Source organism: Glycine soja, chromosome 16 (assembly GCF_004193775.1).
Source record: "Glycine soja cultivar W05 chromosome 16, ASM419377v2, whole genome shotgun sequence".
In the NCBI taxonomy this organism is placed as follows: domain Eukaryota; kingdom Viridiplantae; phylum Streptophyta; class Magnoliopsida; order Fabales; family Fabaceae; genus Glycine; species Glycine soja.
The window spans coordinates 35,396,789-35,540,967 of NC_041017.1; the positions used below are offsets into that span (position 1 = coordinate 35,396,789).

General features: G+C 32.2%; 7 protein-coding genes, 1 long non-coding RNA gene and 4 pseudogenes across 13 annotated transcripts; 3 read left to right on the forward strand and 9 right to left on the reverse strand.

Annotated features, from left to right (window-relative positions):
* Nucleotides 1-4,106: 4,106 nt before the first annotated feature.
* LOC114390261 lies at nucleotides 4,107-7,342 on the reverse strand (annotated as a pseudogene).
* A 4,471-nt stretch (nucleotides 7,343-11,813) lies between these two features.
* Nucleotides 11,814-14,240, forward strand: LOC114389618 (receptor-like protein EIX1). Its single transcript, XM_028350326.1, has 2 exons — nucleotides 11,814-13,748; nucleotides 13,998-14,240. The coding sequence occupies exon 1, from the start codon at nucleotides 11,870-11,872 to the stop codon at nucleotides 13,544-13,546; it is 1,677 nt and encodes a 558-aa protein (XP_028206127.1). The 5' UTR covers nucleotides 11,814-11,869; the 3' UTR covers nucleotides 13,547-13,748; nucleotides 13,998-14,240.
* A 1,723-nt stretch (nucleotides 14,241-15,963) lies between these two features.
* Nucleotides 15,964-17,716, forward strand: LOC114389620. Its single transcript, XR_003661794.1, has 2 exons — nucleotides 15,964-16,733; nucleotides 17,480-17,716. It is a non-coding gene; the product is annotated as an uncharacterized LOC114389620 (long non-coding RNA).
* A 21,176-nt stretch (nucleotides 17,717-38,892) lies between these two features.
* On the reverse strand, nucleotides 38,893-70,660 carry LOC114389548 (receptor-like protein EIX2). Of its 3 annotated transcripts, none has more exons than XM_028350241.1 (2): nucleotides 69,233-70,660; nucleotides 38,893-41,370 (listed from the first exon to the last, which is right to left on the reverse strand). In XM_028350241.1, exons 1-2 carry the CDS (start codon nucleotides 70,656-70,658, stop codon nucleotides 39,116-39,118), a joined length of 3,681 nt encoding a protein of 1,226 aa, XP_028206042.1. In that variant the 5' UTR covers nucleotides 70,659-70,660; the 3' UTR covers nucleotides 38,893-39,115. The 3 variants fall into 3 exon arrangements, with proteins under 3 accessions (XP_028206042.1, XP_028206044.1, XP_028206043.1); XM_028350243.1 differs by lacking the exon at nucleotides 38,893-41,370 and having other exon boundaries at nucleotides 66,974-69,248; nucleotides 69,321-70,660; XM_028350242.1 differs by lacking the exon at nucleotides 38,893-41,370 and having other exon boundaries at nucleotides 66,974-70,659.
* Nucleotides 48,618-51,967, reverse strand: LOC114389550 (receptor-like protein EIX2). The gene has a single exon (XM_028350244.1). The coding sequence runs from the start codon at nucleotides 51,614-51,616 to the stop codon at nucleotides 48,818-48,820; it is 2,799 nt and encodes a 932-aa protein (XP_028206045.1). The 5' UTR covers nucleotides 51,617-51,967; the 3' UTR covers nucleotides 48,618-48,817.
* Nucleotides 54,163-61,005, reverse strand: LOC114389551 (L10-interacting MYB domain-containing protein-like). Of its 4 annotated transcripts, XM_028350246.1 has the most exons (4): nucleotides 60,625-61,004; nucleotides 60,203-60,384; nucleotides 54,814-56,317; nucleotides 54,163-54,735 (listed from the first exon to the last, which is right to left on the reverse strand). In XM_028350246.1, the coding sequence occupies exons 3-4, from the start codon at nucleotides 55,562-55,564 to the stop codon at nucleotides 54,269-54,271; spliced, it is 1,218 nt and encodes a 405-aa protein (XP_028206047.1). In that variant the 5' UTR covers nucleotides 55,565-56,317; nucleotides 60,203-60,384; nucleotides 60,625-61,004; the 3' UTR covers nucleotides 54,163-54,268. The 4 variants fall into 4 exon arrangements, with proteins under 4 accessions (XP_028206047.1, XP_028206048.1, XP_028206046.1 ...); XM_028350247.1 differs by having other exon boundaries at nucleotides 54,814-56,220; nucleotides 60,203-61,005; XM_028350245.1 differs by having other exon boundaries at nucleotides 60,203-61,004.
* A 9,531-nt stretch (nucleotides 70,661-80,191) lies between the features above and the next one.
* LOC114389552 lies at nucleotides 80,192-83,682 on the reverse strand (annotated as a pseudogene).
* Nucleotides 83,683-89,609: 5,927 nt separating this feature from the next.
* LOC114390019 lies at nucleotides 89,610-91,557 on the reverse strand (annotated as a pseudogene).
* Nucleotides 91,558-93,274: 1,717 nt separating this feature from the next.
* LOC114389553 lies at nucleotides 93,275-96,528 on the reverse strand (annotated as a pseudogene).
* A 9,017-nt stretch (nucleotides 96,529-105,545) lies between these two features.
* LOC114390346 (receptor-like protein EIX2) lies at nucleotides 105,546-108,396 on the reverse strand. Its single transcript, XM_028351051.1, has one exon. It carries the CDS (start codon nucleotides 108,344-108,346, stop codon nucleotides 105,641-105,643), a length of 2,706 nt encoding a protein of 901 aa, XP_028206852.1. The 5' UTR covers nucleotides 108,347-108,396; the 3' UTR covers nucleotides 105,546-105,640.
* A 2,072-nt stretch (nucleotides 108,397-110,468) lies between these two features.
* Nucleotides 110,469-111,942, forward strand: LOC114390020 (protein YLS3-like). The gene is made up of 2 exons (XM_028350710.1): nucleotides 110,469-110,738; nucleotides 111,754-111,942. The coding sequence occupies exons 1-2, from the start codon at nucleotides 110,469-110,471 to the stop codon at nucleotides 111,940-111,942; spliced, it is 459 nt and encodes a 152-aa protein (XP_028206511.1).
* Nucleotides 111,943-128,728: 16,786 nt separating this feature from the next.
* On the reverse strand, nucleotides 128,729-131,383 carry LOC114389714 (receptor-like protein EIX2). Its single transcript, XM_028350455.1, has one exon. The coding sequence runs from the start codon at nucleotides 130,655-130,657 to the stop codon at nucleotides 128,957-128,959; it is 1,701 nt and encodes a 566-aa protein (XP_028206256.1). The 5' UTR covers nucleotides 130,658-131,383; the 3' UTR covers nucleotides 128,729-128,956.
* Between the last annotated feature and the right edge of the window lie 12,796 nt (nucleotides 131,384-144,179).

Consider the following 144,179-nt stretch of genomic DNA (forward strand, 5'->3'; position numbering starts at 1 on the left):
ATGTTGATGTAACGATTAATTCATTGAGAATCACATGAATGCATTAAATTCAGGATATTAAATTTACAAATAATTTTATGTTTTTCAATTATATTTTAACAATAATTAAGAAATAAATCTAAATCGTTCTACATTTACATTTGTTTATAGGTATTTGGGATATTGGAGATGCTATATGCGAATCTAAATTTTGCTTAACACAAATGTGGTATGCAAGGAAAAATCACATTGAAATATTTTTATCTGCCACTTCAAATTTTAAAAGATTTGTTTCAAAATAAGGATATGAAGAACAAATTATTGATTTTAGAGAACATTTCCTCCATGATGTTTTCCTTTCCTTTAGGTGAAAAACAAATAGACATTTCCAAAAATAATGAAAGTGCATCTTATATAATGTTGTTTATATAGAGAAGTCTTTCAAAATATAAGTCAAGTACTATTACTACAAACTATTCTGTATCATATATCTCTTATATATTTTGATATAAAACATTTATTAATTTTTTATTTATTTCTTAGTAACATGTACATGAAAGTCAAACCAAACCGAATCGAGGATTTATGTGGGCATTTAACTTTTATCACTTTTTGCCCTAAAAGATCACACTTTAATCATGTACCAAAATTTTGTGGCTTAAAAGAAAACTCTTCTATTTGGGAACAGTCGATCTTTAATTGAACCTCTTTTGGCAAATGGAACTAGCTTTGGATTACCATGTGACAAAAAATTACTTTGCTAACCATTATTTTATTTTAATTTACCCAATAGAACTGATTAAATGAAAATTTGGTGTCATTAAACTTCAAATTTTAACCATTATTTAATCAATCATTTCGTTAAACTTTTGTTACGTACAAAAGTCCAACATTTAAAAAAAAAAATCAAGTCTTCTATTTCATCATATCCCAACCCATGATTAATATTAAATTATCAATTTTTCAATATTCCAACTAAAAATAATGCAAAAGAAAATTGTCTTCTAAACCATAGCTCACACCATCAAGTTCATCTCAAGGTTTTCCATTTTTTCATCTTGAACCTTGGGACACTCCACAAAGGCCAGCCATGTTGTGGTCTGACTTCTTCAACTTGAACCATAGGTACCATAGGTCATTGCATTACCTTCATATTAAGTTCCGTGTCATTGACAACAAATGTTGCGAGTTAAGTCAAGCAAGGAAAAAAAATATAACTGATGAATACATTAATAATTATAGGAAAAGGGTGTACTTTAAAGACTATTTTGGTTAAAAAATCTATATAAAAAAAGAGTATTTAGTTCCAATCCAACTATTTAATTTTGATCAATTTTTTAATTCACAAAATAATATTCTCTTATATATGAAAAAAAGACTAAATTTAATTTTCATCAATTGAAAAGGTTGTTTGTGTTATCTATTTCTAATTGTATTTAAACCTAAATATGATTTTCTTTATCATATAAAAATTAATTATTGATATAAAAAGAAGTGGTGAAAAAGAATTTCTTTTTTCTATAAAAAATAGTATCATATTTTGTATTTTTTATAAGTTATCAACTTAAATAATAGGAGAAACATAATTTTTATTTTCATTTTACTTTTTAAATAATTGTAAGTGTCAAATTTAAACAATCATAAAAATATTCACATTCAATATAATATTCTAAAAAATATATTTATACGATAACTTAAACAATCTTCTACAAAGAAATATATTTTATTCTTGTCTCAAATACTAAAATAAGAAACATTTTATTTTAATTTACAGTATAGGATTTCTTAAATCAATGAAATTTTTATTTAAAAAAAATATTAATAATTTTTTTTAAAACTTTGAGTAGTTTACAACAAAGGTAATTAAATTCGGCTTAATTAGTCTTAAAATTTTAACTATTATTTAAATCAATTAATCCTTTCGTTAAACCTGTACATGTTAAGTAAATAACAAAATGTCTTGCCTTATAAAATTTAAATATTCTATTACTTGCAGTTTGAACCCATAATTAATTTTAAAATATCAATTTTTTATTATTCCAAATAAAAGAAATGTAAACAAAATTGTCTAGTCTCCTAGACAAACCACTTTCCACTCCACCAAATTCATATCAAGGACCCCACTTTTCCCACTTGAACCATAGACTACTCCATCAAGTCCAAGTCAATGTCCTTCATTTTTTCATCTTGAACCTTAGGACACTCCACAAAGTCCAGCCAACCATATTTAGGTCTCTATCTTCTTCAACATGAACCATAGGTCACTACATTACCTTCATATCAAGTTCCTTATCATTGACAACAAATGTTTAGAATTAAGTAAGCAAGGAAAAAAATTATAAATGATGAATACATCAATTATAGGAAAATGATCTAATTTAAAGACTATTTTGGTTTAAAAATCTATATAAAAAAAGACTCTTTCGTTTCAATCTAACTATTTAATTTTGATCTATTTTTTAATTTACAAAATAATATTCTTCTTATATGTGAAAAAAATTAATTTTCATTGTCATTAATCGGAAAGATTGTTGTGTCGTCTATTTCTAATTGTATTTTAGCCTGAATATTATATTCTTTTTCATTAAAAATTAATTAGTAAGATACAAAGAAGTGTAAAATGCTTGTTTAACTTGGTCTATCATAATTATTGAGATCATAACTTTTTTCCTTTTATAAGTCTTGGTCCAAATTTCTCCATATATTGTAGATCATATTTAGCTTAAAAAGTAAATTAGAGGATATGATATACCAAGAAGTGTCGCATGTTTTTTTAAATTATTTATCTATGGCCTTAGCTATTCTATTGTTAGACCACAAGTCTTCATATATTAAAGTCTTTGTCTGAATTTCATTTACTTGTGTGGTGATATTTTAAGAATAGTGACAGAAGAGAAAAATAAATATATAATTTATTGAAATATCTAACTTATGAAGATTTGCATTCTTAATGCATAAGCTTTTCAGTTTATATATTATCATTATTTGGAAATATTAATTTGTTGTGTTAATTGTCTATTTCTAATTAATTTGAAAATGAATCTTAATATTTTATCATAAAAATTAGTATCATATTTTTTATTTTATTTACAAGTTATCAACTTAAATACTAATAGGAGCAACGTAATTTTAATTTCCATTTTACTTTTTAAATAATTTTAAGTGCCAAATTTAAGCAATCATAAAAATACTCACGTTCAATATAATATTTTTAAAAAATAATTCATGAGATCACTTAAATAATCTACAAAGAAATATAATTTATTCTTGTGCCAAATAAACAACAAAAAAAGTCTTGCATTATTAAATTCAAGTCTTCTATTACATGCAATTTGAACCTATAACTAATTTTAAATGATCAAATTTTTATTATTCAAAATAAAAGAAAAGAAAAAAAATTGTCTTCTAGACAAACCACAGACAACTCCACCAAATCCATATCAAGGTCCCCACTTTTTTAACTTGAACTATAGGCCACTCCGTCAAATCTATGCCAAAGTTTCTTATCATTGACAACAAATGTTGAGAGTTAAGTCAAGCATGAAAAAAAATAGGGTAAAATATATCATTTCTATCCCTATAAAATTTTAATGTGCTACTTTTTTTTTTTTATCCTGAGTTAGGTTTGGATGATAGATAATTATCATGTATTCTTAGATTTTGGTGTCATTTTAGGATATTTATGTGATATATGTCTTTTATGCTTTTTTATTGTCATGAACTAATCTTCTCTTTTGTTGGAGTTGAATATAATTGGTTCATCTTTCATGTAATGACTATTTTTTTATTGAATAAAGCATTCTAATTGTTTCTCTTCTATGTTTAATATGTGTTTTTGGCTTAATCACCTGTTTGTATGATTTTTTTTATTCAATTGTAATTAAAAAATTTCTTTGAACTACCAATTGCAAAAAACACCTAATAATTTTTATGTTTAGGAATAAGATAAAAAGAATTGAGCATCAATAAACACTTTATCTAAATGAAAGTTATTTAGTTATATTAATTTAAGGGATTAATAGTGTGTCATTTCAGTTATTTTAATGCTAATCATTGTTAGTGCACAGATAGTAGAAGACAATAATGCGTCATAAATACAAAACAGAATTTGATACTAAGTCTGAAGCTCGTCTAGTTCTCTTAACATTAAGAACATTTATTACCAATGAAAGCAAAACAAACAGACACCCCATATGAACATGTACATAGTATGGTAAACCTTTTCACATTTTTAATGTCTAGAATAACACGTTGTAATGTCTCTCACTCCTAACAGTTAACATGTAAACTCACAATTTCCCAAGTAACCTTCTTACCTTCAAAACTATTATCACATAAATCAGATCTCTCAAGTGGTCAAGATAATGAAAATAAGCACGCCTCCAAGTTCTGTTGAAGAAAACAACACTGCAAAAACCCCAAAATCCTGCTGCAAATCCAACTCCCATACCGATATAAAACTCTGATGTTCCAAAGAAATTACCATCACCGTGTCCAACAGAAGCACTCTCTGTCAACTCTTCCTTGTCTGTGCAATTTTTTGTCACAGGAGGACCACAAAGCTCAGGATTTCCAGTGTAGCTAAGTTCTTCAAAGCTCTGAAGTTGGGTGCTCGTGGGAATTCTGCCTGATAAGTTGTTGTATGATAGATTCAGGACACTGAGGAAGGACAAATCAGATAAGCTTTGAGGGATTTGACCTGAAATGTTGTTTAGTGAGAGATCAAGGGATTCTAACAATTTCATTTTTCCCATGTCATTTGGTATCCCTCCAGACAGATGATTTCTAGACAAGTTCAAAAACCGCAAAGCAGATAGCTTGGAAATTTCAGATGGAATTGCTCCAGACAGCTTATTACTTGAAAGATCAGTCATTCTCACCAATATCAGATTGTCTCTGTACTCTAACTCATCTCCTTTGGGAACTAAGACAAGAGTTTCCTTGTAGTGGTTATAACTGAAGTCAGAGCCATATGAATAACTTAAAGGGTTGGCAAAGAAGTCATCTTCACCAGCCATTGTCTTCATGTCATCCAAACAATTTGGAATGGATCCTGACAGGCTGTTATTGCCAAGATCCAGCACTATAAGGGAAGAAAGTTGACAAATCTTTTCAGTAATGCTGCCATTGAAATTGTTGGATCTTAGACGAAGAACCATTAGATATTTCATTTCCCACATCCAATCTGGTATTGCGTCAGAAAGTTGGTTATTGCCCATGTCAATGAATTTCATTGTAGAGCAATTTTGCAGTGTTGAAGGAATATATCCAGAGAAGCGGTTGTCGTCTAACAACAAAGACTCAAGTTGAGATAGATACCCCATGGAGTTTGGAATAACACCAGACAAATTGTTACTACCCAAGTTCAAATGCACCAATGCTTGCCAATGCACCCAACAGTGACCAAGATCACCATATAAGACATTATTTGAAAAATCAAGCACACTTAACTTATTAGTAGCATTTTCCTTTCCACATAAAAAGGGAGAAATTGTTCCGGAAATTGAGTTATTGGCAACATTCAGCACTTCAACATTTGCAGACACACTTGGCAATGTACCCTTGAACAAATTAGAACTCAAATTTATGACGCTGGAATTGACAAAGATGTTAGATAGGTCTCCACTTAACAGATTGTTTGACAGATCCAGGAATTCAATTTGCAAAGTCCAATTCCAAAACCAACTTGGAACCAAGTCTGCGATACCTGCCTTAGACATTGTCAAAACCTTCACAGAACTTTGCCTTTTTAGCCATTCTGGAAACTTAGGACCTATTCCAAAGGAGCTCAGTAAAACATATTCAAGCTGAAAAGGAGGAACCCATCCAGAGTTGACACTGAGGAACAAGTTTGTCCAAGACAAACGTAGTTCCTTTAATTTCAAAAGTTTTACAAAATTTGACTCTTTTATAGATCCTTCTAACAAATTAGATGAAAGGTCTAACATCACTAAATTTGAGAGAGTTCCAAGAGTTACAGGCATATCACCAGTCAAAGAATTAGTTCCAAGATTTAATACCTGCAGGTTTCTGAGGAACTCAAAACTCTTAGGAATGGTTTCATTCAGTCGGTTGTGAGCCAGGTTTAAAGTTCTCAAGGATCACAAGTTTGCAAATGGTGAGGGAATTGGACAAGTAAAGGTATTATTACTGAGATTTAGAACTTCAAGATGCTTAAGCTGGCCTAATGAATCTGGAAGTGGCCCACTGAGCTGGTTGTTCTGCAGGTCTAGATTTTTTATGTTCTGAAGGCTTGATATTATTTGTGGAATTTGTCCCTGTAAAAGGTTACTGTGTAAATCAAGTTGGACAAGAGTTGTGCTGAGATTAAATAGCCATGAAGGGATTTGGTGATTGAGATTGTTAATTGAAAGATCAAGGACTTGGAGATGTGTGAAGTTGGCTTTTCCTTTTGGTGGTCCTAAGTTATCAATTTGACAGCTCTCCAAGTGTAGTTCTGAAAGAGATGGAAGTGCACTCAGTACTTGAAGCCAGTTACCTTGTTTATGAAGGTCTGAACCACTCAAATCAAGGTACTCTAAGGAAGATAGCCTTGATATCCAATTAAGGTTATCTATCTGAAGAGCATAATTGTATCCAAGATTAAGGTGCTGCAGGTTTGAGAGGTTTCCTAGTTGATGAGGAATTAATCCCATGAACCCACTTAAGCTAAGGTCCAAGTATCTCAGACTCTCCAATGAGCCTAGGAAGCTTGGTATTGGAGTAAGAACAAAATAATTTGAACTCAAGTCCAAACGATTCAAATATTTTAGTTCAAGCAAAGAAGGACTAATCTCTCCACTCAACTCCCTATAGGGAGAGCCCGCAGGTGCGTCAAGATTGATTTCCATGACTTTACCTGTGTTGTTGCAGTGAACCCCTGGCCATGTACAGAAATCCGATTTGTCAGACCACGATGAAAGCCTGTTTGAAGGGTCTGCTAGTCCATGCTTGAAGCTGAGGAGTGCATTCCTTTCCTTCTCACTGCAAGTCATATTGAGCCTTGCTGCCTTGCTTGCACTGAAGTGGAGAGTTGTTGCAGTGGACAATATCAAGAGAAGAACATGAGTTGCATATAGCACTGCCATGAAGAAGAAGGAAGACGAAAAAGGTTGAATCCACAATTTTCTGGTTCACGGTTGGTATTTACTACTAACAATGCCTATATAGGATATATACCATAGAAGGGTTTGCATTTAAAATTTTATTCCACTAATGGTGGTGGTTGCGAAATGCACACATATGTAGAGGTATATATGTCTACAAGGAGACATTTAGGATTAAAAGTGTCTAACCACACCACCATTATTTTGCTCTAGTTTATTTTATTTTGATTTAATTACCCTTTTAATCCTTATAGTTGTGATAATTTTTTTTAGTCCCTATAATTTAAGACTTTCATTTTGGTTCTTATATTTACAATTTTTTTTATCTTTTGACCCTCGCGGGGAAGATTCAACTCACACATAAACATGAACAAAATTAATAAAAATAGGGAAGCAAGCTCAGGTACAAATGAAGTGTAATGGAGGTATGAGACAAAGCCACTACACATTCCATTATTCTTGAGTCTGCCACCGACCTCTGCAAGCTTAGCATTTGCCAATTGCCATGATGTAATCTCCTTCTTGACAGTCTCTCATCAAGTTGGAGTGGTATCACAGCATTGAACTAAGTTGATCGTTCCAATGGGATGATGCTTTTGATTGCTGCAGATAAAGTGTGTCATTGTGAGTTTCTGGTCCCATGAGTTAAACTATAAGGACTAAAAAAATATTGTCGTAACTTTAAGGTCCAAAAGGATAATTAAACCTTTTTTTTTTTTAACAACGGGTTATATATATGTAGCAGTTTATTCTAAACAATGGACTACGTGTGAAATCTTTGAATTCTATGTAAGAAATGTTATTTCAAACTTCTCATCAGTCTTCATGTCAATGATGACATGCTCCATTTGAATTCTAATTTTTTTGATGATATTGTCGTCTTGTATGTTTTCTAATTCTTTTGATGAGTTAGAAAATTAAGCACACAAACACATCAAGATAAAACGATTACATAAACTTTGAAATTGTTGGTCTTTGTAGAAATTTTACATCAAGACAAATTAAGTTTGCATTTTCTGTGCTTTAGCAAAATGACCCATGATATTTATTGGTCTTAATTCTAGGTAGACTTTTCTTAGTATGTTTTCTAATTCTTTTGATGGGTTAGAAAATTAAGCACACAAACACATCAAGATAAAACGATTACATAAACTTTGAAATTGTTAGTCTTTGTAGAAATTTTACATCAAGACAAATTAAGTTTACATTTTGTGTGCTTTAGCAAAATGACACATGATATTTATTGGTCTTAATTCTAGGTAGAGTTTTCTTAGTATGATATCAATCTTAGAAAGTTTTAGAAATATTCTAATGTGCAACTTACGAATGTTTTGGAAGAGAGGAAAGAAAATGAAAAAGGGTAAAAAAGATTTAAAATTTGAATTTAAAAAATTAGAAGAAAAGAAATTTTAATTGGCCAAAAGTAACACACATTTCCATCACTCTCCTTTTTTATTTTTCTTCTTTTATACACCTTACACCTATTTTATCTTTGAGGAAGACTAACAATACTCTTTTCTGTTATTTATTAAAATTTATAAAAAATCACAAATTTTAATTAATGGTTTCACATCAAAATTAAGAAATATATATAATCATTAAATAAAAAATAGAACTCACCAATTTAAATTTATAATTTTTAGTCAATAATATACAACATTAAAAAAAAGATTTTTTTTTCTTTATAACCAACAAAAGAGTACTAGACAGTGTCACTAACGATATTTCTCTTTTATATTCCCACCGGCGCAATCACTTTACCACTGAAACCACAACAACCATCACGCTGTCCCACAATTTTCTCTTATTACATTGGCTAAGTGCATTTTTTTTATTTTTCCTTCATATAACCTTTAATTTGGTTCACAATTTAAAGAATATGCCTTCTAGGCTTGAAGAGAGCATACTAAATACTTAGGAATTTTTGTCATTTCATTTGTTCTCTTGAATTAGAAAATATATTAGGACCTTATTTTACTTTAGAGCATGCTAGTAATTTTAAACATTAAGATTTCTCTAATTTTTCTAAAATACTTTTTTTTATCAATTTTTTTATTTAAATATATTTTTAGGTCCTTTAAATTTGGATTATCTTTGTTTTTTTCCTCCAAATTTAATTTTTCATTGTTTAGTTCCTCAATTTTGAAAAATGTTTTTTAAACCCTCTTGACTGATTTTTGACGATTTAAATGCATAACTTGTGGCATTTTTTTGTAGGAGGAGGACTAAAAAAATATTTTTTAAAATTAAGGGAATAAAAATAAATTTAAATTTGGGGATCAACTACAAAAGTAATCTAAATTTGATGGTCCAAAAGCATATTTAAACAATTATTTCAAGAGACTATGAAATTTGATTGAATTAAGACCTAATCTTTGTAAGTTCTTGAAGCAGCCTAATAGGTAGATTCTGATTATAAAATAAGGATTACTTTGAGGAATTTATTATTAACTTAAAGCTCCTTATCTTATTTTCCATGATCAATGTTCTAATTGTGAGATTTTGATTAGGGATGATAAAATAAGTTCAATCCATTGGATTGACCCATTTAATATGCTAAACAAAGCAATATAAGTTTAAATTTCCAACCTATTGTTAAAATAGGTTCAACCTATATATTTGGTAGGTAAAGGGGCAGTTATGTTGGATCAACGTGTCGGGAAAACTTTCCTTTTTATTTATTTTTCTTTTATTTGTTGTAACTCATCCAAACTTACTTGTTGAGGAGGATGGTTGTTTTGTTCTTTTTGGTTTTTCTTCACATTGTGTGGTTGCTTTGTTTCCTTTCATTTCTCTTTCATGAGTTTTAAGAGGGTGATCTGAATGGGGGGAAAGATAGATTAAGGTGTGATTTTGATGTGGATGTGGGTTGATTATTGTGGAAGAAAAATTAATGACAGAAAGAGTGATAATTTTACATTGGTTGTTTCATAATTGATGTAGAAAGATACTTTTTATGTTGGTTACAAAACAATTGATGTAAAAAAGGAAATACATTTTACATAGACAAGATTTACATATTGGTTCTAGAATTGATGTAAAAAGCTCATTTTACCTGATGCAAAATATCTCCCCACCATTGGTGAATTTAAAAACATGTGCAAAGACTTTTTTATTTCTTGGGGACCGGTGCAAAGACTTGAAATTGCTAGTCTATGCAAAACATTCATGTGAAGACAAATTAGTCATGCATTTTTTGTACTTTGACAAAATAACACATCATATTTCTTGGTGGACTTAAATATTTTTTTTTATATTTTAGTCCTTGTAATTTTAATACTTGGTTTTAGTCCTTACTATCAACTATCAACATTTACGGATAATGTTGTTGGTTGTCCATTGACTCGTCATGTTACTAATGAGTTAATTTGATAGACTGTCATATGTAAATTTTGTAGTAATTTGGATCTTCAAATTCTCATGTGTTAAAAATAATTGATAGTGCTAGATTACTTGATGAGAAATTTTAAAAAAATTACACATTATTTATTGTTAAGATCTTTGATAGCATGAGAAGTCAATGAATGGTTAATGTAACTACATGTTATGTAGTCAATTAATGTTCTTACTTTGATAATATGGACTGATTTATTTTTTTAATTTTTACTGGGACTAAACATTATTGAAAGGCTAAAACAAAAACACTCTAATAATTTATAGGAGCCAAAATGTTGTTTAAGCCTTGTTTGTTTTAATTTTACATAGACTTTTCTCAGCATCGTGTGCTCGTTAAAGTGACAAACTCAAATACTTTAATGTGCAGCTCACGTAGTGTAATTTCATGACATTACAAAAATTCCCTTGATAATCTAAAAATAAAATCTGTTATATTTTTTATTTATTAAAATTTGTAACATCAGTTTTTTGTCGAATTATCTGATGAAATTTTAGTTGTTACAACTTGCTGGTACAATATGAAGTAGAGTTTGATGAACCTGTAGTTAATATATGAGATAATTTTATTACACAATTATATAATTATTGAATTTTTTATTATAAATTGCTTATCACCTGAGTGTAATAAAGGAATTTAAAATATATAAGCCTCGTATATGGAGTCTTCGTATTTTAATTTTTAAAATAAAGTTTTTTTTAAGAGAAAACTTCCTTATTTTGCTGTCTTCAATAAGTGAACGAGAATTAACAAGTCAGTCATTTAGTCATACTATGTTTTTCGTCGTCATATTTTTTCTTTATTCTAAAAATTTACATTTGAAAAACTTATTTTGTTTTCTTGTCTTTGAACAAGAATTAACAACTTATTCATATGGTTGTACTATCATCACTGTTCCAGATTTTTTTATTTCTTGGGACAAGTGCAAAGACTTAAAATTGTTAGTCTACACAAAACATTCATGTAAACACAAATTAATCTTGTATTTCTTGTACTTGGGCAAAATAACACATCATATTTTTTGGTGTGCTTAAATAATTTGATTACACAATTATATAATTATTGATTTTTTTATTATAAATTCTATATTTTTTCCATGAAGAATGGTAAGTTTAAATTGCTTATCACCTGAGTGTAATAAAGGAATTTAAAATATATAAGCCTCGTATACGGAGTCTTCGTATTTTAATTTTTAAAATAAAGTTTTTTTTAAGAGAAAATATCCTTATTTTGTTGTCTTCGATAAGTGAACGAGAATTAACACAACTCTGTCATTTAGCCATACTATCAGCTATATAAATCCTGCCGCAGGCTCCATCTTTCATACTTAACAATTTAAGAGAAAGTGATCACAGTAACCGATCTTTGTTTTACTCTTAGTCATTTCATAATGAGTTGTTATTCTCTGAAACTATTTTATGCACTTTTGCTGCTTTTATTGCATGCTGCTGGATCCATTCTTGGATTCAACAGCCTTCCCAATAGCACAGAAATTAAGTGCATTCAGACTGAGAGACAAGCACTCCTCAACTTCACACATGGCCTCAAAGATGACTCTGGCATGCTGTCTACATGGAGGGACGATGGCAATAACAGAGACTGTTGCAAATGGAAAGGCATCCAATGCAACAATCAAACTGGTCATGTTGAGATGCTTCATCTCCGTGGTCAGGATACACAACATTTGATAGGTGCAATCAATATCTCTTCATTGATTGCCCTTGAAAATATTGAACACTTGGATCTCAGCTATAATGATTTTCAAAGGAGTCATATCCCAGAACTCATGGGCTCGTTCACCAACTTAAGATATCTCAATCTCTCTGCTTCTTCATTTCGTGGGACTATTCCTTCTGATATTGGAAAGCTTACACATTTACTGTCTCTTGATCTAGGTGGCAATAGCTATCTCCATGGACAAATCCCTTATCAACTTGGAAACCTTACACATTTACAATATCTTGATCTAAGTTATAATTATCTGGATGGGGAACTCCCTTATCAACTTGGAAATCTCTCACAGTTGAGGTATCTTGATCTTGGTGGAAATTCATTCTCGGGAGCAGTCCCTTTCCAAGCTGGGAATCTTCCTTTGTTGCACACTCTTGGACTTGGTGGCAATTTTGATGTGAAATCTAAGGATGCAGAGTGGTTGACTAATCTTTCTTCCTTGACAAAACTTGAGCTAAGTTCACTACACAACCTTTCCTCTTCTCATCACTGGCTACAAATGATCAGCAAGCTTATTCCAAACTTAAGAGAGTTGAGACTATTTGATTGTTCTCTTTCAGATACAAATATTCAATCTCTGTTTTATTCACCTTCCAACTTTTCCACTGCTCTTACCATCCTTGATCTTTCTTCAAATAAGCTCACATCCTCAACATTTCAACTGTTGTCAAACTTTAGCCTTAATCTTCAGGAGCTTTATCTTGGTGATAATAACATTGTTTTGTCATCTCCTCTCTGCCCAAACTTTCCGGCTCTTGTTATCCTTGACCTTTCCTATAATAATATGTCATCATCAGTCTTTCAAGGTGGTTTCAACTTCAGCTCAAAACTTCAAAATCTTGATTTGCAAAATTGTAGTCTTACGGATGAAAGTTTTCTTATGTCATCTTCTTTCATTATGAGTTCTTCATCTTCTCTTGTTTCCCTTGATCTCTCCTCAAATCTGTTGAAATCATCAACTATATTTTACTGGCTCTTTAACTCCACCACCAATCTTCATAAGCTTTCCCTTTATCATAACATGTTGGAAGGTCCCATTCCAGATGGATTTGGGAAAGTAATGAACTCTCTTGAAGTTCTTTACCTCTACCGGTTGACTGGCATGTTACCTAAAAGCATTGGATTTCTATCAGAGTTGGAGTATCTTATCTTGGCTGGGAATTCTTTGGAGGGTGACGTCACTGAATCCCATCTTTCTAATTTTTCCAAATTAAAATACTTGTACTTATCAGAGAGCTCGTTGTCTCTGAAATTTGTCCCGAGTTGGGTTCCTCCATTCCAATTAGAATCATTGGGAATCAGATCTTGCAAGTTGGGCCCCACTTTTCCTAGTTGACTCAAGACTCAAAGTTCGTTGTATGAGCTTGATATTTCTGTTAACGGGATTAATGACTCTGTACCAGACTGGTTTTGGAATAACTTGCAAAATATGGGATTGTTAAATATGTCTTCCAATTATCTCATTGGTGCAATTCCTAATATATCATTGAAGCTTCCTAACAGACCGTCTATACTTCTGAATTCCAATCAGTTTGAGGGTAAAATTCCGTCATTTTTACTACAAGCTTCCGAGCTGATGCTCTCTGAAAATAATTTTTCAGATTTGTTTTCATTCTTATGTGACCAAAGCACAGCTTCAAATTTGGCCACTTTAGATGTGTCACACAATCAAATAAAGGGGCAACTGCCAGATTGTTGGAAATCAGTAAAGCAATTACTGTTCCTTGATTTAAGCAGCAATAAATTGTCAGGGAAGATTCTTATGTTCCTTTCTTTTTTTTTCGCAGCCCACCAAATCTGTCTCAGAAAAATGACGATCCCGGACTCATTCACCGTTGGATCGTCGTGAAATTTGAGCACCACGTTCGCAACATAATTCCGAGCATTTTCACCGTTGGAAATTTTTATATCATGTCTTAAGTGAGAGAAACACCCTTCGCATTGTAGCCTTTTTCTTTCCCGCAGAAACCCAGAGCTGTCTTGGTAAAACTACGATCCCGGTTTCGTTAACCGTTGGATCATTGTGAAAGTTGGATATGTTGTTCGAAATTCAATTTCGCACGCTTTGACCGTTGGGATTTGCGAGATGATGTTTGTGGACAGAGAAAAAGGAATCGCATGAAGATAGTCCAAATGGAGGCTTCAATCCCTTTTACATTTCTCTGACGTGTGGGAACCCTATCGGAGCAGTCGGAGGAGAAACTGGAGGAATCTTAGGGAACCGCTCGAGATGTTGTTATCGCTGTCGGAAGACACGTGAATTCGCTTAGAGGTAAGGGATGAGTTATTCACAATTGGGGATTAGTGAGAACATGTGTATGGATCCTTAGAGGATTAAATTGGAGTTTTATTTTGGAATGTTTTTTTAAATTACAATTTTTCCTTTATGATTATAAATAAAATATTGATGTCCTAATGAAGATTGCTTGATAAATTGTGCTCTTGATATTTGTATGTTTCGACCTATGATTTTGATATAATTGTGTAATATTATTTGAGGGGTTTTAGTCCTCATGTTGTGATGGTCTTTCATATAAATTGTTATATTGAGGATAAGAAATGATGATTCAAATTGTGAGTATGTGATGAATTGTAGAATAACATGTTGCTTTGAGATTATAATATTGTTATTGAGATTGAATATAAGTGTAAAGTTGAACATGTGTTAATTTGTGAGATACGTGTAAACATGTGATGGTGGATTGTCACACTATGAGAAGTGAAATTGTGAATGAGTTCTAGTTGTGGATAAGTGTGTAGTTAACACTTGATGTGAAATTACTTGTGTTGTAAACTATGAATTGTACAATAACCCGACCAGTGTTATCTTGAGAAAAGCGTTGATGCGCAGTGTTAAAGAGAAAATGTAGGTTTCCTATTTAGGAACCAGTGTTAAATCGTAGCGCAATTGTGTTGAACGTGTTTAAGACACGAGTGTAAGGTCGTGGGTATTGTATAATTCATGAGCAGTGTCTGCATGCAAAAATTATTTTAGGGGTTGGATCTGAATCAGGAGGGAGAAGCCCTGACAGACTCTTCGGAGTGTAGGCCTTGGGGGTCACCGGGTTTGAGTGCTCCTTTAAGCCTATGCTGATCTCATATGGTTGGAGCATTCTCGCAAAACATCGTAACCCTGACTGGTCTCCCTATGATCTTACTTAGTGAGAGTGACCTGACAAACTCATTGTGTGGTGTGTCTTGTTATGTACTCCTAAGCGTCCCAGGGTGGTTTTTCACTGACATGGTACCACATTGCATGTAGGATTGAGTCTTAGCATAACTGTTGCATATGCTTGCTAATTGATGTGTTATTATATCTTGATCAGAGTGTGGGATTCTTGTGTAATGTGATTGATGATTGAAAAGCGAATTTTGAATGACGAAGTGATAAAGTTACGTGAGCTATGTTTAAACAAGTGGTATCTCATTTATATAACATGTATATTTAATTGTCTTGTTTCTCTATTAGCTAGGAATGTGATAACTCACTCTCTGTGTGTGGTTGTGTTTGAATCCTGTGATGATCTTGAACTTGTGTTCGGGGGAGCAGAAAATAGGTGGATGACTATGAAGAATCTCATGCTAGAGGACACGGGAACACAACGCTCTGATAGGATGTGACATTAGGATATAGGTTCTATATTAATTGTATGAAGCTTAGACGACCTTGTTGAGTCGAGAATACTTTATTATTTATTTGGACAAATTTGAATATGATGTAAAAGAAAAATGAATGTGAACCTTTTTCCCCTTTGAAAGACTTGTAAAAAAAATGTTTTAAAAATACTTTTAATTAATATTTGAATTTTTTATTCCTTATTAGTATATATGTGAGGGGTAGAGGGTGTCACATTATACGCTTGACATAACATGGATGTGGAAAGGTGTGGAACAGGGGTTCAAGAATCCAGAGTTAAAGCTCAAAAGCATTGATTTTTCCAGTAACCATTTAACCGGTGAAATACCAAAGGAGGTCGGATATTTGCTTGGGTTAGTTTCTTTGAATCTATCAAGAAACAATTTGAGTGGAGAAATTCCTTCTCGGATTGGGAATTTAAGGTCACTAGAATCACTTGACTTGTCAAGAAATCACATCTTTGGGAGAATTCCTTCTTCTCTTTCTGAAATTGATTATTTGCAAAAATTAGACTTGTCACACAACTCTCTTTCTAGAAGAATCCCATCAGGAAGACATTTTGAAACCTTTGAAGCCTCTAGTTTTGAAGGAAACATTGATCTTTGTGGTGAACAACTTAACAAAACTTGTCCTGGGGATGGAGATCAGACAACAGCAGAGCATCAAGAACCACCAGTCAAAGGTGATGATTCAGTTTTCTATGAGGGATTATACATGAGCTTGGGGATTGGATACTTCACTGGATTTTGGGGCTTATTAGGGCCATTACTACTGTGGCATCCTTGGAGAATTGCTTACATCAGGTTTCTGAACAGATTAACAGACTTTGTATATGTATGTTTATTGTGAATGTGGGAATTGTTGCTGATCGCTCCAAGGCAAAAAGGTATGTTCTAGATTAATTTGTCAATTTCATGGTTTATGTTCTGACTTAGTCTTATTTTACATATATCAAGAGATTGCTTCACTGGATCAAAAAGAGCAATATGGATTTCACTTAGAGGAGGCCAAGAATAATAATAATAATTTAATCTAATTATTATTTAACTTGTAATTTTTTTAAAATTTTTTACAAAGAAAAAATATACAACTATATTAAGCATAAAAACATTACTATCTAATTAATTTTATCATTTATATGAAAATAAATATATAATTTTTTTATTCCTAAATACTAGAAACATAAACTCTTTCAAATATATTAATTAGACATTTATAGAAGAAACAAATAGATGCATTTTTTAAAATGATTTTCCATAATTATAAATGTACACTTACACATTACAAATATTTTATTATTATCTTTAATTTCTTTTTATCTCACTTTTTACCATCACATTATATTACCTATTATACATACACTTCTCTTTCTTTTTTCTTTTTGTCTCCCTAAGTGTCAACTAAGAACTAAGATGACATGTATTATTTTTCAATATTTTTTTTCATAAATTTTAAGGGGACCGTAATTCTTTTAACATGGTATTTTAAATACACTTTGTGAAAAACTTGGGGGCCATGGTCCCTGCATGTATACTTCCATTTTCAATTTTATATGAAAAAATATAATTCTGTTTATATCTTGTAATTAATCCGGCACATTAATTGTTGTAAAAAAAATGCTGATTGTTGCAGATGTGCTGCAGGCTTCTGATCAGAGAAGAAACCATTGTTGGCAGCTACAAATGCGAGATAATTTCTTTAATATAGGAGTTTACAATGTTTTGTATTTAAGTAATGAACTGCAAAATCTTGTTTCCAGAAACTTAGTATGCTATTGTTGTATTTATTGTATAATATATTTGTAATGCTGTTTGTTTTTCATTATTGTGCTTAGATCTGTGATATCTAAAATTTCACCACTTCCTATTCATCTTCAACAGTGCTTTCTACTATATTCTCCTAGTGCAGCTATACTTAACTGTGAATCAAATTTGTGCATGAGAAGAAGAATGCAAGATACCCTATTTGTTCCTAGTTACTACCAGTGTATTTGCATCCTTGTGTTAGACCCCCTCTGTACATGCACTTTTGCTTTGCCAAAAGTAGCAAGTAGAGCATTAAAAATTGCATCAAGCTAGTGTTAGGTTGCTGGACTTATCAAATTTTATCTATTTATCTCAATTATCACGAAAATAGAAAAGAGTATATCTGTAAATGAAATTCACACAATGAATGCTACTTTGAAATTCTCTCTCTACCGTTGCACCAATATGAGAGTGCCAATTAGATCCCATCATCTAGTCCTTTGACAGAGTAAGTATTTCACCAAGACCAAGACTCTATGTGGGTCCCAACTAATAGTTAGCTTCCTTTGTCGATAAAAGTGAAGACGTTTGAACCAAAAGATTTTTCGGAAAAATCGATATTAATAAACTCAACTTATTTTTAATTATGCTACTATTTTTTTAACATTCATTTTTATAAAATTGATGTTAAAATAACAACATTAAATGTATATTTTCTAGTGTTATATAAAGGGTTCGACAAGCTAGATTGAGAGAAATTCTGCTACGCTCATTCTCCTCATGCTATTTCATTGATCAAGGGTCCTATCATCTTGGCTCATCGATATGCTTCTCTCATTCGAAATATTCAGAATATGTCAAAAATTATTAGAAATATTTATAAAGATAATATAATGAATTAATGGTTGTATGTTAGTCCCTGATAAAATTGAGTGGAGCTTGAAGACCAATAAGTATATTACATGAAATTAGTTAAAAGAATCTCTCAATAAATAATATAGTTGAGAATTTGATTTTTATTTGAGTCTAATAGTAATAGAATACGAATATTGTAAATGTTATTGTTATATAATAATGATATATATAATAATAATTAGACAAATTATAGTGTTTATTATATTCATACTGATTGTATGAGTATGAAATAGTGATATTTTTGTATTATAATATAAAGATTATGTTTTAAATAAATAGCGTATAAACTATAATTTTTTAAAATTTTTCACATGTATTGAAATATATTAGTACTTTAAAATAATGATAAAAAAAGATGATATTGTCGTCTTCTTTGTTTTCTAACTCTTTTAATGGGTTAGAAAATTAACCACACAATCACATCCAAATTTAAAAATAATACGACTATATAGACTTTGAAATTATTAGTCTTTGTGGAAATTTTATATCAAGACAAATTAATTAAGCTTGCATTTTCTGCGCTTTAACCAAATGACTAATGATATTTATTCATCTTAGTTCTTAGTAGACTTTTCACATTATGATGTCAATTCTAGAAAGACTTGGAAATATTCTAACGTGCAAGGACTTTTTTATTTATTGGGGACCAAAGATTGTGCAAAAACATTAGTGTAAAAATAAATTAGTATTGCATTTCTTGTATTTTGACAAAATAACACATCATATTTTTGGTGGGTTTAAATAATTGTTTTTTCCCTATAAAATTAAGAATTTCTTTGCACTTTAATATATAAATATTTTTTATATATATTTTAGTGCTTGTAATTTTAATATTTGAATTTATTGTTTGCTATCAACTATCAATAGGTTACTGATTATGTAAGAGTGATGTTGGTAGTTCATTGGCCTGTCGACAATATCAATAGTTTGACATGCTATTATATGTAAATTTTTTGGTAAATTGAATTATTACATTTTCATATATTTAAAATAATTGATGATGTTAGATCAACTTATGAGAAATTTAAAAAAAAACATAATTTACTAAAAATAATTACATATTATTTATTATTAAAATCTTTATAAGTTAATTAACGGTTAATGTAATTCCATGTTATGTCGTCAATTAATATTTTTACTTGACAATAAAGACTAAATATTTTTTTTTAAGTTTGACCAGGACTAAAATAAAAAACTTTAAAAAACTAAAGCAGAAAACACACTAACTAATTTATAGTAGCCAAAATAATGTTTAAGCCTTGTTTGTGTTAATTTTACATAGACTTTTTCTAAGCATGGTGCTGGTTAAAGTGACAAACTCAAATACCTTTTATGGGCACCTCACGTGTCATTTAATGACATTACAAAATTTCCCTTGATAATGTAAAAATAGAATCATATTTATATTTTTTATTTATTAAATTTTTAACATAATTTTTTTGTCGAATTATCTTCATGAACATGTAATTAATATACGAAATCATTTTATTACACAATTATATAATTATTGATTTTTTATTTTAAATTCTAATTTTTTTTCTTGAAGAATGGTAAGATTTTGTAAGAGTAATTTTTTAAGAGCCATGTCTTAATTAAAGAAAAAAAATCAAATCACAATATAATAAAATATTTATTAGACGTGATTGATTAACATGGCAGTATCAAATGAAACAAGAATGGTTTCCCTCTCATATTTTTCTTTTAAAAAAATTATATATACAGGTTAATTAATTTTTTATATAAAATATATAGTTATGAAATTTATTAATTAACATAATTTTGTATGTTTAAGCTTGTTATTATTTTACTCCTCCACTACTTATTTTCTGGATATGTTCATGTTAATTAATCCCTATTAAATATCTTAATCCCCAACATATGAACACGGAAGATTCCAGCCAAAAGATATAATTGAACACAGAGAATACCACCTTTTTTTTTTTGGTCTAGAAGAATACCACCTGTTTAAGAGAACATGCATCTACAAGTTATTGGTGGTTTTTTCTACTTCTTATGATAGCATAGATGAATATTATTGTGGTTTTTTTTGGTCTAGAAGAATACCACCTGTTTAAGAGAACATACATCTACAAGTTATTGGTGGTTTTTTTTTTTGTCTTATCAGATGAAAGTTTGAGGACACAATTTCTGCCCAAAACATAAGCTCCCACTATCTACTTCATCAACAGACTACATATATGTGATATGATTCTAAAAAGAAAACATGTATAAACAGCCAGTTCAATTAAATCCAAGCAATTGTTTTCCAAGTCTGCCAACCCTTAAAATATGGGTTAGAAAATTAAGCTCGCCAATCACATCAAAAAGGAAAATTAAAACACGTCCACAAAAATATTTAAATCAAAAGAAAATTAAAGGAAACTCACGCTGATACATTAGTTTGTGGAAAAATTCTGTCTTCACGGTATTCTTTTTCCATACTAGGGTCCGTTGGCTGATACATCAGCTAATCGCTATCAATGCAAGTTTCAATATATCAACCAAATATTGAGATAAATGCCACAAAATCAAAAATAAAAAAGAACCCCGTGCATTTACATTATCTGAAATTCTTTGAATGCTATCTGGTCCAAGAGAAAATTCCAAAAGCAAATTTATTTTAAAGGATATAAAAATACAATAAAAAATATTTTGGCACTAGGAAATATGTAAAATGAACAAATAATGAGAGAAGTATTTTTCTTTACAATATAGCATGCTAGACAGAATTATCAATTGTTAATGACAGAGAGCTCTAAACTAAGAAAAAGACTCTCAAGTCAATTGTCTTTCCTCTCAATATTTTATCCTGAATAACTATATAAGTGATTTTTACATCATATTTTAACCTAAAAAATCATAAGGCTCATGTTAATGATTTTTTCCTCACTTATTATATGATACTTAACTTTTTCATTTCTATCTGATGTGAGACTTCTCCTCACATTTGTACTTTAATAGTCTTTTTCTCATTTTGTGTTTTTCTCACATGTTAGCCTTTCCCTCGAGCGAAAGTCATTTTCAATCCAAGAATATTCATTGGTGACCCTTAGAGCTTAATCGTTTTTGCCCCCGGCTTGTTTAGCCATTGCCACAACATGTTCTAGTATCTTGTACTATTGTAACACCTGCAACTTTGCTACCTGACATTCATGCATGAATTCACCCGTTAGAAAGATTTTTGATGCAAGGAACTCTATATCCATGAATCCATCAAAGCCATCTTACTCGTCTAAACTAGTCACTAAGTCAAACCATTGACTCTGATATCAATTTTTTTGAAAAATCCAAGAGAGTAAATACTAGAGAAATTTTCCACAATAGGTCACCAAACAAATTACATAAGTAAACTTGATATCATATCTTAGAATTCCAACACTTATTTTTGAATAAAAAACCTGTAGGTGGATTCTAGAATAATTTTAATAGCATAAGAGATAGGCAAAACCAAAACATAGTTTTAGTTCACAAACTAAACAGGATCTAGACTTGTATGTGAGCCCCTTTTTTATGCTCATTCAACCCTGCTCTTAGATATTAACTTATTTATAAGTAAAAATCAGAATGCAGGGGAGAGTGAATATGATACGGCTTACCAGTAGGAAGAGAACTTCTAAGAACACCTGAGAAGTGTAATGTACAACAAGAATACAGTTTCTTGGGAATCAATTTTCAATTTCCCATGAATTTAGATAGCGAACTAGTAATTATTATAATTTCGAAAACAAAATTGGTCAGAATATCAACATGTCCTCACTTATACAAACTCAATCGATGGAACAAAAAAACAAAATTCCTGATCAATTTTCATTCCATGTCTGGAGCAAAAGTACTTCCACAACAGCAATGGGAACAAAATAGCGTGCATAATGCAAAATGGTATTAATGACTGCTAGAATTTTGTAATATGCAGCATATAACAAAGGTTTGGAGGATGCTATTGCTGTTATTATCAAAATAGCAATGCCTAGCTATTGATTCTCGGGATTGTAATTTATTTTTGCTTATTTAGTACCTTTTTGTGTTGAGAATTTCTTCCTCTCAATAATAGGGCAAAAGTTTACATTGTGTTGAGAATTTCTTCCTCACAATAATAACAAGATTGATTGTTGACAATTTGGAAACTCTTATTTTAATCTATGATAACATATTCTGATCCATGTGAGTTAAGGGAGAAAAATTAATTAAAATTTAGGTGTGCTCTATAGTAATAGGATTTGGTGCTCTGTTTTATTCAAATTCAGCTGAAAAGTTCATGATGTGACATTTTGTTGTTAGGTCCAATAAAATATTGTTCTAGAGGGTTCTAGTAGTTTCGGTGATGTCTTATATGTTTTACAACTTCTGTTTTTATTTTATATTTTGGCTTCTCTGAACTTGTCTTGGTTTTTAACTCAAACGAGATGACTTCTTTATATTTAAAAGAGAAAAAATTCTTATCTGCTCAGTTACAGACATCGGTTATGATATCTACATGTGAATAATAAATTCAGTTATCAAGATGATTTTGTATGCTCTTTTTCCAATCTACTCTGCATGTCTTATAAATATTCTGCACTTTAATTGTATAATTTTCATATCATGTTTTAGAGCTGACACTTTTTGTTATATTTTGTTTCCACAAAATAAGAACCATATATGACAGAAAGCTTTTTTTTCTTTATTTGGAGCTAAGGGTAGTATGACAAAAGTTTCTGTAAAAATATGTGTAAAATTCATAGGCTCTTTGATATTAGACCTTAAAAATGGTTGGACAAGAAATAAAATGAAGTGAAGATAGCTGGATGTTAGACCAACTTCATTTGCACACCTTTGTTGATAAGAAGTATAGCTGAATCAAGGTAGAGCCTTAGAGGACGAGGAGAACCTCAATAGACAGCTATGACACCAGCATGTTGATGTAATAATTGTCTAATTTGCACTGAACACTTTGATGATAAAAACAAAAGCATTTTTAATTATTAAATTACCAACAAATCAGTGTAATTAAAGAGAAATGCTAATGTAATTATAATCATTATTTTGTAGGTCGTAAAGCTGAGTATTTAAATTTTGCAGGCTTAAATAAGTAGTCGGAACATACTAGCCTGATCAACAAACATAATTTTGATATCTGGCATTCTTGAAAAGAGATTATACAATAAAAAGACAATCAAAATCAATAGGTTTTTCCAAACACTTATTTTGCATTGCATAGCAAACATCGATCAATACTACATAGTACATATCGTAAACCTTCAGCTATTCATGAAGCTTTCACCCCGGATTGAAATTTTGAAGCTAATACGCCATAAACTGCAAATTACGTGCTACATATCAGATTACATATATTAATGGAAATGGAGAAGAATTAGAAAACGATTTTTCGTAGTAGATTAAATGAACTGGAAATCTAGTTATATAGCCATTCAAGTACACAAATGTGCATAGCTGTAAGCATTTTTTCATGAGGTTTAAACTTCAAACATTAGACATATCATTTAAAAAAAAAATCTCTAAACAGAGAACATGCACCAGCATCTAAACAATTTCTTTAACAAGAAAAATAGTAATCATCTTTTTCGATAAAGTAACTACTATTAGTGAAGGCACAAATTAAAGAAACAGAAGGAAAGTAACTATTAGTAAACACTATGAAGTTCCAAAGGGTGAAGTTATTGGAATTACGTACCTACTAGCCTTTGAACCACATATGGCACTTGGCCATGTTCACTTCCACCATTAGAAGTATATAGTCTGTGAGTCTGATCAAGAATCTTTGGTAAGCAATTCTCCATGGTTTCCAAAGTAGTATTGGCCCTAATAAGCCCCAAAAGCCTGTGAAGAATCCTAGGCCCAAGCTCATATATAATGCTCCATAGAATATTGAATCTTCATCTTCACCATCAACTGCTTCTCCTTCAGGCGTCCCTATTGGCTTATCTCCAGGACAACTTTTGTTAAGTTGTTGACCACAAAGATTCGTATTTCCTTCAAAACTAGAGCCATCAAAGGTTTGCAACTGTCTTCCCCAAGGGATTTTTCCATTGAGATCGTTGTTTGATAAGTCTAAGACAGCAAGACGGTCAATTTTGGAAAGAGTAGATGGAATTTTTCCTGAGATATGATTTCTTGATAAGTCAAGAAATTCTAACGAATTTAAATTCCCAATCTCAGAAGGAATTTGTCCATGTAAGTTGTTTCTTGATAAATTCAAAGATACCAATCCAAGTAAATATCAGAGCTCTTTTGGTACTTCACCTGTTAAATCATTACTTGAGAGATCAATGCTCTTTAGAAGATTCTCTGGATTCCAATACATATGATCCTGACCTTTCCACATCAATAACACATTAGAGTCATAAATGAGAGGGGAGATTGATGTAGATGATATTCTTCGCCCCATTACAATTTGACTTGTGATTACTCTGCTTTCCATCATCGCAGTATAGTTCCTTAGACAAGTTGGAATTCCTTTTGACAAGTTATTTCTTGAAAGATCCAAGATATGAATTTGCCTCAAATAACAGAGATGAACAGGAACACTTCCATTAAAGTGGTTTACACTCAAACTCAAGATTTGTAATTGTTGTAAACTTTGTCCAATCCATGACGGTATTGGACCAGACAACAAATTTTCACTCAAGTCTAGTATATCTAAACGAGTGCAGTTCTTCAAGGTGAATGGTAGGTCTCCAATAAAATTGTTGTGTCTTAAGACCAAAGCTTCCAAATTAACAAGTGTACCCATGGACTGTGGAATCTTGCCTGACAATTTATTATTGCTCAGATCAAGAAATTCTAATGTATTTAGATGTTCCCAACAGTTGGGCAGTCTATGTCTAATTAAGCTCTCGGTCTTCCGTTTTTGCAACTTTATTTCGTAGAAAGAAGCCAAATTTGAAGATACAACATTTGATACTATAACTGTTTGGTGTTTTGAAAATCTCACTCACATATTTCCAAATGTTACAAAAGAATTTGATTCAGTGGTTTTTACGAATTCCTTCCTAGCCTTTTTTACCAAGTCAGGGAATTTGCATTGTTGTGCATGATGGCTGCCACAAGGACCATTGTACCAACCCATTAGTGCAAGTGGTTTTTTCTTATGAGAATTGAGAAACAAATTATATATGTGTTTTATAAAGGGAATTCTATTATTTTTAATTTTGAACTTGTAATGTTTTTTGTTTCCCTCACAGAACAAGTGATGTGACTCTTGATCGACGCCATACGTACGCATAATTTGATGCTCTTTTTTCACACCACTTTTATCTTAATGGTATCTCAAGTTGACAGTCATAAATTAAAATAGCTAACTATAGTTGATTAGTAGAGACAAACAGCTCAAAGATAAAGATCTTTAAGCCATCATTTTTTTTTCCTTTTCTTTTCTATGAACTGTCATTTCTTATCTCTACATGGAATGTCTAGAAGTTGAAAATTACTTGAGCTTTCTTTACCTACTGCTTTCCATTTTGGCGAACTGCTTTTCTTTCTCATAATGAACTTTCCACTTCCAATGATGGTTGAACATTAATAATTCTTCATCTATTTTGTCTAAAAATTTCCACTCACTTTTTGTGAGTGGTGTGAATGTCATGCAGACAAATGATGTCCAAGCTCCACTTTTTCCATTCATTGCAAGTTGTAAGCAGAATGTAGAATGTACGTATAATAAAATAATGAGAATGGCAACTGCTAGTACTACTTAATTAGAACAAAAGTATCAAAATTAAAACGAAAATAACTTTGATGCTGTTAATATATGAGTTTAATTTTGATCGATAGTGTAAAAATTTAAATTATTAATTAATTAGAAATCACCAAATGATTTGTAAAACAATTAGTAAAAAAGTTATAGGAAATATATATAATTAATTAATTGCAAATGAAAGTGTATTTAAATTAAATTCTTAACTAACATATCCTTATTGTGATATTTTGTATATTTTTTATTTAATTGAGACAGTGGAATGAGATCGCACTATAATTTTCATCACGGGTGTGGTTGTCTAATATAATAGGGATGGTTGGTGAGGAATTTTGGAATGTTAGTTGGTTTTAGACTATATATCCTCTTGTTCAGTTTTCACATTCTCATTAGAGTTAAGTTGCTTTTGGGGAAGAACCAATGTCTTGAAATTCCCTCTTCACCAGAAGCAGTTTTATTGTGTCTTTATCGAAGTCATCTTCTCCAGAGACTTGCCTTTTAACTTTGAAGATAGGAAATAGATCAGTCAAACATTGTTTCAGTTTATTTGGATTTTTTTTTTGCTTGGGAAAATATGAAAAATACACTCAGGATCAGGTCCTGTTCACATGAAATGTTTAAGTCTATCCCACACATGAAATGCTTAATTATTTAAGCCTAATAAATTAATAATATTTTTGTTTCATAATAAATATTTTTCATTTATTATTAATACAGACTAAAATAAAACTCACTAATTTATTAGGAAATAAATATGATTTTTTTAAATTTATTAGAAACTAAAATAAAATATCAAGGATAAAAAATAAAAAGTGCTAATTTATTAGCAACTCATTATAAAATAAAAATTTATTAGAAAACAATTAAAAGATTAAGTTTTTATTAGGAATAAAAACATATTTAATTTGATTTAGTATTTAACATTGTTTTCGTCTATCTGTATTATAATGTTTTTTATAGTTGTTTCATTTCAAATTTGTGACAACATTTTCATTGGGACCCTTCATCAGCAAATTGGACACTAAAGAGACTCATTCAGGAACAAATAACTACTAGGGGTACAATAAAATGAGAGGATTTAACACTTTTGCAGTAGGAAAATGTACTTTAACAAAATAAAATTATGTGTTTATTCTTGATATATATATTTAACTCACTAGGGGTACTTTTGTGTTTGATGTTTGATAATATTTTTCTATAAATAAAATCTTTAATATTTAAACAATATTATTTTAAATCTCTATAGTTAGTTTAATAATATGATTTGATTTGTAGCAAGTGAAAAATTAGTTTAACAATATTATTTTAAATCTCTATTAGTTTAACAATATTATTTTAAATCTCTATATTTATTTGAAACATGTCCTCCACCCCGTGTCTATGCCTGGTTAACCCACAATTTGAAGGACATGTGATTTACAAAGACTTGTTACAAATCACAACCTTTGGAATTTCTCTATGCCTGGTTAACACTTTTCTAATATATTATTTTTTATATTAAAATTTATTAAAATAAAAAAATTATATGTTTATCCATGAACACTAAGCTCTAGACAAAAAAAAAAAAAACCACGAGAAATAGTATATAACTCTTTAGTGGACAATTGGTGTTGTACAAAATTGAAATGATCCAGACTAAGTCAACAAACTGGTCTTCTTCATTGAACTCACAGTGAAACCACAGAATTTATTTTCATCTACTAGTTTCCTTCCCAATTCCCATGTTTTCTAAAACATAACACACTACAGAACCTTCTAATAAATTAAAACAAAAAAACCAATATTTTACATGTAGCACCACAACCTAACAATTTCTACCTACAACTTTTTCTATAGACTATAATATAATCTATCTCCACTCATTCATTCATCAAGATTGAGAAATGGATTCAAATGCTTGTCTACCACACTTGCTAGTGTTAGCAATAACATTGGTATTGGTAAGTCATGCAATGGGAGATTCAGCACAAGACAAACAGAGATGTGCAGAATCCCTGACAGGTGTTGCAACGTGTCTGCCATATTTGGGTGCTGACGCGAAAGCACCCACAGCAGATTGTTGCAGTGGTCTCACACAAGCTAAAAGTACCAAAAAATAACTCAAATACTACCTATATATTACCATTTTCATATCACGTTGAAATGTAAACCATTGATTAGTTGATAGTGTAAAAAATATTTACACTCTTGAGTGTACTAAATCTCTGACAGACTCTGATACGTTTCTAGGAAGGGGAAATAGAATGAAAGCTAATTCGAAAGCTAAGTAAACTATTCTTACTGGAATACTCTTCTCTGCTCCTTCATTTATTTATTAATGCTTATATAATAGCTTTTGCCTACAAGATATTTTGCTCGAGTTTGTTGTAACAGAATTGTGAATTTTAACAGCAGAATGAACACGTGAGGAAATAAAACTAAGGAGCAGCTTCTAGAATGGCGTCAATGCTTCACACGAAGTCCTCGAGGTATGTGGGTCTGTGGGTCACTCGTTTGGGCCAGTTAGTGCTGTTATTGTTGATACTGGGTTCCTTATTCTGCATAATGCTATCAACACCCACGCCTCCAAAAACAACCTCGTCCTCGAGGTTGTAGGCTGTTTGTAACTCAGGCCAAGCTTCCCAAGACGTGTCCTCAGGGGGTAAACCAGACCATTGGACCAGAACCAAGCGCAAGGGGGGGTCGACTGAAGTATCCCATTTCCAATCCAAAATGGTGAGAGGGCAGACCACAGGATGATGATCCACGGTTAGGGGGGGAAGAGGAGCTTCGGTTGAAGGTAACGGGCCCTGATGGAGCTTCAAAAGTGAGACATGGAAAACATTATGGATGCGGGAGGTATCAGGAAGTGCCAGTTTGTAAGCTACGGGGCCTATGCGATCAATGATTTGGTATGGGCCGTAAAAACGCTTAGCAAGTTTGGTGTATGATGGGGTCATCGACTTCTGTCGATAGGGACGGAGGCGGAGGTATACCCAATCACCAACGGAGAAATGGGTATTGCGGCGGTGCTTATCAGCGTTAGCCTTCATAGAAGCCTGGGCTTTAAGGAGGCGTCGTTGGAGTAGGGCATGGAGCTCTGTGCGGTCAGAAAGGAGTGTGTCGACGGCATCAATGGAAGAAGAACCGGGAATGTAGTCAAGCGTGGTAGGGGGAGGACGGCCGTAGATGACCTCGAATGGGGTGAAACCGGTGCTGGAATGGACTGTGGTATTGTATGACCACTCTGCGAGGTGCAAATAGCGATACCACTGACTGGGTTTGTGGTGGACATAAGCTCTGAGATACTGTTCCAGGGTTCGATTGACGACCTCAGTCTGGCCGTCGGACTGAGGGTGATATGCGGTGGTCATGCGCAATTGCGTACCACTGAGACGGAAAAGTTCCTTCCAAAAGTGGCTGAGGAATAAGGCGTCTCTGTCGGATACAAGGCTCCGAGGGAACCCGTGGAGTTTACAAACGAGGTTGAGGAAGTGGACTGCAACCTGGTGAGCTGTGTGATGGGTGGGTAATGCTCCAAAGTGAGCCCCCTTTGAATACCTGTCGACAACCACCATGATAACTGTATGCCCTTGTGACGGCGGGAGACCAGCGATAAAGTCAATAGACATATCCTCCCATATTCGGGCCGGGATCGGTAAAGGTTGGAGCAGGCCGGAGGGTTTCTTCGTTTCATATTTCGTCTGTTGGCAGACGAGGCAGTGGGATACAAATTGTTGGACATCAGACTTAATGGTTGGCCAATCGAAGCTCTGTCGGAGACGATGGAGTGTTTTGGCAACTCCGGTGTGGCCGCCGAGAGGAGAGGTATGAATTTCCTCGAGTAATGTCGCGGTGAGGGGAGTAGGGAAGGGAATCCATATGCGACCGTCCTTGAAGATGAACCCATTACGGACTGAGAGAGCAGGATGGTCCTCGGGGTTCGTTCCGATAGCCTGGAGTAAGTCACGATAATGATCATCAGCCGTCAATGCTTGTCGGAGGGTGTTCAGGAAGTCACAGTGAGGGACTGTGAGAGAGAGAAGTTCGCCGGTAGGGATACGAGAGAGAGCGTCGGCAACGGTATTAGTGTGGCCGGGTTTATAGCGGATAGTATAATCGTACCCCAAAAGCTTCACCAAGTAGGTCTGTTGCTCCGGCGTCTGTATGACTTGTGACATGAGCTCCTTAAGACTCTTATGGTCTGTAAGGATAGTGAAGGAAGCTCCCAGGAGATAATGTCTCCATTTGCGGACCGCGGAGGTAATCGCGTGCAATTCCCTGACATAAGCAGAGGCGCGTTGCAGTCGGGGACATAGCACTTTGCTATAGTAAGCAATCGGGTGATCCTGTTGAACCAGAATAGCTCCGATAGCAACCGCGGAAGCGTCGGTCTCGACGATGAAGGGAATCGTAAAATCAGGGGTGGCCAATACCGGGGCACAAGTCATGTGGGCCTTTAATTGGAGAAAAGCAGAGGTGGCAGCAGGGGACCAAATGAACTGGTCCTTGCGAAGGAGGGTGGTGAGGGGAGCAGCGATATGTGCGTAGCCTTTGATGAATTTTCTATAAAAGCCGGTGAGGCCGAGGAACCCACGGAGGCTGGTGGTGGACGTGGGGGTGGGCCAATCCACCATTGCTTGAATTTTGTCGGGGTCGGGAGCGATGCCGACGGAAGAAATAATGTGGCCCAGGTAGTTGAGCTTGGATTGGGCGAAGACACATTTGGATTCCTTCAGGTAGAAGTGGTGGGTGGTGAGGGTCGAGAGGACTATGTCCAAATGAGAGACATGGGAAGGGAGGTCGCTGCTATAGACGAGAATGTCGTCAAAAAATACGGCGACAAATTTCCTCAGATAGGGCCGGAGGGTATCATTCATGGCCGATTGAAAGGTTGAGGGCGCGTTGCAGAGCCCGAAGGGCATAACGCGAAATTTGTAATGGCCCTGGTGTGTGCGGAACGCCGTTTTCGGTATGTCGGAGGTGGCCATGCGGATTTGATGAAAGCCCTGTCGGAGATCAAGCTTCGTGAACCAAGAAGCTTTGCCGAGATCATCAAGAAGCTCATCCACCGTAGGCATGGGAAATTTGTCTTTCACTGTAATGGAATTCAACGCCCGGTAATCAATACAACAGCGCCAGGAACCATCCTTCTTTTTGACAAGTAAAATTGGGGAAGAAAAAGGACTTTGGCTGGGTTGGATGAGGCCGGAATTGAGCATGGCCGTGATCTGGGATTCAATTTCTGCCTTTTGGTAGTGGGGGTAGCGATAAGGGCGGACATTGACTGGGGATGCAGTAGGAAGGAGATGTATGTGGTGTTGGATGGTGCGTGGTGGTGGTAGTTGGGTGGGTTCGGAAAAAATGGAGGAATAACGGGTGAGGACAGCGGTTATGGGCTCAGGGAGGGGTTGAGGGTGCTGGTCTGAGGGAAGGGGAGGGGAGTGGGCTGGTAAGGGGGTTATGTGGAAAAGGGCCGAGATACTATGGGTGTTGGCAAGGCGTTTGAGTTGATGGGCCGACGCAGGAGAGGGTGAGGGGGGTACATCAGCAAATAATGTGAGTGGGTGGCCCAAATAGGTAAAGGACATGGTTAGGGTTGCAAAGTCTGTGGTGACTGGGCCAAGTAGTTTAAGCCACTGCACCCCTAGGACGATATCGGCGCCGCAGATGGGGAGGTGAAGGAGGTCCAAGGTGAACGGGTGGGTTTGTATGGTGAGGGTGATTTGAGGGGAGACGGTGTCGCAGTCAAGGGTGTGGCCGTTGCCGACCATGACGCGGAGAGGGGTAGTGGAGGCGGTGGGGAGGTGGAGGAAGCGGGCAAGCCGTGTTTGGATGAAGTTGTGTGAACTTCCGCCATCCACGAGGATGATGACACGATGATGGCCAATGGAGCCGTAGAGACGGAACGTTTGTGGGGTAGGGGAGCCTTCCATGGCGTTAAGGCTGATCTGGGAGATGAGGGTAGGATCAGGGTCGGGTTCGGGAAAAGGGTCAGGGGAAAGTATGTCTTCGTCCACGATGAACAGGTGAAGACGTGACTTGCACCGATGGCCGGGGGACCATTTGTCGTCACAATGGTAACAAAGCCCCTGGTCGCGGCGAACGGCGAGCTCTTCGGCGGAGAGGCGCTTAATCGGAAGCTTCGGGGATGGCAGGGAAGGAGGGGAAGGTGTTTTTGGGGTGAGGGCACCAGGAGGGGGTGACGGGGAAAAGGCAGAGATGGGGTTCGGGGAAGGTGGGTGGGGCGGAGGCCGGGGACCGCGGCGGCGGTCGAGCAACTTGTCTTCCTGAAGCCGAGCAAGTTCTATTGCTTGAGGGAGAGAGATGGGCCGCAATGCCTAGACTTCCCGGCGGAGCTCCGGGACCAAACCTGAAATAAAGCAACTCAGCAAAGAGGATGGAGCGATACCGATGGTGCGGTTAGCCAATCGTTCGAAGGCCGTGAGGTAATCTGTGACTGAGCCCGTCTGTTGAAGCTTGAACAGGTTCCCTTGGGGGTCATCGTAGAAGGAAGGTGCGAAACGGGATTCCAAGGCTTGCAGCATCGCCGGCCAAGAGGAAAAGAACCCATTCCGATGCATCCACTGATACCAAGAAAGGGCCGGGCCGTCCATATAGAAAGAAGCGATGGTGAGGCGTTCAAGCTCCGGGATACCTTGATAATCAAAGAACTGAGATATTTTAAATATCCAGCCGAGTGGGTCATGGCCGTCGAACCTGGGAACATCGAGCTTGAGGTGATGGTAGCGAGAGGCAGGGGAAGGAGGAATGTGGGCCGTGGGGTTGGGGGAAGGGGTATTGTTGGGTTGCAGGGTGATGGCAGCAAGACGATCAAAGAGGGATTCGATTTGGGAAGTGAGGGATGAGTGAATACTGTCTATCTTGGAATTGAGAGATTGATGGCCCTGGGAGAGGGAGGTGTGGTTTTCCGAGAGGCGATGGACAGCTTCTTCGAGCTTGTCCGTGGTAGTGAGTCGGGTATGGTGGTCGGGCATGGGGTCGAGGGGCAGGTCGGACCAGTTTGATACGTTTCTAGGAAGGGGAAATAGAATGAAAGCTAATTCGAAAGCTAAGTAAACTATTCTTACTGGAATACTCTTCTCTGCTCCTTCATTTATTTATTAATGCTTATATAATAGCTTTTGCCTACAAGATATTTTGCTCGAGTTTGTTGTAACAGAATTGTGAATTTTAACAGCAGAATGAACACGTGAGGAAATAAAACTAAGGAGCAGCTTCTAGAATGGCGTCAATGCTTCACACGAAGTCCTCGAGGTATGTGGGTCACTCGTTTGGGCCAGTTAGTGCTGTTATTGTTGATACTGGGTTCCTTATTCTGCATAATGCTTTTTCAGACTCACAATAGATATTATTGCAAAACCTTTCGGAGATTTATTTTTTGTTTTTAATACTAGCCTAGAGTCTACAGATCAAAGTTAATTAATTGCTGAAAATTATGTTCATTCTCATTCTTGGCGCTGTTAGTCCAGTGTGAAAACGGAAAAATTCAGTTTCATGTTATATATGGCTCTGTATATGAAAAGGAAATTAAAGAAAAAGTAGAATTTGATTATGGCTAATTTCACGCATTATATTTATTACAAGAAAACCTTTAGATAAAAATTATTTTTTTGTACTTTTAGCTTGGTCGTAAACATTAACATTACATCACGCACACAAACATAAAAGGCAAACCAAATTATTTTATATCCCTAAATTTTATGAGGAAGGATGCTATAAATATTAACAATACATCTCACACACACAAAGACAACTAAAATTATATCACTAAATTGAGGTGGGGATAGTTTTGAAAAAAAAAATAGTTGGTGTGGTTGTGTAGGTGTGTTTTTATGTTTTTCAATTCAGGATATTAAATTTACAAATAATTTTATGTTTTTCAATTAGATTTTAACAATAATTAAGAAATAAATCTAAATCATTATACATTTGTTTATAGGTACTTGGCATATTGGAGATGTTATATGGGAATCTAAATTTTGCTTAACACAAATGTGGTATATGCAAGGAAAAATCAAATTGAAAATTTTTTAACCACCACTTCAAATTTTAAAAGATTTGTTTCAAAATAAGGATATGAAGAACAAATTGTTTTTACAGAACATTCCCTCCATGATGTTTTCCTTTCCGTTAGGTGAAAAAATAGACATTTCCAAAAATAATGGAAGTGAACCTTATATAATGCTGTTTATATAGAGAAGTCTTTCAAAATACAAGTTAAAGTACTATTACTACAAACTATTTTGTATCATATATCGCTTATATATTTTGATATAAAACATTTAATATTTTTTTTTTATTTCTTAGTAACATGTACATGAAAGTCAATCCAAACCGAATCGAGGATTTATGTGGCATTTAACTTTTATCACTTTCTGCCCTCAAAGATCACACTCTAATCATGTACCAACATTTTGTGGTGTGCAAGAAAACTCTTCTATTTGAGAGCAGACGATTTTTATTTGAACCTCTTTTGGCAAATGGAACTAGCTTTGGATTACCATGTGACAAAAAACTACTTTGGATTACCATGTGACGATTTTTATTTGAGAGCAGACGATTTTTATTTGAACCTCTTCACTGTTTTTCATCAATATTACCAAAATTTCCTTAAAGTGTTCAATATTTCGTAATCTTCATAATTAATTCAAAATTCTCAAAAGATTAGTATATGACCTTTTTTCTTGTTTGTACTAGGAGAGGAATAAATGAAAAAAATTCAGAAATTTGTGGATTGCAATTTGCTCAAATGATGTGTCTATTAGTTCTTTGAAATTTGTATATATTGATCATATTTATTTTTACCTTTTAATAGATATATTGTGCTGTCATCCCAAGAGAAGGATCAAACATTGATGATGCAGATGTGCTAAGATATTGCAAGAAGAATCTTGCATCTTTCAAAGTCCCTAAAAAGGTTTTCATTACTGATTCTTTGCCCAAGACTGCCACCGGAAAGATTTTGCGTCGTCTTGTGGCAGAACACATTGCCTCTCAAATTTGAGCAACTGATCAAGTCATACTTTTGAAGCCTACATACCTGGCCATACATAGTTGGAGTCCACACACCATAAATTTCAACAATAATTTGGCAACTTGGCATTTAAGAGGAGGGTAATTCTGCAAATGGTCTTTCATTCAGGATACAATAGATTGTAGTTTTCAATGATTCACGTGAAATGTTCACAATGTAATGTTTTCAATGTTTTATAGGTCTTAAATACCAATAGCAGACAAGATCATGCTTATGCTTTTTTGCTATCGTGCTCCTGTTCCTTGCCACTGGTCTTGATGAAGCCAAGCATTGTCTCTTTGCCTTTTAAGTTGTACATAGTTGCAAAACGGGTACATGTGAAAGAATAATGCTTATTAAAGGTAAGGTTGATTTTAAAGTGGGCATGCAAGAATGCATTCATTATCTCAAGTAAATAAATTCAAGCGAATATGTGATTTGGATTAGAGAATAGTATTATCCAGTGCACACTAAATTGGAGAGATTCCCAACATGTGGTTTCAAAACTAAAAGTACTTACCAACTATTTGAATTTTAATCTACGTGTTCTAGCTAATGTTTTCTATCACAGAATTACAACTAGTTGATCTTAAGAACAAAACTATACTAAATATGCAAATCTTTACATCTAAAAACAGAATTTAAATAAGGCTCTCAAATTTGAAGAAAAAAAAGAAGATAGCAATGACTATAAATTGATCAATCTGCCAATACAATGATAAAACATTGGTTTATTCTAAGCAACACTAAAAAGTGATACTACATGAGCAAAAAGATTGAAATTATTGACCATGCAGTATGAGTGTACAGCATTATTTATTTAATTTTTCAAATACAATTTTATTTTATATTAATACAAAAACTCTCACAAAACAACTTCTTAACTACTAGTTAATTACTACTTTTATGCATAAAAAAACTAGTTAATTACTACTGCTACATAGCAGAAATTCCTTAATTCTTCGAGAATTATATTCCTTAGTTTCACGTGGTTTGCCTCAGTTGTTTGCCGCAGGTTTCAGTATATCCTTAATTAGGAATCGTCGATTGTCAAATCGTTGTTAAATAAAGGCGCTATATATAATTTTAGTATTTTGACGTTTTTAAATGAATTTCTTATTTATGATTATATATTTACAATTTTTAATTTCACTTAAAAAAATTGAGGTTTTTTTATTATTTACAGAGAAAAAAATAGAGTTTTTAGTTAACACACTGTTACTATATAGTGCGGAGACAATTACCCCACAAGCTTTTCATTAACTTGTCATAATATAATATATGTGAATACAAACTGTCCCTATAATTTAAAATGAAATAAATAAAAAGTCAATAACTTTATAAGTATTGTCTCCACACATATATATTATCCTATAATTTACAATTTTTATATTTATTATTGATATTCTTAATTAACTAAGTAAAAATATTATTTTATAATTTTTAAGATAATTATTATAAATATTAATAAATTTATTATAAATAACATTTTTATATGTGTAAGTGCATGTATATTATTTATTGAAATATTTTATTTTAATTTTTCATTAAAAATACTAAATTTATTAACATGATACGTGCCTCGTTAGAGCAGTGGTTTAATTTAATCTGATAGTGAGAACTGAATTGACAGCAAATTCCCTTTACTGTGTGATGAAAGAGTTGTACGAAATCTTTATGAAATCAACCCCAACATGAGTGGCCCAGTGGACAAGCCCATCAATCTAACATGTCGGTTGATAGCACTTGCATAAACTTTTGTTCCTTGCATCATCTCATGTGTCTCCATTCTCCATTCTCTGCTTCCACTAACGATATATTAAACCTTATTGATTAGGGTTCAATGATTTTTCAATGAATAAAATTAATTTTAAATTCTTGATTCTAACAGCTCACGTATAGTCTGTTGAATCAAATGGATTAGACTCTTGATATCATAAAGAAAATTAAAATTTGATTCTTTGTGTAAAATAAAGAAATCTAATTAATTATGCTTGTTATGTTACTATATATATCATTTTTCCGGTGTGGAGTAACATCAAAATCAAAGTAACAAAGTTACTTGCCTGTTACTCTAACCATAATTTCAGCTAAGTCGAATATGGTTCATGTTTTGTAAAACAATTTAGATCCCCTTTATCAAAGTGTATCTGCCTTTTACACAAGTTTTTTCACTTTATTTTATTTCCCCCAGAATCAATTGTTGTGTTATTCATACTATTAAATTAGTCTGATAACTATCATGTCGATCATTGTTAGTTTTATTTCCACCATTGTTGGGAGTACGTATATACTATTACTTTATGATTAAACGTGTTACTTAAATTGCAGATAAAAACTCTTTATAATGAAGTACAATTGTTTATAACTACAACAATTATATTGAGTCAATTTAACACTCATCAAAGGCAGAAAAACTTTACTTTAAGATTAGACAGAGGCTCATACCAATCATGGCGGTGGTTATAATTACACACATCAGCAACTGTAAAAGATCTTGCACAGCCACAGAAAAAAAAAATGCTTGATGCACATCTGATAAACTCACTCAAGGTCTATGCCCAAATGTAGATTCGAAGTTCAAACATTTTGGGCCTATAGCTAGACCATCCCTCCTAGTCATAGCCATCTGAATTGGATCGACCCCACCCGAAGGTTTGTGTTGCATCACTTGCATGCATTCACCCACCACAGTTGTTGTTGTAGTTTTCTCGTGATTTTTGTATTTGAAAATACTATGGACAAATATAATTGATACAATCATAATTAATTATTGTCATGTTGCAATTACAAAGACTCCTCAAAGAAAATGTTTAGTAAACCATGATCAAGTAGAAATTGCAATGGCAAACTGTTTTTTAAAATCTTATTAGTCAGTTGTATAAACCCAAATTTAGTTATATCCAGGTATGTAATATTTGCCATTTTAGTGCTCTGTTTGGAAATTTGCGTGTCGAATTGTTTTTTTTATACGTACCTACACAACACTCTTTAGCCAAATACCACTTTTCATGGAGGAATCTGTCCTGAAAGGAGTATAGAACCAGAAACAATATGCGTGGTGGTATCTATCATTCTGAAAAAGAGAAAAAATGGGATACGTACAATAGTAGGACTGTGACACTACTAGAAAAATGTATGCACCTTTCATGTCCCTAAATTTATGAACAAAAGATTCACGTGTCGTTTATTGAATTTGTTTTATGTGGAGTGTAAAGTCATATCCAATACTAATAAGTGTATGTTTATATAATTCTTTTTAAAATAATTACTCTTCTTTATTTACATCTAATAAAAATGTTATAACATTAATTTTTAAAATAAGTTAAATGAAGCATGTTTCATAAGAAATTAACTTTTACTGTAATTGTTACATTTTTTAGTAACAAAGGGAGATGGGTGAAGACGGTGAAGGAAAAAAAAATGAAGATAATGTCTATGTTGTTCAAATAAAAGTATTAATTGTATTAAAATAGTTAATATTAAAAAATATATTAGTAAATATAACATTGTTGTGTTGGTGCTATTTATTGTGCATCAAAATATGTAAAAATAATAATTAACTTGTAATTTGTATAGTTGGTATGGGTTGTTTTATCTATCCTGGATTTTGTTGTATCACACACATAATCATTTATATATATATGGGTTACTATTGTCACTACCAAAAATGCTATTGAGACTACCAAAGCATTTGAAATTACTTGGTTATCCTTAGTTCCATTTCCCCACACCTCCTATCCTTCCCCTCTTTACGTTCAGCTACTCTCCCTCTTTACATCCAAAAACAGAGTTTAAATAAGTCTCTCAAATTTGAAAAAAAAAAAGAAGATAGCAATGACTACAAATTGATCAAGCTGCCAATACAATGATAAAACTTCGGAGTATTCTAAGCAACACTAAACAGTGATACTACCTGAGCGAAAAGATTGAAGTTTGAACCACACATGATCAAGGAAATGAAAATAGGCATACCGCCATGATCTACAAATCAGCAAAGGAGCAATCACTATCCAGAATCCCACAATAAATCCAATTGTCATACTGACAAAAAACCAATTCACTCCATGCCCATCACTTCCTTCATAACTATGGGTTTTCCCATTGGAGCTGCAGTTTATGGGCAGTGGTGGACCACATAGATTGTTGCCGATGAAGCTGGAGGCATCAAAGGTTTGCAATTGAGTTCCTGTTGGAATATTTCCCTTCAAATGATTGTATGACAAGTCTAGCATGCTCAGAAAGCTCAAATTTGCAATGCTTGGAGGGATTTCACCAAAAAGTTGATTCCTCGAAAAATCAATGGACTGTAATGATCTCATATTACCTATACCTTGTGGAATATGACCAATCAATTGGTTGTGGGACATGTTTAAAAAATTCAATCCATTTAGATATGTGATTTCTCTTGGTATTTCCCCTAATAACTTGTTACTTGACAGATCAATGCTTGTTACCAAACCCAGAATGTTTCTGTACTCGTCTCCTCTTCCTTTCAGCCATAGTAGCACACTAACTATACTTTCCATCGAAGAGTAAGACGTACCATATTGTGCTTCAGAATAGATACGAGGATCTGTAATTTGGTTCTTTAGTGTCATGGCACTCAAGTTACTGAAACAGCTCGGTATATTGCCAGACAGATTGTTTTGTGCAAGGTCTAAAACCTGAAGAAGACTCATCTGACATATTTCATTTGGAATGTGGCCGGCAAAACTGTTTGATCGAAGGCGAAGGATTTTCACATTTAAGAGGTTTTCTCCAACCCATGTTGGAATAGTTCCTGAAAGATTATTTTCCCCAAGGTCCAAGGATATCAATTGGTTATTCTTCTTCAAACTGGATGGAAATATTCCTGAGAGTGTGTTGTTACGAATTTGTAAAGACTGCAGGTCTGCCAAGGAACCCATGGATTGGGGTAAGTTCCCAACAAAATGGTTGCTTTGTAAATTTACATCCACAAGAGATGTCCAATTCATCCAGCAATCAGGTATCTCTCCTGACAAATTATTTGATGCAAGATTCAGAAATTCTAAATGCGTTGGCTGTTCCTGATCGTTACATAAAAAGTCATTCATGGATTCAGAGAATGAATTGCTTGAAAGATCTAACTGAATCACATCACTTGAAAGATAGGGTAATTTACCACACAAGTGATTTGAGCTTAGATCAATAGTTGGGATAGATATTGGATTCTTTAATGTAGTCCCAATCTCACCATGGATATGATTACGAGAGAGGTTTAAATACCAAACCTGAGAAAGTGCTTCCCACATCTGTGTGGGAATAGAACCGAAAATCCCCGTGTTAGATAGTCCAACATATTGAAGTTGGTTTTTTGACTTAATCCACAATGGAAAGCTGGGACCTAACTGCCATGATGTCACTTCCAAATAGGTAAGTTGAAAATTAGGAATCCAATTGGGACCCACTTTTAAAGTTAAATTGTTCCCCGATGCGACAAACTCCGTCAAGCTTGTAAGATTTGCAAGATCATCTTCCTTGACAACTCCGTGAAAAAGATTGCCGTCAATATGAAGAGATAACAATTTAGAGAGTGATCGAAGACTTTCAAATGGATTTCCACTGAATTTATTCATAGAGAGATCGAGATATCTTAATGATGAAAGTTTTCCAAATGATCTAGGAAGAGCACCACCAATTAAGTTGTTGGAAAAATCTAGCTGCACAATATTTTTAAATGCCCCAATATGATCTGTCAGATTGCCTGAAAGTCGTGAACTCTGAACTGCAAGTCTTGTGAGTCCATGGGAAATACAAGGAGCAAGAATTTCTAAAAGTTCATTAACCTGTTGGTTGAGTTTGAGATATGATAAACCTATCACCCTTAAGTTGCAGAGATTACCCAAAGAAGTTGGAATGTTTCCTTCAAGTTGACTATATGACAAATTAAGTACAACAAGAGAAGTCAAATTACCCAAAGAAGTTGGAATGTTTCCTTCAAGTTGAGTACCTGATAAATCAAGTTCAACAAGAGAAGTCAAATTTCCCAAAGAAGTTGGAATGGTTCCTTCAAGTTGATTACCTGATAAATCAAGTTCAACAAGAGAAGTCAAATTTCCCAAAGAAGTTGGAATGGTTCCTTCAAGTTGATTACCTGATAAATCAAGTTCAACAAGAGAAGTCAAATTTCCCAGGGCATCAGAAATAGTTCCATGTAAGTTGTTGTCCATTAGGTTCAGGAACTTGAGACGATGAAGACCGTATAAGCAATCAGGTATAGAAGATGAGAATGAATTGAAAGACAAGTCAAGATTTTGAAGAAGTGTGAGGTTTCGAATACCACCAGGAATCGGATCGTTGATTTCATTATATGATAATTGAAGAGAAACAAGTTTCTTCAATTTGAATATCCACTTGGGGACAAAAGAAATGGCAGGGGAATAACTAGTATCGGAAAGATGGAGAGTTTGCAGAGATGAGAAGTTGAGCAAGGATGGTTCATTATAGTGAGGGAGTAAGCATCCTGACAAAGATAGGTGGGTCAAAGAAGGAAGAGATTGGAGAGTGTGTAGCCAATGAAATGCTTTGGATAGGTTTGCATAACTCAAATCAAGATATTCAAGCTTCCACATACTTGATAGCCATTCTACATTTTCAGCAAACAGAGGTTCGACATCAGAATCACCTACAAGGCCAAGATACACCAAATTGGAGAGATTCCCAATCAGAATCACCTACAAGGCCAAGAATATATAGAAAACAAGTGTAGTTGTTGCTTCTGCATATAAATCATCAAACTTCTATTATTTATACTGCTGCCCTGCCTGTTTTTTTCTTCACTTTCATTATTTTTTACCTTTTTTTATTATTGTGCCAAATACTAAATTATTCTTCCATTCTTTTTTTACGCTGGCCTCTTTAAATTATCAATTTAATTATCCAATTCTCCCGAATTATTCTCCCGAATTAATTTTGATCAATTTTTCAATTCACAAAATAATATTCTTCTTATATGTGAAAAAGACTAATTAATCTTCATTGTCATTAATGATTGTTGTGTTGTCTATTTCTAATTGTTTTTTTAATCATAATATTATTTTCTTTTTATTAAAAATTAATTAGTGAGATACAAAGAAGTTTAACGTGATCTATCATAATTATTGAGATCATAGTTTTTCCTTTTATAAGTCTTGGTCCAAATTTCTCCATGTATTGTAGATCATATTTAACTTAAAAAGTAAATTAGAAGATCTACAAAGAAGTGTGACATATTTTTTAAATTATAAAATTATGGTCCTAGCTATTTATTGTTAGACCACAAGTTTTCATATATTAAAGTTTTTGTCTAAATTTCATTTATGGTGATAGTTTAAGAATAGTGATAGAAGAGAAAAATAAATATTCAATTTATTGAAATATCTAACTCAATTAATTGATGAATACATCAATTATAGGAAAAGGGTGTACTTTAAAGACTATTTCTATTAAAAAATCTATAAAAAAATTATTTCCTTCCAATCTAATTATTTAATTTTAATCAATTTTTCAGTTCACAAAATAATATTCTCTTATATAGGAAAAAAAGACTAGATTTAATTATCATCAATTGGAAAAGTTATTGTGTCATGTATTTATAATTGTATTCTAACTTGAATATTATTTTATTTATCATATAAAAATTAATTAGTTATATAAAAGAAGTAAAAAGAATATTAACTTTTTTTCTCAAAAAAAAAATCAGTATCATATTTTATATTTTTTACAAGTTATCAACTTAAATAAGAGGAGAAACATAATTTTAATTTCCATTTTACTTTTTAAATAATTGCAAGTGACAAATTTAAATAATCATGAGAATACTCACGTTCAATATAATATTTTCAAAAAAAAAATCCATACGATAACTTAAACAATCTATAAAGAAATATAATTTATTCTTGTGCCAAATACTAAAACAAGAAACATTTTTTATTTTAGTTTACCGTATAGAATTGCTTAAATGAATGAAATTTTTATTTTAATAAAATATTAATGATTTTTTTAAAACTTTAAATAGTTTACATCAAAGATAATTAAATTTGGCTTAATTAGTCTTCAAATTTTAACTATTATTCAAATCAATCCTTTCGTTAAACCTGTACGTGTTAAGTAAACAACAAAAAATCTTGTCTTATAAAATTCAAACATTTTATTACATGCGGTTTGAACCCATAATTAATTTTAAACTATCAAATTTTAATTATTCAAAATAAAAGAAATGAAAACAAAATTGTCTCCTAGAGAAACCGCTGGCCACTCCACCAAATTCATATCAAGGTCCCCACTTTTCCAACTTGAACCATAGACTACTCCATCAAGTCTATGTCAAGGTCCTCCATTTTAAGGTCCCCACTTTTCCAACTTGAACCATAAACTACTTCAACCTTAGGACACTCCACAAAGTCCACCCATATTAAGGTCTCTGACTTCTTCAACTTCTGCAACGCATATATAGAAAACAACTTAATTGTATAAGTGCTTCTTGCTTCTGCATATAAATCATAAAACTTCTATTATTTATACTGCTGCAAGTGTCTTTCTTTTCTTTTTTCTTTTTTTTATGACGTTTCCTTTCTTTAATTATTGACTTTATTATCCAATTCTCCCGAGTTAATTCTTAGAATAGGAAATAATTTTGAATTTACTTTATCTATCTCCCTTTTAAAAATTCCTATATACACAAAATTTTATATTGAATTTAACTATTATTTAATCTATCCTTTCGTTAAACTTTTGTTAATTAAACAATAAAAGTCCAACATTTTATTAAAAAAATTCAAGTCTTCTATTTCATGGACTCCATCAAGTCTTTTATTAAAAGTCCAACTTTTGTTAATTCAAGTCTTTTACAGAATTTTGTTAATTCAACTTTTGTTAATTATTACAAAATTTGGTATTGAATTTAACTATTATTTAATTCAAGCCTTTTATTAAAAGTTCAACTTTTGTTAATTTAAATATTATTTTGTTAATTAAACCATAGCCGACTCCATCATGTCTATCTCAAGGTCCTGTATTTTTTCATCTTAAACCTTTGGACACTCCACAAAGTCCAGCCATGTTATGGTCTCTGGCTTCAACTTGAACCATAGCCCATAGGGCACAAACAATATATTAATGATAAATACATCAATTATAGGAAAAGGGTCTAATTTAAAGACTATTTCAGTTAAAAAATCTATATAAAAAAAGATTATTTCATTCATATCTTGCTATTTAATTTTGATCAATTTTTTAATTCACAAAATAATATTCTCTTATATATGAAAAAAAGACTAGATTTAATCGTCATTTGGAATGGTTGTTGTGTGATCTATTTCTAATTGTATTCAAACATGAATATTATTTTCTTTATCATATAAAAATTAATTGGTGATATAAAAAGAAGTGTGAAAAAGAATATTAATTTTTTTCTAAAAAAAATTAGTAGCATATTTTGTATTTTTTTGCACGTCATCAACTTAAATAATAGGAGAAACATAATTTTAATTTCCATTTTAATTTTTAAATAATTTTAATTGCCAAATTTAAGCAATCATAAAATTTCTCATGTTCAATATAATATTCTCAAAAAAAAATATTCATATGATAACTTAAATAATATACTAAGAAATATGATTTATTCTTATGCAGATCGAATACTAAAATAAGAAAAGAAAATATTTTTGATCACAATATAAAATTGCTTAAATCAATGAAATTTCATTTTAAGAAAATATTAATAATTTTTTTAATACTTTAAATCAAAGGTAATTAAATTTGGTTTAATTAGTCTTCAAATTTTAACTATTATTTAAATCAATCCTTTCATTACACCTTTGTTAAGTAAATGATAGCATAGCAAGCAAGGAGGTGCAAGCAGTAACACTCTCACAAAGATAAAGATCTTTAAGCCATCATTTTTTTTTCCTTTTCTTTTCTATGAACTGTCATTTCTTATCTCTACATGGAATGTCTAGAAGTTGAAAACTTGAGCTTTCTTTAACTATACTGCTTTCCATTTTGGCCAACTGCTTTTCTTTCTCATAATGAACTTTCCACTATTCCAATGATGGTTCAACATTAATAATTCTTTATCTATTTTGTCTAAAAATTTCCAATCACTTTTTGTGAGTGGTGTGAATGTCATGCAGACAAATGATGTTCAAGCTCCACTTTTTCCATTCATTGCAAGTTGTAAGCAGAATGTAGAATGTACGTATAATAAAATAATGAGAATGCCAACTACTAGTACGTAGTACTTAATTAAAACAAAAGTATCAAAATTAGAACGAAAATAAATTTGATGCTGTTAATACATGAGTTTAATTTTGATACACAGTGTAAAAATTTAAATTTTTAATTAATTAGAAATCACCTAATGATTTGTAAAACAATTACTAAAAAAAGTTTCATTTGAAACTTAGTCTTCCACCCGTCTCAAGCTCTCCACATGAACACTAAGCTCTTGACAAAAATAAATAAATAAATAAATAACCACGAGAAATAATATATAACTCTTAAGTGGACAATTGGTGTTCTTTTGTGCATTCAGTTGAAGGAAGTTCCCAGAATGGTAGAAAGCAAGGGACAGATGAAACGGCCACAGCTAAGAATAGTGCATCTTATATCGGGAAGAGATTGTTAGAAAGTTTGGTTGCAGTTGCAGGGCTTCTAATTTGGCTTTCATGAGCATTACTCAAATACTACCTATATATTACCACTTTCATATCACAAAATGTGTTGCCTTATAAAATTCAAATATTCTATTATTACTTGCAGTTTGAACCCATAATTAATTTTAAAATATCAATTTTTTATTATTCCAAATAAAAGAAATGAAAACAAAATTGTCTAGTCTCCTAGACAAACCACTTCCCACTCCACCAAATTCATATCAAGGACCCCACTTTTCCCACTTGAACCATAGACTACTCCATCAAGTCCAAGTCAATGTCCTTCATTTTTTCATCTTGAACCTTAGGACACTCCACAGCCAACCATATTTAGGTCTCTATCTTCTTCAACATGAACCATAGGTCACTACATTACCTTCATATCAAGTTCCTTATCATTGACAACAAATGTTTAGAATTAAGTAAGCAAGGAAAAAAAATTATAAATGATGAATACATCAATTATAGGAAAATGATCTAATTTAAAGACTATTTCGGTTAAAAAATCTATATAAAAAAAGACTCTTTCGTTTCAATCTAACTATTTAATTTTGATCTATTTTTTAATTTACAAAATAATATTATTCTTATATGTGAAAAAAAACTAATTTTCATTGTCATTAATCGGAAAGATTGTTGTGTCGTCTATTCTAATTGTATCTTAGCCTGAATATTATATTCTTTTTCATTAAAAATTAATTAGTAAGATACAAAGAAGTGTAAAATGCTTGTTTAACTTGGTCTACCATAATTATTGAGATCATAACTTTTTTCTTTTATAAGTCTTGGTCCAAATTTCTCCATATATTGTAGATCATATTTAGCTTAAAAAGTAAATTAGAGGATATGATATACCAAGAAGTGTGGCATGTTTTTTTAAATTATTTATCTATGGCCTTAGCTATTTTATTGTTAGACCACAAGTCTTCATATATTAAAGTCTTTGTCTGAATTTCATTTACTTGTGTGGTGATATTTTAAGAATAGTGATAGAAGAGAAAAATAAATATATAATTTATTGAAATATCTAACTTATGAAGATTTGCATTCTTAATGCATAAGCTTTTCAGTTTATATATTATCATTATTTGGAAATATTAATTTGTTGTGTTAATTGTCTATTTCTAATTAATTTGAAAATGAATCTTAATTTTTTATCATAAAAATTAGTATCATATTTTTTATTTTCTTTACAAGTTATCAACTTAAATACTAATAGGAGCAACATAATTTTAATTTCCATTTTATTTTTTAAATAATTTTAAGTGTCAAATTTAAGCAATCATAAAAATACTCACGTTCAATATAATCTTTTTAAAAAATAATTCATGAGATCACTTAAATAATCTACAAAAAAATATAATTTATTCTTGTGCCAAATAAACAACAAAAAAAGTCTTGCATTATTAAATTCAAGTCTTCTATTACATGAAATTTGAACCTATAACTAATTTTAAATGATCAAATTTTTAGTATTCAAAATAAAAGAAAAGAAAAAAAAATTGTCTTCTAGACAAACCACAGACAACTCCACCAAATCCATATCAAGGTCCCCACTTTTTCAACTTGAATCATAGGCCACTCCATCAAATCTATGCCAAAGTTTCTTATCATTGACAACAAATGTTGAGAGTTAAGTGAAGCATGAAAAAAAATAGGGTAAAATATATCATTTCTATCCCTATAAAATTTTAATGTGCTACTTTTTTTTTTATCCTGAGTTAAGTTTGGATGATAGATAATTATCATGTATTCTTAGATTTTGGTGTCATTTTAGGATATTTATGTGATATATGTCTTTTATGCTTTTTTATTGTCATGAACTAATCTTCTCTTTTGTTGGAGTTGAATATAATTGGTTCATTTTTCATGTAATGACTATTTTTTTATTGAATAAAGCATTCTAATTGTTTCTCTTCTATGTTTAATATGTGTTTTTGGCTTAATCACCTGTTTGTATGATTTTTTTTATTCAATTGTAATTAAAAAATTCTTTGAACTACGAATTGCAAAAAACACCTAATAATTTTTATGTCTAGGAATAAGATAAAAAGAATTGAGCATCAATAAACACTTTATCTTAATGAAAATCATTTAGTTATATTAATTTAAGGGATTGATAGTGTAATCAAGGGATTTAGGTCTCTTCACTAGGAATTAAAGTGAAGATAATATGATGGGTTTATGATAATATAACCTTTATTAAATATGAATGTGTAGTTATTAGGTGATAGAAACTTCAATGAAATTAAACCCCAACAATTTTTTCATTGATTTAACCCCAACAATTACATGGGGTGTTTGTTAAAATTCCCAAACAATTTTTTTCCTTAATTTTTTTCTTTTATTTTCTTCTTTAGTTTTCTTATTTTTATTTCTTCCTTTAATTTCTTTATCTTTATGCATATTGTTATTTAAATCAAATTAGCTAATGTTAATTAATTTCAAATATTCATAGTATAGAAATTATACTTTTTATTACCCAATTATTGCCTAAGTCCTGTTAATGAGTATTATAGAAAAAATGCATGAATAGCGAGAGAAGGAAGATGTGGAAGGGTTTAGAAACTGCAGAATCCTATGCAAGCTCCAACTTTCTACACTAATTAAATTCATTCAGGCAAATTCTAAGTTACACGTTGCGTAAAACAATCTTCTTAAATCCAATCACCGAGTGTGTCATTCCAGGTATTTTAATGCTAATCATTGTTAGTGCACAGATAGTAGAAGACAATAATGCGTCATAAATACAAAACAGAATTTGATGCTCAAGTCTGAAGCTCGTCTAGTTCTCTTAACATTAAGAACATTTATTACCAATGAAAGCAAAACAAACAGACACCCCATATGAACATGTACATAGTATGGTAAACCTTTTCACATTTTTAATGTCTAGAATAACACGTTGTAATGTCTCTCACTCCTAACAGTTAACATGTAAACTCACAATTTCCCAAGTAACCTTCTTACCTTCAAAACTATTATCACATAAATCAGATCTCTCAAGTGGTCAAGGTAATGAAAATAAGCACGCCTCCAAGTTCTGTTAAAGAAAACAACACTGCAAAAACCCCAAAATCCTGCTGCAAATCCAACTCCCATACCGATATAAAACTCTGATGTTCCAAAGAAATTACCATCACCGTGTCCAACAGAAGCACTCTCTGTCAACTCTTCCTTGTCTGTGCAATTTTTTGTTACAGGAGGACCACAAAGCTCAGGATTTCCAGTGTAGCTAAGTTCTTCAAAGCTCTGAAGTTGGGTGCTCGTGGGAATTCTGCCTGATAAGTTGTTGTATGATAGATTCAGGACACTGAGGAAGGACAAATCAGATAAGCTTTGAGGGATTTGACCTGAAATGTTGTTTAGTGAGAGATCAAGGGATTCTAACAATTTCGTTTTTCCCATGTCATTTGGTATCCCTCCAGACAGATGATTTCTAGACAAGTTCAAAAACCGCAAAGCAGATAGCTTGGAAATTTCAGATGGAATTGCTCCAGACAGCTTATTACTTGAAAGATCAATCATTCTCACCAATATCAGATTGTCTCTGTACTCTAACTCATCTCCTTTGGGAACTAAGACAAGAGTTTCCTTGTAGTGGTTATAACTGAAGTCAGAGCCATATGAATAACTTAAAGGGTTGGCAAAGAAGTCATCTTCACCAGCCATTGTCTTCATGTCATCCAAACAATTTGGAATGGATCCTGACAGGCTGTTATTGCCAAGATCCAGCACTATAAGGGAAGAAAGTTGACAAATCTTTTGAGTAATGCTGCCATTGAAATTGTTGGATCTTAGACGAAGAACCATTAGATATTGCATTTCCCACATCCAATCTGGTATTGCGTCAGAAAGTTGGTTATTGCCCATGTCAATGAATTTCATTGTAGAGCAATTTTGCAGTGTTGAAGGAATATATCCAGAGAAGCGGTTGTCGTCTAACAACAAAGACTCAAGTTGAGATAGATACCCCATGGAGTTTGGAATAACACCAGACAAATTGTTACTACCCAAGTTCAAATGCACCAATGCTTGCCAATGCACCCAACAGTGACCAAGATCACCATATAAGACATTATTTGAAAAATCAAGCACACTTAACTTATTAGTAGCATTTTCCTTTCCACATAAAAAGGGAGAAATTGTTCCGGAAATTGAGTTATTGGCAACATTCAGCACTTCAACATTTGCAGACACACTTGGCAATGTACCCTTGAACAAATTAGAACTCAAATTTATGACGCTGCAATTGATAAAGATGTTAGATAGGTCTCCACTTAACAGATTGTTTGACAGATCCAGGAATTCAATTTGCGAAGTCCAATTCCAAAACCAACTTGGAACCAAGTCTGCGATACCTGCCTTAGACATTGTCAAAACCTTCACAGAACTTTGCCTTTTTAGCCATTCTGGAAACTTAGGACCTATTCCAAAGGAGCTCAGTAAAACATATTCAAGCTGAAAAGGAGGAACCCATCCTGAGTTGACACTGAGGAACAAGTTTGTCCAAGACAAACGTAGTTCCTTTAATTTCAAAAGTTTTACAAAATTTGACTCTTTTATAGATCCTTCTAACAAATTAGATGAAAGGTCTAACATTACTAAATTTGAGAGATTTCCAAGAGTTACAGGCATATCACCAGTCAAAGAATTAGTTCCAAGATTTAATACCTGCAGGTTTCTGAGGAACTCAAAACTCTTAGGAATGGTTCCATTCAGTCGGTTGTGAGCCAGGTTTAAAGTTCTCAAGGATGACAAGTTTGCAAATGGTGAGGGAATTGGACAAGTAAAGGTATTATTACTGAGATTTAGAACTTCAAGATGCTTAAGCTGGCCTAATGAATCTGGAAGTGGCCCACTGAGCTGGTTGTTCTGCAGGTCTAGATTTTTTATGTTCTGAAGGCTTGATATTATTTGTGGAATTTGTCCCTGTAAAAGGTTACTGTGTAAATCAAGTTGGACAAGAGTTGTGCTGAGATTAAATAGCCATGAAGGGATTTGCTGATTGAGATTGTTAATTGAAAGATCAAGGACTTGGAGATGTGTGAAGTTGGCTTTTCGTTTTGGTGGTCCTAAGTTATCAATTTGACAGCTCTCCAAGTGTAGTTCTGAAAGAGATGGAAGTGCACTCAGTACTTGAAGCCAGTTACCTTGTTTATGAAGGTCTGAACCACTCAAATCAAGGTACTCCAAGGAAGATAGCCTTGATATCCAATTAAGGTTATCTATCTGAAGAGCATAATTGTATCCAAGATTAAGGTGCTGCAGGTTTGAGAGGTTTCCTAGTTGATGAGGGATTAATCCCATGAACCCACTTAAGCTAAGGTCCAAGTATCTCAGACTCTCCAATGAGCCTAGGAAGCTTGGTATTGGAGTAAGAACAAAATAATTTGAACTCAAGTCCAAACGATTCAAATATTTTAGTTCAAGCAAAGAAGGACTAATCTCTCCACTCAACTCCCTATAGGGAGAGCCCGCAGGTGTGTCAAGATTGATTTCCATGACTTTACCTGTGTTGTTGCAGTGAACCCCTGGCCATGTACAGCAATCCGATTTGTCAGACCACGATGAAAGCCTGTTTGAAGGGTCTGCTAGTCCATGCTTGAAGCTGAGGAGTGCATTCCTTTCCTTCTCGCTGCAAGTCATATTGAGCCTTGCTGCCTTGCTTGCACTGAAGTGGAGAGTTGTTGCAGTGGACAATATCAAGAGAAGAACATGAGTTGCAAATAGCACTGCCATGAAGAAGAAGGAAGACGAAAAAGGTTGAATCCACAATTTTCTGGTTCACGGTTGGTATTTACTACTAACAATGCCTATATAGGATATATACCATAGAAGGGTTTGCATTTAAAATTTTATTCCACTAATGGTGGTGGTTGCAAAATGCACACATATGTAGAGGTATATATGTCTACAAGGAGACATTCAGGATTAAAAGTGTCTAACCACATGTTAGGAACCAAGCTTGAGAACGTGAACCACCTAGTTTCGAGGGCTAGGAACCTCCATAGAAGAAGAGGAAGAGAGAGACTAAGGGAGAACTTGCTGTTATATTTTCTGATATCAAAAGCGCTTAATTCATCTACATATATAGCTGTTATGCAGGGAACAAGGCCCCACAAGCAAAACAGAAAAGATAAAATGGAATATCCTAACAACCATATTCCCTTATTCCACTACCTACATATCTTCTAGAAAGCACGATGATATCTTCCTTCACGATTATACCAGCTGCATGGGTCTCATGCTTTTTGCTTCCTGCAACCCCTTTACTCCCTGCAGTCCCGTATTACTATCCCTATCACCACACCACCATTATTTTGCTCTAGTTTATTTTATTTTGATTTAATTACCCTTTTAGTTCTTATAATTGTGATAATTTTTTTTAGTCTCTATAGTTTAAGACATTCATTTTGATTCTAATATTTACAATTTTTTTTATCTTTTGGTCCTCGCGGTGAAGATTCAACTCACACATAAACATGAACAAAATTAATAAAAATAGGGAAGCAAGCTCAGGTACAAATGAAGTGTAATGGAGGTATGAGACAAAGCCACTACACATTCCATTATTCTTGAGTCTGCCACCGACCTCTGCAAGCTTAGCATTTGCCAATTGCCATGATGTAATCTCGTTCTTGACAGTCTCTCATCAAGTTGGAGTGGTATCACAGCATTGAACTAAGTTGATCGTTCCAATGGGATGATGGTTTTGATTGCTGCAGATAAAGTGTGTGATTGTGAGTTTCTGGTCCCATGAGTTAAACTATAAGGATTAAAAAAAATATTGTCATAACTTTAAGGGCCAAAAGGATAATTAAACCTTTTATTTTTTTTAACAACGGGTTATATATATGTAGCAGTTTATTCTAAACAATGGACTACGTGTGAAATCTTTGAATTCTATGTAAGAAATGTTATTTCAAACTTCTCATCAGTCTTCATGTCAATGATGACATGCTCCATTTGAATTCTATGTCTAATTAAGCTCTCGGTCTTCCGTTTTTGCAACTTTATTTCGTAGAAAGAAGCCAAATTTGAAGATACAACATTTGATACTATAACTGTTTGGTGTTTTGAAAATCTCACTCACATATTTCCAAATGTTACAAAAGAATTTGATTCAGTGGTTATTACGAATTCCTTCCTAGCCTTTTTTACCAAGTCAGGGAATTTGCATTGTTGTGCATGATGGCTGCCACAAGGACCCTTGTACCAACCCATTAGTGCAAGTGGTTTTTTCTTATGAGAATTGAGAAACAAATTATATGTGTTTTATTAAGGGAATTCTATTATTTTTAATTTTGAACTTGTAATGTTTTTTGTTTCCCTCACAGAACAAGTGATGAAACTCTTGATGATCGACGCCATACGTACGCCTACTTTGATGCTCTTTTTTCACACCACTTTTATCTTAATGGTATCTCAAGTTGACAATCATAAATTAAAATAGCTAACTATAGTTGATTAGTAGAGACAAACAGCTCAAAGATAAAGATCTTTAAGCCATCATTTTTTTTTCCTTTTCTTTTCTATGAACTGTCATTTCTTATCTCTACATGGAATGTCTAGAAGTTGAAAATTACTTGAGCTTTCTTTACCTACTGCTTTCCATTTTGGCGAACTGCTTTTCTTTCTCATAATGAACTTTCCACTTCCAATGATGGTTGAACATTAATAATTCTTCATCTATTTTGTCTAAGGGCTCGTTTGGATGCATTATTGTAAAAGACCTTATAGAGAAAGAACTTATTCAAGAAGCTCTTATCTAAAAAGTTACTTTTACATAAGTTAATTTGATGTTTGGATGATAAACTCTTAAGTGCTTATTTAAATTAATATGGTGTTTGGATAAAATTGTAGAAGATCTTTTGCATAATTAAAATTACCAAAAAGGATATTATATGCTTTGACATTATTAAAACTAATAATTAAATACTTAAACATTATTATATAATTATTAAATGCCTTAAATAATTAAATATTATTAAAAATAATAAAAATTATTTTTTTTCTTCTATTTCATTTATAAAAATATTTTAACTTTATCATTATATTTAAAATATTGTTATATATTTTCTAGAAATTTTGATTAAAAAATAATTATTTTTATAAAAATAAAATAAATGTATCTCATAAAAATATAATTATACGCCTTTCTACATAATTACTTTTCGTATTTAAAATCTAATTAATTTATTGTTTTAGTAATGTTGTCACATACATTCTAGATTATAATTTAATTATTATCTATGTAATTATAATTTATAACAAAATATAAAATATCATTAACCTGGTAATAATACGATCAATAATGTCTTTCAATATAAAATTGTTCAAATGTACCCATACCATAAACATGCAACCTTGTAGTATTAAAAAATAAAGAAATTAAATACGTGTTGGAAACATATTCTTCAGAGATTCTCTAAATCGTTCCATTTGTAGAGTACTTTGAGCATCCGGTTCTTCCCATGTTATAGTACTAGGACCAACTTCACTTTCATCCTCATCACTATCTATATCTTCATTATCTTCATCTAGCGAATCAAATTCTCCATCACTCTTGTCATTTCTTTGAATGAAGTTATGTATAGCCATGCAAGCAACAATGATTTGGTTTTGTGTCTTCAAAGCAAAAGGTGGCATATTACCCAATATCTTCCATCTTGCTTTACATAAACCAAATGCACGTTCAATTGTACTTCGAAGACTGGAATGATAGTAATTAAAAACTTCAACTCTTCCCCTGATTCTAGGCCCAATTCTAAATTGCGGGAGATGATACCTAGTTTTCTTGTATGGTCCTAGAAAACCCATAAAAGTAGGGTAACCAGAATCAACAAGATAATACTTACCTAAAGAATAAAATAATAGAGCATGTTAGGACACAAAATTATAAAGATACATATTTATAATATATAAATTTTAAGTACCTTGAGGAGGATGTGGAAAATGCAATGCAGGCTTACGTAAAGCCTCCATAAATATCTTAGTATCATGTGCAGAACCTTCCCAACCTGCCCAAACAAAAGTGAAACACATGCTAAAGTCACAAACAGCCATGACATTAGTGGTAGTGTAGCCTTTCCGACCAATATAGACTCCTTGTAGATGAGAGGGAACACAAACTCGTATGTGAGTACCATCTATTGCACCAATACAATCCCTAAAGTAAGGGCGATATCTGGCATCTTTTAGAATCTCATCAGGAGTATCCCTAAATGATGGATCAACAGGCTTAATTATATCCTTTGCAAACATACACACAGCTTCTAAGACATTATGGAAATGTCTAGATATTGTTTCACCTGAATGTTGAAATCTTTCCTCACAATTACGAACAGAACCTGGTTGACTCAACATGTATAAAAACAAGCCAACTTGCTCATAAATACTGACATTTCGAGTTTTCTTTAAGTTGTACTTGGTTTCCAAGATATCACATAATTCAAGAAAGACAAGTTTCTTCATTCTAAACATCTGATAACAACGTATTGGATGACCATTTAGAATTTCAGATACCCAACGATGGCCTATCATGCTTGAATCTCTACATGGATTTTTCACAACATATTTCATGAAGTAATTGGTAACATTAGCTACAGCAAACATCAACACTTTGTTCTTCGTAATGTGATCGTCATCGTCAGATGAAGAGTCATTTGATGATAATGATGAAGACATCCTGTAGAAGGAAAAAAAATCATAACACAACTGAAAATAAAAAAATCAAGAGCCAAACCATAACTAATATCCATAACATAACCAAAATTAAAATCAAAGATCCATGACATAACTGAAATTAAAAACTAAGATCCATAACACAACCAAGGTTCATAACCAAGCAAAACTAGCAAGTGTCAATGATATCAAATAGAGGAGAAACTAAGGAATTTGTGCTTAAGTTTCAGACTTGATCCATCCAAGTTGTAGCTCAGGCTCTTCTAAAGCAACAAAGGTGATCCTGTTTGCCCTTTTTTTCATTAGTTTAGTGGCTTTGTAAAATAGTTCACTCCCACGCTCAAGTCCTGGTAGATCTTTCAACTTTGCTACACATGTAGTAATGCTAGTTGGGTCTTGAGCAGATACACTAGATTCAAATGTTTGAATAATACGATCTAATTGTGAGGAAAGCTTGGCAGCAACCCCAATTTTTTTATCACCCTCTCTTCCTCTCTTCCTCTGTCCATTTTCCTTTGCCGAAGACGTGTTTTGAGTTGTCGTGTCTATCTCAGGCTCATTCACTTCCATGTCAGTGTTATCATCAATGTTATCATTTGTCTCTTCTGTTCTTGTGTTGAATCCTTCATATTGTCTTGAATCTTCAGATGGTGCATATGCTGCAAAACCAGTAGCAATAGTACCTTTAAAAAGGAATTCCATCTCAGGTAAAAATTTGAGGCCTTGCTCTCTAAACTTTGCTACTTCAGGATCCTCCTATAAAATAAAAAATAAGAATTATAATATATATTTAACATGAGAATTAAGAGATAAAAATCAATCTCATTATAATATATTTGGTAAGGTTGACATTCCTATATAATTTAAATTAAGCAAAATCAACTTTCTAGTTGACAGAACTCGTGTTCTGCAGTATTTGTGCCTATTTAGATAATCAATTTGGTGACCTTCAAGTGTTATCACGAATAATCACTATTAAAAAAAAGGACAAGTTGAATTGACCAAAAGAATAAGAAATGGAGAGGAGTCACTAGTCAGTACAAGTAAGCAAAATAATTTAATTAGGTGCAACAATAAATGTAATAAACTTTTTATTAATTTAAAGTTTTCTATAACGTGTTTTCTATAACGTGTTTAACATTTATAATAAATTTCTTTCATTTCTATTAATAAAGTTTATAAAATTTCTTTCATTTCTATTAATAAAGTTTTCTATAACGTGTTTAACATTTAAAGTTTATAATATAATATTTAAAGTTTTCTATAACGTGTTTAACATTTATAATACTTTTCTGAAATCTGCTTAGGAGGATAATAGGATTGGAACCAAAGAGTGCTACTGAAGAAAAAAAGGAAACAACTTCTACAGCTTGGAAGGTCTTATTGGCCTACGTACCACAAGTAACAGCAAGGCATTCATATTTTGTTTGATTTCATATAATATGGTAAGAAATAGTTAAACGTATGCTTGATTGCTAATACGTTAATTTTAGATTTCCTATTTATAAAATATAAAAAAGGACTTGAACTTTGTTAGTTATGAATAATTCAATCCCACTATCGACACTATCACACTAGACATGATAAATCAATTATCAATAAAATCGTTGTATTAACATTTAACTATTGGAAAGATACAAATAACAATGTAATAGCTTACAGAGGCAAAACAGAGAAAGGAGAGGTGGTGAGCCAACTCATATATACCTATAACTAATTAGTTATACCTACACCATTTAGATTAGACATCATGTTGCAGAGCTGTAGAAGGTAGAAATGAGAGATGGGGAAGGAGAAAGGATTTAAATTATTATTATTTGTTATTTTTAAATTTAAAAAAAAAACTTTATGACGGTGATGAGAACTTTACAGGGAAACCTGCACCCTTAGACCTGTCTTTTTTATTAGCATAAGCAAGTCTGCATTTCCTTAAAATGTGTTAAGCACCTGAACGGCTCAACCTTTCAGACTTCATCATAATGGCAATGCAGAGGCTACAATATCACACAATGATATTATGAACCTAGACAATGAAAGGGTAAAGTATATTCACTCCAGGCTCTCTAAGAATTTGGGTCGAGAAAATAGTGTGAAGGAATTGGATTCAACTACCCTACCCACCAAGTCTGATAGCCATTTTGGGTCTGGAAACTATTTTGTTGTTGTTGGTCTTGGTACACCCAAGAGGGACTTGTCACTCATTTTTGACACAGGTAGTGATCTTACATGGACTCAGTGTGAACCCTGTGCTGGTTCTTGCTACAAGCAGCAAGATGCAATCTTTGACTTATATGAACAATGAACACAAAAAAGGTACATGAGTTCACATTTTTCAAATATAGTAGCATAGAACTACGTTCTAATCTCCTGAGCTGGTGCTTGATGGTATTGCTAAATTCAATAACATCAAACAGAACGGTCTTCATCTCATTCTTTCACCTAAACTAACAATGCTCTTAGACCTAAGATATACACATACATAACATAAGGCACGCCTGACCTCTCTTATACGAAAAATTAAACACCCACATAAAGCACCATATCACTGTGACACTGTCCACAAAATTTAGACGCAGTTTCTTGAATATCTCTACTATTATTTTCAAATCAGAATTAGAATTTAATTTCAATAATCTAAATTCCAATTCTAATTAGACAATAGCACGAAAAGCACTTAAACAACTTGCATCTAAATTTCAATTTCTAAATGGAATTTCAAAGTGTCAACTGCACTGGTTACTCAGTATACTACACAAGCCATATGATCTCAGCAATCACTAATACATTTAGTCATTTGAATGGAAAGATCACATTGATTTTTGAAAGCAGATCACAATATCATTAGACTTGTCATTTCAGAATTTGGTAATGCGTCACTTGTGAAAAAAAAAGAAGGGGGATTGATTTTTCAACCATGACATTGAGAATGGACATAGTTCTGGAATAGGTATTCACTGCCAGCATATTCTTAACTTAGAAAAGGAATAGAGAAGAATTATGCCTTTCACATGGATGGAATTTTCTGTCACAGACTCACATTTCATTGCTTGTTCTGTTTATGCAGAGACATGTTTGGTGATTAAAATTAAATGCATGGAATTTCAGAAGAAAAATCTGTGGTACCAATCTCACAGTAAAAGTGCATTAGCTGTGAGACTAAAGGCAGAGGATGGACCACTTTCTTTGTTGAGCAGAGGATGTGCTGGGAATATCCTTAGTCTTGTGCGATGCATTTGAGTCTGCAATGAGGAGAAGAATAATGAAGTTCCTCAACATTTGTGACAATGACTACATGGTTTTCATAGCAAACAGAACCTCAGCTTTCAAGCTTGTGGCAGACTCATATCCATTCCAATCTAGCAAGAAGCTTCTGACAATTTATGACTATGAGAATGAGGCAGTGGAAGCAATGATTAGTTGCTCAGAGAAGAGAGGAGCCAAGGCACATAACAGCACCTGCAAAACCAAACGAAGGTTCTGGAAGTGTGGAAGCAAAAGGACCAGTTGAGAGCCTTCAAAGTAAGAAAGCACAAGATAGTGGTGAGAATGGGGGGTTTAACATTAAGTGCAGGTGTTTGGATCAAGTGGACTCTTTGGGATTGATAATGATCACCAATAGAACGAGGTAACTTATAAATTGGCTGGTGAACTCCATGATGAAGCTGAAGCACCCTAATGCAGAAGGGGTTCCCCTAGTCAAGATTTATGGTCCTAAGGTGAAATTTGATAGGGGACCTGCTTTGGCTTTCAATGTGTTTGATTGGAAAGATGAAAAGGTTGAGCCTGTCCTTGTACAGAAGCTTGCTGATAGGAACAATATATCTCTCAGCTATGGATTTCTCCATCATGTTGGTTTTGTAGATAAGTATGCAGAAGACAACGGGAAAGTTCTACAGACCAAAGAAGGAAGATTCCAAGGAGTTACCACCAACAAGAAGAAAGATAGAGATGAGCTAGGAGTAACTGTGGTTACTGCTGCATTAAGCTTCCTGGCTAATTTTGAAGATGTATATAAACTATGGACTTTTGTTGTCAGGTTCCTTGATGCTGATTTTGTGGAGAAGGAGAGATGGAGATACACAACTCTCAATCAGAAAACAATTGAAGTTTAATACAATAAATTTCACTTCATTCTTCTGGATTGTGGAACACAGAAGACTAAGAGTGTGGATTCGGATGAGGATTTCAAGAGGAGAAAATAGTTTACTTATCCAATCATTTTGCTGATTAGTTCATAAGTCATATAGACAATTCATCAGTCAAATATATTTGATTTTACTTGCTTCTTCTGTTTTGTCCTTGCATACACATTCAGGCAAAGAAATCGCAGCTAGAAAATTGAATATACCCTTCTATTTATTCCCAAACTGACAAAAGTGTAAGTTCCAGCACTAGTATATTGAGCAACTATTCTTCAATGATATGTATGTCTATTTAACAAAAATCAAAATAAATAATAGGCGAGGTTGGTTCTACCTCAGTTTTCTTGTCACTACACTGGTTGCAATGGTTTTCGTTGAATAACACATAAAAATCAAAATCAAGAATCACACATAAAAATCAAAATCAAAATCAAGAATCACACATAAAAAACAAAAGAACAAAAGAAGGCTGCAATGGTTTTCGTTGAATAACACATACCTGAATTTTGGCTTCCCACCATTCATCACTAGCTGCAATGGTTTTCTTCTCCCCATCCCAGCCAAGACCTGTGTCCTTCCCAATAAGCTTAGCCCATAATTGCCATTCCTTTTTCAAAGAATCCCACCTATTTCTGAATTGCTTATATTCATATCTCAAATTTGTTGCCTTATTGAACTTTTCTGCAATATTTGCCCAACCAAGCTTAGTGAAGTGGTTGTGAGGTTTATTTCCAACATTCACCTCTTCTATGCACACTTTCAACATAATCTCAGTATTTTTATCACACCATTCTGCTTTCTTTCTTTTCACAGGAACTTGATTGAGAGACATTTCACAAGCTTAACGAAACAAACAAAAGCATACAAAGGAAGAAGAAAAAGTGACGAAGGAAGAAGAAAAAGAATGACGAAGAAAAAAACCTGTGATGCTAACAAAGGAAGAAGAAAAAATGACGAAGGATGATCGGAAGAGATGACCAAGGATGATCGGAGGAGATGAGGAAGGAGATCGGAAGCATGGGAGAAAAATTTCGAGGAAGGCACAGCACGGCCGTTCTCAGGAACGAGAGAAAATTTTAGGGTTCAGAAAAATGAGGAGGGTATGCTTGTCATTTTGAAATTTTCTTGAGGACATTATTGTCCAAGCCTTATTCTGGGATCAGCTTCCCGAAAAGGAGATTTGAGAAGCTGGAAATCAGAGCTTAAGAGAAAGATCTACTGAGAGTTTTTGCTTTTGTAAAAGCTAAAAAAAAAATAATAACCAAACACTCTTAAAAAATAAAAAAGATCTTTTTTCAGTAGATAAGATGATAAAAGATCTTCTGGGCCACATCCAAACGGGCCCTAAAAATTTCCACTCACTTTTTTTAGTGGTGTTAATGTCATGCAGACAAATGATGTCCAAGCTCCACTTTTTCCATTCATTGCAAGTTGCAAGCAGAATGTAGAATGTACGTATAATAAAATAATGAGAATGGCAACTGCTATAAGTACTACTTAATTAGAACAAAAGTATCAAAATTAAAACGAAAATAACTTTGATGCTGTTAATATATGAGTTTAATTTTGATAGATAGTGTAAAAATTTAAATTGTTTATTAATTAGAAATCACCAAATGATTTGTAAAACAATTAGTAAAAAAGTTATAAGAAATATATATATATATAATTAATTGCAAATGAAAGTGTATTTAAATTAAATTCTTAATTAACATATCCTTATTGTGATATTTTGTATATTTTTTATTTAATTGAGACAGTGGAATGAGACCTCACTATAATTTTCATCACGGGTTGTATTGTCTAATATAATAGGGATGGTTGGTGAGGAATTTTGGAATGTTAGTTGGTTTTAGACTATATATCCTCTTGTTCAGTTTTCACATTCTCATTAGAGTTAAGTTGCTTTTGGGGAAGAACCAATGTCTTGAAATTCCCTCTTCACCAGAAGCAGTTTTATTGTGTCTTTATCGAAGTCATCTTCTCCAGAGACTTGCCTTTAACTTTGAAGATAGGAAATAGATCAGTCAAACATTGTTTCAGTTTATTTGGATTTTATTTTAAGGACATGTGATTTACAAAGACTTCTTACAACTCACAACCTTTGGAATTTCTCTATGCCTGGTTAACCCACAATTTCTGGCGCCTGTTGCGGTTAGGAACATAGGCTAGCAAAAACACTAATCATTTCAAGAGAAATGTTAACACACTTTTCTAATATATTATTTTTTATATTAAAATTTATTAAAATAAAAAATTCAGCTGATCTCATATTTTATTTAGCAAATTTTTCCCATATATTAAGTCTTAGGTTTTTAAAATTATAAAGCTGAAACTAAAATGTTTTACTAAATGTATTTTAAAGTAAATTTTACACACAAAAATATTATGATTTTATAAAAATTGTTTGGTCAAGGGAGACATATTGAGCCCTCCTAACTATAAGCTACCCTGAGGGTTTCTATCTTTTTTTTTCCCACTTAATTTTTGACTTTGGCAGCAAGGGTTAAACCTACCACATCTACATGACTATGTCTTACTTTCCAATAAGTTACACCTAAATAGCTAACATATTCCTCTTGCTCACGCACACTATCTTTCGTAAACTTTTCACGATCATCTTTATATTATCAAATTCATTTAATTAATATACAATTATCTTAATATTATAAGCAAGTCTCTGTATAATCATGTAGTGTTTCTAAATTGAATGAGCCTAAATCACACACCTGAAAAAAAAAGAGTCATATTGTCAAAATAGCCGTAAAAAGATAGAAATACTAAGTTATGGGCAAGATTTTGATATACTATAACCTTAATTTTTACAATAAACCTAAATGTCTAAATATCATAACTCAACCATGCGACGAAATGACAATGTGTTAATTTTGTTGTGTCATCAACCATGCGTATGCCTCAGGCCGAGGGAATTCTCACACACCACTCCTAACAATTTCTAAGGAATTCCACAACGTGTCTATGCTTCAGACAACAATAACGTACCAAATAAACAAGTAGCATCTAATAATGTTAAAATAAGCACACATATATCGAGCCAACCAACGTTGGAGGTAGAAGAACAACAATAATATCAATATTTAATTTCATTTAGTGTTAATTTATTAGGAACTCAACGTAAAATAACAATTTATTAGGAAATAAATATAAAATTTGAGTATTTATTAAGAATAAAAACATATTTAATTTCATTTAGTGTTTAATAGTGTTTTGGTCTATTTTTTGTTTTTTTGTTTTTTTATAGTTATTTCTTTTCAAATTTGATGACAACATTGTCATTGGGTCCTTCTACCCTTCACATCAGCAAATTGGACACTAAAGAGACTCGGTCAGAAACAAATAACTACTAGGGGTACAATAACATGAGAGGATTTAACACTTTTGGAGTAGGAAAATGTACTTTAAGAAAAGAAAATTATATGTTTATCCATGAACACTAAGCTCTAGAGAAAAAAAAAACCACGAGAAATAGTATATAACTCTTTAGTGGACAATTGGTGTTGTACAAAATTGAAATGATCCAGACTAAGTCAACAAACTGGTCTTCTTCATTGAACTCACAGTGAAACCACAGAATTTATTTTCATCTGCTAGTTTCCTTCCCAATTCCCATGTTTTCTAAAACATAACACACTACAGAACCTTCTAATAAATTAAAACAAAAAAAATCAATATTTTACATGTAGCACCACAACCTAACAATTTCTACCTACAACTTTTTCTATAGACTATAATATAATCTATCTCCACTCAATCATTCATCAAGATTGAAAAATGGATTCAAATGCTTGTCTACCACACTTGCTAGTGTTAGCAATAACATTGGTATTGGTTAGTCATGCAATGGGAGATTCAGCTAAAGACAAGTGTTGTCTCTTTGCCTTTTAAGTTGTACATAGTTGCAAAACAGGTATATGTGAAAGAATAATGCTTATTAAAGGTAAGGTTGATTTTAAAGTGGGCATGCAATAATGCATTCATTATCTCAAGTAAATAAATTCAAGCGAATATCTGATTTGGATTAGAGAATAGTATTATCCAGTGCACACTAAATTGGAGAGATTCCCAACATGTGGTTTCAAAACTAAAAGTACTTACCAACTATTTGAATTTTAATCTACGTGATCTAGCTAATGTTTTCTATCAGAGAATTACAACTAGTTGATCTTAAGAACAAAACTATACTAAATATGCAAATCTTTACATCTAAAAACAGAATTTAAATAAGGCTCTCAAATTTGAAGAAAAAAAAGAAGATAGCAATGACTACAAATTGATCAATCTGCCAATACAATGATAAAACATCGGTTTATTCTAAGCAACACTAAAAAGGGATACTACATGAGCAAAAAGATTGAAATTATTGACCATGCAGTATGAATGTACAGCATTATTTATTTAATTTTTCTAATACAATTTTATTTTATATTAATACAAAAACTCTTACAAAACAACTTCTTAACTACTAGTTAATTACTACTTTTATACATAAAAAAACTAGTTAATTACTACTGCTACATAGCAGAAATTCCTTAATTCTTCGAGAATTATATTCCTTAATTTCACGTGGTTTGCCTCAGTTGTTTGCCGCAGGTTTCAGTATATCCTTAGGAATCGTCGATTGTCAAATCGTTGTTAAATAACGGCGCTATATATAATTTTAGTATTTTGACGTTTTTAAATGAATTTCTTATTTATGATTATATATTTACAATTTTTAATTTCACTTAAAAAAAAGAGTTTTTTTGGATTTACAGAGAAAAAAAATAGAGTTTTTAGTTAACACACTGTTACTATATAGTGCGGAGACAATTACCCCACAAGCTTTTCATTAACTTGTCATAATATAATATATGTGAATACAAACTGTCCCTATAATTTAAAATAAAATAAATGAAAAGTCAATAACTTTATAAGTATTGTCTCCACACATATATATTATCCTATAACTTACAATTTTAATATTTATTATTGATATTCTTAATTAACTAAGTAAAAATATTTTTTTTTATAATTTTTAAGATAATTATTATAAATATTAATAAATTTATTATAAATAACATTTTTATATGTGTAAGTGCATGTATATTATTTATTGAAATATTTTATTTGAATTTTTCATTAAAAATACTAAATTTATTAACATGATATGTGGCTCGTTAGAGCAGTGGTTTAATTAAATTGGATAGTGAGAACTGAATTGACAACAGATTCTCTTTCCATATGTGATGAAAGAGTTGTACGAAATCTTTATGACATCAACCCCCAACATGAGTGGCCCAGTGGACAAGCCCATCAATCTAACATGTCGGTTGATAGCACTTGAATAAACTTTTGTTCCTTGCATCATCTCATGTGTCTCCATTCTCCGCTTCCACTCACGATTAAACCTTATTGATTAGGGTTCAATGATTTTTCAATGAATAAAATTAATTTTGAATTCTTGATTCTAACAGCTCACGTATAGTCTGTTGAATCAAATGGATTAGACTCTTGATATCATAAAGAAAATTAAAATTTGATTCTTTGTGTAAAATAAAGAAATCTAATTAATTATGCTTGTTATGTTACTATATCATTTTTCCGGTGTGGAATAACATCAAAATCAAAGTAATAAAGTTACTTGCATGTTACTCTAACCATAATTCCAATTAAGTCGAATATGGTTTCATGTTTTGTAAAACAATTTAGATCCCCTTTATCAAAGTGTGTCTGTCTTTTACACAAGTTTTTTCACTTTATTCTATTTCCCCAGAATCAATTGTTGTGTTATTCATGTTATTAAATTAGTTCGATAACTACCATGTCGATCATTGTTAGTTTTGTTTCCACCATTGTTGGGAGTACGTATATACTATTACTTTATGATTAAACGTGTTACTTAAATTGCAGAAAAAAACTCTTTATAATGAAGTACAATTGTTTATAACTACAACAATTATATTGAGTCAATTTAACACTCATCAAAGGCAGAAAAGCTTTACTTTAAGATTAGACAGAGGCTCATACCAATCATGGCGGTGGTTATAATTAGACACATCAGCAACTGTAAAAGATCTTGCACGGCCACAGAAAAAAAAAATGCTTGATGCACATCTGATAAACTCACTCAAGGTCTATGTATTAATAGTGTAAAAGAGAGACTGAATATTAAATGATAAAAATATAAAATAATTGTTTTGTATTGGCAGAGTACACATATATATGCCCAAATGTAGATTCAAAGTTCAAACATTTTGGGACCTAGATCATCCCTCCTAGTCATAGCCATCTGAATTGGATCGACCCCACCCCAAGGTTTGTGTTGCATCACTTGCATGCATTCACCCACCACAGTTGTTGTTATAGTTTTCTCGTGATTTTTGTATTGGAAAATACTATGGACAAATATAATTGATACAGTCATAATTAATTATTGTCATGTTGCAATTACAAAGACTCCTCAAAGAAAATGTTTAGTAAATCATGATCAAGTAGAAATTGCAATGGCAAACTGTTTTTTAAAATCTTATTAGTCAGTTGTATAAACCCAAATTTAGTTATATCCAGGTATGTAATAATTGCCATTTTAGTGCTCTGTTTGGAAATTTGCGTGTCGAATTGTTTTTTTTATACGTACCTACACAACACTCTTTAGCCAAATACCACTGTTCATGGAGGAATCTGTCCTGAAAGGAGTATAGAACCAGAAACAATATGCGTGGTGGTATCTATCATTCTGAAAAAGAAAAAAAGTGGGATTCTTACAATAGTAGGACTGTGACACTACTAGAAAAATCTATGCACCTTTGATGTCCCTAAATTTATGAACAAAAGATTCAGGTGTCGTTTATTGAATTTGTTTTATATGGAGTGTAAAGTCATATCCAATACTAATAAGTGTATGTTTATATAATTCTTTTTAAAATAATTACTCTTCTTTATTTACATCTAATAAAAATGTTATCACATTAAAATTTTTAAAATAAGCTAAATGAAGCATGTTTCATAAGAAATTAACTTTTACTGTAATTGATACATTTTTTAGTGACAAAGGGAGATGGGTGAAGACGGTGAAGGAAAAAAAAATGAAGATAATGTCTATGTTGTTCAAATAACAGTATTAATTGTATTAAAATAGTTAATATTAAAAAATATATTAGTAAATATAACATTGTTGTGTTGGTGCTATTTATTGTGCATCAAAATATGTAAAAATAATAATTAACTTGTAATTTGTATAGTTGGTATGGGTTGTTTTATCTATCCTGGATTTTGTTGAATCACACATATAATCATTTATATATATATATGGGCTACTATAGTCACTACCAAAAATGCTATGGAGACTACCAAAGCATTTGAAATTACTTGGTTATCCTTAGTTCCAATTCCCCACACCTCCTATCCTTCCCCTCCTTACGTTCAGCTACTCTCCTTCTTTACATCCAAAAACAGAATTTAAATAAGGCTCTCAAATTTGAAAAAAAAAAGAAGATAGCAATGACTACAAATTGATCAAGCTGCCAATACAATGATAAAACTTCGGAGTATTCTAAGCAACACTAAACAGTGATACTACCTGAGCGAAAAGATTGAAGTTTGAACCACACATGATCAAGGAAATGAAAATAGGCATACCGCCATGATCTACAAATCAGCAAAGGAGCAATCACTATCCAGAATCCCACAATAAATCCAATTGTCATACTGACAAAAAACCAATTCACTCCATGCCCATGACTTCCTTCATAACTATGGGTTTTCCCATTGGAGCTGCAGTTTATGGGCAGTGGTGGACCACATAGATTGTTGCCGATGAAGCTGGAGGCATCAAAGGTTTGCAATTGAGTTCCTGTTGGAATATTTCCCTTCAAATGATTGTAAGACAAGTCTAGCATGCTCAGAAAGCTCAAATTTGCAATGCTTGGAGGGATTTCACCAAAAAGTTGATTCCTCGAAAAATCAATGGACTGTAATGATCTCATATTACCTATACCTTGTGGAATATGACCAATCAATTGGTTGTGGGACATGTTTAAAAAATTCAATCCATTTAGATATGTGATTTCTCTTGGTATTTCCCCAAATAACTTGTTACTTGACAGATCAATGCTTGTTACCAAACCCAGAATGTTTCTGTACTCATCTCCTCTTCCTTTCAGCCATAGTAGCACACTAACTATACTTTCCGTAGCAGAGTAAGACATAAAATATTTTCCTTGAGAATAGATACGAGGATCTGTACTTTGGTTCTTTAGTGTCATGGCACTCAAGTTACTGAAACAGCTCGGTATATTGCCAGACAGATTGTTTTGTGCAAGGTCTAAAACCTGAAGATGACTCATCTGACATATTTCATTTGGAATGTGGCCGCCAAATCTGTTTGATCGAAGGCGGAGGATTTTCACATTTAAGAGGTTTTCTCCAACCCATGTTGGAATACTTCCTGAAAGATTATTTTCCCCAAGGTCCAAGGATATCAATTGGTTATTCTTCTTCAAACTGGATGGAAATATTCCTGAGAGTGTGTTGTTACGAATTTGTAAAGACTGCAGGTCTGCCAAGGAACCCATGGATTGGGGTAAGTTCCCAACAAAATGGTTGCTTTGTAAATTTACATCCACAAGAGATGTCCAATTCATCCAGCAATCAGGTATCTCTCCTGACAAATTATTTGATGCAAGATTCAGAAATTCTAATTGCATTGGCTTGTCCTGATCGTTACATAAAAAGTCATTCATGGATTCAGAGAATGAATTGCTTGAAAGATCTAACTGAAGCACATCACTTGAAAGATAGGGTAATTTACCACACAAGTGATTTGAGCTTAGATCAATAGTTGGGATAGATATTGGATTCTTTAATGTAGTCCCAATCTCACCATGGATATGATTACGAGAGAGGTTTAAATACCAAACCTGAGAAAGTGCTTCCCACATCTGTGTGGGAATAGAACCGAAAATCCCCGTGTTAGATAGTCCAACATATTGAAGTTGGTTTTGTGACTGAATCCACAATGGAAAGCTGGGACCTAACTGCCATGATGTCACATCCAAATAGGTAAGTTGAAAATTAGGAATCCAATTGGGACCCACTTTGAAAGTGAAATTGTTCCCCGATGCGACAAACTCCGTCAAGCTTGTAAGATTTGCAAGATCATCTTCCTTGACAACTCCGTGAAAAAGATTGCCGTCAATATGAAGAGATAACAATTTAGAGAGTGATCGAAGACTTTCAAATGGATTTCCACTGAATTTATTCATAGAGAGATCGAGATATCTTAATGATGAAAGTTTTCCAAATGATCTAGGAAGAGCACCACCAATTAAGTTGTTGGAAAAATCTAGCTGCACAATATTTTTAAATGCCCCAATATGATCTGTCAGATTGCCTGAAAGTCGTGAACTCCGAACTGCAAGTGTTGTGAGTCCATGGGAAATACAAGGAGCAAGAATTTCTAAAAGTTCATTAACCTGTTGGTTGAGTTTGAGATATGATAAATCTATCACCCTTAAGTTGCAGAGATTACCCAAAGAAGTTGGAATGTTTCCTTCAAGTTGATTACGTGATAAATCAAGTTCAACAAGAGAAGTCAAATTTCCCAAAGAAGTTGGAATGTTTCCTTCAAGTTGATTATGTGATAAATCAAGTTCAACAAGAGAAGTCAAATTTCCCAAGGCATCAGAAATAGTCCCATGCAAGTCGCAGGAACTTAGGTCCAAAGACTTGAGACGATGAAGACCGTATAAGCAATCAGGTATAGAAGATGAGAATGAATTTCCAGACAAGTCAAGATTTTGAATAAGTGTGAGGTTTCGAATACCACAAGGAATCGGACCTTGGATTTCATTACCATGTAATTGAAGAGAAACAAGTTTCTTCAATTTGAATATCCACTTGGGGACAAAAGAAATGGCAGGGGAATAACTAGTATTGTAAAGAATGAGAGTTTGCAGAGATGAGAAGTTGAGCAAGGATGGTTCATTATAGTGAGGGAGTGTGCAGTCTGACAAACATAGGAGGGTCAAAGAAGGAAGAGATTGGAGAGTGTGTAGCCAATGAAATGCTTTGGATAGGTTTGCATAACTCAAATCAAGATATTCAAGCTTCCACATACTTGATACCCATTCTACATTTTCAGCTAACAGATTATTAAATCCAAGGTCAAGGTAGAGCAAATTGGAGAGATTCCCAATCTGAGATGGAATCTTCCCCATGAATCCAGTATGAGAGAGGTCGAGGTGAGTCAAGGAGGTCATTGCACAAAGGAAAGAAGGAATTGCCATACCTTCAAAATCATTGTAGCTCAAGTCAAGATATCGAAGCTTAGAGAGATTCCCGATCTGAGAGGGTACTGTTCCGTTGGCAACATATCTCAGGTCAAGATACACCAAATTTGAGAGATTCCCAATCTGAGGAGGAATCTTCCCATAGAATCCAGTAGCAGAGAGGTTAAGGTGAGTCAAGGAGGTCATTGTCCCAAGGAAAGAAGGAATTGACATACCTGCTCCAAGGAAATAATTGCCGCTCAAGTCCAAGTAATTCAAATGCTTTAAATCAGCCAAACAAGGACTTATCTCTCCACCAAAGCTCCATCTCCTATAAGCTTCCTCATCGAATCTATGGTAGAATCGATAATGGTAGGCATCATGATAGAAAGCAGAATCAGAAGTGTGGAGGTGAAGCTGGAGAAGATGGGAAGTAAGGTTGTGGCAGAGGACTCCATACCAGTGGCAACAGTTGGTATTATTAAGATTCCAAGACCAAAGCCTATTGGAAGGATCATTGAGATTATTCTTAAACTTCAAAAGTGTCTCACGCTCACTTGGGATGCACACACTCTCTCTGCATGGTAAGCTCAACAACCAAAGCTGGACAAAGACAAGAATATAAATGGAGGAATTCATGATCACACAAGAATATATAGAAAACAAGTGTACTTGTTGCTTCTGCATATAAATCATCAAACTTCTATTATTTATACTGCTGCCCTGCCTGTTTTTTTCTTCACTTTCATTATTTTTTACCTTTTTTATTATTGTGCCAAATACTAAAATATTCTTCCATTCTTTTTTTACGCTGGCCTCTTTAAATTATCGATCTAATTATCCAATTCTCCCGAATTAAATCTTAGAATACGAAAATTTTTGTATTTACTGTATCTATCTCCCTTTTTAAAATTCCTATATACACTAAATTCATAAAAAAATCAAAATTAATAACAAAGAAATATGATTTATTCTTGTGCTGAATACTAACATAAGAAACATTCTTTTTGGTACAGTTTTTTTTTACAAAAATAAATAAAAATTATTTTATTTTAATTTATCCTATAATACTGCTTAAATAAAAATTTGGTGTCATTAAACTTCAAATTTTAACTATTATTTAATCAATCCTTTCGTTAAACTTTTGTTACGTACAAAAGTCCAATAATTTTTTAAGAAAAAAATCAAGTCTTCTATTTCATCAAATCCCAATCCATGATTAATATTAAATTATCAAATTTTCAATATTCAAACTAAAAATAATGTAAAAGAAAATTGTCTTCTAAATCATAGCTCACACCATCAAGTCAATCTCAAGGTTTTTCATTTTTTCATCTTGAACCTTTGGACACTCCACAAAGTCCAGCCATGATGTTAAGGTCTGACTTCTTCAACTTGAACCATAGATCACTGCATTACCTTCATATCAAGTTCCCTGTCATTGACAACAAATGTTGCGAGTTAAGTCAAGCAAGGAAAAAAAAATATAATTGATGAATAAATCAATTATAGGAAAAGAGTTTACTTTAAAGACTATTTTGGTTAAAAAAATTATTTCGTTCCAAGCTAGCTATTTAATTTTGATCAATTTTTCAATTCACAAAATAATATTCTTCTTATATGTGAAAAATGTGAAAAAGACTAATTAATCTTTATTGTCATTAATGATTGTTGTGTTGTCTATTTCTAATTGTTTTTTAATCATAATATTATTTTATTTTTTATTAAAAATTAATTAGTGAGATACAAAGAAGTTTAAATTGCTTGTTTAACTTGGTCTATCATAATTATTGACATCATACTTTTTCCTTTTATAAGTCTTGGTCTAAATTTTTCCATGATCATATTTAAGTTTAAAAGTAAATTAGAAGATCTACAAAGAAGTGTGACATGTTTTTTAAATTATAAAATTATGGTCCTAGCTATTTATTGTTAGACCACAAGTCTTCATATATTAAAGTTTTTGTCTAAATTTCATTTATGGTGATAGTTTAAGAATAGTGATAGAAGAGAAAAATAAATATACAATTAGAGAAATACCTAACTCAATTAATTCATGAATACATCAATTATAGGAAAAGGGTGTACTTTAAAGACTATTTCTATTAAAAAATCTATAAAAAAATTATTTCATTTCAATCTAATTATTTAATTTTAATCAATTTTTCAGTTCACAAAATAATATTCTCTTATATAGGAAAAAAAGACTAGATTTAATTATCATCAATTGGAAAAGTTATTGTGTCATGTATTTCTAATTGTATTCAAACTGGCCACTCCACCAAATCCATGTCAAGTTCCCCACTTTTCCAACTTGAACCATAGACTACTCCATCAAGTCCAGCCATATTAAGGTCTCTGACTTCTTCAACTTCTGCAACGCATATATGGAAAACAACTTAATTGTATAAGTGTTTCTTGCTTCTGCATATAAATCATAAAACTTCTATTATTTGTACTGCTGCAAGTGTCTTTCTTTTCTTTTTTCTTTTTTTTTATGACGTTTCCTCTTTTTAATTATTGACTTTATTGCCAATTCCCCCGAGTTAATTCTTAGAATAGGAAATAATTTTGAATTTACTTTATCTATCTCCCTTTTTAAAATTCCTATATACACAAAATTTTGTATTGAATTTAACTATTATTTAATTTTGATTAATCAATCCTTTCGTTCAAATTTTGTTAATTAAACAATAAAAGTCCAACATTTTATTAAAAAAATTCAAGTCTTCTATTTCTAATTGTATTTGAACTTGAATATTATTTTTTAATCATATAAAAATTAATTAGTTATGTAAAAAGAAGTGTGAAAAAGACTATTAACTTTTTTTCTCAAAAAAATCAGTATCATATTTTTTATTTTTTTACTAGTTATCAACTTAAATAAGAGGAGAAACATAATTTTAATTTCCATTTTACTTTTTAAATAATTGCAAGTGCCAAATTTAAATAATCACGAGAATACTCAAGTTCAATATAATATTCTAAAAAAAAAAATCGATACGATAACTTAAACAATCTACAAAGAAATATAATTTATTCTTGTGCCAAATACTAAAACAAGAAACATTTTTGATTTTAGTTTACCGTATAGAATTGCTTAAATCAATGAAATTTTTATTTTAAGAAAATATTAATCATTTTTTTAAAACTTTAAGTAGTTTACATCAAAGGTAATTAAATTTGGCTTAATTAGTCTTCAAATTTTAACTATTATTCAAATCAATCCTTTCATTAAACCTGTACGTGATAAGTAAACAACAAAAAGTCTTGCCTTATAAAATTCAAATATTCTATTACATGGTGTTTGAATCCTTAATTAATTTTAAATTATCAAATTTTAATTATTCGAAATAAAAGAAATGAAAACAAAATTGTCTCCTAGACAAACCACTGGCCACTCCACCAAATCCATGTCAAGGTCCCCACTTTTCCAACTTGAACCATAGACTACTCCATCAAGTCCAGCCATATTAAGGTCTCTGACTTCTTCAACTTCTGCAACGCATATATGGAAAACAACTTAATTGTATAAGTGTTTCATGCTTCTGCATATAAATCATAAAACTTCTATTATTTGTACTGCTGCAAGTGTCTTTCTTTTCTTTTTTCTTTTTTTTTTTATGACGTTTCCTCTTTTTAATTATTGACTTTATTGCCAATTCCCCCGAGTTAATTCTTAGAATAGGAAATAATTTTGAATTTACTTTATCTATCTCCCTTTTTAAAATTCCTATATACACAAAATTTTGTATTGAATTTAACTATTATTTAATTTTGATTAATCAATCCTTTCGTTCAAATTTTATTAATTAAACAATAAAAGTCCAACATTTTATTAAAAAAATTCAAGTCTTCTATTTCTAATTGTATTTGAATTTTAATATTATTTTTTTATCATATAAAAATTAATTAGTTATGTAAAAAGAAGTGTGAAAAAGACTATTAACTTTTTTTCTCAAAAAAATCAGTATCATATTTTTTATTTTTTTACTAGTTATCAACTTAAATAAGAGGAGAAACATAATTTTAATTTCCATTTTACTTTTTAAATAATTGCAAGTGCCAAATTTAAATAATCACGAGAATACTCAAGTTCAATATAATATTCTAAAAAAAAAATCGATACGATAACTTAAACAATCTACAAAGAAATATAATTTATTCTTGTGCCAAATACTAAAACAAGAAACATTTTTGATTTTAGTTTACCGTATAGAATTGCTTAAATCAATGAAATTTTTATTTTAAGAAAATATTAATGATTTTTTTAAAACTTTAAGTAGTTTACATCAAAGGTAATTAAATTTGGCTTAATTAGTCTTCAAATTTTAACTATTATTCAAATCAATCCTTTCATTAAACCTGTACGTGATAAGTAAACAACAAAAAGTCTTGCCTTATAAAATTCAAATATTCTATTACATGCTGTTTGAATCCTTAATTAATTTTAAATTATCAAATTTTAATTATTCGAAATAAAAGAAATGAAAACAAAATTGTCTCCTAGACAAACCACTGACCACTCCACCAAATCCATGTCAAGGTCCCCACTTTTCCAACTTGAACCATAGACTACTCCATCAAGTCCAGCCATATTAAGGTCTCTGACTTCTTCAACTTCTGCAACGCATATATGGAAAACAACTTAATTGTATAAGTGTTTCTTGCTTCTGCATATAAATCATAAAACTTCTATTATTTGTACTGCTGCAGGTGTCTTTCTTTTCTTTTTTCTTTTTTTTTATGACGTTTCCTCTTTTTAATTATTGACTTTATTGCCAATTCCCCCGAGTTAATTCTTAGAATAGGAAATAATTTTGAATTTACTTTATCTATCTCCCTTTTTAAAATTCCTATATACACAAAATTTTGTATTGAATTTAACTATTATTTAATTTTGATTAATCAATCCTTTCGTTCAAATTTTGTTAATTAAACAATAAAAGTCCAACATTTTATTAAAAAAATTCAAGTCTTCTATTTCTAATTGTATTTGAATTTTAATATTATTTTTTTATCATATAAAAATTAATTAGTTATGTAAAAAGAAGTGTGAAAAAGACTATTAACTTTTTTTCTCAAAAAAATCAGTATCATATTTTTTATTTTTTTACTAGTTATCAACTTAAATAAGAGGAGAAACATAATTTTAATTTCCATTTTACTTTTTAAATAATTGCAAGTGCCAAATTTAAATAATCACGAGAATACTCAAGTTCAATATAATATTCTAAAAAAAAAATCGATACGATAACTTAAACAATCTACAAAGAAATATAATTTATTCTTGTGCCAAATACTAAAACAAGAAACATTTTTGATTTTAGTTTACCGTATAGAATTGCTTAAATCAATGAAATTTTTATTTTAAGAAAATATTAATGATTTTTTTAAAACTTTAAGTAGTTTACATCAAAGGTAATTAAATTTGGCTTAATTAGTCTTCAAATTTTAACTATTATTCAAATCAATCCTTTCATTAAACCTGTACGGGATAAGTAAACAACAAAAAGTCTTGCCTTATAAAATTCAAATATTCTATTACATGCTGTTTGAATCCTTAATTAATTTTAAATTATCAAATTTTAATTATTCGAAATAAAAGAAATGAAAACAAAATTGTCTCCTAGACAAACCACTGGCCACTCCACCAAATCCATGTCAAGGTCCCCACTTTTCCAACTTGAACCATAGACTACTCCATCAAGTCCAGCCATATTAAGGTCTCTGACTTCTTCAACTTCTGCAACGCATATATGGAAAACAACTTAATTGTATAAGTGTTTCTTGCTTCTGCATATAAATCATAAAACTTCTATTATTTGTACTGCTGCAGGTGTCTTTCTTTTCTTTTTTCTTTTTTTTTATGACGTTTCCTCTTTTTAATTATTGACTTTATTTCCAATTCCCCCGAGTTAATTCTTAGAATAGGAAATAATTTTGAATTTACTTTATCTATTTCCCTTTTTAAAATTCCTATATACACAAAATTTTGTATTGAATTTAACTATTATTTAATTTTGATTAATCAATCCTTTCGTTCAAATTTTGTTAATTAAACAATAAAAGTCCAACATTTTATTAAAAAAATTCAAGTCTTCTATTTCTAATTGTATTTGAACTTGAATATTATTTTTTTATCATATAAAAATTAATTAGTTATGTAAAAAGAAGTGTGAAAAAGACTATTAACTTTTTTTCTCAAAAAAATCAGTATCATATTTTTTATTTTTTTACTAGTTATCAACTTAAATAAGAGGAGAAACATAATTTTAATTTCCATTTTACTTTTTAAATAATTGCAAGTGCCAAATTTAAATAATCACGAGAATACTCAAGTTCAATATAATATTCTAAAAAAAAATCGATACGATAACTTAAACAATCTACAAAGAAATATAATTTATTCTTGTGCCAAATACTAAAACAAGAAACATTTTTTATTTTAGTTTACCGTATAGAATTGCTTAAATCAATGAAATTTTTATTTTAAGAAAATATTAATGATTTTTTTAAAACCTTAAGTAGTTTACATCAAAGGTAATTAAATTTGGCTTAATTAGTCTTCAAATTTTAACTATTATTCAAATCAATCCTTTCATTAAACCTGTACGTGATAAGTAAACAACAAAAAGTCTTGCCTTATAAAATTCAAATATTCTATTACATGCTGTTTGAATCCTTAATTAATTTTAACTTATCAAATTTTAATTATTCGAAATAAAAGAAATGAAAACAAAATTGTCTCCTAGACAAACCACTGGCCACTCCACCAAATCCATATCAAGGTCCCCACTTTTCCAACTTGAACCATAGACTACTCCATCAAGTCCAGCCATATTAAGGTCTCTGACTTCTTCAACTTCTGCAACGCATATATGGAAAACAACTTAATTGTATAAGTGTTTCTTGCTTCTGCATATAAATCATAAAACTTCTATTATTTGTATTGCTGCAGGTGTCTTTCTTTTCTTTTTTCTTTTTTTTTTTATGACGTTTCCTATTTTTAATTATTGACTTTATTGCCAATTCCCCCGAGTTAATTCTTAGAATAGGAAATAATTTTGAATTTACTTTATCTATCTCCCTTTTTAAAATTCCTATATACACAAAATTTTGTATTGAATTTAACTATTATTTAATTTTGATTAATCAATCCTTTCGTTCAAATTTTGTTAATTAAACAATAAAAGTCCAACATTTTATTAAAAAAATTCAAGTCTTCTATTTCTAATTGTATTTGAACTTGAATATTATTTTTTTATCATATAAAAATTAATTAGTTATGTAAAAAGAAGTGTGAAAAAGACTATTAACTTTTTTTCTCAAAAAAATCAGTATCATATTTTTTATTTTTTTACTAGTTATCAACTTAAATAAGAGGAGAAACATTATTTTAATTTCCATTTTACTTTTTAAATAATTTGCAAGTGCCAAATTTAAACAATCATAAAAATACTCACGTTCAATATAATATTCTCAAAAAGAAAAATATTGATACGATAACATAAAAAATCAACAAAGAAATATAATTTATTCTTGTGCCAAATACTAAAATAGGAAACTTTTTTATTTTAGTTTACCGTATAGAATTGCTTAAATCAATGAACGTTTTATTTTAAGAAAATATTAACAATTTTTTAAAACTTTGAGTTGTTTACATCTAAGGTAATTAAATTTAGCTTAATTAGTCTTCAAATTTTAACTATTATTTAAATCAATCCTCTAAGTATATAACAAAAAGTCTTGCATTATAAAATTAAAATATTCTATTACTTGGAATTTGAACCCATAATTAATTTTAAATTATAAAAATTTTATTATTCAAAATTAAAAAAAATGAAAAAAAAAATTTCTCCTAGACAAATCGCTGGCTACTCCACCAAATCCATATCAAGGTCCCCACTTTTTCAACTTGAACCATAGGCTACTCCATCAAGTCCATGTCAAGCTCCTCCATTTTTTCATCTTGAACCTTAGGACACTCCACAAAGCCCAGCCATATTAAGGTCTCTGACTTCTTCAACTTGATCCATATCCCATAGGCCACTCCACCAATTTCATGACAATGTCCCCCCACTTCTTCAACTTGAACCATAGGTCACTACATTACCTTCATATCAAGTTCTTTATCATTGACAACAAATGTTTAGAATTAAGTAAGGAAGGAAAAAATTATAAATGATGAATACATCAATTATAGGAAAAGAATCTAATTTAGAGACTATTTAGATTAAAAAATCTATATAAAAAAGATTATTTTGTTCCAATTTAGTTATTTAATTTTGATTTATTTTTTAATTCATAAAATAATATTCTTCTTATATGTAAAAAAAGACTAATTTTCATTGTTATTAATTGAAAAGATTGTTGTGTCGTTTATTTCTAATCGTATTTTAACCTGAATATTATTTTCTTTTTCATTAAAAGTTAATTAGTGAGATATAAAGAAGTGTAAATTGCTTGTTTAACTTGGTCTATCATAATTATTGAGATCATAATTTTTTCTTTAATAAGTCTTGGTCCAAATTTCTCCATGTATTAAAAAGTAAATTAGAAGATCTACAAATTAAGAAGTGTGGCATGTTTTTTAAATTATAAAATTATGGTCCTAGCTATTTATTGTTAGACCACAAGTCTTCATATATTAAAGTTTTTGTCTAAATTTCATTTACTTATGTTTATGTGGTGATAGTTTAAGAATAGTGATAGAAGAGAAAAATAAATATACAATTTATTGAAATATTTAACTCCCTTGTGCGAATTAGTCAAACTCCCTTGTCACTAGGTCCATCTAGTGATTAAAAATATAATCAAACAATTCAATAAAACACAAGACTAATTGTCGCTATTGTAATTCAATAATTGTATTATATTTTTTATGTTAATAAATTTTTAAAAAAAGATTGGTGTTTTTAGTAGAATGAAAGCAATTAATACATTGATTTCAATGCATTAATTGAATTCTGATTTGACTTTTAATTAGAAAACTGCATATAAATGTTTTTAAAACTATTGTGTGGTTTCCCTGGAAAAAAAACTATTGTATGGTTCTATTATAATTGACTGAATTTGAGTTTGAAAAGATTTTTTTTATGAAATTAAAATTAAAGATAAAAAATATAAAAGTTTAATTGCATTCTTTATTCTTCAGGTACAGTAATTGTGCGATTTTGGTCTATTGTAAGTTCGGAGAATTGGATTGGATCCACTAGGCATTGCAATTTCAATCCCTCCATCCATCTTTCTTTGAATATTTAACAGATATTTACTGGCATGACACTAGATGAAAGGTAGATAATATGACAACTACCATGTTGCCTAACACATACTGAACTAAACTTTTGATCCCTTAGAATATTGCAGTTATAAGGAAGCAGAAGTGAATAAGCCACATCTAAGGGACCAAATTAAACTTACAAAATTATAATACCTGATTTACGTAATGCATGGAGATCAAAAGTGAAATTGAACTAAATATAAATTATGAGAGCATTCTAAATCTGTCTTCATTGTCTGAGGAGCAAAAGGACTTGACAAGTGTTTTGTATTTTTTTTTTTTTGTACATGCATATATAGTGTATATGCTATTCTTTTTTTCTATTTTTTTTCCCTACATTTATGATCTCGGAACTGAAACAGTGAGAGAAACCGATGTGAAAATAGATAGGGTGGATGAAGAACTAGACATCGGCCAGTGGAAGAAAATGAACAGATGGAAAACCATCTTTTTGGGTATTTCCCTATTTCTTTAATAAAGATGCCAGCTCTCTCTCTCTAATACACACACACTGGTGATACAGGTGTGATGGAAACCCTATATCTGATAGCTTGAAACTTTATTTTGTATGAGGGAATTCAATACAACTAGTGACCCTTGTATAAAACGATAGGAACTATTATGAATAAAAAAGTAATATTTCATGATTTTTAAAATTTAATCAATCATGATTTGTCAAATGAACTTGTTAATGAGTATTATAGAATAAATGCATCAATACTCAGGAAATGGGAATGTGGAATGTATCAGAGTAAGGAAAAGCGAGAGAAGGAAGATGTGGAAGAGCTTAGAAACTGAGAATCCTATGCAAGCTCCAACTTTCTACACTAATTAAATTCATTCAGGCAAATTCTTAGTTACATGTTGTGTAAAACAATCTTCTTAAATCCAATCACCGAGTGTGTCATTTCAGTTATTTTAATGCTAATCATTGTTAGTGCACAGATAGTAGAAGACAATAATGCGTCATAAATACAAAACAGAATTTGATACTCAAGTCTCAAGCTCGTCTAGTTCTCTTAACATTAAGAACATTTAATACCAATGAAAGCAAAACAGACAGAACACCACAGATGAACAGGTACATAGTATGGTAAACCTTTTCACATTTTTAATGGCTAGACTAACACGTTGTAATGTCTCACTTCTTAACAGTTAACAGGTAAACTCATAATTTCCCAAGTAACCTTCTTACCTTCAAAACTATCATCACATAAATCAGATCTCTCAAGTGGTCAAGATAATGAAAATAAGCACGCCTCCAAGTTCTGTTGAAGAAAACAACACTGCAAAAACCCCAAAATCCTGCTGCAAATCCAACTCCCATACCGATATAAAACTCTGATGTTCCAAAGAAATTACCATCACCGTGTCCAACAGAAGCACTCTCCCTCAACCATTCCTTGTTTGTGCAATTTTTTGTTACAGGAGGACCACAAAGCTCAGGATTTCCAGTGTAGCTAAGTTCTTCAAAGCTCTGAAGTTGGGTGCTCGTGGGAATTCTGCCTGATAAGTTGTTGTATGATAGATTCAGGAAACTGAGGAAGGACAAATCAGATAAGCTTTGAGGGATTTGACCTGAAATGTTGTTTAGTGAGAGATCAAGGGATTCTAACAATTTCATTTTTCCCATGTCATTTGGTATCTCTCCAGACAGATGATTTCTAGACAAGTTCAAAAACCGCAAAGCAGATAGCTTGGAAATTTCAGATGGAATTGCTCCAGACAGCTTATTACTTGAAAGATCAATCATTCTCACCAATATCAGATTGTCTTTGTACTCTAACTCATCTTTTTTGGGAACTAAGGCAAGAGTTTCCTTGTAGTGGTTATAACTGAAGTCAGAGCCATATGAATAACTTGAAGGGTTTGCAAAGAAGTCATCTTCACCAGCCATTGTTTTCATGTCATCCAAACAATTTGGAATGGATCCTGACAGGCTTTTATTGCCAAGATCCAGCACTATAAGGGAAGAAAGTTGACACATATTTTGAGTAATGCTGCCATTGAAATTGTTGGATCTTAGACGAAGAACCATTAGATATTGTGATGGGTCTTAATGCACAGAAATAGTGATAAAATGGATATAACAGTGTAATATAAGTAATGAAACTGCAATGGTATTGCTGTGAGATACACAATTGCAGGAAGATAAGAGCAGAAAGAAAGAAAGAATAACAAACTGGTAGTAACAACCAATTCCCAAGCACGCAGTGCTCCCAAATCACCTAGAGGTGACCCCACCAAGTCCTAACTGAATTCCCTCTTCCTTATTCCCTTCCAGCAATAGCTATCTATAGTCACTCTCATGCGTTCACAGCCACGTCATCATCATTCATTCCTTTTGTCTTTTTCCTAGGATAAACTCTCCACACCCTTGGCCTAGGCCCCACTTCACTAATCACATTTCTATCATATTGCATTTCCCACATCCAATCTGGTATTGTGTCAGAAAGTTGGTTATTTCCCATGTCTATGAATTTCATTGTAGAGCAATTTTGCAGTGTTGAAGGAATATATCCTGAGAAGCGGTTGTCGTCTAACAGCAAAGACTCAAGTTGAGACAGATACCCCATGGAGTTTGGAATTTCACCAGACAAATTGTTACTGCCCAAGTTCACATGCACCAAAGCTTGCCAATGCACCCAACAGTGACCAAGATCATCAGACAAGACATTATTTGAAAAATCAAGCACACTTAACTTATTAGTAGCATTTGGCTTTCCACATAAAAAGGGAGAAATTGTTCCGGAAATTGAGTTATTGGCAACATTCAGCACTTCAACATTTGCAGACACACTTGGCAATCTACCCTTGAACAAATTAGAACTCAAATTTATGACGCTGGAATTTAGAAAGATGTTAGATAGGTCTCCACTTAACAGATTGTTTGACAGATCCAGGAATTCAATTTGCAAAGTCCAATTCCAAAACCAACTTGGAACCAAGTCTGCAATACCTGCCTTAGACATTGTCAAAACCTTCACAGAACTTTGCCTTTTTAGCCATTCTGGAAACTTAGGACCTATTCCAAAGGAGCTCAGTAAAACATATTCAAGCTGAAAAGGAGGAGCCCATCCAGAGTTTACACTGAGGAACAAGTTTGTCCAAGACAAACGTAGTTCCTTTAATGTAAAAAGTTTTACAAAATTTGACTCTATTATAGATCCTTCTAACAAATTAGATGAAAGGTCTAACGTCACTAAATTTGAGAGAGTTCCAAGAGTTACAGGCACATCACCAGTCAAAGAATTAGCTCCAAGATTTAATACCTGCAGGTTTTTGAGGAACTCAAAACTCTTAGGAATGGTTCCATTCAGTCGGTTGTGAGCAAGGTTTAAAGTTCTCAAGGATGACAAGTTTGCAAATGGTGAGGGAATTGGACAAGTAAAGGTATTATTACTGAGATCTAGAACTTCAAGATGCTTTAGCTGGCCTAATGAATCTGGAAGTGGCCCACTGAGTTGATTGTTCTGCAGGTCTAGGTTTTTTATGTTCTGTAGGCTTGATATTATTTGTGGAATTTCACCCTGTAAAAGGTTACTGTGTAAATCAAGTTGGACAAGAGTTTTGCTGAGATTAAATAGCCATGAAGGGATTTGCTGATTGAGATTGTTATTTGAAAGATCAAGGACTTGGAGATGTGTGAAGTTGGTTTTTCCTTTTGGTGGTCCTAAGTTATCAATTTGGCAGCTCTCCAAGTGTAGTTCTGAAAGAGATGGAAGTGCACTCAGTACTTGAAGCCAGTTACCTTGTTTATGAAGGTCTGAACCACTCAAATCAAGGTACTCCAAGGAAGATAGCCTTGATATCCAATTAAGGTTATCTATCTGAAGAGCATAATTGTATCCAAGATTAAGGTGCTAGGTTTGAGAGGTTTCCTAGTTGATGAGGGATTAATCCCATGAACCCACTTAAGCTAAGGTCCAAGTATCTTAGACTCTCCAATGAGCCTAGGAAGCTTGGTGTTGGAGTAAGAACAAAATAATTTGAACTCAAGTCCAAATGATTCAAATATTTTAGTCCAAGCAAAGAAGGACTAATCTCTCCACTCAACTCCCAATAGGGAGAGCCCACAGGTGTGTCAAGATTGATTTCCATGACTTGACCAGTGTTGTTGCAGTGAACCCCTGGCCATGTACAGCAATCCGACATGATGAAAGCCTGTTTGAAGGGTCTGCTAGTCCATGCTTGAAGCTGAGGAGTGCATTCCTTTCCATCTCACTGCAAGTCATATTGAGCCTTGCTGCCTTGCTTGCACTGAAGTGGAGAGTTGTTGCAGTGGACAATATCAAGAGAAGAACATGAGTTGCAAATAGCACTGCCATGAAGAAGAAGGAAGACGAAAAAGGTTGAATCCACAATTTTCTGGTTCACGGTTGCTATTTACTACTAACAATGCCTATGTAGGATATATACCGTAGAAGGGTTAGCATTTAAAATTTTACTCCACTAATGGTGGTGGTTGCAAAATGCACACATATGTAGAAGTATATATGTCAACAACGAGACATTTAGGATTAAAAGTGTCTAACCACACCACCATTATTTTGCACTAGTTTATTTTATTTTGATTTAATTACTCTTTTAGTCCTTATAGTTGTGATAATTTTTTTTAGTCCCTATAATTTAAGATATTCATTTTGGTTCCTATATTTATATTTTTTTTACCTTTTTGTCCTCGCGGGGAAGATTCAACTCACACATAAACATGAAGAAAATTAATAAAAATAGGGAAGCAAGCTCAGGTACAACTGAAGTGTAATGGAGGTATGAGACAAAGCCACTACACATTCCATTATTCTTGAGTCTGCCACCGACCTCTGAAAGCTTAGCATTTGCCAATTGCCATGATGCAATCTCCTTCTTTACTGTGTCTCATCAAGTTGGAGTGGTATCACAGCATTGAACTAAGTTGATCGTTCCAATGGGATGATGGTTTTGATTGCTGCAGATAAAGTGTGTGATTGTGAGTTTCTGGTTCCATGAGTAACAGAGGTGTGGTAGTTTGTGCCTTCATGGTTGGGATGATGTTGCAGGTGCCGGTTTGTTGTTGAGAGAAAAGATAATCAGCCATGTCTCGTGTGTGCATAGGAGAGTGTCTTTGCCCTCTCCATAACATTAGTTTCAACATATGACTTTAGTCGAAACTTGATGGTGAGAATCAAAGAGTAAAAAAAATAATTCAACCGGACTAAAATAGAATGATTTAAACTATAAGAACTAAAAAGAAATATTGTCGTAACTTTAAGGGTCAAAAGGATAATTAAACCTTTTTTTTTTTTTTGTAAAAACAGGTTTGGAATTTGCAACTTTGAATTCTATCTAATTAAGCTCTCAATCTTCCGTTTTTACAACTCTATTTGGGTAGAAAGAGAAAAAATCTGAGCCTAACTCAACTCTAAAAGCTAGCTCAGGTGAGGGTTGCCCTCACCTTATAAATTCTATCTTGAGACTATCTCTAATCAATATGGGACTTGGATTTTTATTTTTTTTAATTCACCCCTCACGTCTAGCACTCTTTCGGCATGATGCGTAATTCTTTTGAATGGATCTAGGATACATTCTGATACCAAGAAGAAATCTAGGCCTAACGGAAAAAAACCAAATTTGAAGATACAACATTTGATACTATAACTGTTTGGTGTTTTGAAAATCTCACTCACATATTTCCAAATGTTACCGAAGACTTTGATTCAGTGGTTATTACGAATTCCTTCCTAGCCTTTATTACCAAGTCAGGGAATTTGCATTGTTGTGCATGATGGCTGCCACAAGGACCCTTGTACCAACCCATTAGTGCAAGTGGTTTTTTTCTTAGGAGAATTGAGAAACAAATGATGTGTTTTATAAAAGGAATTCTTTTGCTTTGAATTTTGAACTTATAATGTTTTTTGTTTCCCTCACAGAACAAGTGATGAAACTCTTGACGCCATACGTACGCCTACTTTGATGCTCTTTTTTTCACACCACTTTTATCTTAATGGTATCTCAAGTTAATTAGAATGTACGTATAATAAAATAATGAGAATGGCAACTACTAGTAGTACTTAATTAGAAAAAAAACTATCAAAACTAAAACGAAAATAACTTTGATGATGTTAATACATGAGTTTAATTTAGATAGACAGTGTAAAAATTTAAATTGTTAATTAATTAGATATCACCTAATGATTTGTAAAACAATTACTAAAAAAAGTTATAGGAGAATATATATAGTTAATTGCAATTCTAAGTGTATTTAAATCAAATTCTTAATTAACATATCCTTATTGTGATTTTTTGTATATTTTTTATTTATTGAGACAGTGGAATGAGACCGCACTATAATTTTCATCACGGGTGTGGTTGTCAAATATAATAGGGATGGTTAGTGAGGAATTTTGGAATGTTAGTTGGTTTTCGACTATAGCCTCTTGTTCAGTGTTAACATTTTCATTAGAGTTAAGTTGCTTTTAGGGAAGAACAAATGTCTTGAAATTCCCTCTTCTCCAGAAGCAGTTTTATTGTGTCTTTATCGAAGCCATCTTCTCCAGAGACTTAACTTTTAACTTTGAAGATAGGAAGTCAAACATTGTTTCACTTTATTTGGTTTTTTTGCTTGGACAAATATGAAAAATACACTCAGGATCAGGTCCTGTTCACAAGAAGGAAGTCTACTATCCCACACATGTACTGCTTAATTATTTAAGGGGCTTAAATATATTTTTTATTTTTAATAAATATCTGATTATATATATATATTTTTAATAAATTTTTAATTTATGATAAATTTTTAATAAAATGATAATTTTATTTTTTATATTAAACACTTATTTTTAGTCCCTAATAAATTATTTTTTTTGCTTCATTATAAATATTTTTCATTTATTATTATTACATATTAAAATAAAATTTACTAGAAAGTAAACAATTTTTTTTAATTTATCATAGACTAAAATAAAAAATCAAAGATTAAAAATAAAAATATTAATTTATAAGAAATTCAATATAAAATAAAAATTTATTAAAAAACAAAAACAAAAATTAACTATTTATTAAGGATAAAAACATATTTAATTTCATTTTGTGTTTGAAAGTGTTTTGGTGTATTAGTGTTATGTTTTTTTTTTATATTTTTTATAGTTATTTGTTTTCAAATTTGATGACAACATTGTCATTGGGTCTTTCTACCCTTCACACCAGCAAATTGGACACTAAAGAGACTCGGTCAGAAACAAATAACTACTAGGGGTATAATAACACGAGAGAATTTAACACTTTTGGAATAGGAAAATGTACTTTTTTTTAAGAAAATAAAATTATGTTTTTAATCCATGATTTATATTGGACTTTTTATTTGATCTTTTGACAATTTTTTTCTTCAACGAAAATCTCTAATATTTGAAATCTTTTGCTTTAAATCTCTATCATTAGTTAAATAATAATGTATCGGTTAAATATTCGGTAGATTGTTGCAGTGGTCTCACACAAGCCATGAAGACCAACAAGAAGTGTGTCTGCCTTATTCTCAAAGACAGGGATGATCCTGACCTTGGCTTGAAGATTAACATGACAATTGCTGTTGGTCTCCCTTCTCTTTGCAAAACTCCTGATAATCTCTCACAGTGCTCTGGTATGTTCAATTTCAAATTAAGTCTTCCTTTTTTCTTGAAGAACACTACACTACAGTGTTATGTTTCCATTTCCTATGCAATGAGTCTTGTTAGTGGCCATATAACAACTAATGTTTTTATCTTTCATTGTCTGATGATAACATGTTTTTAATAGGAAAAAAAAAAGAGTCTTTATTTCTATTTTCAAAAACTATTTTTAGTTTTCAAGATACAACTAAACAAGGTTCTTGATAGCAACAACAACATTACGGAAGAACCAGAGGTAGCAGCTAATAGCAGACCAGCAAGGAACCATAACAGACCCACTCACCTCAGGGATTACGTTTAGCCGCGACAGCATTAGTGCACTGCAGTTAGTTAGGGGACAGAGATAGTGCTTTTCCCAAATTCTGTTATCCTCAAATTCTGTTATAACAGAGTTTATTATTATCTGCTAGAAAACAATAAGCAGTGTAAGCCTATAAATATCAAGAGAAAAGGAATGAAAAAGCACAGAACAGAATTTGAATTTGCCTATCTTCTCTTTATTTCCTTCGTTTTGCTCTTAGCAGATAGCAGAAAGTATGTCATAGTTTAAAAATATTTTATTTTATTTTGTAGCATTTTATGTTGTGTGGTCGTCTTCCATCAACATGCCATCGTACACGCTTCTTCAAAGTTGATTGTCTGTTACAAAATACCATAAGGGGGCTATATTGCTGAGATGTTTTGTGCTAATGCCACCTATCTTTGGTGGGTTCCATTGGAAGATTGCAATAGCTCATCATCCAACATGCATTTCGCATTCAATGTGAAATTGGACTACTCTTAATGGATAGAGATAGTGCTTTTCCCAAATTCTGTTATAACAGAGTTTGTTATTATCTGCTAGAAAACAATAAGCAGTGTAAGCCTATAAATGTCAAGAGAAAAGGAATGAAAAAGCACCGAACAGAATTTGAATTTGCTTATCTTCTCTTTATTTCCTTCGTTTTGCTCTTAGCAGATAGCCTCTGCTATCAGTTCTTCAGACTGTTTGGCGGAGAATGATGTGAGACACAGAATGTGAAATTGAGAGGGAACTTGAATAAGATTAAAACAGAAGAAGCTGAGAAAACATTTTCCCGTTGTTTTTGTTTTTTTGGATTTTAGAACACTTATTTTGGATAGGATTCTCCAAACTTATATATTTTGGATAAGAAATTGATTACTAAGTAGTCTAAAATTATTTTATAAAACAGTTTCTTAACTGAGAATACTCAGGCCCTAAATCTTCCAATTTTAGCATATTTCTAAAAAAATCAGAATATTTGTGGTCTAAGTTTTATCATTATCAAGCCTTTCATTTTCCATAAAGAACAAAAGAGTGTTACATTCCATTTACTATGTAATGAATGGTCAACAAGTCATGTACTTCAAACTTTTCTACTTTTCTCATTCATAACTAGACAATAACACATTTTAAAGGGGAAAAAAAGGGCATCTAAATCTGCCAATTTTACTTTGTTTGTGTATCTGTTATCTCTGAGTTTTCAACTGCGAAAGTTAAAAATATTTGAGGTTTGATTTTTTCTCAAGAAATTCTTGTTTGAAACGATTTGAACAGCACTTCTGCACTTGGATCCTAAATCACCTGAAGCTCAAGCTTTTAATCAAATTGGTCAGAAATCCAATGGTGGTTCTAGCAGTCCTTCGCCCACTACTTCTGGTAGTGATCCTTTCAACAAAATATTTCATTTTTAGAATTTATTTTTGACATTGACATATGAGTTTCAATGGTGTAGTACTAAATTTTGCATTTACTTTTAATGTGTTCTTTTGTGCATTCAGCTGAAGGAAGTTCCCAGAATGGTAGAAACCAGGGGACAGATGAAACGGCCACAGCTAAGAATAGTGCGTCTTATATCGGGAAGAGATTGTTAGAAAGTTTGGTTGCAGTTGCAGGGCTTCTAATTTGGCTTTCATGAGCTTAACTCAAATACTACCTATATATTACCATTCTCATATCACGTCGAAACGTAAACCATTGATTAGTTGATAGTGTAAAAATATTTACACTCGAGTGTATTAAATCTCTGACAGACTCACAATAGATATTATTGCAAAACCTTATTGGAGATTTATTTTTGTGAGCATTTTGCCTTTAATCTCATACAACTAAATGCTTGTTACACAAATCTTATTGTTCAGTCCTAAAAGTCTTTTATCTCTAATAAGTAATAACGACTTGTTGTAATAGAAATTAAAATCTTATTATTTTTTTTAAGTACACTTGAGGAAGATTTTGGTATCCCACTTTTCAATTGCTCGGTTCGTTCCCATATTTTCAAATTTTACAAATTTGATTCATTAGTTAACTTGATATCCAATCTTTGATGGAGATGTTTATGAGGCTATATGTGAAAATAGAGTGTTGGCATGGATCTCAACTTTTAATTCCTCAATTTTGTTTGCCATATTTTTAAAATTATGCGATTTTGGAGCAGGAGTGTTGTTTTTCAAATATACCAATACTACTCAGGGATTATGCATGGGAATCTTCTTACATGTATACTACTATGAATTATGTTGTCTGCTTAAAGTTGTAGCAGAAAAATACAGGTAATTTTGAAGAAGGCGAAATGCATTTCAGAAGAGAATAATTGAGATAATGTGGAACATTTACCTTGTAGCATTTCCATTTTGAAAAATAATAAGTTTCTAACATTACAAAATTAACAAACTAATTTTTTTTTTTCTCGTAAAGCCTACAACTCATAATCCGTCAAGCATGATATGGTTTCTTTAGCCAAGTACAAGATAATCTAGATTCTACTTCTATCCTCCCAAGATATTCTAAGAATGAATGAATTAAGTTGAATATGGAAAAAAAAAAAGTATTAAGATGTTATGGTTTGATTATCCCAGTAACTTTTCTCCCATGATTCAACTTGTTGAATTGAGCTTTCCTTTCTCTGTAATGTTGCATACAAAGTTGGAGGATCAAAAGGGACAGGCATGGTGCAAAGGTCGGTATTTGCAGGAACCTTGACCAATGATTCCATCATAAATTTCTTTACTGATCCTTCTGCTCCACAAACCATTGACTGCACACATAGTTCCGTAGCATTAGCACTTATGGAGGGTTTGTATCAGAAGAGTTTAGCATATGAATTAAGGAGATGAAACATGTAGTCGTACACGTAGTCCATCTTTACCTCTTCTTGAATGAATTGAAATCACTCGCCACCTTGCCAATTTGTTGTGTCTGATAAATTTCACAAATAGAAATGAAATGAAACTAGTTAAACATTGAGAAAGTGTTGTTTAATTTATTTATTTCCTCCAAAAAAATTTGCATCAGGAGGTAATTCTTGTTTATTATTTGTATAAGCTCACATTTTAGTATATAGTATATCTGCATATGGATTGTGCAATGATGTAAAGGATGAATCATTGATTTGCATATAACTATTGACCCTGATTAATATTAAGTGATTCACCATTAAATCAAATATTCCGAGGTGAATTCTTTTAGGATTAATTAACTTGGTAAGAATTATATTCTAGCCTTAGTGAAGAAGCAAAACTTCAAGATTACCCTTTGCTTGTGATTATTTCCCCAATCCACAGCAAACTTAATGGATCTGCACTTGTCATCGTCCTTTATGGGCCAATAGTGGTGCACTGGAATCAGTCCTCTTGTGAAAAAATCATAGTATTTAGGTTTTAAAAGTAGAGTGGTAGAGTCATATGACAGAATGTATTTTTGACTGACTGACCAAGCAGAACCTTCTATGTACACCTTATATCTGCACGATCATGATTGAATAGGAACATTTATTTATTGATAAACTGAACATATATATCCAATAACAAAAATATATTATATAATTATAACTGAAGCATGAATGGACAGTTTGAATGTTATACCTATAAGTGCATTGACTAGGCAAGTCTGATTTGTTGAACCCCTCTTGTGATTCTCGGAACCAATCCTGGAAAAAAATTTCCATTTGTCAAGAAGGAAGCTATATATGTGGCTTTATTGTGAGTCATTTAACAGACAAAATATATTGTCCAGAAGTAAAAAATCAGTAATGTTCAATAACAGGTTATTTCCTTTGATTTTGAATGTACTTTTAAGTTGTGTATTAATAAAAGATTAAAAGTTAAAAAAGTGTATAATGTTATATACAATATTGATACTGGCCATTGTGTTGCTTGAATTTGCCTGTTATTTCTAGTTTCTGCACACCAAGTGCTTAAGCCAATTTTATATAATGAAACTTTTGCTTATGAGAAATATTACATACAAAATTAATTTTTTCATATCCAAATAATAAAACTACTTTCAATAAGTGTAATCAAACAAAGCTAATAACAAGTGTGATACCTGGGCAAATAAACGAGCATTCCAATCTTGATTTTCAGAAACATTGCATTTAATGAGGTCTTGTCTGGTTTGAGCAACAGCTGGATTACCTTTCCAGTAAGCATAAGGCTCTCTGTTCAGCCATGGTATCCTCGTAGTGCCTTCTTTCAACCCTCCCAACAAAATATGCCATGGCTTTATATTAATCTCTGCCCTGTGCACCACACATACAATACTTTTTACTTATTTAAAAATTAAGGTGGGTGATTGTCAATTTTCAATTTTCCGTTTTAAAATATAATTTCGAAATACAAACATGTTCAACAAAAATTGCACTAAGTTGATTTTTTGCATCTTTCTGAATTTTTTTTTATCACATTTAACAAACAATTTACTGATTATTGTTTATGTTTTAACCTTTAATGTTTATTTTTTAATTATTTTTATTATGTTTAATTATTTTTTATTTATTTTTTTGTCAACATTTTTTTAATATTACATGATTTTATAATGGAGTGTGATAAGATTAAATATTTAAATTATTTTATCTATTAATTAATTTTTTAAAATCTAAAAATTAAAATAAACTGAAACTAAAAACTCAAAACATAAACTGAGTTTAATTTTTAATGATTTTGAAACTGAACAATAAAAACTACTTCTAGAATTGTGTCCCAAACAATGTAATAAAAATATAATTCTATTGTATATTTGTATAACAAAATCATATTTATGTAAAAAGAATACTTCTAGAATTTTCTAATTTTCTACCCACATGGGTAATGTGAATAGCAATATAAAATCCTACTTAGCCTGCTGCGATACGATAAACAAATTTTGAAAATTTTCACTCATAAATGGACTCCTTTAGATGTCCACACATAGGTCCTTCTAGACTTGAATGACAAATTGAAAGGTACCCAAAAAAAAAGGTTTTGATATAATAATCACATGCTAAAAGGTTAATTTGTGTATTGTGAATTATTGATTTTGTTTATTATATATCCTTTTTCTTTTTTTTTTCTTTCAAAATTTTAATTATTTGACAGTGTGAGCTAGGTTTGTATGATGGCTATGATAATGAGGAATTAAGTTTGGTCACTAGCTACTACTACTAGTCAATGGAGAACCTGTTGCTCCAAACTACCTGCGATACTTTATGTTTGAAAGAAAACAAAAAGATTGCTACTATACTGGGTCCTCATACAGAAACTATCTCCAGAGAATTAGGGAGAATAAAGGAAGAACAAGGTAAGAAAAGGGCAATTTTTATTCATGTCATAGCTTGTTATTTACATAGATATATATAACAATCTTCCTAACAGAATTGTATCAATTTGCTCAAGGAATATTACACGTATCAAAGTTTGTTATGCTTGTCGGAGAGGATAAGACAAACATGACCCAAGCTAGACCTCTACTGCTAAATTGCCCACTGCTGCTATATTGTCCAATTTGCCCCTTTTTGCTTCATACGTAATCACGAAGGTAAGATGGCTTTGTGACCTTTCTCTTAGTCTTTTCTTCTTTTTGCACCTCTGGTTTGTTAATTACTGCTACTCCCTTCAATGTTTCTGTCTTTCTGATGCTTGCTTCTGGTTCCTTATCCCTGTTATCTGCTTCTGATATCCTATCACTATCTCATGCTGAAAATTACGTATGATGTTTTTATATCATAACACAACATTATTTTTCGTATAAGAATAAGAATCTTACTAACAACTACTCTTATAGCATTAATTAAGAAATTCAAATGAAAAATATAGTGAACAATAAAATTACACCTATTATTTGCCCTTTTTATAGTTAGGGTAATTTAGAATATTACTCCAACAATTTTGTTGGTTCTCAAGCATCATTGGTTATCTATGGATATCTCATCAAAGTTCTTGGCCTGGCCGGCTTGGAGAGTCAAGTCTTGTATGCAGCCACGAGTCACGACTTTAATTAACACGAAAGAACTAATTATTCACTTCAATGGTTAGTGACTAAAATTAAATATAAGTTTTTTTCCTATTAAACCACGTTTTCTTGAACCACTAGTCCCCCATTTTTGGAAACAAGAATGTGATACACAGAATTGAACAACTAGTTGATCTTAACTACAAATATGCTCAATATGCAAATATGTACATCCCAAAACAGAATTTAAATAAGACTCTCAAATTTGAAAAAAAAAAAAGAAAGAAAGAAAGAAAGAAGATAGCAATGACTACAATGCAAATTGAACAACCTGGCAATACAATGATACAACATCGGTTGTAAGCAACACTAAACAGTGATACTATACGAGGAAAAAGATTGAAGTTTGAACCACACATGATCAAGGAAATGAAAATAGGCATGCCGCCATGATCTACAAATCAGCAAAGGAGCAATCACTATCCAAAGTCCCACAACAAATCCAATTGTCGCACTAACAAAAAACCAATTCACTCCATGCCCATGACTTCCTTCATAACTATGAGTTTTCCCATTGGAGCTGCAGTTTATGGGCAGTGGTGGACCACATAGATTGTTGCCAATAAAGCTGGAGGCATCAAAGGTTTGCAATTGTGTTCCTGTTGGAATTTTTCCCTTCAAATGATTATAAGACACGTCTAGCATGCTCAAAAAGCTCAAATTAGAAATGGTTGGAGGGATTTCACCAGAAATTTGATTCCTCGAAAAATCAATGGTTTGTAACGATCCCATATTACCAATACCTTCTGGAATAGGACCAATCAATTGGTTGTGGGACAAGTTCAAAAAGTTCAATCCATTTAGATCTGTGATTTCTCTAGGAATTTCTCCTAATAATTTGTTACTTGACAGATCAATACTTGTTACCAAACCCAGAATGTTTCCATACTCATCTCCTCTTCCTTTTAGCCATAGTAGCACACTAACTATACCTGATACCGAAGAGTATTCTGTATTATTTGGTGCATGAGAATAGATACGGGGATATGTACTCCGGTTCACTAGTGTCATGGCATTCAAGTTACTGAAACAGCTGGGTACATTGCCAGACAAACTATTTTTTGCAAGGTCTAAAACCTGAAGAAGACTCATCTGACATATTTCATTTGGAATGTGACCGGAAAAACTGTTTGATCGAAGGCGGAGGATTTTCATATTTGGGAGCTTTTCTCCAACCCATGTTGGAATACTTCCTGAAAGATTATTTTCTCCAAGATCCAAGGATATCAATTGGCTAGTCTTCTTCAAACTGGTAGGAAATATTCCCGAGAGCAAGTTGTTACGAATTTCTAATGACTTCAGCTCAGCCAAGGAACCCATGGATGGGGGGAAGTTCCCAACAAAATGGTTGCTTTGTAAATTCACTTCCACTAGAAATGGCCAATTAATCCAACAATCAGGTATTTCTCCTGACAGATTATTTGATGCAAGATTGAGAAATTCTAATTGCATTGGCTTGTCCTGATTGTTACATAAAAAATCTTGCATGGATTCAGAGAATGAATTGGTTGAAAGGTCTAAGTCATACACATCATTTGAAAGATAGGGTAATTTACCACATAAGTGATTTGTGCTTAGATCAACAGTTTGGATAGATCTTGGATTTTTTATTGTAGTCACAAGCTCACCATGGATATGATTATGAGAGAGGTTTAAATACAAAACCTGAGAATGTGCTTCCCAGAACCAAGTGGGAATAGAATCTAAAATCCCCGTGTTAGACAGTCCAACATATCGAAGTTTGTTTTGTGACTGAATCCACGATGGAAAGTTGGGACCTATCTGCCATGATGTCACATCCAAATAGATAAGTTGAAAATTAGGAATCCAATGAGGACCTACTTTTAAAGTGAAATTGTTCCCTGATGCATCAAACGCCTTCAAACTTGTAAGATTTGCAAGATCATCTTCGTTGACAACTCCTTGAAAATTATTGTCATTAATAAAAAGCGATGACAATTTAGAGAGTGATCCAAGACTTTCAAATAGATTTCCACTGAATTTATTAATAGAGAGATCGAGATATGTTAAATCTATCTCCCTTAAGTTGCGGAGATTACCCAAAAAAGTCGGAATTGTTCCTTCAAGTTGATTATATGACAAATCAAGTTCAACGAGAGAAGTCAAATTTCCCAGGGCATCAGAAATAGTCCCATGCAAGTTGTTGTCCCCTAGGTTGAGGAGCTTGAGACGATGAAGACCGTATAAGCAATCAGGTATAGAAGATGAGAATGAATTTCCAGACAAGTCAAGATTTTGAAGAAGTGTGAGGTTTCGAATACCACCAGGAATGGGACCTTGGATTTCATTATCCAGTAATTGAAGAGAAACTAGTTTCTTCAATTTGAATATCCAATTGGGGACAAAAGAAATGGCAGGGGAATAACGAGTACGGGAAAGATGGAGAGTTTGCAGAGATGAGAAGTTGAGCAAGGATGGTTCATTATAGTGAGGGAGTGTGCATCCTGACAAAGATAGGTGGGTCAAAGAAGGAAGAGATTGGAGAGTGTGTAGCCAATGAAATGCTTTGGATAGGTTTGCATAACTCAAATGAAGATATTCAAGCTTCCACATACTTGATACCCATTCTACATTTTCAGCTAACAGAGGTTCGACAGCAAAATAACCTCCAAGGCCAAGATAGAGCAAATTGGAGAGATTCCCAATCTGAGATGGAATCTTCCCCATGAATCCAGTAAGAGAGAGGTCGAGGTGAGTCAAGGAGGTCATTGCACAAAGGAAAGAAGGAATTGCCATACCTTTTCCAAGTAAATAATTGCCGCTCAAGTCAAGATATTGAAAGGAAAGAGGGTACTGTTCCGTTGGCAACATATCTCATGTCAAGATACACCAAATTTGAGAGATTCCCAATCTGAGGAGGAATCTTCCCACGGAATCCAGTATACGAGAGGTCGAGGTGAGTCAAGGAAGTCATTGTCCCAAGGAAAGAAGGAATTGACATACCTTCTAATGCTTTAAATCAGCCAAACAAGGACTTATCTCTCCACCAAACTGGAATCCCCTATAAGCTTCCCAATCAAAGTAGCCATCATTGAAAGCAGAAGATGAAGTGTTGAGGTGAAGCTGAAGAAGATGGGAAGTGACGTTGTGGCAGAGGACTCCATACCAGTGGCAACAGTTGGTATAATTATGATTCCAAGACCAAAGCCTATTCGAAGGATCATTGAGATTATTCTTAAACTTCAAAAGTGTCTCACGCTCACTTGGGATGCACACACTCTCTCTGCATGGTAAGCTCAACAACCAAAGCTGGACAAAGACAAGAATATAAATGGAGGAGGAATTCATGATCACACAAGAATATATAGAAAACAAGTGTAGTTGTTGGTTCTGCATATAAATCATCAAACTTCTATTATTTATACTGCTGCCCTGCCTGTTTTTCTCTTCACTTTCATTATTTTTTACCTTTTTTATTATTATTCCAAATACTAAAATATTCTTCCATTCTTTTTTTACGCTGGCCTCTTTAAATTATCGATTTAATTATCCAATTCTCCCGAATTAATTCTTAGAATACGAAAAAAAAATCAGTATCATATTTTATATGATTTACAAGTTATCAACTTAAATAAGAGGAGAAACATATTTTATATTTTTTACAAGTTATCAACTTAAATGTTTCTTGTGCCAAATACTAAAACAAGAAACATTTTTTATTTTAGTTTACTGTATAGAATTGCTTAAATCAATTAAATTTTTATTTTAAAAAAATATTAATGATTTTTTTAAAAAACTTTAAGTAATTTACATCAAAGGTAATTAAATTTGGCTTAATTAGTCTTCAAATTTTAACTATTATTCAAATCAATCCTTTTGTTAAACCTGTACGTGTTAAGTAAACAACAAAAAGTCTTGCCTTATAAAATTCAAACATTCTATTGCGTGCGGTTTGAACCCATAATTAATTTTAAACTATCAAATTTTAATTATTCAAAATAAAAGAAATGAAAACAAAATTGTCTCCTAGACAAACCGCTGGCCACTCCACCAAATCCATATCAAGGTCCCCACTTTTCCAACTTGAACCATAGACTACTCCATCAAGTCCATGTGAAGGTCCTCCATTTTTTCATTTTGAACCTTAGGACACTCCACAAAGTCCACCCATATTAAGGTCTCTACCTTCTTCAACTTCTGCAACGCATATATAGAAAACAACTTAATTGTATAAGTGCTTCTTGCTTCTGCATATAAATCATAAAACTTCTATTATTTATACTGCTGCAAGTGTCTTTCTTTTCTTTTTTCTTTTTTTTTATGATGTTTCCTTTTTCTAATTATTGACTTTATCATCCAATTCTCCGGAGTTAATTCTTAGAATAGGAAATAATTTTGAATTTACTTTATCTATCTCCCTTTTTAAAATTCCTATATACACAATTTTGTATTGAAATTAACTATTATTTAATCAATCCTTTCGTTATACTTTTGTTAATTAAACAATAAAAGTCCAACATTTTATTAAAAAAATTCAAGTCTTCTATTTCATGGACTCTATCAAGTCTTTTATTAAAAGTCCAACTTTTGTTAATTCAAGTCTTTTACAAAATTTTGTTAATTCAACTTTTGTTAATTATTACAAAATTTGGTATTGAATTTAACTATTACTTAATTCAAGTCTTTTATTAAAAGTCCAACTTTTGTTAATTTAACTATTATTTTGTTAATTAAACCATAGCCGATTCCATCAAGTCCATGTCAAGGTCCTCTATTTTTTCATCTTGAACCTTTGGACACTCCACAAAATCCAGCCATGTTATGATCTCTGGCTTCAACTTGAACCATAGCCTGGGCCACAAACAATATATTAATGATAAATACATCAATTATAGGAAAAGGGTCTAATTTAAAGACTATTTCAGTTAAAAAAATTTATATAAAAATAGATTATTTCGTTCATATCTTGCTATTTAATTTTGATCAATTTTTTAATTCACAAAATAATATTCTTTTTATATATGAAAAAAGACTAGATTTAATCATCATTAATTGGAATGGTTGTTGTGTGATCTATTTCTAATTGTATTCGAACATGAATATTATTTTCTTTATCATATAAAAATTAATTAGTGATATAAAAAGAAGTGTGAAAAAGAATATTAACTTTTTTTCTAAAAAAAATTAGTAGCATATTTTGTATTTTTTTACATGTCATCAACTTAAATAATAGGAGAAACATAATTTTAATTTCCATTTTAATTGCCAAATTTAAGCAATCATAAAATTACTCATGTTCAATATAATATTCTAAAAAAAAATATACATACGATAACTTAAATAATCTACTAAGAAATATGATTTATTCTTGTGCAGATCGAATACTAAAATAAGAAAAAAAAATTTAGATCACAATATAGAATTGCTTAAATCAATGAAATTTTATTTTAAGAAAATATTAATCATTTTTTTAATACTTTAAATCAAAGGTAATTAAATTTAGTTTAATTAGTCTTCAAATTTTAACTATTATTTAAATCAATCCTTTCGTTACACCTTTGTTAAGTAAATGATAGCATAGCAAGCAAGGAGGTGCAAGCAGTAACACTCACAAAAATAAAGATCTTTAAGCCATCATTTTTTTTTCCTTTTCTTTTCTATGAACTGTCATTTCTTATCTCTACATGGAATGCCTAGAAGTTGAAAACTGGAGCTTTCTTTAACTATACTGCTTTCCATTTTGGCGAACTGCTTTTCTTTCTCATAATGAACTTTCCACTTCCAATGATGGTTCAACATTAATAATTCTTTATCTATTTTGTCTAAAAATTTCCACTCACTTTTTGTGAGTGGTGTGAATGTCATGCAGACGAATGATGTCCAAGCTCCACTTTTTCCATTCATTGCAAGTTGTAAGCAGAATGTAGAATGTACATATAATAAAATAATGAGAATGGCAACTCTTAGTACGTAGTACTTAATTAGAACAAAAGTATCAAAATTAAAACGAAAATAACTTTGATGCTGTTAATACATGAGTTTAATTTTGATACACAGTGTAAAAATTTAAATTGTTAATTAATTAGAAATCACCTAATGATTTGTAAAACAATTACCAAAAAAAGTTATAGGAGAATATATATAATTAATTGCAATTCTAAGTGTATTTAAATTAAATTCTTAATTAACATATCCTTACTGTGATTTTTTGTATATTTTTTATTTATTGAGACAGTGGAATGAGACCGCACTATAATTTTCATCACGGGTGTGGTTGTCAAATATAATAGGGATGGTTGGGATGATGTTGCAGCTGCCGGTTTGTTGTTGAGGGAAAATGTACTTTTTGAAGAAAATAAAATTATGTTTTCAATTCATGATATATATTTGACTTTTGTATTTGAATTTTGACAATTTTTTTCTTCAGAGAAAATCTCTAATATTTAAAAAATTGTTTTAAATTATCATCGTTAAATAATGATATACCTGTTAAATATTCGATAACACAAAATTGATTTATAGTAAGTAAAAAACTGTCAATATTCATTTGAAACTTAGTCTTCCACCCGTCTCAAGCTCTCCACATGAACCCTAAGCTCTAGATAAAAATAAATAAATAACCACGAGAAATAATATATAACTCTTTAGTGGACAATTGGTGTTCTTTTGTGCATTCAGTTGAAGGAAGTTCCCAGAATGGTAGAAAGCAAGGGACAGATGAAACGGTCACAGCTAAGAATAGTGCATCTTATATCGGGAAGAGATTGTTAGAAAGTTTGGTTGCAGTTGCAGGGCTTCTAATTTGGCTTTCATGAGCTTAACTCAAATATTACCTATATATATTATCATTTTCATATCACGTTGAAATGTAAACCATTGATAACTGCTAAATAATTCTATTTTGATAATAGAAAATAAGGTAAAATTATCTTTAAAAATAATTATTTAGCAGTTATTTGCGCTTAAATATTAAAAAATTGATGTTTTGTTGAATTTTGGCTGCAGATATAAAAACTCGAGATATAACAAGCAAAAAAGCCAGAAAAATTGAAGAAAAGAAGAAAATTTGTAGTAGGCCCAGTCCAATACGTGCGCTTAGCGCGCGTCACGCGCTAAGCGAGCCAGGAAGCACACGCGCTAAGCCTGTAACGCGCGCGCTAAGACCGCGATCCAATAGAAGCACGCGCTAAGCCTGCAACACGCGTGCTAAGCGCGTGATCTATAGGCGCTGAACGAGGGGGTGTTGCGCTAAGCGCTCCTACGAAGACCCAAAACCCACCTCAACAGCTATAAATAGAGAGCCAGTAACCCTTAGTTAGGGTCTAACAGGCCTAGAAGTCAAAGCGATGTATGATGTACTCTTCACTATTTATCAATGCAATACCAGTTTTTCTTTCCTATTGTCTTTTTTGTTTTTGTCTTGCATACTCATCTCTATATTCTGTTAGGGGTTAGATGCTCGGGAGATTCTAAATAAGATTTAAAGAAGATATGCATGCATTAGTTTTAGGGGTTAGACGCTCGGGAGAGGATAACTTCTAATAGAATAAGAAGAAAAAATATCATAATAAAATTATTGCTAGGCATAGAGTGATTGCATTATGCCCATGCGTCAAAGTAAACGTCTAGAATTAGAACTTCATTCATTTTATATATTGAGTCTTTGCAAAGACATTTGGGGGGATAGGTACGTAAAATAGGCTTGTCATCGTGAGACATTAGGGGCAAGTAAATGAATAAATGCGTGTAGGATAGGATCACCTCAATTGGTAAAGAAAAATCATAAACTCATACATTCTAGGCAGGTTAGGCAAGTCAGTTCTCAATATTATCTTATCTTAAATTTTTCTTTTTTATCTTTAATTCTCTTTATCTTTTCCTTGATCTTCTAATTTTATCTTTAAATATTTTATCTTTTCTTTATCTTATTTTCTATCTTTCTTTATCTGTTATTTTAAATTTATTATCTTTTGCTTTTAAATTGAATTTTCATTAATCTAAATATAAACAAAGTAACTGTGGATTTGACACTCGGATTTCCGAATACTTTATTTGTGACAATTTTGTGCACTTGCCAACGAGACAACAACCATTGATGAGTTGATAGGGTAAAAATATTTACAGTCTTGAGTGTATTAAATCTCTGACATATTGACAATTATGTACATTCTCATTGGAGATTTGTTTTATGTTTTTAATACTAACCTAGAGTCTACAGATCAAAGTTGCTGAAAATTATGTTCATTCTCATTCTTGGCGCTGTTAGTCTAGTGTGAAAACGGACAAATTCAGTTTCCTGTTATATATGGCACTGTATATAAAAAGGAGACAAAAAAAGGTAGAATTTGATTATGGCTAATTTCACCCATTATATTTATTACAAGAAAACCTTTAGATAGAAATTATTTTTTTGTACTTTTAGCTTGGTCGTAAACATTAAAATTACATCACGCACACACACATAAAAGGCAAATCAAATTATTTTATATCCCTAAATTTTATGAGGGAGGATGCTATAAATATTAACAATACATCTCTCACACACCAAGACAACTAAAATTATATCACTTAATTGAGGTGGGGATAGTTTTGAAGAAAAAAAATAGTAGGTGTGGTTGTGTAGGTGTGTTTTTTTGTTGAGAAAATCTTTATATAATTATGAGCTATGATAAAATAAAAAATCCATGATGAGTTCCGTATTTAAAAATCGTTGTAGAATTATAGGGTTGATTAAAATGAAACGTATTTGTCATTGAGTGTATATTAAAATGAAACGTACATTACAGTAAATAAAACATTTAAACTTTCATTTTAATATAGAATTTTTCTAAATTGTTATGATGCATGATTAAACTTTAATCATGGAGTACACGTTTTTGCCTTATATAAGTAACATGGTTTAACGTGATTTGTTTATTATTTATCTTTTCTTCTAGTTGTGTTCATTGTTGTTTGAAAATTTTCTTTAATATTTTGTTGTTTGGACAATCACTTACTTACACCTTATGAAATTCACGAATTGGTTTGGAGGCCTGACTATCAAATTTCATCTCGCATCAGATTAAACATCGCGTTACTATACCATATAGTTATATGTGATTTTTTTCCCATGCAATGTTATATTATGTGATTATTTTCCCATTCAATGTTATATTTAGCTACACATTAAAATTAATTTTATACAAAAAAAATGCATATAGGTTGTTTTTAGTGAATCAAATTCTTTTTTAATTCAAATAGGGACATTAGTTTTCGTATCCGTTAAGAATAATTGATACCTAATTTAAATAATTGTATTAAATTCTAATTATAAAAAAAAATTCAGTATTTATTATCATAAAAATATTTAACAATTTAATCATTAATTTCGTATGATAATTGATACTTGACAACTAATATTTATTGCACTTAATTTCATTTGATAATAACTGATATTTCTGCAATCGCGTATCATTTGTGGCAAAACGAACATCCAATATCATTGGAGAACAATGTTGATGTAACGATTAATTCATTGAGAATCACATGAATGCATTAAATTCAGGATATTAAATTTACAAATAATTTTATGTTTTTCAATTATATTTTAACAATAATTAAGAAATAAATCTAAATCGTTCTACATTTACATTTGTTTATAGGTATTTGGGATATTGGAGATGCTATATGCGAATCTAAATTTTGCTTAACACAAATGTGGTATGCAAGAAAAAATCACATTGAAATATTTTTATCTGCCACTTCAAATTTTAAAAGATTTGTTTCAAAATAAGGATATGAAGAACAAATTATTGATTTTAGAGAACATTTCCTCCATGATGTTTTCCTTTCCTTTAGGTGAAAAACAAATAGACATTTCCAAAAATAATGAAAGTGCATCTTATATAATGTTGTTTATATAGAGAAGTCTTTGAAAATATAAGTTAAGTACTATTACTACAAACTATTCTGTATCATATATCTCTTATATATTTTGATATAAAACATTTATTAATTTTTTATTTATTTCTTAGTAACATGTACATGAAAGTCAAACCAAACCGAATCGAGGATTTATGTGGCATTTAACTTTTATCACTTTTTGCCCTAAAAGATCACACTCTAATCATGTATAAAAAATTTGTGGCGTACAAGAAAACTCTTCTATTTGGGGACAGTCGATCTTTAATTGAACCTCTTTTGGCAAATGGAACTAGCTTTGGATTATCATGTGACAAAAAATTACTTTGCTAACCATTATTTTATTTTAATTTACCCTATAGAACTTATTAAATGAAAATTTGGTGTCATTAAACTTCAATTTTTAACAATTATTTAATCAATCCTTTTGTTAAACTTTTGTTATGTACAAAAGTTCAACATTTAAAAAAAATCAAGTCTTCTATTTCATCATATCCCAATCCATAATTAATATTAAATTATCAATTTTTCAATATTCAAACTAAAAATAATGCAAAAGAAAATTGTCTTCTAAACCATAGCTCACACCATCAAGTCCATCTCAAGGTTTTCCATTTGTTCATCTTGAACCTTTGGACACTCCACAAAGTCCAACCATGTCATGGTCTGACTTCTTTAACTTGAACCATAGGTCACTGCATTACCTTCATATCAAGTTCCCTGTCATGGACAACAAATGGTGCCAGTTAAGTCAAGCATGGAAAAAATATATAATTGATGAATACATCAATAATTATAGGAAAAGGGTGTACTTTAATATTTCGGTTAAAAAATCTATATAAAAACAGAGTATTTAGTTCCAATCCAACTATTTAATTTTGATCAATTTTTCAATTCACAAAATAATATTCTCTTATATATGAAAAAAAGACTAAATTTAATTTTCATCAATTGAAAAGGTTGTTTGTGTCATCTATTTCTAATTGTATTCAAACCTAAATATGATTTTCTTTATCATATAAAAATTAATTATTGATATAAAAAGAAGTGGTGAAAAAGAATTTAACTTTTTTCTATAAAAAATAGTATCATATTTTGTATTTTTTAATAAGTTATCAACTTAAATAATAGGAGAAACATAATTTTTATTTTCATTTTACTTTTTAAATAATTGTAAGTGCCAAATTTAAACAATCATAAAAATACTCACGTTCAATATAATATTCTAAAAAAAATATTTTTACCATAACTTAAACAATCGTCTACAAAGAAATATATTTTATTCTTGTTCCAAATACTAAAATAAGAAACATTTTATTTTAATTTACAGTATAGGATTTCTTAAATCAATGAAATTTTTATTTTAAGAAATATTAATAATTTTTTTAAAACTTTGAATAGTTTACAGCAAAGGTAATTAAATTCGACTTAATTAGTCTTAAAATTTTAACTATTATTTAAATCAATTAATCCTTTCATTAAACCTGAACATGTTAAGTAAATAACAAAATGTCTTGCCTTATAAAATTCAAATATTCTATTAGTTGCAGTTTGAACCCATAATTAATTTTAAAATATCAAATGAAAAATATAGTGAACAATAAAATTTTTTAAAAAATCATAAATAACATAATTTTATACACTTCAATGAAAATTATTTTCTTTTTACTTTTTTAATGAATTTCCTCACCAGTTAACATTTGGCTAATAATAATGGACAGTGAAGCTACGTTTCTTATACTCGACAAAATTTAATTATTTCTACTGATCCTTTTGGTCAAGCTACTATTGTATAATATAAATATATATATATATATATATATATATATATATATATATATATTAATTTTTCCTTTTGGAAAAAATTAACAAATATCTTTTACATTATGCTGGATATTTTTAATTTAATTAAAAATTTAAAATACAACATAAATGTTATTTACAACAAAAGGAAAGATAAATTTAAAGTATAATAAATGATATCATGGTTAGAAAGAGATAAATAAATTGAAGTTGTCTGAATTATATGAATTGTTGTATGAGTAGTGTCATATTTTAGCTTGGTCGTAAACATTAACGTTAAATCACGCACACACACATAAAAGGCAAATCAAATTATTTTATATCCCTAAATTTTATGAGGAAGGATGCTATAAATATTAACAATACATCTCACACACACAAAGACATCAAAAATTATATCACTAAGTTTTATGATGTGTTACGGTTTGCTTTAAAATATGGTACAAGGTTTATCAGAGACCGGCTTATAAGTAAAAATTAAATTTATCATAAAGGGAGTAAAATGGAAAATAATTAATTTCTTAATTAGAATTAAATTAGAATAAGCTGTGCAGATCTTATAATTTTTGTTCACTAATTCGCCCACCACATAATGTTTTAATTTTTCCAACTTTGTATAATCTAAAAAGTATAAAAATGAAGATTACGACTTTCAGCCTCCAGTTCATTATAATGGAAGAAGTGAGTAAATGTTGATGCGATATCGGTAGCCCATATGAACATGTACATAGTATGGTAAACCTTTTCACATTTTTAATGTCTAGAATAACACGTTGTAATGTCTCTCACTCCTAACAGTTAACATGTAAACTCACAATTTCCCAAGTAACCTTCTTACCTTCAAAACTATTATCACATAAATCAGATCTCTCAAGTGGTCAAGATAATGAAAATAAGCACGCCTCCAAGTTCTGTTGAAGAAAACAACACTGCAAAAACCCCAAAATCCTGCTGCAAATCCAACTCCCATACCGATATCAAACTCTGATGTTCCAAAGAAATTACCATCACCGTGTCCAACAGAAGCACTCTCTGTCAACTCTTCCTTGTCTGTGCAATTTTTTGTTACAGGAGGACCACAAAGCTCAGGATTTCCAGTGTAGCTAAGTTCTTCAAAGCTCTGAAGTTGGGTGCTCGTGGGAATTCTGCCTGATAAGTTGTTGTATGATAGATTCAGGACACTGAGGAAGGACAAATCAGATAAGCTTTGAGGGATTTGACCTGAAATGTTGTTTAGTGAGAGATCAAGGGATTCTAACAATTTCATTTTTCCCATGTCATTTGGTATCCCTCCAGACAGATGATTTCTAGACAAGTTCAAAAACCGCAAAGCAGATAGCTTGGAAATTTCAGATGGAATTGCTCCAGACAGCTTATTACTTGAAAGATCAATCATTCTCACCAATATCAGATTGTCTCTGTACTCTAACTCATCTCCTTTGGGAACTAAGACAAGAGTTTCCTTGTAGTGGTTATAACTGAAGTCAGAGCCATATGAATAACTTAAAGGGTTGGCAAAGAAGTCATCTTCACCAGCCATTGTCTTCATGTCATTCAAACAATTTGGAATGGATCCTGACAGGCTGTTATTGCCAAGATCCAGCACTATAAGGGAAGAAAGTTGACAAATCTTTTCAGTAATGCTGCCATTGAAATTGTTGGATCTTAGACGAAGAACCATTAGATATTGCATTTCCCACATCCAATCTGGTATTGCGTCAGAAAGTTGGTTATTGCCCATGTCAATGAATTTCATTGTAGAGCAATTTTGCAGTGTTGAAGGAATATATCCAGAGAAGCGGTTGTCGTCTAACAACAAAGACTCAAGTTGAGATAGATACCCCATGGAGTTTGGAATAACACCAGACAAATTGTTACTACCCAAGTTCAAATGCACCAATGCTTGCCAATGCACCCAACAGTGACCAAGATCACCATATAAGACATTATTTGAAAAATCAAGCACACTTAACTTATTAGTAGCATTTTCCTTTCCACATAAAAAGGGAGAAATTGTTCCGCAAATTGAGTTATTGGCAACATTCAGCACTTCAAAATTTGCAGACACACTTGGCAATGTACCCTTGAACAAATTAGAACTCAAATTTATGACGCTGGAATTGAGAAAGATGTTAGATAGGTCTCCACTTAACAGATTGTTCGACAGATCCAGGAATTCAATTTTCAAAGTCCAATTCCAAAACCAACTTGGAACCAAGTCTGCGATACCTGCCTTAGACATTGTCAAAACCTTCACAGAACTTTGCCTTTTTAGCCATTCTGGAAACTTAGGACCTATTCCAAAGGAGCTCAGTAAAACATATTCAAGTTGAAAAGGAGGAACCCATCCAGAGTTGACACTGAGGAACAAGTTTGTCCAAGACAAACGTAGTTCCTTTAATTTCAAAAGTTTTACAAAATTTGACTCTTTTATAGATCCTTCTAACAAATTAGATGAAAGGTCTAACATCACTAAATTTGAGAGAGTTCCAAGAGTTACAGGCATATCACCAGTCAAAGAATTAGTTCCAAGATTCAATACCTGCAGGTTTCTGAGGAACTCAAAACTCTTAGGAATGGTTCCATTCAGTCGGTTGTGAGCCAGGTTTAAAGTTCTCAAGGATGACAAGTTTGCAAATGGTGAGGGAATTGGACAAGTAAAGGTATTATTACTGAGATTTAGAACTTCAAGATGCTTAAGCTGGCCTAATGAATCTGGAAGTGACCCACTGAGCTGGTTGTTCTGCAGGTCTAGATTTTTTATGTTCTGAAGGCTTGATATTATTTGTGGAATTTGTCCCTGTAAAAGGTTACTGTGTAAATCAAGTTGGACAAGAGTTGTGCTGAGATTAAATAGCCATGAAGGGATTTGCTGATTGAGATTGTTAATTGAAAGATCAAGGACTTGGAGATGTGTGAAGTTGGTTTTTCCTTTTGGTGGTCCTAAGTTATCAATTTGACAGCTCTCCAAGTGTAGTTCTGAAAGAGATGGAAGTGCACTCAGTACTTGAAGCCAGTTACCTTGTTTATGAAGGTCTGAACCACTCAAATCAAGGTACTCTAAGGAAGATAGCCTTGATATCCAATTAAGGTTATCTATCTGAAGAGCATAATTGTATCCAAGATTAAGGTGCTGCAGGTTTGAGAGGTTTCCTAGTTGATGAGGGATTAATCCCATGAACCCACTTAAGCTAAGGTCCAAGTATCTCAGACTCTCCAATGAGCCTAGGAAGCTTGGTATTGGAGTAAGAACAAAATAATTTGAACTCAAGTCCAAACGATTCAAATATTTTAGTTCAAGCAAAGAAGGACTAATCTCTCCACTCAACTCCCTATAGGGAGAGCCCGCAGGTGTGTCAAGATTGATTTCCATGACTTTACCTGTGTTGTTGCAGTGAACCCCTGGCCATGTACAGCAATCCGATTTGTCAGACCACGATGAAAGCCTGTTTGAAGGGTCTGCTAGTCCATGCTTGAAGCTGAGGAGTGCATTCCTTTCCTTCTCACTGCAAGTCATATTGAGCCTTGCTGCCTTGCTTGCACTGAAGTGGAGAGTTGTTGCAGTGGACAATATGAAGAGAAGAACATGAGTTGCAAATAGCACTGCCATGAGGAAGAAGGAAGACGAAAAAGGTTGAATCCACAATTTTCTGGTTCACGGTTGGTATTTACTATTAACAATGCCTATATAGGATATATACCATAGAAGGGTTTGCATTTAAAATTTTATTCCACTAATGGTGGTGGTTGCAAAATGCACACATATGTAGAGGTATATATGTCTACAACGAGACATTTAGGATTAAAAGTGTCTAACTACACCACCATAATTTTGCTCTAGTTTATTTTATTTTGATTTAATTACCCTTTTAGTCCTTATAATTGTGATAATTTTTTTTAGTCCCGATAGTTTAAGACATTCATTTTGGTTCTTATATTTACAATTTTTTTTATCTTTTGGTCCTCGAGGGGAAGATTCAACTCACACATAAACATGAACAAAATTAATAAAAATAGGGAAGCAAGCTCAGGTACAAATGAAGTGTAATGGAGGTATGAGACAAAGCCACTACACATTCCATTATTCTTGAGTCTGCCACCGACCTCTGCAAGCTTAGCATTTGCCAATTGCCATGATGTAATCTCCTTCTTGACAGTCTCTCATCAAGTTGGAGTGGTATCACAGCATTGAACTAAGTTGATCGTTCCAATGGGATGATGGTTTTGATTGCTGCAGATAAAGTGTGTCATTGTGAGTTTCTGGTCCCATGAGTTAAACTACAAGGACTACAAAAAATATTGTCAGTAACTTTAAGGGTCAAAAGGATAATTAAACCTTTTATTTTTTTATTACTTTTTTTAACAACGGGTTATATATATGTAGCAGTTTATTCTAAACAATGGACTACATGTGAAATCTTTGAATTCTATGTAAGAAATGTTATTTCAAACTTCTCATCAGTCTTCATGTCAATGATGGCATGCTCCATTTGAATTCTATGTCTAATTAAGCTCTCGGTCTTCCGTTTTTGCAACTTTATTTCGTAGAAAGAAGCCAAATTTGAAGATACAACATTTGATACTATAACTGTTTGGTGTTTTGAAAATCTCACTGACATATTTCCAAATGTTACAAAAGAATTTGATTCAGTGGTTTTTACGAATTCCTTCCTAGCCTTTTTTACCAAGTCAGGGAATTTGCATTGTTGTGCATGATGGCTGCCACAAGGACCATTGTACCAACCCATTAGTGCAAGTGGTTTTTTCTTATGAGAATTGAGAAACAAATTATATATGTGTTTTATAAAGGGAATTCTATTATTTTTAATTTTGAACTTGTAATGTTTTTTGTTTCCCTCACAGAACAAGTGATGTGACTCTTGATCGACGCCATACGTACGCATACTTTGATGCTCTTTTTTCACACCACTTTCATCTTAATGGTATCTCAAGTTGACAATCATAAATTAAAATAGTTAACTATAGTCTAATTATCTTTTGGATTTTTTTTGAAGGACATGTGATTTACAAAGACTTCTTACAACTCTCAACCTTTGGAATTTCTCTATGCCTGGTTAACCCACAATTTCGGCGCCTGTTGCGGTTAGGAACATAGGCTAGCAAAAACACTAATCATTTCAAGAGAAATGTTAACACACTTTTCTAATATATTATTTTTTATATTAAAATTTATTAAAATAAAAAAATTATATGCTTATCCATGAACACTAAGCTCTAGACAAAAAAAAAAAAAAACCACGAGAAATAGTATATAACTCTTTAGTGGACAATTGGTGTTGTACAAAATTGAAATGATCCAGACTAAGTCAACAAACTGGTCTTCTTCATTGAACTCACAGTGAAACCACAGAATTTATTTTCATCTACTAGTTTCCTTCCCAATTCCCATGTTTTCTAAAACATAACACACTACAGAACCTTCTAATAAATTAAAACAAAAAAACCAATATTTTACATGTAGCACCACAACCTAACAATTTCTACCTACAACTTTTTCTATAGACTATAATATAATCTATCTCCACTCATTCATTCATCAAGATTGAGAAATGGATTCAAATGCTTGTCTACCACACTTGCTAGTGTTAGCAATAACATTGGTATTGGTTAGTCATGCAATGGGAGATTCAGCTAAAGACAAACAGAAATGTACAGAATCCCTGACAGGTGTTGCAACGTGTCTGCCATATTTGGGTGCTGACGCGAAAGCACCCACAGCAGATTGTTGCAGTGGTCTCACACAAGCCATGAAGACCAACAAGAAATGTGCCTGCCTTATTCTCAAAGACAGGGATGATCCTGACCTTGGCTTAAAGATTAACATGACAATTGCTGTTGGTCTCCCTTCTCTTTGCAAAACACCTGATAATCTCTCAGTGTTCTGGCACGTTCAATTTCTAATTAAGCCTTCCTTTTTCTTAAAGAACACTACACTACAGTGTTATGTTTCCATTTCCTATGCAATGAATGATCTATCTGTTGGAAGAAGAAGAAGATTTTATTTCATTTGCCACACCAAATACAAGAGTATGATCCCCTATTTATACTAAAATAGAGTGATCACTCACATAATTTGCTTATTCAATAATACTAAATGCTCACATAATTGCTTATTCAAGACTTTGTAACTCACAACCTTACATCTTTCATCTTCCACAATTTAAGGCTCATAAAATTTGTTATTATTATTTTTCTAATTAATATCTAACACTATCAGTCTTGTTAGTTGTCATATAACAACTTATGTTTTTACATTCAGTTGAAGGAAGTTCCTAGAAGGGACAGATGAATCTTATATCGGGAAGAGATTGTTAGAAATTAAGTTTGGTTGCAGTTGCAGGGCTTCTAATTTGGCTTTCATGAGCTTAACTCAAATACTACCTATATATTACCATTTTCATATCACGTTGAAATGTAAACCATTGATTAGTTGATAGTGTAAAAAATATTTTCACTCGAGTGTACTAAATCTCTTGATTAGTTGATTACCTTTTGGCTACGCACGACTAATTAACTTCTGAAACGGTCAGCTACTTCATAACCTTTTGATGTCATTCTCCCCAACAAAAAACAATTGCAACTTGTTACCTAGCAACAGCTTGAATTGCTTGCTTTCTCACGCACTTAGTGACCCTAGATGCTTGTGAAATAAATTGTTATAACCTTCACTGTTTTTCATCAATATTACCAAAATTTCCTTAAAGTGTTCAATATTTCGTAATCTTCATAATTAATTCAAAATTCTCAAAAGATTAGTATATGACCTTTTTTCTTGTTAGTACTAGGAGAGGAATAAATGAAAAAAATTCAGAAATTTGTGGATTGCAATTTGCTCAAATGATGTGTCTATTAGTTCTTTGAAATTTGTATATATTGATCATATTTATTTTTACCTTTTAATAGATATATTGTGCTGTCATCCCAAGAGAAGGATCAAACATTGATGATGCAGAGGTGCTAAGATATTGCAAGAAGAATCTTGCATCTTTCAAAGTCCCTGAAAAGGTCTTCATTACTGATTCTTTGCCCAAGACTGCCACCGGAAAGATTTTGCGTCGTCTTGTGGCAGAACACATTGTCTCTCAAATTTGAGCAACTGATCAAGTCCTACTTTTGAAGCCTCCATACCTGGCCATACATAGTTGGAGTCCACACACCATAAATTTTGTAACATCTCATTTTTTGTCGTATATAAAATTTTAGAGAATAATGATGTTTTATAATTAAATAAATAAAGAAAAATAGTTATGATAAAATAATGGTTTGAGAGAAAATAAGAAGTGTATTTTATTATTCATTTGATGGAGAATAAAATAGAGTTTCTTTTTTTTTTTATAAAATAATAAAAATAAATAAATAAAGTAAATAATAGGTCGTGAATACCCCTAGTTATAAATAGCGACATGTTAGGTCAGTTTTCAGACGGACTTCTCAGCCTCCTCTGCCTACCAATCTCGTTTTTCTCTCTTTCTTTCTCAAAACCTTCTCTTTTTCCCGCAGGCCATCAAACCTGTCTCAGAAAAATGACGATCTTGGACTCATTTACCGTTGGATTGTTGTGAAATTTAAACATCATGTTCGCAACCAATTTATGAGCATTCTCACCGTTGGGAATTTCGATATCACGTCTAAGCTAAGAGAAATACCCCTCACATTGTAGCATTTTTCTTTCCCGCAGATTTCGTTAATCGTTGGATTGTCGTAAAATTTGGATATGTTGTTCGAAATTCAGTTGCGCACGCTTTGACCGTTGGAATTTGCGAGATAATGTTCGTGGAGGGAGAAAAAGGAATCGCATGAAGATAGTCCAAATGGAGACTTTAATCCTTTCTCCGTTTCTCTGACGTTTGGGAACTCTATCGGAGTAGTCGGAGGAAAAACTGGAGGAATCTTAGGGAACCGTTAGAGATGACGCTATCGCTATAGGAAGACACGTGAGTCCGCTTAGAGGTAAGGGATGAGTTATTCACAGTTGGGGATTAGTGAGAACATGTGTAAGGATCCTTAGAGGATTAAATTGGGATTTTATTTTTGGATGTTTGTTAAATTGCAATTTTTCCTTTATGATTATAAATAAAATATTGATGTCCTAATGAAAATTGCTTGATAAATTGTGCTCTTGATATTTGTATATTTTGACCTATGATTTTGATATAATTGTGTAATATTATTTGAGGGGTTTTAGTCCTCATGTTGTGATAGTCTTTTATATAAATTGTTATATTGAGGATATGAAATGATGATTCAAATTGTGAGTATGTGATGAATTGTAGAATAACATGTTGCATTGAAATTATAATATTGTTATTGAGATTGAGTATAAGTGTAAAGTTGAACATGTGTTAATTTGTGAGATACGTGTAAACATGTGATGGTGGATTGTGACACTATGAGATGTGAAATTGTGAATGAGTTCTAGTTGTGGATAAGTGTGTAGTTAACACTTAATGTGAAATTACTTGTGTTGTAAGCTATGAATTGTACAATAACTCGACCAGGGTTATCTTGAGGAAAGTGTTGATGCGCAGTGTTAAAGAGAAAATGTAGGTTTCCTATTTAGGAACCAGTGTTAAATCGTAGTGTAATTGTGTTGAACGTGTTTAAAACACGAGTGTAAGGTCGTGTGTATTGTATAATTCATGAGCAGTGTCTGCATGCAAAAAATTATTTTAGGGGATGGACCTGAATCAGGAGGGAGAGGCCCTAACGAACTCTTCGGAGTGTAGGTCTTGGGGGTCACCGGGTTTGAGTGTTCCTTTAAGCCTATACTGATCCCATATGGTTGGAGCATTCTCGTAAAACATCGTGACCCTGACTGGTCTCCCTATGATCTTACTTAGTGAGAGTAACCTGACAAACCCATGGTGTGGTGTGTCTTGTTATGTACTCATAAGCGCCCTAGGGTGGTTTTTCACTGACATGGTACCACATTGCATATAGGATTGAGTCTTAGCATAACTGTTGCATATGCTTGCTAATTGATGTGTTATTATATCTTGATCGAAGTGTGGGATTCTTGTGTAATGTGATTGATGATTGAAAAGTGAATTTTGAATGACGAAGTGGTGAAGTTACGTAAGCTATGTTTAAGCAAGTGATATCTCATTTATATAATATGTATATTTAATTGTCTTGTTTCTCTATTAGCTAGGAATGTGATAACTCACTCCCTGTGTGTTGTTGTGTTTGGATCCTGTGATGATCTTGAACTTGTGTTTGAGGGAGCAGATGAATAAGTGGATGACTATGAAGAACCTCATGTTAGAGGACACAGGAACACAACGCTCTGATAGGATGTGACATTAGGATATAGATTCTATATTAATTGTATGAAGCTTAGACGACCTTGTTTGAGTCGAGAATAATTTATTATTTATTTGGACAAGTTTAAATATGATGTAGAAGAAAATGAATGTGAGCCTTTTTTCCCTTTGAAAGACTTGTAAAAAGAAATGTTTTAAAAATACTTTTAACTAATATTTGAATTTTTTTTTCTTTATTAATATATATGTGAGGGGTAGAGGGTGTCACAAATTTCAACAATAATTTGGCAACTTGGCATTTAAGAGGAGGGTAATTCTGCAAATGGTCTTTCATTCAGGATACAATAGATTGTAGTTTTCAATGATTCACGTGAAATGTTCACAATGTAATGTTTTCAATGTTTTATAGGTCTTAAATACCAATAGCAGACAAGATCATGCTTATGCTTTTTTGCTATCGTGCTCCTGTTCCTTGCCACTGGTCTTGATGAAGCCAAGCATTGTCTCTTTGCCTTTTAAGTTGTACATAGTTGCAAAACGGGTACATGTGAAAGAATAATGCTTATTAAAGGTAAGGTTGATTTTAAAGTGGGCATGCAAGAATGCATTCATTATCTCAAGTAAATAAATTCAAGCGAATATGTGATTTGGATTAGAGAATAGTATTATCCAGTGCACACTAAATTGGAGAGATTCCCAACATGTGGTTTCAAAACTAAAAGAACTTACCAACTATTTGAATTTTAATCTACGTGATCTAGCTGATGTTTTCTATCACAGAATTACAACTAGTTGATCTTAAGTACAAAACTATACTAAATATGCAAATCTTTACATCTAAAAACAGAATTTAAATAAAGCTCTCAAATTTGAAGAAAAAAAAGAAGATAGCAATGACTACAAATTGATCAATCTGCCAATACAATGATAAAACATCGGTTTATTCTAAGCAACACTAAAAAGTGATACTACATGAACAAAAAGATTGAAATTATTGACCATGCAGTATGAATGCACAGCATTATTTGTTTAATTTTTCTAATACAATTTTATTTTATATTAATACAAAAACTCTCACAAAACAACTTCTTAACTAGTAGTTAATTACTACTTTTATACATAAAAAAACTAGTTAATTACTACTGCTACATAGCAGAAATTCCTTAATTCTTCGAGAATTATATTCCTTAATTTCACGTGGTTTGCCGCAGGTTTCAATATATCCTTAGGAATTGTCGATTGTCAAATCGTTGTTAAATAACGGCGCTATATATAATTTTAGTATTTTGACGTTTTTAAATGAATTTCTTATTTATGATTATATATTTACAAATTTTAATTTCACTTAAAAAAAAGAGTTTTTTTCGATTTACAGAGGAAAAAATAGAGTTTAATTAACACACTGTTACTATATAGTGCGGAGACAATTACCCCACAAGCTTTTCATTAACTTGTCATAATATAATATATGTGAATACAAACTGTCCCTATAATTTAAAATAAAATAAATAAAAAGTCAATAACTTTATAAGTATTGTCTCCACACATATATATTATCCTATAACTTACAATTTTTATATTTATTATTGATATTCTTAATTAACTAAGTAAAAATATTTTTTTATAATTTTTAAGATAACTATTATAAATATTAATAAATTTATTATAAATAACATTTTATATGTGTAAGTGCATGTATATTATTTATTGAAATATTTTATTTGAATTTTTCATTAAAAATACTAAATTTATTAACATGATATGTGCCTCGTTAGAGCAGTGGTTTAATTAAATCGGATAGTAAGAACTGAATTGACGACAGATTCCCTTTATTGTGAAAAAAAATAGGGAGATGCTAGGTGCGCCCAGCAATATTGCTGGTGCACCCAGCAATTTTTATGAATGGGCAATTTTGCCCTTTAATTAAAAATTATAAAAAGCCCCTCCCTCTCCGGAAGAAACTTTCCTTCCTCGAAGCTTCTTCTCCCTCTCCGCGAATTGCTTCTTCTCCCTTCTCCGCGAACTGCTTCTTCTTCTCCGCAAGGCAAGCGCGAACCTCGTCTTCTTCTTCTCCGCGAACGAGGTTAGTCTCCCTAACTCCCCTTTGCTTGTATGATACAACATTGTTGTAGCAGCGGAACCTTAGGATAGTTACCTTAGGATAGTAACCTTAGGGTAGAAGACGAGAGGAGAGGACGCTGGAAAAAATGGGGAAAGGAGGCTCACGGCGGAGCCTTCCGGAAGAACATTTTCCGGAAAGTTTCCGGAAGAACTATTCTTCCGGAAGTAACCAAACGTCTTCCGGAAGAACACTTCTTCCGGAAGACACCCGGAAAACCTCTTCCGGGAACTTTCCGGAAGAAGTGGTTCATCCGGAAGAATTCCGGAAGACGCGCTATTCCGGAAGAACTTTCAAATTTTCGGAAGACCTTTCCGGAAGAACCACTTCTTCCGGAAGTGGTTTCCGGAAGAATCACTTCTTCCGGAAGTAGTTTTTTTGCTTTTTTTTTTTGCTTTTTTTTTAAAAAAAAAATTAAACAGAAATTGTTTTTTAAATGAATTATTTTATTTATTTTGGTTATTTTTTTTTAGATTTAATGAAAAATGAGGTTTGGGTTTTTGATGTCATGTTTTTTTTATAATTTAAATTGTGTATTTTTACTAAATATTAATTTGTAAATTATTTTTTTTTAATAAAAGTAGTTGTGTTTGTTTTTGTTTATTGTTTATTTTTTTAAATTAGTGTTATTTCTTTAAAAATGAAGTTGTCTATTTTTATAATTAAAGTTGTGTGTTTTGGAAGTTTTATAAAAATACTAATTTTTTATAATTAATTAGTTTTTTTTATTATAAATGAAGTATTTTATTTTCTAAAAAAATTGTGGATGTTTACTAAATAATTTTTTTACATTAGTTGTTTAATTTTTTTTTTAAATTAAGTTGTGGATGTTTAGTAATGAATTATTTTTATATTAGTTGTGTTTTTTTTTATAAAATGAAGTTTTTTATTTTTTTTAAAAAAAATTAACTTGTGGATGTTTACTAAGTAATTTAGTTGTGTTTTTTTTAGAAATGAAGTTTCTTATTTTTTTTTAAATTAAGAGTTGGATGTTTACTAAATAATTTTTTTACATTAGTTGTTTAATTTTTTTAAAAAATTAAGTTGTGGATATTTAGTAATGAATTTTTTTTTATATTAGTTGTGTTTTCTTTTTATAAATGAAGTTGTTTATTTATTTTTTTTCAAAATTAACTTGTGGATGTTTACTAAGTAATTTAGTTGTGTTTTTTTTTAGAAATGAAGTTTCTTATTTTTTTTTTTAAATTAAGAGTTGGATGTTTACTAATTAATTTTTTTTACATTAGTTGTGTTTTTTTTTATAAATGAAGTTGTTTAATTTTTTTTAAAAATTAAGTTGTGGATGTTTAGTAATGAATTATTTTTATATTAGTTGTGTTTTTTTTTATAAATGAAGTTGTTTAATTTTTTAAAAAAAATTAAGTTGTGCATGTTTATTAATAAATTTCTTTTACATTAGTTGTTTTTTTTTATATAAATGAAGTTGTTTAATTTTTTTTTAAAATTAGGTTGTGTATGTGTGAAAATAATTTGATTTAAGTTAGTCTTATTTGTTTATAAATAAAGTTGTTTTTTTATAAAAAAAATTGTGTATATTTTGACCGAAAAAAATACGTGTTCGACATGATTTACAGATCATGGTCAGAACACGAGGTTTAGGTCGTGCCATAGGTAGAGATAGAGGTGCTGACGAGGATGCTGGCGATGTTTCCGAGAGGCGTAGGCCTACTGCCTCAGCCCGTAGGCTACGCGTTCATTAGATGACTACGGAGGGACGTGATATGGCTGAGGACGTCGCTGACATGACTGATGATGTCCCTGAGCAGCCTACGGAGGCACCTGAGATGCGTGCGGACGCACAGGGTGCTGATAGTGGTGAGGGGTCAGATGATGATGATGCTGCAGAGGGATTCCCTGGTGGTCCACGTGACCCGTCAGTGCTGACATCATTTGCCGAGCATGTTGCACATGCTGTGTGGAGTGGACAGGTATTTTAATTTGTTAATTATTTGTCATTGTTTATTTATTTGTTTATGATTAATTTTTTTTTAATAATTGTATAATTTGTACTTCAAATCAGGAATGTCTTGATTTGAAGTTAGTGTCACATGGGAGGAAGGTGACACTGATTGGGAGGCCAGTGCCTGAGATTGAAGGCATGGTGGCTGCCACAGGATTAAGTCCACTGATAGATTGTTCAGTTATTATTGGCGATCCTGGACTTATATCCGCATTTGTGGAGAGGTGGCACAGTGAGACTAGCACCTTCCACCTTCCTGTAGGAGAGCTGACGATCACATTGGATGATGTGTCGTCCATCCTACATTTGCCCATCACTGGCGCCTTGCACAGTTTCCACGCTCTTTCTACGGAGGAGGCCAGATTCTTGCTTACGGAGTTGCTGGAAGTGTCTGCCGAGGAGGCCAGAGCCGAGACAACACTCACACGTGGAGCATATGTACGATTAGGATGGGTTCGTGACATTTATGAGACCAGATGTCAGGCCCGGCGGTGGATTGTCGCAGCTCACGCTTATCTGCTGCACCTTGTCGGTTGCACTCTTTTTGCTAATAAGAGTGCAACATATGTGCATGTGGTCCACCTTGACGCTTTCCGGGACCTCGCTCATAGTGGTGGTTACGCTTGGGGGGTTGCGGCGCTGGTTTATATGTATGACCAGTTAGATGAGGCTTGTAGGACCACCACCCGACAGCTTGCGAGGTACTTGACGCTACTTCAGGTAAATTTTGTGTTTATTAATATGTTAGGTTCGATTATGAATTAAACATGTTTTTATGTTATGTTAACCTCAATTATTGTGTAGTGTTGGATCTATGAGCACTTCCCTAGTGTGCACCAGTGCGTGACTGACGATACATACCAGGAGACGTCCCCACGTGCTTCCCGGTGGTTGATGTTGAAGGCGCACATGAAGGGCATCACAGGAGCACCGTACAGGGCACGTTGTGATGGTTTGACCGTCACAGATGTGTCCTGGTTGTCGTACACTGAGCATCAAGGGGTTAGGGCGTTTCAGGAGATTTCATCGTTCCAGGGTCAGCTCAGATGGGGTCCTATGATTGTCACAGTTCGACCGGAGAGGGTGGTACGCCAGTTCGGTTACATCCAGAGCATCCCTCCGCCGCCTGTTAGTGCACGATTGTCACACGATCAGATAGATGACAGGTGGATGGAGTTTGCGGATCACTTACTACTTGCGGGTCAGCTCTGTCTAGTGCCTGGGCAGGTATCTGCGGATTACATGGAGTGGTTTTTCCGCATATCTCACCCTTTCATGACACCGACCCAGGCTGGTGACCAGCAGAGGGATGCACCAGCTGCAAACCCTGAGGACTACATACAGCCGCCCAGCCCCCAGGTTCCAGTGGCATTTGACCCCCCTCCACATGTGGTAAGTATATTTGCGCGTTTAATGTTTTATGAGTTGTTGTTTATTTTAAATTTCATAATAAATATTTTTAATGACTTTGACAGGATGATTACGAGGGATATGAAGCGATTGCACAGAGGTTGGAGCGTGTGCTCAACCTTAGGATAGTCACTGCAGGCACAGAGTTATATGACATTATGCAGGACTGCCTGATGATCGCGAGAGGGGGACCCAGTGCTGATGGGACGGTCAGGGCTCGTCAGAGACGCCGCACGGACCATTGATCATTGTATTTATTTTGTTGTGTTGTAGTTGACATGAATATTTGTAATTATTACAGTTTTTGTTTAATATAGTTGACGTGTTTTGCACAGTTTATTATTTTATAATATAGTTTATTATTCCGATTGTTTGTGGTCCTTAAGCGAAGTTTACGGTTGTTTTAAATTTATTTTTAAAAAAAGGGAACCTAGAATCATGAGTTTTGTTTGTAAGAATTACATAAAAAATAAAAGTTTTTAAAATGATTAATAATTCATAAGTGAACCCTTTTTCCATGTTCAAGTACCCATGTTTGTAAGAATTACATAAATGAACCCTTTTTCCATGTTTGTAAGAATTGCATAAAAAACATAAGTTTTTAGAATCATGAGTTTTGTTTATAAGAATTACATAAATGAACCCTTTTTCCATGTTCAAGTACCCATGTTTGGGATTTTTTTGCGTGGGTGTGCCAGTGCCCTGAGACAATGGAGGGCGGCCATTTCTCATGTTTGGACGTCAAAGAACCCAAAAAAAATAGTCTCGTTTCCCGGTTCCGTCAACTAACACGTCAAAACAAAGCCTCAAAATCCAAAAAAATAGGAAATGGACCCTTTTAACAAGTAATTTTTTGGACCACTGAAACAACACATTCAACTTTATTATGTGAATTAAACACGCCGTAAACAGATAAAGGTTACATCAACGAAAAAACAAAAAATTAAACATCACATTCAGTTGTTTAGCGACATCCCACTGACCTCGTCTTCAACATATTTAGTAAAGACAGCTAAAATTTCTATTGGTCCATATTTTTTCCAGTAGTTAGATTGTACTAACACCTTCAGCAGTTCTTCGTTGGTGATCAGCTCATTTATTTCATATTTTATAACCGTATCTGAATACTCAAACCGAGTTGGTTGGCGAAAAAACAATCGTCTTACCATTTGTGATTCGTGAATTCGAAGAGGGGGAATCCCTTTAGGTGCAACTTGCTTGATTAAATTCTTCAGTTCATCGATGGTACATGTTGAAGGAATTTGAAATTTCTTAGGATTTTTTCCTGTGAACGCGCATCCAACAAATTTGTTCTGCGGTGGCATGTTCTATTTCCCGTTGTAATACAGGATCGCGTCATGAATACAAGGCATAGTGCGTTCAAGTAAGTTTATTATTCCATCTGGTGTTCTTCCAACGGTGCATAATAACTCAATCGGACCAACACAAGAAAATTGATCATTACACATTAACATTGTGTTGACATCGTCATCATTTATCAATTTGATACACTCAAAGCGAATTTGGTTACCTGTATCGGTGAATGGCTTCCGGTAGTGAATTTCATCCAAAAATTGTTTGTCGGATAGCTGAAGGGTATTGTGTATTCTGGTTTTTAGGCTTGCAAAATCACACCTATTTGGTACTCGAATGGGCACCGAAGTTGAAGTTTGAAAGTAAACCCCAGTATCATTGTGAATAATCGATCCATTTGGATAAATGAAAGCCAACATTGAGTTGACAATCGTCTGACTGCTAGTTTCTCCTAGAAATGCCATAGTTTGTGTATCAGTTGGGAGATTATTTGAAAGCAAGATAATGTGTGATTTAGTAGCCTAGTCTGCCATATATATAGATGGTTGTGGCCGAGCCTTTGTTTAACTTTGTTGACAAAAAAATAGACACGCGTAAATGTGTAGTCAAGTCAGCCAATGAGTTGTCGCTAATGTGTAGTCAAGTTAGCCAATGTGTTGTCGAGCGACTGCTAGTTTCAGAATGTGTACTGAAGTCAGCCAATGTGTTGTCGCGTTCAAACTGTAATACGCATGCATGTCATTATGTGTTGTCAATTATGACAATGATGTATGCTGCACGCGTAAATGATTTTTGTTGGACCAACAATTTCGTTGCTTAACCAAACGAGTACTTGATAATATTAATTGGTTAGTAACGGGTTACAACAAATTATATCGCATAATGAATACAATTACATAAACAATGCATGTTTAGTCTTCATTTAGGTCTACATAGTGTGTTTTGAATGACATCAAGCTTGTGTATTGCTGCATTCTACTAATATATGGAATTGCCCACTGCTTTGCCTGAGAATAACAATTGCTTGACCACAACAGCGCTGGAGGCGGCAACGGACAATGGTCTTTCAAATAAACCTGTTGTACATGAACATACATTATATCATGCGCTGACCGTGCCAAACGAACCAGCGAAGTCATTGCATAATTGTTACACTAACTATATTCAATGTACCTGAACAAAATGATTTCCAAACACGTGACCGACACATATGATGCGGTGGCCAGAAGAGTCAGGTGGTGGTTGACTTCTAAGAGGGAAAAATGTCATGCTTTGTTGTTGGGACAACGATACAAGGATTACGTTATACCGTGAAGCAATCACATATCCCATGTCTGTTATATCCATCCACTTGTCCACACTAACCTGAATGAACCAAACATACACATGTAAGTAATTTAAACATTGTTATTAAAAAAAATTAACCTAAAAACATACCTTTGAAAAGCCATCAACAAGTAGGGACAACTTTAATTGTTCAAATCTCTCTGTGCCACCGAAGAGGTTCATGTACTCATGCGACCACCTGCCAAGTTCTTTAAGCAATTCATTACGCACTAACGGCCACGAATCTTCCCTCATACCTAATAAAGCGGTAATAGACCGATATCCACAGTTACCGTCCGCTTTCACATCCACCACGTCACGAATGAAACCTTGAAAGAATGACGCAAATTGATCCAACATCGGGATGATCCTTGTTGGCTGACGCGGTTGAGAACATGATGCACTTCGTTTCACTGGAGAGTTACTGCTTTGAACAGAATGAAAAGCATCAACATACTCCCAGTAAGACGGATCACGCTTTGTGGATGTTTGACTTCTTTTCATCGGTTTCTTCGGTGCACCTTTAGTGTTCACCTTTGACGGAGGAGGGCACATAGAGTTATGATCAGGGTATGCAATTTCTCGAAGTTTACTCTTCAGAGTTACTTTACCAGCCACATCAAGTTTATCAAACCTTTTAGATATGACCTCTATTTCTTCCTTGATGGTGACTTCCGTCTCACATAACCCTTGGTCTGAAAAGTAAAGTCTCCTCCAAAAAAGATGGACTGACTCCAATGGGATGCTGCCAGCAGTATACCTAGAAAGCTCACATGTACAAGGAAATCCGTGCGTGCTTCTCATCACACAACCACAAGAAGAGAGATTGTTGCCGAGATAACGTAGATGGTCAATCTCAGAAGCAATCTGATTTAAAGCATCCCTCGAAACCATCCCAAGAAGCCTCTTGTATAAGGTTTTTTTATATACATGGCCAACCACATGCGTACTGGTTTCAAAGGATGCTTTAATTTCGACGTGTTGTAGCGTGATCATGTTGTTCATGGCATCCCAAACACTACATAGGTCTCCAACGCTATTTTGTAGTACTCTTTTGAGAGTCCAATGAGCTGATTCAACCCTACATTTAAAATACACAACAAACATGAAAATATACAACAATTAAATACCATTTAATACTAATCGTTACTAACAAATAAAATCAGTTCTTAATACCTGTTTGTTGTTGTGTTGCCTAGGTGCATGACCTTATTCGTCCATGCTGTAATAAATTTTTCCTTGTGGGGGATAATCCATGTGTCGTTAACATAGTCAACGAACATCGGCCAAGGCGAACAAGCAACTTGAAACTTCTGATGTGACTCATGGAACTCGTATTCGGACGGACAATCAACCAAAGTACCCCAGCTATCCATTACATAGTCCCACGCATTTTTTCCCCAATTAAAGATTTGCACTTCGCCTTCACATTCTTATCGATATGAAACCTGCACAACAAATTAGTAGACTCGGGAAACACAATTTTCACTGCATTCATCAGTGCTAGGTCTCTGTCAGTGACAATAACAAGAGGGAGGCGATCATGTCTTAAAAATAGGCCTCGAAATCGTTCCAAAGCCCATACAATATTATTAACACGCTCAGCCTCCAGATATGCAAACCTAGCAAAGAATGTCATCGCCGTTGGTGTCACTCCAACAAAGTCAAGTAGTGGGAGTCTGTACCTGTTTGTTTTGTAGGTACTGTCTATAAAAAACACCAGATGACATGCATTGCATAACTTTACTGCATCTGGGTGACACCAAAACAGATCACGCACCACAACTTCATCCTTCAATCTATGCCAATGAATGTATTGATCACGTTCGAGAAGCTTCATCAGATGTTGCATTTCAGTATCAACTCCTCTTATTGATGAACGATATGCACTTCTTGCATTGTAAATTTGCTTTATCGTGGTGTAACTGTCGGCATTGTGTTCCTTCAACGTTAGCAAGATGTTTTTCGGTTTCACCATCGACTTTTTCATATCAGCAATAATTTTCTTTTCTTCCTTAGTCAATCGCCCGACGTATGGATGTCCAACTAAGGACTTCACCAATTCATGATTATGAATCCCACAGATCAACTTCACCATCCAACCTTCTCCTCCATGCACTGGTTTCCCACGAAGCCTGAAGGGACAACCACATTTCCTACTCCCGGTGTCTTTTCTAACGAATTCTTTATTTCTACACTTGTACGTACCACTCCTTTCACACCCAATTAACACAAATGAACTTCTTCCCCTGCTACCGGTCTCTATGTCAGATCTCATAATCACTGCAACAAATCCATTTTCATGGGCAACTGTTCGAGCCCATTGCAAAACATCATCTCGAGTAGCGAATACCTACAACGCAACCCTAACATATTAATTTTCATACAAACCATCAATTCAACCAATGACTCAAATTATCTATGATTACCTGAGATGTATTAAAAGCATTTGAACAATCGACATGTGGTTCATTCACTCCACATTCTTCTTGATTATCATAATCATAATCCATATGAACTTCTTGTGACATCGCAAAGTCATACCTCCATTGATCTTCGTCCATCTTAAGGACATATGCATTATACACAAGTACATTCAAATTATCATATAACCACATCCAAAAATTTACTACACCTTAAATAACAAACATATTAATAGCATATATGCATCATACACGACTATATTAAAATTATCATATAACCACATCGATAAATTGACTACTTATTAACTAACAATTAATACAAATATATTCTAAATTTATAACTACATTATTTACTTAAACTAAACTTATCACTATAATAAACAACTAATAAAACATTTTTGTACCATTATACATTTAAGTTACCTAAATCATTTAATATTATACCATTATACCTAATTAAATCAATAATCCACAACATATATAAAACAGAAATAAAAAAAATTATAAAACAGAAATATATATATATATATATATACCATTATAAAAGAAAACAATTATAATCCACAATATATACCATTATACTTAATTAAACCAATAATCCATTATTAACTAACAGAAATATATATATATATATATAAATTATAAAACAGAAATTAAAAAAAATTGCTAATAATTTAACATTCCGGAAGACCTTCTTCCGGAAATTACTAAGGCCAATTCCGGAAGAAGTGCTTCCGAAAACTACTTCCGGAAGACCTTCTTCTGGAATTGGCCTTAGTAACTTCCGGAAAAAGGTCTTCCGGAAGTTACTAAGCCCAATTCTGGAAGAAGTGCTTCCGGAAAATACTTTCGGAAGACCTTCTTTCGAAATTGGACTTAGTAACTTCCGGAAGTATTCCGAAAGAAGGTCTTCCGGAAGTAGTTTCCGGAAGCACTTCTTCCGGAATTGGCCTTCGTTACTTCCAGAAGACCTTCTTCCGGAAGTGGTCATTCCGGACCTTCCTCCTACTGTGCCTAAAATTTCTTCCGGATACACTTTTTACTGTTTTTCTTCTCTAAAAACTAACCGGAAAACGAAATAGATGCGTACCTCTGACGAAATAGGAACAACAGCCACTAACAAAACTTCAAATACGGAACACGGGACTGCCAAATCTTCAAATACTTCACGGGACCACCAACGGAGACTGCATAAGGGACCACCACCGAAACAACAGCAAGCAAACGGAAAAAACAAACAAAGCAAACGGAAGAAGAAACAAAGAAGAAAGCGCAGTAAAACACAGCCTGAACACGTTAATTTAAAGAAATTTACACAAGGGCAAAATCGTCATTACATACGCATTAAATATTATTTTATTTTTACTTATTATTATAAAATGAAAATTCTTTTTTCTTCATTTTGTTATAAAATAATAATCATTTTTTTAGTATATATTAACTTTTGTAATAGAAATTAAATGTTATCATAATAAATAATTTATATTTTTAATAAAATTTATGAATTAATTAATTTTTATGGTTTAAATTATACTAAATTGTCACACAAATTAATATTTGACATGCGCGTAAAAAACAAATTATAAATATTAGTCATAATTACGTTCACTAATTATTTAATTATTTATGTATAATAGTATTAATTATTTTATAAATTAGTTTATCCAATTAAAAGTAAATTATTACAAAATAAAATATTTTTTTAAAAAAAACTAATTTCCGGAAGAAGCTTCTTCCGGAAGAAAATGGAAATCTTCCGGAAGAAGCTTCTTCCGGAAGTTGTTTGTGAGTACTTCCGGAAGACACAAATTCTTCTTCTGGAAGAAGAATTGCTAAAGGGCAGTTTCGCCACTTCACTGTTTGCTGGGTGTCCCAGCAATAATGCTGGGTGCACGTAGCAACTCCCAAAAAAAATAATATTTGGAGGGGTCCATATGTGATGAAAGAGTTGTACGAAATCTTTATGACATCAACCCCTAACATGAGTGGCCCAGTGTACAAGCCCATCAATCTAACATGTCGGTTGATAGCACTTGCATAAACTTTTGTTCCTTGCATCATCTCATGTGTCTCCATTCTCCATTCTCTGTTTCCACTAACGATTAAACCTTATTGATTAGGGTTTAATGATTTTTCAATGAATAAAATTAATTTTGAATTCTTGATTCTAACAGCCCACGTATAGTTGTTGAATCAAATGGATTAGACTCTTGATATCATAAAGAAAATTAAAATTTGATTCTTTGTGTAAAATAAAGAAATCTAATTAATTATGCTTGTTATGTTACTATATATATCATTTTTCCGGTGTGGAGTAACATCAAAATCAAAGTAACAAAGTTACTTGCATGTTACTTTAACCATAATTCCAGCTAAGTCGAATATGGTTTCATGTTTTGTAAAACAATTTAGATTTCCTTTATCAAAGTGTATCTGTCTTTTACACAAGTTTTTTCACTTTTTTATTTCCCCCCTAATCAATTGTTGTGTTATTCATACTATTAAATTAGTTCGATAACTACCATGTCGATCATTGTTAGTTTTGTTTCCACCATTGTTCGGAGTACATATATACTATTACTTTATTATTAAACGTGTTACTTAAATTGCAGAAAAAAACTCTTTATAATGAAGTACAATTGTTTATAACTACAACAATTATATTGAGTCAATTTAACACTCTTCAAAGGCAGAAAAGCTTTACTTTAAGATTAGACAGAGGCTCATACCAATCATGGCGGTGGTTATAATTACACACATCAGCAACTGTAAAAGATCTTGCACAGCCACAGAAAAAAAAAAATGCTTGATGCACATCTGATAAACTCACTCAAGGTCTATGTATTAATAGTGTAAAAGAGAGACTGAATATTAAATGATAAAAATATAAAATAATTGTTTTGTATTGGCAGAGTACACATATATATGCCCAAATGTAGATTCAAAGTTCAAACATTTTGGGCCTAGATCATCCCTCCTAGACATAGCCATCTGAATTGGATCGACCCCACCCCAAGGTTTGTGTTGCATCACTTGCATGCATTCACCCACCACAGTTGTTGTTATAGTTTTCTCGTGATTTTTGTATTGGAAAATACTATGGACAAATATAATTGATACAGTCATAATTAATTATTGTCATGTTGCAATTACAAAGACTCCTCAAAGAAAATGCTTAGTAAATCATGATCAAGTAGAAATTGCAATGGCAAACTGTTTTTTAAAATCTTATTAGTCAGTTGTATAAACCCAAATTTTAGTTATATCCAGGTATGTAATATTTGCCATTTTAGTGCTCTGTTTGGAAATTTGCGTGTCGAATTGTTTTTTTTATACGTACCTACACAACACTCTTTAGCCAAATACCACTGTGCATGGAGGAATCTGTCCTGAAAGGAGTATGGAACCAGAAACAATATGCGTGGTGGTATCTATCATTCTGAAAAAGAGAAAAAGTGGGATACGTACAATAGTAGGACTGTGACACTACTAGAAAAATCTATGCACCTTTCATGTCCCTAAATTTATGAACAAAAGATTCAGGTGTCGTTTATTGGATTTGTTTTATATGAAGTGTAAAGTCATATCCAATACTAATAAGTGTATGTTTATATAATTCTTTTTTAAAATAATTACTCTTCTTTATTTACATCTAATAAAAATGTTATCACATTAATTTTTAAAATAAGCTAAATGAAGCATGTTTCATAAGAAATTAACTTTTACTGTAATTGTTACATTTTTTAGTAACAAAGGGAGATGGGTGAAGACGGTGAAGGAAAAAAAAATGAAGATAATGTCTATGTTTCTCAAATAACAGTATTAATTATATTAAAATAGTTAATATTAAAAAATATATTAGTAAATATAACATTGTTGTGTTGGTGCTATTTATTGTGCATCAAAATATGTAAAAATAATAATTAACATGTAATTTGTATAGTTGGTATGGGTTGTTTTATCTATCCTGGATTTTGTTGTATCACACATATAATCATTTATATATATATATGGGCTACTATTGTCACTACCAAAAATGCCATTGAGACTACCAAAGCATTTGAAATTACTTGGTTATCCTTAGTTCCATTTCCCCACACCTCCTATCCTTCCCCTCTTTACGTTCAGCTACTCTCCCTCTTTACATCCAAAAACAGAATTTAAATAAGGCTCTCAAATTTGAAAAAAAAAAAAAGAAGAAGATAGCAATGACTAGAAATTGATCAACCTGCCAATACAATGATAAAACTTCGGAGTATTCTAAGCAACACTAAACAGTGATACTACCTAAGCGAAAAGATTGAAGTTTGAACCACACATGATCAAGGAAATGAAAATAGGCATACCGCCATGATCTACAAATCAGCAAAGGAGCAATCACTATCCAGAATCCCACAATAAATCCAATTGTCATACTGACAAAAAACCAATTCACTCCATGCCCATCACTTCCTTCATAACTATGGGTTTTCCCATTGGAGCTGCAGTTTATGGGCAGTGGTGGACCACATAGATTGTTGCCGATGAAGCTGGAGGCATCAAAGGTTTGCAATTGAGTTCCTGTTGGAATATTTCCCTTCAAATGATTGTAAGACAAGTCTAGCATGCTCAGAAAGCTCAAATTTGCAATGGTTGGAGGGATTTCACCAGAAAGTTGATTCCTCGAAAAATCAATGGACTGTAATGATCTCATATTACCTATACCTTGTGGAATATGACCAATCAATTGGTTGTGGGACAAGTTTAAAAAATTCAATCCATTTAGATATGTGATTTCTCTTGGTATTTCCCCTAATAACTTGTTACTTGACAGATCAATGCTTGTTACCAAACCCAGAATGTTTTTGTACTCATCTCCTCTTCCTTTCAGCCATAGTAGCACACTAACTATACTTTGCATGGAAGAGTAAGACCTACCATATCGTGCTATAGAATAGATACGAGGATCTGTACTTTGGTTCATTAGTGTCATGGCACTCAAGTTACTGAAACAGCTCGGTATATTGCCAGACAGATTGTTTTGTGCAAGGTCTAAAACCTGAAGATGACTCATCTGACATATTTCATTTGGAATGTGGCCGCCAAATCTGTTTGATCGAAGGCGGAGGATTTTCACATTTAAGAGCTTTTCTCCAACCCATGTTGGAATAGTTCCTGAAAGATTATTTTCCCCAAGGTCCAAGGATATCAATTGGTTATTCTTCTTCACACTGGTTGGAAATATCCCTGAGAGTGTGTTGTTACGAATTTGTAAAGACTGCAGGTCTGCCAAGGAACCCATGGATTGGGGTAAGTTCCCAACAAAATGGTTGCTTTGTAAATTTACATCCACAAGAGATGTCCAATTCATCCAGCAATCAGGTATCTCTCCTGACAAATTATTTGATGCAAGATTCAGAAATTCTAATTGCATTGGCTTGTCCTGATCGTTACATAAAAAGTCATTCATGGATTCAGAGAATGAATTGCTTGAAAGATCTAACTGAAGCACATCACTTGAAAGATAGGGTAATTTACCACACAAGTGATTTGAGCTTAGATCAATAGTTAGGATAGATATTGGATTCTTTAATGTAGTCCCAATCTCACCATGGATATGATTACGAGAGAGGTTTAAATACAAAAACGGAGAAAGTGCTTCCCACATCTGTGTGGGAATAGAATCGAAAATCCCCGTGTTAGATAGTCCAACATAATGAAGTTGGTTTTGTGACTGAATCCACAATGGAAAGCTGGGACCTAACTGCCATGATGCCACTTCCAAATAGGTAAGTTGAAAATTAGGAATCCAATTGGGACCCACTGTTAAAGTGAAATTGTTTCCTGATGCATGAATCTCCGTCAAGCTTGTAAGATTTGCAAGATCATCTTCCTTGACAACTCCGTGAAAAAGATTGCCGTCAATATGAAGAGATAACAATTTAGAGAGTGATCGAAGACTTTCAAATGGATTTCCACTGAATTTATTCATAGAGAGATCGAGATATCTTAATGATGAAAGTTTTCCAAATGATCTAGGAAGAGCACCACCAATTGAGTTGTAGGAAAAATCTAGCAGCTCAATATTTTTAAATGCCCCAATATGATCTGTCAGAATGCCTGAAAGTCGTGAACTCCGAACTGCAAGTGTTGTGAGTCCATGGGAAATACAAGGAGCAAGAATTTCTAAAAGTTCATTAACCTGTTGGTTGAGTTTGAGATATGATAAATCTATCACCCTTAAGTTGCAGAGATTACCCAAAGAAGTTGGAATGTTTCCTTCAAGTTGACTATATGACAAATGAAGTTCAACAAGAGAAGTCAAATTACCCAAAGAAGTTGGAATGTTTCCTTCAAGTTGATTATTTGACAAATCAAGTTCAACAAGAGAAGTCAAATTTCCCAAGGCATCAGAAATAGTCCCATGCAAGTCGCAGGAATTTAGGTCCAAAGACTTGAGACGATGAAGACCGTATAAGCAATCAGGTATAGAAGATGAGAATGAATTGAAAGACAAGTCAAGATTTTGAAGAAGTGTGAGGTTTCGGATACCACCAGGAATCGGACCTTGGATGCCAGTATCCAGTAATTGAAGAGAAACAAGTTTCTTCAATTTGAATGTCCACTTGGGGACAAAAGAAATGGCAGGGGAATAACTAGTACGGAAAAGATGGAGAGTTTGCAGAGATGAGAAGTTGAGCAAGGATGGTTCATTATAGTGAGGGACCCATAATTAAGACATTCTATTACATGCGTCTTGAACCCATAATTAATTTTAAATATCAAATTTGTGGAGTGTCTTATAAAATTCAAACATTCTATTACATGCGGTTTGAACCCATAATTAATTTTAAATATCAAATTTTAATTATTCAAAATAAAAGAAATGAAAACAAAATTGTCTCCTAGAGAAACCGTTGGCCACTCCACCAAATCCATATCAAGGTCCCCACTTTTCCAACTTGAACCATAGACTACTCCATCAAGTCTATGTCAAGGTCCTCCATTTTAAGGTCCCCACTTTTCCAACTTGAACCATAGACTACTTCAACCTTAGGACACTCCACAAAGTCCACCAATATTAAGGTCTCTGCCTTCTTCAACTTCTGCAACGCATATATAGAAAACAACTTAATTGTATAAGTGCTTCTTGCTTCTGCATATAAATTATAAAACTTCTATTATTTATACTGCTGCAAGTGTCTTTCTTGAGTTTTTTAATTTTTTTATTATGTTTCCTTTTTTTAATTATTGACTTTATTATCCAATTCTCCCGAGTTAATTCTTAGAATAGGAAATAATTTTGAATTTACTTTATCTATCTCCCTTTTTAAAATTCCTATATACACAAAATTTTATATTGAATTTAACTATTATTTAATCTATCCTTTCGTTAAACTTTTGTTAATTAAACAATAAAAGTTCAACATTTTATTAAAAAAATTCAAGTCTTCTATTTCATGGACTCCATCAAGTCTTTTATTAAAAGTCCAACTTTTGTTAATTTAAGTCTTTTACAAAATTTTGTTAATTCAACTTTTGTTAATTATTACAAAATTTGGTATTGAATTTAACTATTATTTGATTCAAGCCTTTTATTAAAAGTTCAACTTTTGTTAATTTAAATATTATTTTGTTAATTAAACCATAGCCGACTCCATCAAGTCTATCTCAAGGTCCTGTATTTTTTCATTTTGAACCTTTGGACACTCCACAAAGTCCAGCCATGTTATGGTCTCTGGCTTCAACTTGAACCATAACCCATAGGGCACAAACAATATATTAATGATAAATACATCAATTATAGGAAAAGGGTATAATTTAAAGACTATTTCAGTTAAAAAATCTATATAAAAAAAGATTATTTCATTCATATCTTACTATTTAATTTTGATCAATTTTTTAATTCACAAAATAATATTCTCTTATATATGAAAAAAGACTAGATTTAATCGTCATTTGGAATGGTTGTTGTGTGATCTATTTCTAATTGTACTCAAACATGAATATTATTTTCTTTATCATATAAAAATTAATTGGTGATATAAAAAGAAGTGTGCAAAAGAATATTAATTTTTTTCTAAAAAAAATTAGTAGCATATTTTGTATTTTTTTTACACGTCATCAACTTAAATAATAGGAGAAACATAATTTTAATTTCCATTTTAATTTTTAAATAATTTTAATTGCCAAATTTAAGCAATCATAAAATTTATCATGTTCAATATAATATTCTCAAAAAAAAAAAATATTCATATGATAACTTAAATAATCTACTAAGAAATATAATTTATTCTTATGGAGATTGAATACTAAAATAAAAAAAAAATATATTTTAGATCACAATATAAAATTGCTTAAATCAATGAAATTTCATTTTAAGAAAATATTAATCATTTTTTTAATACTTTAAATCAAAGGTAATTAAATTTGGTTTAATTAATCTTCAAATTTTAACTATTATTTAAATCAATCCTTTCGTTACACCTTTATCAAGTAAATGATTGCATAGCAAGCAAGGAGGTGCAAGCAGTAACACTCTCACAAAGATAAAGATCTCTAAGCCATCATTTTTTTTTTCCTTTTCTTTTCTATGAACTGTCATTTCTTATCTCTACATGTGAATGTCATGCAGACAAATGATGTCCAAGCTCCACTTTTTCCATTCATTGCAAGTTGTAAGCAGAATGTAGAATGTACGTATAATAAAATAATGAGAATGCCAACTACTAGTACGTAGTACTTAATTAAAACAAAAGTATCAAAATTAGAACGAAAATAACTTTGATGCTGTTAATACATGAGTTTAATTTTGATACACAGTGTAAAAATTTAAATTGTTAATTAATTAGAAATCACCTAATGATTTGTAAAACAATTACTAAAAAAAGTTTCATTTGAAACTTAGTCTTCCACCCGTCTCAAGCTCTCCACATGAAAAAAAAGGTTGTTTGTGTCATCTATTTCTAATTGTATTCAAACCTAAATATGATTTCCTTTATCATATAAAAATTAATTATTGATAAAAAAAGAAGTGGTGAAAAAGAATTTAACTTTTTTCTATAAAAAATATTATCATATTTTGTATTTTTTATAAGTTATCAACTTAAATATTCTAAAAAATATATTTATACGATAACGTAAATAATCTTCTACATATAAATATATTTTATTCTTGTCTCAAATACTAAAATAAGAAACATTTTATTTTAATTTACGGTATAGGATTTCTTAAATCAATGAAATTTTATTTTAAGAAAATATTAATAATTTTTTTAAAACTTTGAGTAGTTTACAGCAAAGGTAATTAAATTCGGCTTAATTAGTCTTAAAATTTTAACTATTATTTAAATCAATTAATCCTTTCGTTAAACCTGTACGTGTTAAGTAAATAACAAAATGTCTTGCCTTATAAAATTCAAATATTCTATTACTTGCAGTTTGAACCCATAATTAATTTTAAAATATCAATTTTTTATTATTCCAAATAAAAGAAATGAAAACAAAATTGTCTAGTCTCCTAGACAAACCACTTCTCACTCCACCAAATTCATATCAAGGACCCCACTTTTCCCACTTGAACCATAGACTACTCCATCAAGTCCAAGTCAATGTCCTTCATTTTTTCATCTTGAACCTTAGGACACTCCACAAAGTCCAGCCAACCATATTTAGGTCTCTATCTTCTTCAACATGAACCATAGGTCACTACATTACCTTCATATCAAGTTCCATATCATTGACAACAAATGTTTAGAATTAAGTATGCAAGGAAAAAAATTATAAATGATGAATACATCAATTATAGGAAAATGATCTAATTTAAAGATTATTTCGGTTAAAAAATCTATATAAAAAAGACTCTTTCGTTTCAATCAAACTATTTAATTTTGATCTATTTTTTAATTTAAAAAATAATATTCTTCTTATATGTGTAAAAAAACTAATTTTCATTGTCATTAATTGGAAAGATTGTTGTGTCGTCTATTTCTAATTGTATTTTAGCCTGAATATTATATTCTTTTTCATTAAAAATTAATTAGTAAGATACAAAGAAGTGTAAAATGCTTGTTTAACTTGGTCTACCATAATTATTGAGATCATAACTTTTTTCTTTTATAAGTCTTGGTCCAAAGTTCTCCATATATTGTAGATCATATTTAGCTTAAAAAGTAAATTAGAGGATATGATATACCAAGAAGTGTGGCATGTTTTTTAAAATTATTTATCTATGGTCTTAGCTATTTTATTGTTAGACCACAAGTCTTCATATATTAAAGTCTTTGTCTGAATTTCATTTACTTGTGTGGTGATATTTTAAGAATAGTGATAGAAGAGAAAAATAAATATATAATTTATTGAAATATCTAACTTATGAAGATTTGCATTCTTAATGCATAAGCTTTTCAGTTTATATATTATCATTATTTGGAAATATTAATTTGTTGTGTTAATTGTCTATTTCTAATTAATTTGAAAATGAATCTTAATTTTTTATCATAAAAATTAGTATCATATTTTTTATTTTCTTTACAAGTTATCAACTTAAATACTAATAGGAGCAACATAATTTTAATTTCCATTTTATTTTTTAAATAATTTTAAGTGTCAAATTTAAGCAATCATAAAAATACTCACGTTCAATATAATATTTTTAAAAAATAATTCATGAGATCACTTAAATAATCTACAAAGAAATATAATTTATTCTTGTGCCAAATAAACAACAAAAAAAGTCTTGTATTATTAAATTCAAGTCTTCTATTACATGCAATTTGAACCTATAACTAATTTTAAATGATGAAATTTTTTTTATTCAAAATAAAAGAAAAGAAAAAAAAATTATCTTCTAGACAAACCACAGACAACACCAAATCCATATCAAGGTCCCCACTTTTTCAACTTGAACCATAGGCCACTCCATCAAATCTATGCCAAAGTTTCTTATCATTGACAATAAATGTTGAGAGTTAAACCAAGCATGAAAAAAAATAGGGTAAAATATATCATTTCTATCCCTATAAAATTTTAATGTGCTACTTTTTTTTATCCTGAGTTAAGTTTGGATGATAGATAATTATCATGTATTCTTAGATTTTGGTGTCTATCCCTATAAAAAGGTTCTTATATTTACAATTTTTTTATCTTTTTGTCCTCGAGGGGAAGATTCAATTCACACATAAACATGAACAAAATTAATAAAAATAGGGAAGCAAGCTCAGGTACAAATGAAGTGTAATGGAGGTATGAGACAAAGCCACTACACATTCCATTATTCTTGAGTCTGCCACCGACCTCTGCAAGCTTAGCATTTGCCAATTGCCATGATGTAATCTCCTTCTTGACAGTCTCTCATCAAGTTGGAGTGGTATCACAGCATTGAACTAAGTTGATCGTTCCAATTGGATGATGGTTTTGATTGCTGCAGATAAAGTGTGTCATTGTGAGTTTCTGGTCCCATGAGTTAAACTACAACAACTAAAAAAAGTATTGTCGTAACTTTAAGGGTCAAAAGCATAATTAAACCTTTTATTTTTTTATTACTTTTTTTAACAACGGGTTATATATATGTAGCAGTTTATTCTAAACAATGGACTACGTGTGAAATCTTTGAATTCTATGTAAGAAATGTTATTTCAAACTTCTCATCAGTCTTCATGTCAATGATGGCATGCTCCATTTGAATTCTATGTCTAATTAAGCTCTCGGTCTTCCGTTTTTGAAACTTTATTTCGTAGAAAGAAGCCAAATTTGAAGATACAACATTTGATACTATAACCGTTTGGTGTTTTGAAAATCTCACTCACATATTTCCAAATGTTACAAAAGAATTTGATTCAGTGGTTTTTACGAATTCCTTCCTAGCCTTTTTTACCAAATCAGGGAATTTGCATTGTTGTGCATGATGCCTGCCACAAGGACCATTGTACCAACCCATTAGTGCAAGTGGTTTTTTCTTATGAGAATTGAGAAACAAATTATATATGTGTTTTATAAAGGGAATTCTATTATTTTTAATTTTGAACTTGTAATGTTTTTTGTTTCCCTCACAGAACAAGTGATGTGACTCTTGATCGACGCCATACGTACGCATACTTTGATGCTCTTTTTTCACACCACTTTTATCTTAATGGTATCTCAAGTTGACAATCATAAATTAAAATAGCTAACTATAGTTGATTAGTAGAGACAAACAGCTCAAAGATAAAGATCTTTAAGCCATCATTTTTTTTTCCTTTTCTTTTCTATGAACTGTCATTTCTTATCTCTACATGGAATGTCTAGAAGTTGAAAATTACTTGAGCTTTCTTTACCTACTGCTTTCCATTTTGGCGAACTGCTTTTCTTTCTTATAATGAACTTTCCACTTCCAATGATGGTTGAACATTAATAATTCTTCATCTATTTTGTCTAAAAATTTCCACCCACTTTTCGTGAGTGGTGTGAATGTCATGCAGACAAATGATGTCCAAGCTCCACTTTTTCCATTCATTGCAAGTTGTAAGCAGAATGTAGAATGTACGTATAATAAAATAATGAGAATGGCAACTGCTAGTACTACTTAATTAGAACAAAAGTATCAAAATTAAAACGAAAATAACTTTGATGCTGTTAATATGAGTTTAATTTTGATAGATAGTGTAAAAATTTAAATTGTTAATTAATTAGAAATCACCAAATGATTTGTAAAACAATTAGTAAAAAAGTTATAGGAAATATATATAATTAATTAATTGCAAATGAAAGTGTATTTAAATTAAATTCTTAATTAACATATCCTTATTGTGATATTTTGTATATTTTTTATTTAATTGAGACAGTGGAATGAGACCGCACTATAATTTTCATCACGGGTGTGGTTGTCAAATATAATAGGGATGGTTGGTGAGGAATTTTGGAATGTTAGTTGGTTTTAGACTATATATCCTCTTGTTCAGTTTTCACATTCTCATTAGAGTTAAGTTGCTTTTGGGGAAGAACTAATGTCTTGAAATTCCCTCTTCACCAGAAGCAGTTTTATTGTGTCTTTATCGAAGTCATCTTCTCCAGAGACTTGCCTTTAACTTTGAAGATAGGAAATAGATCAGTCAAACATTGTTTCAGTTTATTTGGATTTTTTTTGAAGGACATGTGATTTACAAAGACTTCTTACAACTCACAACCTTTGGAATTTCTCTATGCCTGGTTAACCCACAATTTCTGGCGCCTGTTGCGGTTAGGAACATAGGCTAGCAAAAACACTAATCATTTCAAGAGAAATGTTAACACACTTTTCTAATATATTATTTTTTATATTAAAATTTATTTAAATAAAAAATTCAGCTGATCTCATATTTTATTTAGCAAATTTTTCTCATATATTAAGTCTTAGGTTTTTAAAATTATAAAGCTAAAACAAAAATGTTTTACTAAATGTATTTTAAAGTAAATTTTACACACAAAAATATTATGATTTTATAAAAATTGTTTGGTCAAGGGAGACATATTGAGCCCTCCTAACTATAAGCTACCCTGAGGGTTTCTATCTTTTTTGTTTCCCACTTAATTTTTGACTTTGGCAGCAAGGGTTAAACCTACCACATCTACATGACTATGTCTTACTTTCCAATAAGTTACACCTAAATAGCTAACATATTCCTCTTGCTCACGCACACTATCTTTCGTAAACTTTTCACGATCATCTTTATATTATCAAATTCATTTAATTAAATATACAATTATCTTAATATTATAAGCAAATCTCTGTATAATCATGTAGTGTTTCTAAATTGAATGAGCCTAAATCACACACTCCTGAAAAAAAAAAAAGTCCTATTGTCAAAATAGCCGTAAAAAGATAGAAATACTATCTGGATATACTATAACCTTAATTTTTACAATAAACCTAAATGTCTAAATATCATAACTCAACCATGCGACGAAATGACAATGTGTTAATTTTGTTTTGTCCTCAACCATGCGTATGCCTCAGGCCGAGGGAATTCTCACACACCATTCCTAACAATTTCTAAGGAATTCCACAACGTGTCTATGCTTCAGACAACAATAACGTACGAAATAAACAAGTAGCATCTAATAACGTTAAAATAAGCACACACATATATCGAGCCAACCAACGTTGGAGGTAGAAGAACAACAATAATATCAATATTTAATTTCATTTAGGGTTAATTTATTAGGAACTCAATGTAAAATAATAATTTATTAGAAAACAAATGCAAATTTTGAGTATTTATTAAGAATAAAAACATATTTAATTTCATTTAGTGTTTAATAGTGTTTTGGTCTATGTTTTTTTGTCTAATAGTAGGTGTGGTTGTGTAGGTGTGTTTTTTTGTTGAGAAAATCTTTATATAATTATGAGCTATGATAAAATCAAAAATCCATGATGAGTTCCGTATTTAAAAATCGTTGTAGAATTATAGGGTTGATTAAAATGAAACGTATTTGTCATTGAGTGCATATTAAAATGAAACGTACATGCATTACAATAAATAAAACATTTAAGCTTTAATTTTAATATAGAATTTTTCTAAATTGTTATGGTGCATGATTAAACTTTAATCATGGAGTACACATTTTTTCCTTATATAAGTGACATGGTTTTACGTGATTTGTTTATTATTTATCTTTTCTTCTAGTTGTGTTCATTGTTGTTTGAAAATTTTCTTTAATATTTTGTTGTTTGGACAATCACTTAGTTACACCGTATGAAATTCACGGATTGGTTTGGAGGCTTGACTATCAAATTTCATCTCGCATCAGATTAAACATCGCATTACTATACCATATAGTTATATGTGATTTTTTCTCATTCAATTTTATATTTAGCTACACATTAAAATTAATTTATACTAAATTTTTTGCATATAGGTTTTTTTTAGTGAATCAAATTCTTTTTTAATTCAAATTGGGACATTAGTTTTCGTATCCGTTAAGAATAATTGATACCTAATTTAAATAATTGTATTAAATTCTAATTATAAAAAAATCCCGTATTTATTATCATAAAAATATTTAACAATTTAATCATTAATTTCGTAGTATAATTGATACTGGACAACTAATATTTATTGCACTTAATTTCATTTGATAATAACTGATATTTCTTCAATCGCGTATCATTTGTTGCAAAACGAACATCCAATATCATTGGAGAACAATGTTGATGTAACGATTAATTCATTGATAATCACATGAATGTATTAAATCCAGGATATTAAATTTACAAATAATTTTTTGTTTTTCAATTATATTTTAACAATAATTAAGAAATAAATCTAAATCATTCTACATTTACATTTGTTTATAGGTATTTGGGATATTGGCCGGAGATGCTATATGGGAATCTAAATTTTGCTTAACACAAATGTGGTATGCAAGGAAAAATCAAATTGAAATATTTTTAACCACCACTTCAAATTTTTAAAAGATTTGTTTCAAAATAAGGATATGAAGAACAAATTGTTTTTAGAGAACATTTCCTCCATGATGTTTTCCTTTCCTTTAGGTGAAAAAAAAATAGACATTTCCAAAAATAATGAGAGTGCATTTATATAATGTTGTTTATATAGAGAAGTCTTTGAAAATATAAGTCAAGTACTATTACTACAAACTATTCTGTATCATATATCTCTTATATATTTTGATATAAAATATTTATTATTTTTTTTTAATTTCTTAGTAACATGTGCATGAAAGTCAAACCAAACCGAATCTGAGGATTTATGTGGCATTTAACTTTTATCAATTTTTGCCCTCAAAGATCACACTCTAATCAAGTAAAATAGAGACAAATTTAAAAGACAATGACTAAATTAAATATGGATTTGGCTATTGCCATATTAACCTCGGAGAGGTAAAAGATCATTAATAAGTAATAACTTTAATAATAGTAATAGAAACAGTAGACTTGTAAGCATAAAGTTGTTCCTAGGAAAACAATAAGCCACAAAGAAATCCCCAAGAATGTATTCATTCCTAATCCACAAAGAAAAGCCCGTATGCGCTTACTGTGTTGTCAATCCCAGAGGGCTTTCCATGAATGATCTTCTCCAAGGAATTTTCTATAACAAACCAAAGAACTAAATATAACAAGCTCTCAACATTACTGAAATATTCTCAAAGGAAAGATCTCAAAGGGATGGCAAGCCTAGTTTTTTTTTTTTTTTTTATCATAGAAACATTATAGTTTCTCCCTAGCAAGAATAATTTGTGATGGATTGAAATTTCCTATATGTATCTATGAACCTGTGGCATAAAGTTTGTTTTTAAGCACACATGACATGACATGGTAATACCTAGCTTTGGATTACCATGTGACAAAAAATTACTTTCCTAACTTTAGTTTCCCCGAAAGGTAAAATTAACCAAATCTGAAAAGCGTTTCGTGTAATATTGGCTACGCATGACTAATTAACTTCTGAAACGGTCAGCTACTTCATAAACTTTTGATGTCATTCTCCCCAACAAAAAACAACTTGTTACCTAGCAACAGCTTGCTTGCTTGCTTTCTCACGCACTTAGTGACCCTCTGTGCTTGTGAAATAAATTGTTATAACCTTTATTGTTTTTCATCAATATTACCAAAATTTCCTTAAAATGTTCAATATTTCGTAATCTTCATAATTAATTCAAAATTCTCAAAAGATTAGTATATGACCTTTTTTCTTGTTTGTACTAGGAGAGGAATAAATGAAAAAAAAAAATCAGAAATTTGTGGATTGCTATTTGCTCAAATGATGGGTCTATTAGTTCTTTGAAATTTGTATTGATCATATTTATTTTTACCTTTTAATAGATATATTGTGCTGTCATCCCAAGAGAAGGATCAAACATTGATGATGCAGAGGTGCTAAGATATTGCAAGAAGAATCTTGCATCTTTCAAAGTCCCTAAAAAGGTCTTCATTACTGATTCTTTGCCCAAGACTGCCACCGGAAAGATTTTGCGTCGTCTTGCGGCACAACACTTTGTCTCTCAAATTTGAGCAACCCAAGTCCTACTTTTGAAGCCTCCATACCTGGCCATACATAGTTGGAGTCCACACACATAAATTTCAACAATAATTTGGCAAACTTGGCTTTTAAGAGGAGGGTAATTCTGCAAATGGCCTTTCATACAGGATACAATAGATTGTAGTTTCGAATGATTCACGTGAAATGTTCACAATGTAATGTTTTCAATGTTTTATAGATCTTAAATACCAGTAGCAGGCAAGCATGTCATGCTTATGCTTTTTTGCTATCGTGCTCCTGTTCCTTGCCACTGGTCTTGATGAAGCCAAGCATTGTCTCTTTTCCTTTTAAGTTGTACATAATTGCAAAACGGATACATGTAAAAGAATAAATCTTATTAAAGGTAAGGTTGATTTTAAAGTGGGCAAGAATGCATCCATGATCTTAAGTAAATAAAATTCAAGCGAATATGTGGTTTGGATTAGAGAATAGTATTATCCAGTGCACACTAAATTGGAGAGATTCCCAACATGTGGTTCCAAAACTCAAGAGTACTTACCAACTATTTCAATTTTAATCTACGTGATCTAGCTAATATTTTCTATCAGAGAATTACAACTAGTTGATCTTAAGTACAAAACTATACTCAATATGCAAATCTTTACATCCAAAAACTGAATTTAAATAAGGCTCTAAAATTTGAAAAAAAAGAAGATAGCAATGACTACAAATTGATCAACCTGCCAATACAATGATAAAACATCAGTGTATTCTAAGCAACACTAAACAGTGATACTGCATGAGCAAAAAGATTGAAGATTGAACCACACATGATCAAGGAAATGAAAATAGGCATACCGCCATGATCTACAAATCAGCAAAGGAGCAATCACTATCCAGAATCCCACAATAAATCCAATTGCCGCACTGACAAACAACCAATTCACTCCATGCTCATCACTTCCTTCATAACTATGAGTTTTCCCATTGGAGCTGCAGTTTATGGGCAGTGGTGGACCACATAGATTGTTGCCAATAAAGCTGGAGGCATCAAAGGTTTGCAATTGTTTTCTTGTTGGAATTTTTCCCTTCAAATGATTATAAGACAAGTCTAGCATGCTCAAAAAGCTCGAATTTGAAATGGTTGGAGGGATTTCACCAGAAAGTTGATTCCTAGAAAAATCAATGGACTGTAATGATCCCATATTACCAATGCCTTGTGGAATATGACCAATCACTTGGTTGTGGGATTAGTTCAAAAAGTTCAATCCATTTAGACTTGTGATTTCTCTAGGTATTTCTCCTAATAATTTGTTACTTGACAGATCAATGCTTGTTACCAAACCCAGAATGTTTCGGTACTCATCTTCTCTTCCTTTCAGCCATAGTAGCACAATAACTATACTATATCCGGAAGAGTAATGTGTACTATTTTGTGCTACAGAATAGATACGAGGATCTGAACTTTGGTTCATTAGTGTCATGGCACTCAAGTTACTGAAACAACTTGGTATATTACCAGACAGATTGTTTTGTGCAAAGGTCTAAAACCTGAAGATGACTCATCTGACATATTTCATTTGGAATGTGACCGACAAAACTGTTTGATCAAAGGCGGAGGATTTTCATGTTTAAGAGCTTTTCTCCAACCCATGTTGGAATACTTCCTGAAAGATTATTTTCCCCAAGGTCCAAGGATATCAATTGGTTATTCTTCTTCGAACTGGTAGGAAATATTCCTGAGCGTGTGTTGTTACGAATTTGTAAAGACTGCAGCTCAGACAAGGAACCCATGGATGAGGGTAAGTTCCCAACAAAATGGTTGCTTTGTAAATTCACTTCCACTAGAAATGGCCAATTAATCCAACAATCAGGTATTTCTCCTGACAAATTATTTGATGCAAGATTGAGAATTTCTAATTGCATTGGCTTGTCCTGATTGTTACATAAAAAATCTTGCATGGATTCAGAGAATGAATTGGTTGAAAGGTCTAACCCATACACATCATTTGAAAGATAGGGTAATTTACCACATAAGTGATTTGTGCTTAGATCAACAGTTGGGATAGATATTGGATTTTTTAATGTAGTCACAAGCTCACCATGGATATGATTATGAGAGTGGTTTAAATACAAAACCTGAGATTGTGCTTCCCACATCTGTGTAGGAATAGAATCAATAATCCCTGTGTTAGACATGCCTAAATATTTAAGTTTTTTTTGTGACTGAATCCACGATGGGAAGCTGGGACCTAACTGCCATGATCCCACATCCAAATAGGTAATGATAGAGAAGTAGATCATAACACACAAGCAGGAGCAGATATTCACGAAGAGGTGCAAACAGCAACAGAGAAACAGGACACAGGGGTGCTAGTAGGAAACAAGCCCAAGAAAAGAATAGCTAAGCCTACATACCTCAAAGACTACGTTTGAGGGTGAATTGGGGAAATTAGTCAATTAGCCTTGCTTGGAACTTGTCGAGTAGTAGGAGACAAGCATAACAAACTCTGATCCTGTAATATCCTCTAGGCACAAAAAGACATACATTCCGTT

Coding starts and splice junctions, on each gene's coding strand:
- LOC114389618 (XM_028350326.1), top strand. CDS start 11,870: ATGAGTTGTTATTCTCTGAAACTATTTTATGCACTTTTGCTGCTTTTA.
- LOC114389550 (XM_028350244.1), bottom strand. CDS start 51,616: ATGGCAGTGCTATTTGCAACTCATGTTCTTCTCTTGATATTGTCCACT.
- LOC114389551 (XM_028350247.1), bottom strand. CDS start 55,564: ATGTCTTCATCATTATCATCAAATGACTCTTCATCTGACGATGACGAT. Junction 54,736..54,813: donor TTTTCCACATCCTCCTCAAG/GTACTTAAAATT, acceptor TTTATTCTTTAG/GTAAGTATTATCTTGTTGAT.
- LOC114389548 (XM_028350241.1), bottom strand. CDS start 70,658: ATGCAGAAGCAACAAGTACACTTGTTTTCTATATATTCTTGTGTGATC. Junction 41,371..69,232: donor AAACATTCCAACTTCTTTGG/GTAATCTCTGCA, acceptor CTGATGCCCTGG/GAAATTTGACTTCTCTTGTT.
- LOC114390346 (XM_028351051.1), bottom strand. CDS start 108,346: ATGACTTGCAGTGAGAAGGAAAGGAATGCACTCCTCAGCTTCAAGCAT.
- LOC114390020 (XM_028350710.1), top strand. CDS start 110,469: ATGGGAGATTCAGCTAAAGACAAACAGAAATGTACAGAATCCCTGACA. Junction 110,739..111,753: donor ATCTCTCAGTGTTCTGGCAC/GTTCAATTTCTA, acceptor ACCTTTTAATAG/ATATATTGTGCTGTCATCCC.
- LOC114389714 (XM_028350455.1), bottom strand. CDS start 130,657: ATGAATAAATTCAGTGGAAATCCATTTGAAAGTCTTCGATCACTCTCT.